This window comes from Saccopteryx leptura, chromosome 2, assembly GCF_036850995.1.
Source record: "Saccopteryx leptura isolate mSacLep1 chromosome 2, mSacLep1_pri_phased_curated, whole genome shotgun sequence".
NCBI classification, from domain to species: Eukaryota; Metazoa; Chordata; class Mammalia; order Chiroptera; family Emballonuridae; genus Saccopteryx; species Saccopteryx leptura.
In genome coordinates this window covers 43,170,952-43,315,130 of record NC_089504.1, presented here as the reverse complement: position 1 = coordinate 43,315,130, position 144,179 = coordinate 43,170,952, and the positions used below count along the sequence as shown (strand labels likewise).

The 144,179-nt window shown below is 40.3% G+C and overlaps 1 protein-coding gene and 1 non-coding gene across 2 annotated transcripts; one reads left to right on the top strand and one right to left on the bottom strand.

The window, feature by feature from the left end:
* Window positions 1-42,062: 42,062 nt before the first annotated feature.
* On the top strand, window positions 42,063-125,338 carry LOC136393682 (BDNF/NT-3 growth factors receptor-like). The gene is made up of 15 exons (XM_066366310.1): window positions 42,063-42,318; window positions 42,834-42,955; window positions 43,234-43,454; window positions 43,936-44,507; window positions 76,455-76,529; window positions 76,642-76,713; window positions 82,669-82,737; window positions 85,497-85,651; window positions 96,358-96,494; window positions 96,993-97,125; window positions 99,519-99,824; window positions 112,677-112,712; window positions 115,319-115,419; window positions 121,862-121,961; window positions 125,244-125,338. The coding sequence occupies exons 4-15, from the start codon at window positions 44,296-44,298 to the stop codon at window positions 125,336-125,338; spliced, it is 1,491 nt and encodes a 496-aa protein (XP_066222407.1). The 5' UTR covers window positions 42,063-42,318; window positions 42,834-42,955; window positions 43,234-43,454; window positions 43,936-44,295.
* TRNAA-GGC (transfer RNA alanine (anticodon GGC)) lies at window positions 52,297-52,372 on the bottom strand. The gene has a single exon. It is a non-coding gene; the product is annotated as a tRNA-Ala (tRNA).
* Window positions 125,339-144,179: the final 18,841 nt, after the last annotated feature.

Sequence of the window (144,179 nt, the reverse complement as noted above, 5' to 3'; positions counted from 1 at the left end):
CAGTTTCTACAATAGAACACTTGGTTGGCAGTTCAAGCCCAACCTCACTGTACTCTCCTGAACTACTAGGGAAATCACTTGGGACACCAGTGAAATATACAGATTCCTGGGTCCCATTCTAAATTGACTTAAATCACAATTTCATTTTGAAAGAGTTCCACAGACCATTCCAATAAGTGCTGAAATTTGAGAAAAGCTAACTTGTAGCAGTTCTCCCAGTAGTATTTTCATGTTTTAAAAGGACAGCTGAAAGACGAAAATGTTTCGGATGGAGGAATGATTTATTAAAAGTTGAAATTCAGACACCAGTGGGAGAGTGATCTTTGGGTGAAGGCCTTCCTGCATCAGGTCAGACTAACTACATTTGCTTATTCAACTATGTAAAGTTGGCATGTACTACTTCTTTGTGTGTTGTTTTATTGGTATTTAAAAGGTCTCTTCAGATATTCTATTTATTATTCTTATGATTATTTTGCATCTCCTGGGTCTCCCTTACAGGAGATAGTTTTTTATTATGGCTTTTTATTTTTGGTTGTGAACTCATCTTCAGTGGGGGCTGTATTGTCTTCTGTAGGAATCTTTGATCCCTGGAATATGGAAGCATCCTTACAGAGTGATTTTTACTTAATTCTTACCAGGTGTCCAATTGATTTTATTTGCTTGGAACTGTTTGTTTCTCTATGGTTGGCATTGTTGGCACCATGCAGGGAAGGGTACACTTGGGGTCTCTAACTTATAGAGTTTTTACTTCTGTACATCCAATGCTGTGGGTGATTATAGTTGTGGGTTTTTTTCTAGAATCCCTCTTCCTAAAGCAAACAGCCCTTTTAATCTTCTAAGGTTTGTCTCAAGGCCGCGAATCACATCCCCTTAACATTCCTAGATCTTCTCTAATGCCCCCATCCCACTTCCTGGGGCAGCTATGGCATCATCTTTAAGATATAACTCTATCACTTTTAATTACTTTTTAATATTTTCTGGCATTTGAAGAAATTCAAAATTTTTATTTTGAATTCAGTGTAGAATGTTTAAAATACTTATAATTCATCCACCCTGTGTTTGGAGCCAGGCTGAGGAGAGGGAAGGACATATACTCTAGAGCGCTTTAGTCTGCCATTTTTAACTGAAGTTTTTACAAGTTTTTTTTTTTTTTCTTTTTTTTAGAAGCATGTGCCTTTGCACTTCGTTGTGTTCATTTGTTTTGGGCCATCACTGATGTTTTGTTGGTGACTTCTCTTTGCACTTGAACAATACTGGACATCAAAATGTTCCATTTCAAGCAGAAAACAGCTCATTAATCACACTCTCCCCACTGAACTTTGCTCATTTTACTCACATAGTTGTTATCATACTATTCTGTGGTCAATTCCAGACAGCTTGCCTCCCGTACCATAGGCTTCTGGAGCCAGTGACCGGATCTCGTTAACGTTTTCACCTCCGCGGCTGACACAGCGCCCAGCACATAGGGTTGGACAGAAATGTTGGTGTGGCAGTTATTCGGCAGAAAGCCTTGCCTAGGATAATGATGTTTGCTACCACATAAGAAAGGCCTCACACAGAATTCTGGTTCTGGTGTGAATGGTTGGAACAACCTTATCGGTTTATTGGATTTTTAAGTGCTATTAATGGCTATTAACTAGTCTGTGTAGATTAACACCTGCTCCCCGCATGGATGCACACACAGCCATTAGTTGCAGAGAATAGCCTCCCTGAGGGATCAGAAATACATAAAAATTCAAGGAGGGGCTTGTCTCCCTGTTCTTAGTGATGGCCGTGGGTCCCCAAGTAGATGCTCAGAGGCCATCTGCTCCGTGCTTGCTTGCCCACCTGCCTCCCTCTTTCCTCCCTCTCTTCCCTTCTCTCTCACTTTTACCTCTCCAGATGATCAATGCATATTTGTTTAGTGAACTCTTTTCATTATCATTAAAAGGGCAAAAATATTTTATACTATCTATCTCACTGTTTCATACGGAGGCAGTGTCGCATGTATAAACTAAGGATGATAGATAACATTTACTAAGCACATCATTATTCACTGGGTACCTGTTTCTAATAATTTTACGCCCCTGGAATCCTCTCATCTCAGAAACCATCTGTGAGATGAGGATAAGACATATAATGTTGCGTCCTGCTCACCTGGAGCAGAGTCATTCATCCCTGATTGTACACTCTACCGCTGGAAGAACTGAGCTCTGAGTCTAGGTTGTTTGGCTATAAAGCCTGTCCTAATCGTACTACGTTTTAAGCCAGGGCTCCCCAAACTTTTTACACAGGGGGCCAGTTCACTGTCCTTCAGACTGTTGGAGGGCCGGACTATAAAAAAAACTATAAAAAAATCCCTATGCACACTGCACATATCTTATTTTAAAGTGAAAAAACAAAATGGTAACAAATACAATATTTAAAATAAAGAACAAGTAAATTTAAATCAACAAACTGACCAGTATTTCAATGGGAACTATGGGCCTGCTTTTGGCTAATGAGATGGTCAATATGCTCCTCTCACTGACCACCAATGAAAGAGGTGCCCCTTCCGGAAGTGCAGCGGGGGCTGGATGAATGGCCTCAGGGGGCCACATGCGGCCCGCTGGCCGTAGTTTGGGGACCCCTGTTTTAAGCAGTACTCATCTGATGAAAAAACACTCTAGCCTGGAGTGGCTACCAGGCCCGATCGCACAGTGGGAGCTTTATTTTTTATTCAAGAGTGATACAGATGGACATGATGTGCTGGGCCTCTCATCCTCTTCCAGCCTGGCAGCTTCAAGAGGGAGATGGGGAATCACAGCCGTTAGCTTTTCTATGTCAAGTCTGGGTGTGCGTGCTTAAGTCAGTATAAGAAATTTGTGGTCTAAGTATCTTGGGTTTCTGTCCTGGTTTCTAGATGATAGGTTATGTTTTAAGAACAGCATACTGCTAGTAATATACTGATATTGACAATATTAATATTAATTTTAAAAAAGATAAAGAAATAGTCTCACAAAAATATTAAGATTATGTTTCTTTAATAATCCCAAATCAATTTTGAGATTCAAGTAAGTCTATCTTATGCAAGAGAGAAATAGAGAGAGAAAATGCTAAACTTAAACCAGTCTCTAGAGAAGCTGGCAGTCTGTGTGTGAGACGTCTGGCACCAGAGCTAGAAAGTCTGGCTAAGGCAGCACTCTCAGTAAGAGATGATGCTTACCCAGCACTGGGGGATGGGATCTAGACTGTAATTATGTGTGTGTTTGTGGGTAAGGCCCATTGGACCAAATATTTCTTAAACTCTCTGACGACTAAAGACAATACGGTAGAGGACATAGGCAGGGTCCAGGAAATTTTTTTGTGAGAACGCTAACGTGGCAATTTTTGTCCCATCTTCTGGCTTATTTCCTTCCTGTTGACTGAGTTTGAAATAATGATTGGAGATTCAGCAGACATATTGAACAGTGAGGTGGATCATGATGGAGCTAAAAGAGTGAGCCTGAATTCTTGTCCTCATGGAGAGCAAGATCAGTCCTGGACTGTTTGGGTTTAGATAAGAAAAATGTGTTTTTTAGTTAAGTGAGGCTATTACTAACTTGGGCTTTATAGCACTTGCAGCTAAACTTAATAGTAGTTGAGCCATCCTGTATCAAGTGACTCCCAATGGACTTTACCCAGTTTGAGTTGGAGAGAAACAAAGCTTGCTTAATGATTCAATCATTTTGCAGCTAGCAGACCAGACCAGAAAAATCTTGTCTGAGTAATGGCGGGAGTGTTCACTCTATTTGGACACTTTCCCTAAGTTCTTTGCCAAGCTGACTCCTTCCCAATATGATAGATGAAGAGAAGAAGACCTAGGCACTTTTCTATGGTGCTTCTGACTCTCACCATCTGCCTTTGGCCAGGTGCATTTCCTGTCTCCATTAGAGAACGCTGGGTTCCATCCCATGTTGTGTAAGATAATAATTTGGCGGGGCCTATCCCTTGCATTACTAGGAGGGCCTAGGTGATGCTGCCAAGACTGATTTCATGTTTATTTCTCCAGTAAAAAGAGGCTGTAGTGAGTGATGATAATGACATTGGTAGGGGCAAGGCGGAGGTTCTGGGACAAAGTCCACTTTGTTTTTTGAAAATAAACAGGTCTTCTTTCTAGACCAGCCAGCTCTGCCAAGTGTATTTGAGCTAGAAACTAAGGGAGCTTCTGAGAGTGAATGGAATTCAAGTCCATGAACATGTTAGGAAAATAGTAAAATGCAATGACATGGCATTACACTAAAGGATTTGTAATTACTTGTGCTGATAAGAAGGGACCTTATCACTACCCCTCTGGGCCGGGGGAGGGGGGGGGAGCCATTTCCTCCTCTTGAATGTGATGGCATCTCTTGTGACCTGGCTTTTAGACAACTAACTCTTGCTTAGAAGCTGATACTGAACTTGCAAAATTATTTCTACATTTTGAAAAATGACAATAACCTTGAGAGTTTTTCCTAACTTGGGCAACTTTTTACTGCTCTGGCTGTGCAGTATTTGGTGTGTGAGGATTTTGAAGAAAGATTGTGCTTGGGGAGAAGTGATGGACAAGTATGTGCTTCAGTATGTCTTTTAAGGTATCATAAACAAGCAGGGCATAAGAGTAATATGTATTTTTGTAATTTGGGATATATGGGGAATATCACATATGATTATATCTATAGCAATAGCAGCACTGACTGAATTCTCTTTAAGCATTTCTCATATATTGACTCACCAAAACCAACACAAGGCAGATTCTACCATTATTGTCCTTCCAATTTTCAATTGAAATGAGGAAACAGACCCAAAGAGATTAATTTGTTTAAGGCTACACTGTTAACATAGATAGAGTTGAGACTTGAACCAGGAATTTTACCTCTAGAGCCCAACCTTATAACCATTACACAGACCATTTCTTGACATTGAATGAAAATGCTCACAGACACACACATATACACAATGGTGAGAATACCTTAAAGTGTCACATTATCCATCCTCAGATTCCCAATAAGTCATTCTTTTTAATAGTTATGACAAGATCTTATGCATGAACTTAAATAGTCACAGGGAGTAAGAATTATCCCCATTCTCTAAGTTTGAGTTGACAATGCCTGTGTGGCTTTGGACAAGTAAACACACCTTTCCAAGTTATGGATTTCTTATTTTGAAATTTGGAATAATTATTCTTTCTTTACTGGGTTGTTAGGGACATTCAATAAGAGCAGTATATAAAATGCCCTATTAGTTGGGACTTTTTCAGTTGCAGTGACTGAAAATTCAACTTAAATTGGTTTAAACAAAAAAGTGAGAATTCTTTGCTCTTTGTAAATGAATACTCAATGCAGGGTAATACTCAAGCTGTATTCACAGCCAAATGACGTGATCTGTTTTGTTTGTGTTGTTAATTCACTTTCCAGTTTCCTCTCCTCTCCTCTCCTCTCCTCTCCTCTCCTCTCCTCTCCTCTCCTCTCCTCTCCTCTCCTCTCCTCCCTTCCCCTCCCCTCCCCTCCTCTCCCCTTTTTTTATTAAGTAAGAGGCAGGGAGGCAGAGACAGACTGGCATGTGCCCAGACCAGGATCCACTTGGCAAGCTCTCTACCAGGCGATGCTTTGCCTGTCTGGGCCACTGCTCCATTGCTCAGCAACCTAGCTCTTTTAGCACCTGAGGGGAGGCCATGGAGCCATCCTCAGAACTTGGGACCAACTTTGCTTGAGCCATGGCTGTGGAAGGGGAAGAAAGAGAGAGAGAGAGGAGGGAGGGAGAAGCAGATGGTCGCTTCTCCTACGTGTTCTAACCAGGAATCACACCTGGGATGTCCACATACCCTGCTGACACTCTACTCCTGAGCCAACTGGCCAGGGCCCAGTTCCATTTTCTTTTCTTCTTTACATTGGCTTCATTCTTAGGTTTTACAGGAGGGCAAGGAGGTTCCAACTGCATTACTTCTCAGATTCAAATCCAACTGAAAGGTAAGAGCTTTGGGATTAGGAAGAATTCACTCTCATTAGCTCTAGTTGGCTGGACTAAGTTGAGTACCCTTTCTCCAACCAATCACTGTGGCTGGGGCTCTCATTGGCCAGGTGTAAATTATGTGCTGGAGTCAAGGGTGGAGTGAATATTACCTGAAGCCCCGGGGCTAAGAATGGGGAGGGGTGTTTCCATGGAGCAAAATCAAGATGCTTACCCTTATGGAGGTAAACAGTGAATGCAGAGCACCAGAAACATCTGTCCACTTCATTGCCTGGTCCATGTGAAGAATTTGACAAATGCTGATTCCAGGCCAAAATGTACTGGGACTCACAGGATGGCATTCCAAAACCTTTTTTCAGATTGTGTAAACCAGAATGTAATTAAACCACTTTGTTTTAACAGAGTAATAGATGTCATCATTAGAATTGCAAGAAAGTACATCCTTACCTTGCTTTTTATTCAACATTTCCTTCCATTCCTACTCATCCTGTTCCCCCAGTGATTCTAAAAGCCTCCCTCATTCTTTCTTCTGATACAGGACTAGAGATCAAGTGGTGGCTAATGTGTCTACCTTATCTTATCAGGCAGTCTGCCAGCAAACCATCACTAATGCGCCAGCGATCGACACCATTCGATGCCGAACTTGGAGGGAAAGTGTTATAGCAAGGAGAAAGAAAACCAGGAAGCCAATTTTTTTTTCACTTATCTTTACTATAATTCATCAAATTAATTGATTATTGTTATTCAATTATTTATTGGTTCAACAAATATTTATTAAGCACCTATGTTGGTTTATGTAAGTGTGTGAACTTCAAGAGACTTGTGAACTATTTTATTATTTTTTAGTTTATTTATTCTATCCTCCTTGCCCACTCCTTTACAGAAAAAGCTGGTATCTGAGCTGAGTCTTAACCAGTGCAGAAGTTTTTCTGCTAAACCTGACTGTATTTTTTAAATTGTGTTCTTGAAGTCCCTCATTCCAGGGGAGGCTGCAAGGTCTTCCGTGGAGTTGCGGAGTTGCGAAGGAGAGAATGAGCAGGTGGGCTACTCTTCTTTTATATCATAGGGCTCCTTATAAGAATGTTTTTGAAGAACACACACAGACTCAGATGTTGGAATCAAACAGGTCTAAATTTCAGCTCTGTCACTGAATATTTAAGTATGTGACCTTGGGCAAGTCAGGTAATCTCTATGGATTGATTTTCTCATGGATGAAAATGAAGATGGTAATAAGCACTTTATAAAACTCACCACAGAGCACAGTGTGAATCCAGTGCGATAAGATTATGTGAAAAGTATTTGTCATAGTGCCTGGCACTTAGGAGCCTTATAAAGTTAATTTTCACCCTCTTCTCCCTCCCTCCCTTCATCCCTCCTCCCCTCCCCTCCCCTTCCCCTCCCCACACTGCCCTGCCCTTTCTTCCTTCTCTTTCTTTCTTCTAACCTCACTTTGTGGGGAGCTGTTACTGATGAGGCAGAACAGAGGTCAATCAAGATGTGGCGGCCATTGCCTCTTCTATGTCACTGTTGCACCACCTGTCTTTGAGTCCCATCAGAAGAAAGATGCCATCTCCTTGAGAGGAGTGTCCCCGCTGCTCAGCAGGCTAGCCTGGGATGACCTGGCTGCCACCTGAGGAGCTGTGCTTCTGGTCACATCCGAATGCTGGCTCTAGCAGTGAGCCTGAGGGGTGTGCGGGCAAAAGAAATGCTTCTCTTATTAATTTTCTGCAGAGGAAATTCATTGCAAATACCACCCTAAACGTGAAGTGGAGGAAATGGTATGTATATACTATAGTCAGAAACGTTTAGGGGGAGGTTACAGGTGCTTAACCCAAAGTGGTCTAAGCATGAAGAGGGAATTACTCATTTAGCAGCCCCAAAGCTGACTGGCTTCAGGAATGGCTGTATTCACTGATTCAGACAAGGGTTCCAGAATCTCCTTCTCTCTATCTCAGTTCTGCTTTTTCAGGCAGGTCCTCCTTTTGTGGCTAGTCACTAACAATTCCAGGATTTTTTCTGTCAGCTTTATAACCACATCAAAAAGGGAGCATCCCTTCTCTTCTGGTTCTAGAAAGCATTCCAAGACTGAGTTCCATCGATCTGATTTGGGTCATCTGCCCATTCCTGAACCCGTCACTGTGGGCAGTCGGGTGCAATTGTCTGATTGACCAGGCCTCTTCCTGGAAGGAGAAGTGGATGGAAAATGGGGAAGAAACGGTTCTGAAGGTAAACCTGCGACTGGCACCAGAAGGACGACTCAAGAACATATCTTTTTAAATTAGCATTTTTGTTTTCTTTGAATAAATATCCAGAAGTGGGATTTTGGGCCATATGGTAGTGCTATTTTTAATTTCTTGAGGAATTTCTATACTGTTTTCCACAGTGGCTATACCAGGCTCCCTTCTCATTGATAATATGGGAGAGTTCCCTTTTCTCCACATCCCAGCCAGCACTTCTTGGTTTGTTGACTTATCGATGATAGCCATTCTGGCAGGTGTGAAGTGATATTTCATAGTGGTTTTTATTTTTTTTTTTCTGGTGATTAATGATGAGATGATTTCCAAACTTGTAATCACATCATAAAGAATATAAATGTTGAATCACTATGTTGTATACCTGAAACTAATATAATATTGTATGCCAGCTATACTGGATAGATAGATCTTTGTTTTTATCCCAATAAATTACTTAACTGGCAATCACTAGAAAATGCCATGAAGTGTGTGATGTTAGTTTTATGTGTCAACTTTGCTAGATTATAGCAGCTAGTTATAGTCAATCTAACACTAATGTATGTATATATAATATATCTATACATAAACCATATATATACAAATGCATATATAGGTATACACAGCTATGTATAAATATGCATTTTACGTATCGTATATATGTCTTTTCTGCTTCTGTTTTTCTCATAGAACTCTGATTGATTCACTATGGAATCTCAAAATGTAATCTGTGACTGACCTGTTGTGGCACAGTGGATAAAGCATCTATCTGGAATGCTGTGGTTGCCAATTGGAAATTGTGGTGCTTGCCTGGTTAAGGCACATACAGGAAGCAACTACTATGAGTTAATGCTTCCTGCTTCTCCCCTCTCTTTCTCTCTTTCTCCTCTCTTTAAAAAAAATCGGTAAATAAAATCTTAAAAGAATACATATATTTCACTCCATAAGACACACTTTTTTCCCTCCAAAACTGGAGGGGAAAATGCCCATGCATCTTATGGAGCAAAAAATATGGTATTTTATTAAATATTCTAACACACCATTTGGTTTAGAATATTTTTTTTTCTTATTTTCCTCCTTAAAACCTTAAGTGTGTCTTATGGTCAGGTGTGTCTTATGGAGCAAAAAATACGGAATATATAATTCGTACTTGAAAAATGACATTGACCATTATGTCATTGAGATTTGAAGTCAAAGTTGAGGCAGAAATCCATTCAGCCATGGTCAGATAGCTCAATTGGTTAGAGCAACTTTTGAATGAGCAGAAGTTGCTGGTTAGATCCCCAGTCAGGACACACATAGGAACAGATTGATGTTTCTCTCCCTGTCTCTCTCTTTTTCCCTCTCTCTCCCTCTTTCACTCCCTTCTTCTCTAAAATCAATGAATAAAATGTTTTTTTGAAAAGGAAAAATAATCAATTTATTCCCCTTCAGTGCTCAGCTTATGTAATTTGATTGAAACTGGAATGTAGCAGTCTTACTAACACATTTTTCCCGGCAATGGCACAACTGTTTGGGGGCCCCTTAAAAACAAATTGTCACTATAATACTGGAAATAAATACTTGATGATACTTGAAATATAACACATTTCTACTGAGGAATTTAAACTGCTTCACAAGCATTATCTCATGCAGCCACATGTGATGGTAATGAGGTAGGTGGCAAAAACGACCAACCCCACTTTATAGAGTGAAATTGGGACATGATGAATGTGACTTGGCCCAAAGCTATGTTGAAACTCACTAATAGAATAGGAATAATATAAGAAGTCTTGCAGGCTTTAGGCCTCTGTTCAGCCAATTCAAGGCATGGTCTCCCCATCCTCTATATGGGAAAAAGCTGGGGGTTATTAAAATGCAGGTTCCTACGCACCATCCTAGATGTACTAAATAAGAATTTTGTAAAATGGATCAAAGCATTTGCCATTTTGGCGAGAGCCATAGATGGGTCTTAACACGTTAAAGTCTGAGAACTGGTACTTAGGTGTAGTTTTTTACTTTGTCTATACCTTCACTGTTTGGCTTCATGGATATATATATATATATATATATATATATATATATATATATATGGTCTACTGGAAAGTTCTGTCCGTTTTTGGAATAAAACAAAATACAAATTCTTCTGACTTAATTCATGTGGCACCCATCTTGAATATTTCCACACCAATCCTATCTTCCAAATATGGTCCGAAATGGTTTGCTGAGCTGAATTAAGTCTTTCTGCGATCTCCAATGTTGTCAGAAAAGGATCTTGCTCCAACATGGTCTTAACAACATTGTCATCAATCAAAGATGGTCGCCCAGAACGTGGCTTATCAGAAAGGTCGAAATCACCTGTTTCGAATTTTTCGAACCATCTTCTGCATGTCCTATCAAAAACTGTACCTTCAACAAACACTTTCAATAAACTTCTACATGCTTCTGTAGCATTTCTTCCTTGTTGAAATTCATATACAATACAATGGCGTAAATGAACTTTATCAGTAGCCATGGGTACACTATTACTTCACACATAAGACTAACGTGAATCAACTTTGTTTTAGTTAATTTGCTACATCAGTATGTATACATTAAGTGATAAAAATAGAGAGGCACACATACGCCAAATAAACATGTGCTTATGTGTCAAAACTTGTGATAGAAACGGACAGAACTTTCCGGTAGACCATATATATATATTTAGAAACTCAATAATGGGTTTTCCTGATTCAAGTAGAAAAGAAAAACCAAGAGAAAAAATACAGGCTTCCTTTCTTCTTCTTTTTTTTTTTACAGCAGATTTTCAAATGCTTCTCATTATTTTCGAAGAGCTGTTTAAAGAAAATGAATCTGAGAGTTGGTAGTGGGTATATTCTATCAACTTTTTGATCCCTATTTATTGGTATTTGCATGATGTGTTTTGCCTTTTTAGCTCCCCATGTTCACCTGAGAGAATTCCCCTGATGTCTCCCAGAGGTTATCTGGGTCCTTTAGCCAAACAAATGCACATGACATTTGTAAATCAAGGACATTTTTGCTGGAATAGCACCAACAGAAATTGCACAAGACCTCTTAAGCTGCCTCTAAGACTAGGGAAATGTCTGACAGGGTGAGTTCACCTTGGCAAATCATTTGATCCACTGGCCAAACAAACTCAAATGGCAGTGATGCAAACATTGATTGGGCTTGTAGCTTAAATGTCCTTACCCTTTGTCATTGTTTTCTTTTTTAAAGTTTGACAAGAAAAAGTTGTTGTGCAACAGAGATTCTTAAAAGCAAGAAAACTTACTTTTTTAGAAAAGGAGGTTAGGCTATGCAGTATGTTCAAATGTACACTAGAAGCTGGAATATCACTGCACACATTTTCAGTGTTCATAGGAGGGCTTTGTTAGCACAGAGTCCTAGAGGTCTGAAAGGAGGGGAACAAAGACTCTACTTTCAGGGATCATTTCTATAGTTTGTTACTGAAAAGAAGGAAACAGTTGCATGACAAGTGACTGGGTCATCCTACAATTTGGTACCTGCCCCCACCCACCAGCCCTCAGCTAACCTGTGCTTAAAGTCACAAGACAAGTGAGGCAAAGAGGATAGATGGAGGCGTGGGAACTCTTCAAGACGATGGGAAAAACTCCACTTAGCAGAAAAAGGTTCATGAACCCTTACTACCTAAGAGTGCAAAATAACAAATGTGGACTGAGTCTCTGGAATTCCATTTTGTATCCTTCGAAATACCAAAATATGTGATAAAAATACGTTAAAATGAAGCTCTACTATATGCTTTGAAATATATATGGTCTACCGGAAAGTTTTGTCCGTTTCTATCACAACAAGTTTCGACACGTAAGCACATGTTTATTTGGTGCATGTGTGCCTATTTTTAACACTTAATGTATACATACTGATGTAGCAAATTAACTAAAACAAAGTTGATTCACGTTAGTCTTATGTGTGAAGCGATAGTGTACCCATGGCTACTGATAAAGTTCATTTACGCCACTGTAATTTTTATGAATTTCAACAAGGAAGAAATGCTACAGAAGCATGTCTGTTGCATCCACCATGTTCCCTGGATTTAGCACCCTCTGACTATCACTTGTTTTTGTCCTTAAAAAATTTTTTGAAAGGCAAAAAGTTCAAAAATGAAGATACCAAACAATCACTGGTTCAATTTTTTGCATCAAAAGATAAAACATTTTTCAAAAATGGGGTATACAAATTGCCCTCACGCTGGCAAGAAATCATTAATAATAATGGCAATTATATTATTTAATAAAGTTTATTGACGGTAAGAAAAATTTGTATTTTGTTTTATCCCCAAAACGGACAGAACTTTCCGGTAGACCTTATATAATATTTCAATAGGTAAACTCAAAGGAAACAGCATGAAAGCTCTGTTGTAATCATGAAAAATAGATACAACACATAGCCCTTTTGTGTAGAAATGTTTAAATAAATTATGAAATAGTTGTACAATGGAATTTCAAGTAGCTGGTAATCAGATGAGGTATTTCTACATGTTTGGACATCGGTGATAATATCTAGCATGTATTTTTAAAGCAAATTGCAAAATAATGCAGTGTGGTTACATTTGTAAAATAATAACAGCTATACATATTAGCATATGCATATGAAGAAAACCCGGAGGACTAAGCCCCTGATGGTTAAGAGGTTTGGGACTCTAGGAGATATTTGTTTCTTAACGTTATGAATTTCTGTTATATTTAAATTTCTTATAAAGAACTCAATTACTTTCTTAATTAGAGCAACTTTTAAACATTTAAAAAATGAAATGCTGAAAAATTCCTTGGGGAGGGATTTTTCTGTTTGGGCTAGATTGCTTGAGGTTTTTATAACACTGATTTAATGAAGTTTGGACCAAAGATGCTGTGCAACTTTGGTTCCCAGTGAAGCAAGCGCTGGACAGAGTTGGGAGTGTAGAAGGTTAGGGGCTGTAACACCTGTGAAAGGAAAAGGGAGGAAGCAGGGTTGGGTGGAGGAAGCCACGCCCCTGGGAAGTACTGTGGGCCCGTTAGTTCCCAGCTGAGGCTTTGTACTGAGCCCTTGTGCCACTGCCTTGCTCAGCCCTCTGCTCTGGTGTCCTGAGAAGTTCCTTGGACCTGACACAAACTCTGTCCAATATGTTTTCACACCCCTCTCTGGGTAAGTGGAAGTATGAACTGAAAACAACTTTTTCCCAAAGACTTGTCTTTTGTCTCTATCCCTATGTAGTCTTGGGGCAAAAATTCTATTTCAAAGAAAATTATTTTTGAATAATAAGTAAATAAACATTATTTCAAATAAATGAAAATTAATTATAGTCGTTGAATTTCAAGCTCTAGTCAGCACTCTTAATAACTCCAATTATGAACAGCATTCACCAATAGGGTCACTTATCAAGAAAATTATTAAAAATTCAATGTACTGTACATACATGAAAGCCCCAAAAGTCCTTGGAAGGTAAATGTTAGGGAAAGACTGTTTCCATGACAACATCTCCTCCTCCTCATTGATCCCTTGTTACCCCTATTCTAGGAGATAAACACCTGTTTTAAACAGCAATGTTCTGATAGCTGCCAAAGGAGAGTGTGTGGGGAGATAGGAAAAAACCAGCACACTCTTTCTTTAATAATGTCAACAAACTTTTCAGGACAATGTCTGAGAGTAAAGGTACCTTTGCAGTGATATTTGCTTGGTTCAGAAACACATGGATTTGCAGTGTCTGACCACACCCCATATATATAAACTTTTTCCTTCTCATGTTTAGCCTATCTACTCATAGCCTAGCCCATTTAAAGAAAATTAACTCTTTGGATTTCACTGATTTAGTGCCAATCGTTGGTTCACTGGTCAAATTATTAGGGAGTTATAAATTCATGTCTGGATCTCATTTTTTTTTTAATTTAATTTAATTTTATTTATTCATTTTTAGAGAAGAGAGAGGGAGAGGGAGAGAGAGAGACAGAGAGGGAGAGAGAAGAGAGAGACAGAGAGAGAAGGGGAGGAGCTGGAAGCATCAACTCCCATTTGTGCCTTGACCAGGCAAGCCCAGGGTTTCGAACCAGCGACCTCAGCATTTCCAGGTCGACGCTTTATCCACTGTGCCACCACAGGTCAGGCCTGGATCTCATTTTTATCGAGAAGAGAAGACAGAGGAGAAGGCACACCATAATCAAAAATCTGAGAAATTGACTGTATTAGAAAAGAATTTTCAGCAGTAAGTCTGTGTGGTCATCTTTGTGCTTGGAGAGAAGCATGTGATACAAGCCAAACAGTTATTTTCTTATTCTTAATCGTGGCAACACGATTAAGAATAAGAAAATAACTTGGAAAGAAAAAGATGTTGATTGCTCTGGGGAAAATAATTTTATAAATGCAGAATTTAAGTAATATAATGTGAACCCCAGTGAGGAAGACCTCTTGTGACTGGTTTGATCTGCTCTTCCATAAAAAAATGTACCCAAAAGAATTCCGTGAAGACTTTCATTTTAGTTTAGAAAACCAAAGGGTGGTCCTTTATACCTATGCCTAACACTGACAATGTTTAAGTGCTTTACAGTTTATTTTTGAAAAGAGAGTAAAAGAAAGAAGAAAGTGAGACAGTAACAAGAGAGAGAGAGAAAGGGGAAGAAGGAAATCGCAGGGTTTTTTTTGTTGTTGTTTGTTTGTTTGTCCAAAAGATGTTAAAAACAAAGAAATTTTGCTTTAGGTGAAAAGTGATAATTTCTCTATTATTGGTGATTCTTGGGCTAGTCCTCTGTAAATGGGATGTTCCTAACAGCAGAATTTGCTGGTCCCATTTCACACCCTTTAACACACATTCTTTCTGTGATAGAGCACTTGTTACTTCATTTTTGAATAAAGCTGACTCAGCTGGCGAATGTGAAGTTCAGACAACTTTGAAATTAACCTGAGGGGAGAGGTGGAGGGAATAACATAGGGAACAATTTTGTAGCCAGCACTGAAATATCAAAGTATAATCTCAATCAAAATCTAAGGTACAAAGATTGAAACTCAAAATTGAAGTAGGAGTGACAGTTTATAAAGTTTTAAAGAATATATGGTGTTTTTAGATTATAAAAGAAATACATGTTCATTGTAGAAGATACTGGCAAAAAAAAGTAGGGAGAGAAAATGTACTTTTTTACTATTTATATATAATTATTTATATTTTGGGATATTTAATTTTTTCCCCTTGGGAATAGCTCTTACACTTGTTTGACATAATTTTGGTCATATGTATTTGTATTCTACATTTTAACCTTTGTGTTTATAGTAAAGATTTGTTGACTGAACACAGCATTATAATTCTGTTAGTTTAGACTTTCATAAACGTAATTTAAAATGGTTGCATAACAATGTATCATGCAGATATGGCATAGTCTCCTTAATTATTCTCAAATTTTGACATTTTAGTTGTTGCCAATTTTTATTATGATTAATAATTCCAGGTGGACTTATCTGACTATTAGTTTATTAAGAATAAAAACAGGTTAATGGGGCCATCTTGCAGAAACATATCTTAATATAGATAGCTAAACTTACTATAGCTTCTGTGAATTACATACCACACAGGTCCTGCAGTGGGCTTGAAATATGACATAAAGATTAAAAAGAATGACTAAGACATGGTTGTCCTTACATTCTTGTAGGGTGAACTCTGTAAGAAAAGAAAAAGATAATGAAAGCTAATGTAGGGAATCAGAGCCAGAAATGAGGTAAGTAATTATATGGAAAGTAACTCCTTTGGAGTGAAGAAAAGTTTCTCCAGGAAGTGATATTTGAAGTAGAACTTGAAGGCTAAGTGAGCATTTATTTGTTCAGCAAGCACGAAACTTCTTATATACTGTGGAAAGTGCTGTGAAGGATAACAAAGTGAACAGGAATTGGAGATAAAGATATCTGAAAGACTATAAGGCCATGTGAGATAGATCTATATTGAGTGCAACAAATAAGAAATGATAGTAGCTAAAAGAAATAACATCTACTGGAACATTGTAAGATTGTTCATGCAGAAACATCACTGAGCTGAAATTTTAAGGATCCAAGTTTCATAAGTGATAGAAACTGGAGGAGAAGAAAGGTTACTGCAAATGAAAAGGATTGGCATGAGTCATATTGGGGAGCAAGAATCTTGGGGGCCGTGTTGGAGAAATCAGAAGTGTGCTAAGGCTAGAGTTTAGGTGAGGGTGTGTACAGAGGAAGAGTGGAAAACATTCTAGAATGATGTTAGCATCAGACCATGGAAAATCTTGAGTCCGGGTTCAGTTTGGGGATGGGAATGGGAAGCCAAGAAATATTTTTAAATAGATGTGTAGAAGATGAGAACTGAGTCAGTAGATCAACGGGAAGGAGGAAATAGGCAAACTAGTAAAGAAGTTCTTTTGGTCTTTTTAGGTTTGAAGTAATAAATACTTGAACTAAAGTAATCAGTAGCCCTGAAAGAAAGAGGCAAATTCAATAGTCACTTCAAGAAACAATCAATAGGAATTGTCAACTATTTAGATGTGGTGGGAGAAGAGAGAAAAATGTCAAAAAAGACTTCAAAGTTTTGAGTTTGGTTGGCTTGAGTGAAGAAAGATACAATTGGGCAGAGTGTTGATTTGGGGGAGATGATGCGTTCAGTTTTGCTTGTGTTGAATTTGAGATGTTTGTGAGAGACCAATGATGTTCTATTTAGTTTGCTGAGAAATTGAAATCTGAAGTTTACAGGATCTTACTGGTGCTTATCAAATGGCCCTATGAGATCTAATTTATGGAGCATCAAAAGAGAATTAATAAGGAGCTGAGCAATTAAAAAAAGTTTTAGATGAAATCTTTATTTATTGGGATTTTAGTTTGCTATTCAAAAAATCTATATATGTAAACTAGGAGTTGGAGAATTTTTTTCTCCCCAAGAGTAGATCTGTTTAAAACTCGTTTTGCTCTAAGTTTATATGAATCTTCCATTAGTGATTTTACTTCACCAATGTGTAAAGGTTTGCTGAATATTAAGGCATCAAACCTTAAACGAAATTGTTTAAAAATGGACTTTGGGCACAAATGACATCATCTCAAACTATTGTGTTGACTCAAATGAAGGAGAGAATCAAAACCAGATGGGGTTAGTGGATTTACAGATGACTGTCTAAGTGTTCAGCCCTTAGAGTTGGAGTTGAACAAACCCTCTCTCTGAAAGATTGTTTAAAGTATTCAATAATTTACATCTTGGCCTACTTTTGTTCTGAACCTAAGTGGTAGCTGATCAGAGGCGATCCCACCACCATCAGAGCTGAGAAACATCAATCAGTGTTTCTATCCAGGCAGCAAGGAACTGTGAAGCTTCTCCTTGCTTTTACTCATCAGTCATATCAGATCTTTTATAGTTCACTTCAGACATCATTGTTAACCTTGAAGAACTGCTGGTCAATCCAAAAGCCAAGATTTGCTTTTCAAAACAATGCTTTTGAAATGCCATTACAAAAGGGCATTTGACTTTTTGTTTTGTTTTGCTTTTAGATTATAGACATGATATTGTTCCCTTCCTGCTGCCTTGTATTAGTGTGGTAACTATGCAATTTGTATATTTTTAAAAGAAACACAGAGTAACCTCTTCTAAGAAAGTGATTGCATCAATTCTTTCAATTGTATAAATATAAATTGAACATATAGGTCTTAAAATAGAGATTTTTGAGTTTTGGACTGAGAATCCTAATGGATGTATTTTAATATAAACAGAGGAGATTTGTATATTTACTTATTAATGCTTATACTCTATTAATAATTAAGCCACTATTTTCATAGGGTCTGTGATGTACTGGGAAATCTATTGTACAGAAAGTATGATAAGAAACAAGGATTAAAAAATATTAGTAAAACTTAGTAACAGTCTGTCCTTTTAGTAATATTGCCACAAAACTCAATTTTTTTTTTGGTATGAAAGAGGCCTTTATTTTTGCTAAATTTCAAATTATTTGCCTGCTAATCTGTGACAGTCTAGTTATTTAAAAAATAAATTAATCTGAATATTTTCTTCTACCACTTACCATATAGACTGGGATACAGTGAAATGTTTTAGAGTTAAGTACCAATAAAATAAAAGAATAATAACAATATTTTAGGATTTCAATTTAGAGTTGCCAGTAGTTGATTTCGCTAAGTAAGGACATTGGTGCAAACATGTACTATTTACTGGTCCCATCTCTTGTAGCAACTTCTAGTATTTACCAATGTTCAATTCTTGTCTTTTTCTGGCACACAAGAAGACTATTTCCCTGTCTCCCTCTTGTCAGGTGGAGCTATTTGACAGCCATCTGGCTAATGAAATGTAAGCAAAAGAGACTTAATACACTTTCAGACCCAGGTAATTAAGAGCCAGAGTGCTTTCTCTGCTCTTTCCCCCATTCCTCATACCCAGATTAAAGTAAAGAACTGGAAGATGGTGGATTCACGCAATAGCAGTTACCTGGATTCCTGAATCACTGCTTGGAGGAGAGCTGCCAGTAAGTCACCACAATGACTGCAGTGTGAGAGGGGATAGCTAACATTAATGGCCTGACACAACATCATTTCATAAAAAGAGGGGCGCTTTAAACCCCTCAAATGTAGGGAGAATATCATTTCATCATTTCAAAAAATTGAATATATTTTGCTTTGGCACTGTTTACTGCCTAAAACATTGTCACCAGCTAGCCCCAGCTGCGGACTGATGTTTAGGAGCCCCTGACCTAGTATTTAAGAGCAGTGACTAGAGTCAGACAGACTTAGGCTCAAGTCCTGGCTTTGCCACTTTCCAGATGTGTAGCTTTTTCAAGATACTATCTCTTAGCCTCAGTTTTCTTATTCATAAAGTGGGGATAATAGTATCTTTATGATAAGTTGCGTCAAAATGAAATAAGATGATAAATGGCTTGTAAGTGGTCATTAAGCATTGTTTATTACATGTATCTTGGCTTCAGAGAGAGTTCCCATCTTATTATTTCCCATGTTTCTTTGGAGTTTAGGTCTTTACAATTTTTAATATTTTATAAACCAGGAAATTAAAATGTAAGCATTTTAACATCCACTGGAATAGTTTTCCTGATATTTTTGTTAGGAATTGCTGAAAACAGGAAACTGGTTATTAGAAAGAGTTAAAGAAGGTGATGAAGCTGGTACATTGGGAATTGATATTTTGGGCTATGAAGCTTTGGGTTAATTAAAAAAAGGGAAGCAAGGACCACCTTGTCATAGAATCATTTTCCCTGGCTTAAAATGTGCTCAGGAGCAAAGGGCAGAAGTGATAGAGGCAAATAGAGGGTTCTGGTATGTTCTAGTGTATCTTGGTCAAGGTCATCATGGATGGATCCAGGAATAGTATTTTAATCATTAAACCATATTAATAAGAGAATTATTTAATAATAATAAGAGGGTACATTACATAGGTAGGTAGAATTTCCTCTTTTTAGAGAATGTAATATCAGACTGGGTGAATAAAATTGCTTTGTTATGTTTCTGAAAACACTTCGATTAGAGTGGGAAGTCAGAAACTATTGCCCTGCATGATACAGTCTCCATCCCTTTAGTCTTAAATGTCTTCCTAACAGGAGACTTCTATTGCATCCCTGGAACAATCAGACTGAGAAGTCTAGCCTCACTCTCAATAACATCCAGTGGCTTAAAGATCTTTTAACTCTCAATCAGACCCGTCATCAAATCATTTTATTATCTGATGGGGACTTAGTGTAAAAAAAGGGATGAGATCACAATGACAAACCCACTGTTTTTCTGATATTGTGTTGTTGGTATTGTATTGTTTCTAATATTTTTGTTTGAAGGGAATTTATTTTCAGAGAGCACCTGCCAAATTATATACAATTTGAAAAACAATCTGAGAAATTTATAAGTTGTTTTAATTTAGCAACTTTATCAAAATGCATTGTTTGGCCTGACCTGTGGTGGCGCAGTGGATAAAGCGTCAACCTGGAAATGCTGAGGTTGCCGGTTCGAAACCTTGGGCTTGTCTGGTCATGGCACATATGGGAGTTGATGCTTCCAGCTCCTCCCCCCTTCTCTTTCTCTCTCTCTCTCTCTCCTCTCTCTCTCTCTCTCTCTCTCTGTTTCTCCCTCTCCTCTCTAAAATGAATAAATTAAAAAAAAAATTAAAAAAAAAATCAGAATTTAAAAAAAAATGCATTGTTTGGTTTCTTTAGGTCTTGGAGATATATCATCACTAAAGTTCCTAAAATTACATGTGGTGTAAAAGTATTTAATATATATATAATTTATATTTTTATATTTATTTATATATTTAAATAAATTATTTTAATACAGAAGTTCCTCAGATTCAATTTTCCCAATAGTTGTTAACTATCTTTTTAACAGGTTTCTGTATGAGTTTCCGAGCCTGGTGACTTGCTTTTGTTCTTTGGGTCAAATGGCAGCTTAACAGTGATTCTGAAAGCCTCTCTCACAATAAGATGTTAGAAATGACAAAAGTCAATTGGATGACGGTTGTAAGAGCATCCACAGAAGACAAAGAGATTATCCCTATTGATATAGCATGATCTATGTGGTCATCTAACTTTTCAAGGCTTCCTTGAACAATAAGGTTGGAGACAATTTTCAACCACATTGCTAACCATTGGCTTTTGACCAATTATTACAAATTATATCCCTTTCCTGCATTTTGAAATAAGTTACAACTATGACTGATCACCTTAGGTGTGTGTGAACTTCACACATGCTTGTATAATTTTTCACAAACTCCTCCAGTTTCACAAGGTGGCATCTTATCCCCATTGAAAACATCCTCACCACGGTTGAAGGTCTATTTAGTGACTAGAAAGACTATGTAGTACAGATAAAATAATGAGCAAAATTTCTGAGCTTCTACTGTTCTTAAGACCCCTGTTTCTTGCCCACACCAGGGATGCTTATTTCTTTAAAATGGATTTCATTTATTTATTTATTTATTTATTTATTTATTCAGTAAGAGAAAGGCAGGGAGAGACAGACTCCTGCATGTGCCCTAACGGGATCCACCCAACAAGCCCACTAGGGGGTGATGTTCTGCCCATCTGGTACATTGCTCTGTTGCTCAGGAGCTGAGCTCTTCTTAGCACCTGAGGCGGAGGCCACTGAACCATTCTCACTGCCTGGGACTTAGTCGTTCCAATTAAGTCATGGCTGTAGGAGGGGAAGAGCAAGAGAGAAAGAGACACACAGAGAGAGAGAAAGAGAGAAGTGAAAGTGGGCAGGAGTGGAGAGTAGATGGTCACTTCTCCTGTGTGCCCAGACCAGGAATTGAACCCAGGACATCCACATGCTGGGCCAACACTCTTCAATGAGCCAACCAGCTGGGACCACTCATTTTTTACCTTAGAAGGACATTGGAGAATTTGAGAGTAGACTGGCCTCTCAAATTTTGGGAGACTGTGCTAGCTACAAACATTGAGTACTGGTTGTCTGTGGGTGGAACAGCAACTGCTGCCTGTCTGGCCTACATCCTATACCCCATCTTCAAAATAGCTTCCCAGACTCTGAAAAATGAAAGCTTACTGTTTTTGGTTATCTGTGCTATCTTACTAGTTGTCTTCTCATTACTGTTTCTTGCTGAGCTTATTTCCTATCCCAGTTTGGGTCTCAAAGACCTCTCTGCTCACTGACTCATCCGCTTTCCCCCCAAATGCTTGCCTGTCCTGCAGTCAGTCTGCATGGATATAGCCAATGAAGCAGCTGAGTGACGCCTATACTCTCCACACCGCAGGCTTCTGAGTGACGCCTCTACTCTCCACACTGCAGGCTTTCCAGGCTCCTCCTGATGTGTGGCTCTCGCTGCTATTTCCAATGTTTGGTAATGATTTTTAACTTCCACTTCTGAGTGTCACATTATCTGGGATATCCTGTCAAAGAACCATCCTATTTATGTTTACTCCACATATTTTGACCTTCTGTCTGTCTGCTTGCCTTTCTTTACTATGGTGCTACATCTAGGTAAGCGCCTTTTGATGCTCTTATTAGAAGCATTTTTGGGAAAGGCTTATTTTCTCTCCCCACCTTGCTGAGGGTGATATTAATTCATTTATTTACCTAAAGTGGTATTTTAAGAGCAAAGCTTATATTTAAAAGTATGGTTTTTATAATTAAGATGGATATTTGGGAAAATGTATCAGGAGAGTAGTTCAAGGCATCCTGTGCTCAAATGGGCTTGAGGTTTTCCCTTAAACATGACTTCAGGAGTTGTTTCCATAATAATGTGAAACCATGTAGTCATGGGGTTTATAAGGAAATAGCTTTGGGGAGAGAGTTTGGTTTGACAGAAAGCTCAGAGACAAAAGCAAATTGGGTGAGGTTTGTTTGAGATGGAGGGGAGGCTACAGGGTCACTTTCCTCAAATAGCAGGAATCAATATTGTTCATGTGGGACGGCTCAAAGAATGAGCAATGGGGTTGGCGACAGGGATTTTTACCTCATGTGGCGCAGTGAAGAGAGCAAGAGTTTTGGGATCTAATGATTGAAGATTAGCTCCACCCCAATTTCTGGTATAATTTTGGTCAAAGCTGCAATTTTCTTATCATACAAAGGAACATAGAAATACCTAGAGTAAGCTTTATGTGAAGACTACATGTTTGACTTGTAGAAGGTGCTCAACTAACATCATTATTTTAATTCCATTATTTTACTAGTTTAATGAGTTTGATGCAGAGTTGCTTTATGAGTGTCCACCATGCAAATATCATTGAGTTCCTAATTTCCCTTCATACTTGAATTACTGGTACCACAGGACCTCAGTAACTGCCTTCCAATGTGCTACTAACCTTGGAATGACCAAATTCTCCAATATGTAGTAAAACATTTCATTAATGGTAACATCTGGGGAAGTGTTCCAGTTAACTGGAACCCGGTTATTTTATGTGCCACTATCAAAACCTTATGAATGTACATGATGTCCCCTCTGGCCTAGAGTTTGCAGCTGATGGAACATATATGAATATTCCTTGCATAGAAATCTTGGCTTTCTCTGCTGGATAACAAAGACAGGGCTAAGTGACCTAACAACGTAATTTGGCAGCTGGTTTTGTGACAAAATCTCTGGTTGCAGCTTAGCTTTTGTTATTTTTCTTTTTCACTTAGAAAAGGGAATAGAAGACAGGATAGTTATTTTGACTTTGATAAAACACTATCAATGAAGCTTTGGCTACTTGGTTTGAAGTGTGGCTTGCATATACTTCCAAGTAGCTTGTTGATCTCATTATGCTTATAGGAGAGAAAGGGTTGTAAGAATGACTTAGCTTTCTGCCTCAGACAACCAGAGTACTGGTGATGCCACTGACAGAAGAGACCACTCTAGAAAGGCTGGGTAGGAGCAGATAAGAGTAGTAATTGTTGGTTTATGAGGTCACCGCAGGTTCATGCAAGGATTTTGTAGGAAGGTTAGGGAAGGAAGTGAATTTTGGTGGGGCATTTAGAGGGGATGCTGGGTATATAAACCATGAACCCTATCTTGGGTTAGAAACGGAGCTTTCATAAATATGTAGAAGGTTTGCTTCCCATTCAGGGCATTTTTATGATGACTAGGTCTTTTTATAACCCACCTGTGCTATTGAGAGGTCAAATTTAGCCTGTAGGAAATCACCCATCTAATCTTGGACCATCTATAACTTGGATTAAGGAACTTTAGTTAAAAAGCCCTGAGTATGAATGGTGATGTGAATGCAATCCCCTGCTGCAAACACAGGGAAATAGGTTTCTTGGATGCAAACACCAATAAACTGTGTGTATGTGTCCTTTGTGCAAACACAAAGGAATGCATGTGAACGGGCTTTAGGAAATTGGCTTAGAGATTTATAGATTTCCCCTTCCTTTGTGCTTGTTAATTAGCAAAAGAAAAAGAATGTGCTGACCAAAACTAGCCCCTTTTCCATATCAGCAAGAAGTCCATTAGTCATTCTTTCCCCTTATCACCTTGATCTCCCTCCCCTGCATTGTTGCAGCCTTTGTTTTTTGTAAAAACATTTTTACTTCTGATCAATAAAAGCTCTGGGAGAAGGGGACTCAGGAGGTTAGTCTCCCTTGACTGCCTCTCTCTCCTCTTTATAACAGTTTGTGTCTTGAGCAGTTTTTCCACATGACACTGGCAGTTCCCAGCAGGCTGGAGGACTACATTAGCCCCGTTGGGAATGTGGCCAAGGAAAAGTGTTACTGAGTCTGTTCTCCCCATGATGCAACAAATTTCTTGTTTGCAAAGTCCTTGAAGATTTTTGTGCTGCAAGGAAAGATGACTAGAAGCTGTGGGCATTCTGGAAGCTATGGGCTTTCTATGTTCTAACTTAGCTCTAGCTTCTTATAAGGCAGAATCTAGTGGAAGAATTGTCTTCCTTCTGTGGCTCTGGTGAATTATTTCACTTTAAAGAAATGGAGGGGGTAAATTGAGGTTTGAATAATTTATGTACATAACTATTATATGTAGGATAATATATCAGGGTAAATAACAAGAAAAATAACTGGCAAAACGTATGATCACACCAAGGAAGATGTTAGAGTGATTTTTATTCATCTAGAAATTTCAGGATCCTTCTGAATCTCAACAAGTTATGGTCTGCTGGTAGTTTCTGAAAATACAGCTTCCACATAGAATCTTCTGCATCCCACACTATAGTTACTCCAGTCCCATGTTGTCTATCCCATCTCCTCTTTAGTCCTTTAACAGCTAACTTCTGCTTTTAGGAAAAGTGCCTGAGAGTGTAGAAAGGTTGGTGTGGCAGAGACTTGCTATATGCTCACCAAACCATCTCCTCTCCTGGGCATTCAGCTGAACTACATTTCCCAGCCCACCTGCTTCTAGGTGGAGCTCTGTCAGTAGCACTGGAAGAAGTGATGCATGTTGCTCCAGGGCTGACCTGAAAAGCATCCTGTTCCATTCAATATATACCATTCCTTCCCTGCTTGTTGCAGTTGGGTGATGCAGGGGAAAACCTGTATTGAAGGTAGAAATAGGCAAAGCACAAAGAAGCCTGGGTCCCCAAGTCACTGTAGGAGGAGAGTCATCCAATCAGGTTTATCTCCTTTGGACTTTACATAGTGAGAATTAACTTTTAAGCCATTTGGTATCAGGAGTTGTTTCTTAGAGAAGTTGGCTTATCCTGGCTAATCCACTGAGCCACTCATTTCACTATATTTGTGAGCATTCATTATTCATCAGCTAATCTTCAAGGCAAGTGACAAACAGTTCATTCAACATGAGGGGAAATCCTGAATGGATGGGATTTTGGAGGAATGACAAAAGCCCTTTTGCTACTGAGATGTTTGGTTTACTTTCTATTGAGTCCATTGGATTAGTAATTGTGAAAGCCACTGTATGAAGTTGATTAACTAAAATCCATTTTGGAGGGAAGGAGAAGCCCCTTGGTTTCCAATTCAGGTGTCATGGTGCTCACTGTCTTGTGTTCTGTTGCAAGGTATAGCATAAGTGCTATATTATAATAATTACGGTTAGTATGTTGCAATTTGTGAATTTTTAAAAACATTTTATTTTGAAATAATTACAGATTCAGAAGAAATTGCAAAGAAATGTGTAGGGGAATTCCATGGGCCCCATTTACTCAGTCTCTTTCAATGTTGGTATCTTATATAGCTATAAAACAATATCAAAACCAGGACATTGGTTTTACCAGTTATGTGCATAAGTGGTTGCATGCAATTATATAAAACCTGTAGCTTCATGTAACAACTACCATTCACAATCAAGCTGCAGAACTTAGCCAAAACCAGAAGGCTTCATCATGCTTATCCTTTATAGCAGGGATAGTCAACTTTTTATACCTATGGCCCATTTTTGTATCTCTGTTAGTAGTAAAATTTTCTAACCACCCACTGGTTCCACAGTAATGATGATTTATAAAGTAGGGAAGTAACTTTACTTTATAAAATTTATAAAGCAGAGTTATAGAAAGTTAAAGCATATATTAATAATTACTATTATGTCGGATTTTCTCTAAGTTTGGCAGAATAAATCTTTATAAAACAACTTACTATAGTTAAATCTATCCTTTTATCTAGACTTTGGTTGCTCTGCTTCCGCCCACCATGAAAGCTGAAATGCCCACTAGTGGGCGGTAGGGACCAGGTTGACTATCACTGCTTCATAGTGACTCCCACACTCTAACATTCTTCACCCTGCCAATCACTAACCCTTGGCAACCACTAATCTGTTCTCCATTTTTATAATCTTATTTTGAGAATAATATAAATGAAATCATATAATGTTTGACCTTTTTAGATTGACGTTTTGTCATTCAGCATAATTCCATTGAGGTGCATCTAATTTGTTGTGTCTCTGCTGTAGACCAGCGTGGCTCATAATTCTGGGTCTTGAGGGAGAATGGTGTGGAATTAAGAAAACAGACTCATTAAAAAAAAAGGATGGGATCGGGATACCTCTTCAATGCTGATGGCAATATCCAAGAGCCTATTGCCCCAGTTTGCTTTATTATATAGCCATATGCAAAACAAGGAAGTCCTTGATACAAAGTTACACATCTGAGGCAAAAACAGGAACTCTCCCAAGGCATAAACAGGAATCCCCCCACCATGCATAAGTGAAATCAACCAACATCTGAACAAACAAAGAGTGAGAGGAAGGGCATGTAAATTGCTTCCAGCAAGCAAGTAAAGTGGGTGCAAATACTCAGCTTTATAGGCAATATGGAGGTGGTGGTGGGGAGAACTTAGCCTTTTGCTAAGCCTCAAATTTACAAAGGCTTTTTGCCACTTGCAGTCTACTACATATCCTCCTTTTCTTTTTTATTTTTATTTAATTTTTTTTGGCTTTCTATGTAAATTTTATTTTATTTTATTTTTTTAAATTTTTATTAATTTTAATGGGGTTACATCAATAAATCAGGGTACATATATTCTAAGAAAACATGTCCAGGTTATCTTGTCATTCAATTATGTTGCATACCCATCACCCAAAGTCAGATTGTCCTCTGTCACCTTCTATCTAGTTTTCTTTGTGCCCCTCCTCCTTCCCCTCTCCCTCCCCCCCCCCCCCCCAGTAACCACCACACTCTTGTCCATGTCTCTTAGTCTCATTTTTATGTCCCACCAATGTATGGAATCATGCAGTTCTTGTTTTTTTCTGATTTGCTTATTTCACTCCGTATAACGTTATCAAGATCTGACCATTTTGTTGTAAATGATCCGATGTCATCATTTCTTATGGCTGAGTAGTATACTATAGTGTATATGTGTCACATTTTCTTTATCCAGTCTTCTTTTTTTTTTTTTTTTTTACAGTGATTAAGGCCTTTAAGCAAACTCTTGGCCAATACAGCAAGAATCCATAAAAGAGTAGTGTCCTTAACATGTTCATCAAGTCCAAGTTGGCACCAACACCATTCCAAATTTCTGCAAATGCAACCCAACCCCAGTTCAGTCCATTAGGAGCTGCCACAAGGAGCAGGAGTCCAGGAAAAGTCCACATCCAGGAAAAGTCTGCATGGCACTGGAATTGTTGTCACAATTCTATACTTTGCAGCTCTGGTCTAAGTCCCTATGACTGCTGCTTCTAGCTGGTAATGATTCAGGTAGACTGGAAAAGCCATCTGCAGTATGTGTGGAGATGAAGCTTCTGTTCTCCTCTGCCTAGAGAGAAGAGACCAGGTTGCTTTTCCCTGGAGCTCTGCGACTGTGGCATGGTAAAGGTAGCCTTGGGATACACTAAGCTGAATGGCAAAGGTAAATTCATAATAGAAGTTGGCAAAAGGGGGAAAGAGAGCTCTAAATTAGGAGTTGGTCCCAGCCTGAAATATGAGTGGGGCATTGAGGTAGGAGGAATAAAGGAAACACTATATATTGAATAAAGCAGCAGAAAATAGGACTATCAACACCCACAACAGAGATCTTCGAGGGAAGAATAAAAAACCTGACTATTCAGGCAAGACATAGTTAAGTGGCCCTTGTGCAAATGAGATCAGTTTACCTGCTTCTTGGAAGAAATACCCTAGGCTCGTCCACAGTGTTGTAGATGGGGCCGACGGCCCTGGGCACCTTCAGCCTTCAGTGGCAAACCCCAGCATTCTGGGCAAGGTTAGGTCATAGGTGACTGGAGCAGGGCTGGAAGAGACTGAACCCTCCCTTAGAGGAGCGAAGGGGAAGCCTACCTTTCAGTGCTCCTTTTTCCTCACAGCAAAGGCATGTAAGCCTGGCAGGCTTTAGCTCAATGACCTTCCTATTCACTATTGAAGCAGGACCCAGATGGAATCCTATGAGACCCCTTTGGGGCATTGGAGCCTTTAAGGGCATATCCTAAAAGCTGGTAGTTCACCTGATCTCTATTGGGCTTTTTCTGCCTCTTGGTACCTTAAAAGCCATGCTCAGAAGATCTCGCTGAGGGGTTTGAGGATCCCCATCCACCTATATAAACCTTTTCCATATATCTGGAACTATTTGGAAAAAGACAAAACAGTATTATTAGCTAGATCAAATAAAAGAAGGTAGAAGTTTGCAGGAGAATAAGATTTAGTGTCTCCTGTTCATCAGCATTCAAAAAAAATTTAAAAATTTTTAAGTAAAAAGCATGATATGGTAGACCCATAGGAGTTCCAGGACATGACTCCCCCCTTAAAATTTTCCCAAACTGACCTTAAAATATTTGCTGGGTACACTCCAATAATACCTTGACTTTAATGATTGTAAGAAATACCCATAATTCAAAAGGTTTGACAAAATACAGTAAATGCTTTTGCTACTTATGCAGGAGCATTGTCAGTTTAACAAACAAAGAGTGAGAGGAAGGGCATGTAAATTGCTTCCAGCAAGCAAGTGAAGTGGGTGCAAATACTCAGCTTTATAGCCAATATGGAGGTGGTGGGAGGAGAACTTAGCCTTTTGCTAAGCCTCAAATTTACAAAGGCTTTTTGCCACTTGCAGTCTACTACATATCCTCTTTTTCTTTTTTATTTTTAATTTGTGTGCTGAGATTTGCACTCATCTGATTTCCTAGTTTCCCAGATTCTAATTTGGGGGCAGACTGAAAAAATATAGAATAAACACAAAATTAGTATAGCCAATGCTAACAGATACCCAAACAAGTATTCTAATACATTAAAGGAATTAAAGCCTTTTAGATTATCAAGCAAACTTTTAGCCAATACAGCAGGATCTATAATAGAGTCTTTGGGGTTTTTTTTTTTTGGTATTTTTCTGAAGCTGGAAACGGGGAGAGACAGTCAGACAGACTCCCGCATGCGCCCAACTGGGATCCACCCTGCACGCCCACCAGGGGGCGATGCTCTGCCCACCAGGGGGCGATGCTCTGCTCCTCCAGGGCGTCACTCTGTTGTGATCAGAGCCACTCTAGCGCCTGGGGCAGAGGCCAAGGAGCCATCCCCAGAGCCCGGGCCATCTTTGCTCCAATGGAGCCTCGGCTGCGGGAGGGAAAGAGAGAGACAGAGAGGAAGGAGAGGGGGAGGGGTGGAGAAGCAGATGGGCGCCTCTCCTGTGTGCCCTGGCCGGGAATCGAACCCGGGACTTCTGCACGCCAGGCCGACGCTCTACCACTGAGCCAACTGGCCAGGGCCATTTTTGGGTAGCTTGATTAACAAGGGCATTCCCTTGTGCTAAAGCTCCAGGGAGCATGGAGTGACCTCAAATATGTCCTATAAAACATGGAGCTCTATGTTGACGTACAAATCTTTGAAGAAAGAGAAACTGCTGAAATAGTTCCTCATCAGCAGTTGTCCCTAAGACAGCAGTCTCTATAGTGGAAACAGCCATAAGTAAATATTTGCTGTCTGTATACAGGTTAAAGGAGAAACATGGCAAATGCTGAAAAGCCGTGATAATGGCATGTAATTCTACTCTTTGAGCTGATTTCAAGGCAACTGTTTCAGGATAAACTTGTCCATCAATTATTGAGCCTGCTGTTCCTGAGCTGGACCCATCAGTAAAGACTGTAGGTGCTTCAGGAATGGGCTCATTAACAATAGTATTAGGAAAGACAAATGTATACTTAATGAAAATTGAACTATTTTATCAGCTGGGTAATGAGAATCAATTTGGCCTGTAAAATTTGCAAAAGCAATTTGCCATTTAGTGGAAGTTTCCCAGAGCCATTGTTGTTCAACCTTTGAAAAAGGAACAACAATAATTTGAGGCTCAAAACCTATAAGCTGTAAGAGTCGCCTATGCCCCTTGATAATCAAGGAGGTGACAAGATCAAAATACGGAGATAAAACTTTCTTAGGAGTAATGAATCCATTCAATAGGACCTGAAGCTTGCCATAATAGTCCCGTTGGAGTGTAACTCGAAGGACAAATTAGTAAGGCAATTGATTCCTCAGGATTTATGCATTTTAGTTGTGTTTGTTGCAAGGCTTTTTCTACAAGCTTTAAATCTTGTTGTCCCTCAGCTGTAAGTAGTTGAGGAGAAGCTGGTTCAGCTGAGCTTCTAAGAATATAAAAAAGTGGCTTCAGTTCTCCAGTAGTTAATTTCAAGGAAGGTCTAAGCCAATTAATGTCTCCTAATAATTTCTGGAAATCATTTAAAGATTGCAAATGATTTCTCCTGATTTGTAATTTTTGTGGATGAATTTGTTGTCCCTCAATAATTTGTCCTAAATAAGAGAAGGGTAAAGATTGCTGAGCCTTTTCAGGAGCTATATAAAGTCCTGATTCTTTCAAAAGAATATTCTAGTTGCAAAATGGTCAACACAGTGTCTTTATCTGGATAAGCAATAAGAATATCATCCATATAATGAATTGTGTACATCTTATGGTGCTGCCTTTGTATTGGAGAGATAGCTTGAGCAACATATTTTTGGCACAAGGTAGGACTGTTATCCATACATGAGGCAAAACTCTCCACTGGTATCACTCCATGGAAACCTGGAAATTAAGTGAAGGAACACTGAATGCAGAATGCTTGCAATAATGAGGGCTTAAAGGACCAGTAAAAAATCAATCCTTCAAGTCAGTAATTACTAGGTGAAAATTCCATGGAGTAATAATAGGAGAAGGGAGTCCTAGCTGGAGAGGACCCATAATTTCCATAGTCTTATTTATTGCTCTCAAATCTTGTAATAGCTTCTAGTTTCCTGATTTCTTTTTAATAACAAATATAGGCATACTCCATGGGCTATTAGAAGGTTCAATGTGCCCAAGCTGTAACTGCTCTTGTACCAATCGAGCAGCTGCCTTAAGTTTCTCCTGAGAAAGGGGCCATTGGTCTACCCATACAGGATTATCTTATTTCCAAGTAATTGGGTCTGCACAATGCATTATTGGGGTAGCAGGAGCTACCAAGGCCCCTATGCTAAACTTTGACATCCTAATCCACACCTTCTGGTATTAGGTGCCACTTTTATGGGGGTAAGAATTCCCTGATGCTCTTTTCCTAGTTCCTTAGTGGGCAAAAATCCCTGATCAAGCATTTGAGTACTGACTAAACCATTAGGACTGACAAGCAATGCTCCCATATTTTTCAAAACATCTCTACCCCACAAATAAACTGGCAATCCAGGGAACACATAAGGCTGAAAAAGTTCAGAATGACTCTCTGTCTTCCCATTGTAAAAAACTAGAGCTTTGTTGAAGGGATTTACTCTGCCCTATACCTTGTAATTCTGCGGCTTCTGCATAAGTGGGCCAGGATAAAGGCCAATGTAGCTTAGCAGTAACAGATACATCAGCTCCAGTATCTAAATTTTAAGCTCCAGTCCTTTACATTTATGCCCTTGTATTATTAATTCTATTTCAGGGTGTTCCTGACCTATTTTTTGAATCCAATAGGCAAAATCAGAGGACTCAAATTCCTGATTTCCTCAGGGCCCCTTTTGCAGGATGTGGCCTGAGAAGCAGAATTAGCATCCTTATACTATTCTTCTAACTGCCTGAAGCAGCTTGAGACAAATTCTTGAAATGACTTATTATGGCCTTGCTTAATTTTGCTCAATTCCTTTGTTTTACCTACCTGAGTATAGCCTTACACATAAACAAGACAATTTATGCACAAAAACACAAGTATAACATATAACTGATTAATCCTACTACTTGAATTGCTGTTTGGCTCCTAACTCTGAACATGCCTTACAATGCACTAACCAAATTAGTAAGTCTTCAGGATCTACATTCTATTCTATTTAAATTTAAATGAGTGCTCATTACAAGTTCTAGAATCATTTTATTTTTTCAATATTAGAGCCAGCATTTCCAATTTTTGCATGCAAGAAATTAATTCAGGCCTTAAAAACAGACATATTTCTGACAACATTAAACAAAGATGAAACAGAAATAATAATTAGACGAACCAGACAAACCAGAGAGAAACCCGAGATTTCAGAACACTACCAGATTAGAAAGATGTCTGCCTGATTTTAGTCAGGGCATTTTCTGACAGAGGGACTGAAGGATGGGACTAAACAAAATTTCCCCAAGAAAATTTTCTTGGCAGCTGCTGGGATATTTTCTATAGTCAGATCCAACATAGGTCCCCTGCCTCAATTTCCAGGCAAAGACTAAGAAAGAAACAAAATGATAGTTCAGAAGATTGTAGTTAAAACATTAAAGAAAATCAGACCATAACAAAAGCTGTAACTTTCCTAATACTTGAGTCTCCTATCCATTCTCAAATTCTATGGTTGCTGTAACCGGCAGTTCAGGTTGACTATGCTGAGATTTTCCCCCTACTTCAACTTCAGCTGAGCGGCAGACTAAGCAGCCAGTGAAAAACCAGAGGCAACCACACTGTTCTACATTCCTCGGCCCCCAAGCCACAAAGAACAGCACCAACTGCCAGAGAAACTGCCACTTCTACTCCTTTTACCATAGTCTCCTCACACCACTGCCTTCTCAGAACTTTACCTACTTGCTCCCCTGTAGCAGAAATAACCATTCCTTCCTTCAGGAACCAGGGACACACATCTTGAATGTATCGCAGAAAGCATTCTAGCTGCATAACTATTCTTACAAAAAGGTCCCCTACTTTTGACCCTAATTGTCTCATAATTTATTACTCCCTACTAAACTCTCTCCAAAAAAATTTTTTTTCTCACTGTGCACACTTGGGGAGTTCTGTCACCTGCCTTCAGTTTAGTTTTCTCATACTCAGGTCCCTGTTAGGGCGCCACTTGCCACAGACCAGCGTGGCTTGTAATTCTGGGTCTTGAAGGAGAACAGTGTGGAATTAAGAAAACAGACTCATTTTAAAAAAAGGATGGGAGCCTGACCAGGTGGTGGCACAGTGGATAGAGCATCGAACTGGGATGCAGAAGGACCCAGGTTCGAGACCCCGAGGTCGCCAGTTTGAGTGTGGGCTCATCTGGCTTGAGCAAGAAGCTCACCAGCTTGAACCCAAGGTCTCTGGCTCCAGCAAGGGGTTACTCGGTCTGCTGAAGGCCCACGGTCAAGGCACATATGAGAAAGCAATCAATGAACAACTAAGAAGTCGTAACACGCAATGAAAAACTAATGATTGATGCTTCTCATCTCTCTCCGTTCCTGGCTGTCTGTCCCTGTCTATCTCTGTCTCTGTTAAAAAAAAAAAAAAAAGATGGGATTGGGAGGCCTCTTCAATGCTGATGGCAATATCTGAGTGCCTCATAGCCCCAGTCTGCTTTATTATATAGCCATACGCAAAACAAGGAAGTCCTTGATACAAAGTTACACATCTGAGGCAAAAACAGGAACTCTCCAAAGTCATAAACAGGAATCCCCCCACCATGCATAAGCGAAATCAACCAATATCTGAACAAACAAAGAGGGAGAAGAAGGGCATGTAAATTGCTTCCAGCAACTCAAGCAAGCAAGTGAAGTGGGTACAAATACTCAGCTTTATAGCCAATATGGAGGTGGTTGGGGGGAGAACTTAGCCTTTTGCTAAGCTTTGAATCTACAAAGGCTTTTAGCTACTTGCAGTCTACTTCATGTCTCTGTAGTTCATATTTAAAATACTCTTTATTGCTGACTAGCATTTCATGGTATGGATATGCCACAGTTTGTTTAACCATTCACACACTGAACAAATTAGGGCTATTCCCAATTTTGGCTGTTATAAATAAAGCTGCTATGAATATTCATGTACAACTTTTTGTGTGAACATAGACTTTAATTTCTCTGGAATAAATGCTGCAAAGTACAATTGCTGGGTCATATGACAAGTGAATTTCTAGTTTAAGAGGAAACTACAAAACTATACTACAGAGTAGCTGCGTCATTTTATATTCCCACCAGCAATGAATGAATGATCCAGTCTCTTCATATCCTTGCCAGAATTTGATATTATCACTATTCAATATGGGTGTGGGGTGGGGGTAGGGGGGAGGGGGTGAAGAAGGAGAGAGGGGTTGGGGGAGGGGAGGGGCACAAAGAAAACCAGATAGAAGGTGACAGAAGACAATTTAACTTTGGGGGAGGGGTATACAGCACATCTCTAGTCAAAATAATCTAGAGATGTTTTCTCTCAACATATGTACCCTGATTTATCAATGTCACTGCATTAAATTTAATAAATAAATTAAAAAAAAGAAGGCTAGAGTTAGAATTCATATCCAGGTTCCACCTGGTTCATTTAATAAATGCTTACTTATTATAAAAAATAAATAAATAAATAAATAAATAAAAAGGTATGCAGTGATATTTTCATTATGGTTTTAGTTTGCATTTTCCTAATAGTAAGGTGACCAATTTTTTTACAATGAAAAGGACAAAAATAAATTGAAGAAAACAATAACATAAATAAAAGAAACATTTTATTCTTTGCAACAATAATACACTATAATATGATAAATGCATAATAAAACATTTGTAATATTTTATATTGTAATTATGCTTATATGCTTATTAATTTTTAATAATAGTTGTAAGAAAAAGTACTCATATACAAATGCATCACATCACACACAATGAATCGACTGTATCAATCGAATATGGACATTTACAGATTAGTGTTCCAATATCAAAAAGAAGGACATATAGGAGGACACTTTTCGAGGGAGGATGGAACCTACAAAAGAAGGACTGTCTTTCCTAAAGGAAGATGATTGGTCACCCTACTAATAAGTTAATGACTTCAAAAAATTTTTGTGTGCTTATTAACTATATTTCCTCTTTGGTGAATTATCTGTGTCTAGGCTCATTTTTGATTGGATTGTGTGTTTTGTTTCAAGGCTCTTTCTGTAGTCTAGATATAAGTTCCTTTATTATTATTATATAAGTGATTTGCAAATATATTCTTTCACTTTGTACTTTGTCTTTGCATACTCTTAAAAGGATATTTTTTAGAACAAACATTTTTACTTTTGATGAGGTCCCCACAGGACCTCCAGCCAAGGACCTGGCACACAGTAGACCATTTGTGAATGGTCAGTTTCCAGTGTACAGATGATGGTAGGATGTGGAGAAGACTCACAAGGCCTTTGGTTTTAAGTGACCTGTTGTGCCTTAGTTATTTAGAGCCCAGTCTTCTGAGTTGGGCCACTAAGCTCAGTCATAATACATAGGTAGTGGCATCTGAAGTATAATTATTCTAAGTCACATTTGGAGTCATTTGAAGAAGAAAAAAGGCTTTCAACTACGGGATGACTCATGAGATCCTGGAGAGGGAAGGCCAAGAAAGAACAAAGCCAAAGGAAAGGAAATTTATAAAGCTTCTGGGAAAACCTAGGTCACAGAACATCAGGCTTGAACTCCAAGACCTTCTCTCAAATCCTACAAATCACATTCGATTTCAAAAGAAACAATGATAACTGTCTTGAGCACAAGATGGCAGTCTTATGTCTGCTTCCCTCCCCAAGGCTGTCTGGAGAAAAGTGATAGAAAACAGAGCAGAAACAAACCTGTTTGTGTTGCTGAAGAATATTGAAAAATAAATAGTAATCAAGAGGGTTGATGAGGGAAGGAAAGAGATTAAAAATAAATGGAAGAGTTTTCTGTGCTGTGTTTTGATTTGTTTTTAAATTTGGCTCTACTCATTGTCTTGCATCTCTGCTAAATTTGTGTAGGCTAGGTCCCACATGCGTGTTTTGGCTCTAGAGCAAAGTTCCTAGCAAAGTACAAGGGATGTAGAAGGAGGTAGAGACCATATGTGCTGGGGAGGAGGCTGGCTAAGGGCCCTGGTTCTCAGATGGAGGGAATCTTGGGCTAAGCTCTGATGACCTCTTCTCAGTGTTCTCATAAAAATTAGAAAATGGAAAATTTCTTTTTTCTACAAAGAACTATGCCAAATTCTAGTGTGTGTTTAGATGGTGTTCCACTCATAGGTAAATATTAAGAAGAGTAGAAGTCACTCTCTCTCTCTCTCTCTCTCTCTTTCTCCTTTTTCTCTCTTTCTCTAGTAGCTACTGAAATCCATAATGAACTACTTGGAACACCTTCCTTTCTGCAAAGAAAATCATCTCCCAGAATGAAAAGATGGATGAGGAGAAAGGCTTACTTAACAAGAAAATCTAGCATTCTCTAATATGACATCCAGTGTAGCCCATGTAATAAGAAGTAACCTGGTCTCTACAGTCAGGCCCATAACTGTGTCAAAACCCCCAAAGAAAGAAAGACAGTAGGCTGCAGCTTCTGGGATGAGATGAGGTCATTCTGTGCTTTGCCACTTGATGATAGCTAGCTACAGGATGTCCTTTTTATAAGCAGAGGCAGCTTTTCAGAAACTATGGTTGTTTCTTCCATCCCAGAAAGTGGGGACTCCCTCAACACTTTTCATCTCTGCTGAAGTGATGTTATGTCTTCGTTGTATGACTTTCTTCACTTACTGAATAAAGATTGATAAAGACAACACATCCTCTTTTGGAGGCAATATCCTTCACATAAAGAAAGTTTCTGACTAAAAGTTTCAGATACTCAAAGACAAATGTAATTCAAGAACCTTGTGAGATAGAAGATGTGTGATAACATTATCCCCATTTTAAAAATAAATGTCGAGTTGCAAGCACAGAAATGCAAGTTGAGAACTTAAAACAACCTTGTGATTCTTCTTTGAGTATCATTCATTCAGTTACTTAGAGGATGTGAGGGTGATCTGGCTGCGACATCTGTCACCCTATTGATCACCAGGGTTGATTTGGCTGATCTGGCTGGCTAGGTGGGTGTCCCCTTCCTCCCTCACCGCTCCATGTGCGTCCCTCCCAAAGCTGCGTGCTCGGAGGAAGAGGACGACCTTCCCCACTAGAGGAGAGGACCGTTCTTCGGTTAAGGGTATAGAGTAGCTGCGCTCCCCTGCTAGAACCTCCAAACAAGTCTCAAGCTCCAGTTACTTAGAGAACACTGGACAATCAGAGCCAAAGGCAGTGGCTGCTATGTTTTTGGGCTGCCAAGACCTCTGGGATGGCTCTCAGGATATCCCCTTCCAATCTAAAAAGGACTGAGTGGCAAATTTTTTACAGTGTATGTTAAAAAGAATTGCTTTTGGAGGCTTGTATTTTGAGAATCTTACAATACTCTTTGAAGATCATTAGCAACATTCTGGAGTACAGAAAACCCAGAATTAGCTTTATCTGCCCTCAGAAGTTTGTCTTTTTGGGGACAGATTCTTCTTTTCTACTTAGCTCACTTGTGAGGGTAAGAGAAGATGGGAGGAAGAAAGGCTTCTCTCATCTCCAAGACCTCTCTTAATCCATTAGAAATATTGCCCTGTGCACAGGAGACGTGCACGAAAGTAACGAAGGTTTATTGAAACTTTTAAAGAGCAATATGGGGAAGGTAAACATTGAAGTTTCTGTGCTTGTGAAGGACCTTGTAGAATCTCCAAGGCTTTTGGACAGAAAAGAGGTATTTACATTACAAGGCATGAGGTCAGTCAACTAACTGACCAGGAAGGTTCTTTAAGAAAGAGAAACCACATAGGTGAAAAACAACAGACTGTCAAGAAGAGGTAGATTTTTTGTCCTACAAAATAATTGGTTTTCTGCTTTCTCTTTGCTGGGGTGACTTCAGAAGTACAATTATAATTTGGACTTTGTTTCTATCAGGCTGTTCATCAGATTTAGGATAGAATCTAAGGTCATCTAAAGCCAAGGGCTGGGGACCTCCCAGTAGAAGGAAGGAGGAAAAATAAAAGAGATGCCCACACATGAAAATACTTGGAAAAACTTCAGGGATTGCAAGATGCAGGTCTTGAAGACTCACCAAGAACCCTTCTGCACTCACCAAGAACAGGCTGCTGCACCGCTAAGTGGTGGACTGGCTATGGGGAAGACTAAGTTAGTGGCAAGAAAGCAGTCACTCTGCTTCAGCCTGCTTCTGGCCCCTGGATCCTCTTTTCTACTGGGATTCTTCCATTTCAGGCGCTGATACCATTGTCCTGACCTTTTATTTCTATTGTTTGACATAGTGCACTGACTAGAATCTCCAGCACAATGCTGGAGAAATGGTGAAAGTTGATGATACCTTTATCTCCTATGCTATTTGGGGAAAAGCATTCTTTTCCTCATTAAGCATTATGTTAGTTGTAGGTTTTCTGTAGATTCCATTTATCGGTTGAGGACATGCCCTTTTATTTCTCATTTTCTGAGAGGTCTTAGCAATAGATGTTGAAATTGGTCAAATTGGCTTTTTCTGTGTCTTTGGAGATGATTATATAAGTTTAGATTTTTAGTTTGTAAATATGGTAAACTGACTGATATTCAAATATTAAACTAAAATTGTGTTCTTGGGATAAACCTCACTTGGTTATGATGTTTTTGAATGTATGGTGTTAATTGGATTCAGTTTGCTGAGGTTTTATTTAAAATTTCAGCATTATGAGAAGAGATATTGCTTTGTTGTTTTCTTTTCCTGTAATGTCTTTGTCTGATTTTGGTATCAGGCAATGATGGCTTCATAGAATGAATTGAAAACTATCCCTTCCTCTTAATTGTTCTGGTAATATTTTAGTATTATTCACTTTTTAGTATTATTTTTCCTTGTTTGTATAATTCACCAGTGAATCCATTTGCGCCTGAAGTTCTGTTTTTTATGGAAGGTTATTAACTAGGAATTCAATTTCAGAATAGATACAGGACTGTTTCAGGTTACCTATTTCTTCTATAGTGAACACTGTAAGCTTCTGTCTCTCAAGGCATGTGGCTATTTTATTAAGTTGTCAAATTTATTTGTATACAGTTGATCACAATATTCCCTTATTATTCAATAGCCATAGATTCTCCTGTGTTGTCAGTCTTCCTGTTATTGATAATTTGTGTCTTTTCTCTTTCATTCCTGGTTAGCCTGGTTAGAGGTTTATTAATTTTATTCCCCTTCTCAAAGAATCAGCTTTTGGCTTCATTGTTTTTCTGTTTTCTATTGCATTATTTTCCACTCTTACCTTTATTTCTTCTCTCCTGTTTACTTTGTGTTTAATTTGATCATTTTTTTTGGTTTCTTAAGGTGGATGCTGAGGTCACTGGTTAGAGACCATTTTCTTTTCTAACATAAGTATTTGGTGTTATAAAATTCCTCCTAAGTAATTTCAGATGCATTAGTGACATCCCACAATTTCTTTTTTTTTTTTTAAATTGTTTAATGTCTGTCTTTTTCCAGCTTTATTGATATATATTTGACATACAGGTATAAATTCTGATATGTAGTGTTTTCAATTTCCCTTTTGAATTTTGCTTTGACCCTGTTCCCTTTAGCCATTCTGGCCCTTCTTTCCCTGGTCTCAGGTAATTTCATCACCTGCACGTGTTAATCAGTACTCTGATGAGCACCCGAGGGAGCCCTCCGCAGACCTCTGGAGACCTTCTGGAGCATTACTACTCTCTTCCCTACTACTCCGGCCTTGTGAACTCTGCCCTCCTTGATTTTCTTGGATTCTCAGGGTTCTCAGCTATGTTTCCTCAAGTCAGGGAGTTGGACTCTGCCTGGGTTCCCTCTTCCTGAGCCACAGTCTTCACTGTCTTATGATCCTTGTCTTGAAAATTGTTATTTCATATATTTTGCTCAGCTTATTGATGATTTGGCTGGAGGTTAAACCTGTTCCCGATCACTCCATCTTAGTCAGAAGCAGAAGCTGGCAGTATTCTTGTATTTACAACCCAGGACTGGGCTGTAAAACGTTAAAATCAATTTATGGAGTTATTACAAACATTAAAAATAAAATGGTTTTACTTTTATATTCCATGTATTAAGAGTAAGTTTTGTTTTGTGATACTGTTTTTTAGTTACATGTATTTAGTGTGTGTGCCTTGGATTGTGATATAAAAGGCATTTCATACTGTGGATCGTTGTAAAAAAAGGCTTGAGAAATGCTGTTCTAGGCACATCATGGTCCAGGACAGGCAAGAGTCTGCAACACTTAGTCTCCACCTCTGCCTTGAAAAGTTCATATAATATGGGGGCAATTATTTCTATTTCATTTTATCCATCTGAAAAAAGTTTGTCCTCTCTGGTCTGAGAATCCTTGAAATCTCTGTGGAATATCTTGTAGTTCTTAAAACTGAATTCCATCATTTAATCAGTTAAGATATAGTTATTGATTGCCCAGTGGGTTTCAGGCACTGTGCATGATAATCTTGAGTTACCAGCATAAAAGAATGGCAGGTCTTCGCTGGCCCAGCGCTAGAACATACATGGCTACCAGAGGAGGCAGAAAGTAAGGCTTTAAGAAGTCCTACACAAACTGTCAGCATGGGAGGGTTCAGAGATTGTGGAGATCAGAGGGAGAGTGTCCAGATGGAATTGTTCAGAGAGAATGGTAATGTTAGAGGTTAACAAAGTGAGAGTGTAGAGGGCCTGTTTGAAGGATCTCAATGCTAGTTTATTTTATTTCATTCATTAAACACACACACATTTTAATACTTACTATATCCATATATATATATATATATATATATATATATGAATGAAAAAAATGATTCCTGTCTTCATGGAGTTTACATTCCACTAGGAGAAATACAGTACACAGTAAATATAATAAATAAGTAATCTGTTAAAAAATAGAATGGACTATGGAAAAAACCAAGCAGGCAAAAGGTAATTAGAAGTGGGGCAGCGAGTTCCTATTTTATGTGGGAAATATTCAGTGGGGGTATATTTAGAATCCAAATTTAATAGTAGTATATATTATAATACGAATTCTAAAAATATTCCAACATAATTAGAATCTTTATGTTGCATTGACACTTTGTGGCCACTAGGACGCAAATGGGCCATTTCTGAGAAAAATGGGGTGAAGGGTGGGGTGTGTGAGAGAGATGTGGATAATTATGCACACACCCTTCCCTAGGTGTTCTGCAGGGGCAATCCATTAAGGACACTGGCAAGACAGGCAGAAGAATGTTACTGTGTGACCTGGACCAAGGCAATTTTGCCTTTTGCTTCCCTTTCTTGGCACGTCCTTGGCCAGCAGGAGTTGGCGGCTGAGCAGAGAAATGAATTTATGCCTGGCCGTTCAGCATCCAAAGGGTGTCACAACCGAGTGATGGCAGAGAGAGTCCGACTTGCAGGCCTTTTCTTCAGGCCCTGCAGAGAGATTTTTTTGGGTGCTGTACAAATATTTCCGCGGTTACACTCAGTGCTGGGCGTCTGTATAAGAGCCCCACCAAGTGCTCTCCGCTCCCTTGTAATATTTAAAACGTCGCGGAGATTTATCCATTTACCTGAACGTTCGGGTTTTCCATCCAGCTCCTGCGGGAAATGGGTAATCATTCTTATCTTTTGAACGAGATCCCATTCAGTTGCCCTTACAGGCGTGGAGAGCAGCCCACCTTTTACTCGGGTCAGAGTTCGGCGAGACACAGCGAGCCGCGCGGCAGCCGGACAGGGGCGCGCACGCGTTGGGCGCCGCAGGTTGCGCATCTGGCGCCAGAGCGCGCCCCCCGCGCAGTGCCCGCCGCGGCCCTAGGTTTGTGTTCACAAGTGTGCCGGGCGCTCTCTCCCCGCGCGGGGGCACCAGAGCCCTCGGAAGTGTCTGCCACTGCGGTGCATTTTCCCAGTTCCTTTTAAATGACTGCGGAAAAACAGCCTCTCCGAGCCTCAAATGGGAAGACGGATTCTCAGCCCAGGCTTGCGAATGCCTCGCAGCCATCATTTAACTGCGCCCGCAGAGCAGTTACGGTTTGTCACCCGACACTCCTGGATCGCCTCATTTGTCCCTAGTGAGACCCTGAGGCTCTGGTCATTACGGGCTTCTCGGTAGCTGGATGCATGTTGTGTTCCGGGCGGCGCGGGCGCAGGGCACGCGTTCACGCACACCCGCGCACACACGAAAACGCACAAGGTACGGCAGGGGAGCAAGGGCTCTGGGTGCCCCGAGTGGGGGTGGGCATCGCGGGGAGTGAAGCTACGACTTGGGAATGACTGCATCCTGCGAGGTTGACGGGTGAGAGAAAATGACGCGGCGCCACACATCGGACAGGCCAGGGTTGCTGCCGCGCATTTAGGGAACCCAATACGCGTCAGGCGCGCTCCCTTCGCCTCACATGTATCTATTTCCCGGGCGTGTGATGCCAGAAAACCGCAGGAAAAAGACCCACTTAGGGAGCTAGAGTTGCGTTTGGAGACTCCCTTCCCTCTACTAAAGCACCAACAGGAAGACCTTCCAAAACCACGGATCCCCACATAGGTGTCATGGAATGGGGACGGTCATCCTTGATTACTGATGCTGAACACGTTTTGGTGTTTACAATATTTATTTAATTTTAGGTTAGCTCGCCCTCCCTTTTAGGCAGGATGGTAAAGGAGAACGCAGCAGGGAGGGAGAATTCCTATAATAAGAATCAGCGCATTTTTCAGAGCTGAACTGAGCCGGGTTTCCATTTCAAAAGAGGAGACAACCTCTACTGCGAATGTAGAAGAGACCACGGTGTGAATTAGGGACTGGGAAGCGTTGAGCGGCGGAACGGTCCATCTCAGAGGTACCTGGATCTAAATGCATGCACACCACACCACACACATACACACACACTCACACACACACAGGCGCGCGACTGCACAGCCAGGATGTGTGTGTGTGTGTGCGCGTATGTGCGCGTGTGTGAACTCCCACAAGCTGCTGCTGTCTGCTTCTGGCTAGTGGCACTGATGCCTCCCTCCTCCTCGCTCGCCCCCAGATTCCCCTCCCCTCCTTGTTGCTTTTGTCTGGAGGGTGTTATGGGTTTGTGTGTGTATGAGCGTGTGTGTTTTTGGATTTCAGACTAATTTTCTGGAGTTTCTGCCCCTGCTCTGCGTCAGCCCTCACGTCACTTCGCCAGCAGTAGCAGAGGCGGCGGCGGCGGCGGCGGTGGCGGCTCCCGGAATTGGGTTGGAGCAGGAGCCTCGTTCGCTCCTTCGCTCGCGCTTTCCGCGCTCAGTGCCCAGCGGCAGGAGGAGCCTGGTCCCAGGCGCCGCCGGCGGGCGGTAGGCGCCAGAGCCCGGGTGAGCAGCGCAGACAGTGCCCTCCGTCGTTTCGGCCCTCACTGTCCCCCCTGGGGCGGCCGCCGCGGCTCCCCAGGTGGGACGCGCCACGCCACCTGCCCGCGCCCCCTGCGCCCAGCGGCAGTGGCGGATTCTGCAGCATCATTCGGGGGCCCGGTTTCGGAGCCATCGCAGCCGGCAGTCTGTTCTTCCCCCTTTTAAAGGGTCCTTCTCCTGGCCTGTGTCATGGAATCTGGCCTCAGGGATCCTTGTCCTATCTCCCCTTCCTCGACCTCAGGCTTGGAAAGAGGGTGGGCACATTGGTGGCCCCACAGACATCAGTGCCATCGAGGGGCAAGTTTATTTCTGGGGTGGGATCTGGGCACTCATCTATCCACAATCTACTGGCTGGGGTCTGGATGGGGATGACGCGAGAGCGAAAGGAGAGTGCTTGAGTGTCTGGGGTCCTGCGCTCGTCTTACGTGTGTCTGTTTGTCCTCAGCCCCGAGGTGTGTCCAGGATTCCAGTGTGCGTCTAGCAAGGAGCCTGAGCCCCAGAGAATCCCGAGAGCGCTGCCGGCCGGTGCCGGGCGCACCGGGCCATGCTGCGGCGGCCGCCGCGGAGCTCCGAGCGGCGGTAGCGCCCCCTGTGAGGCGGCGGGAGATGCCCCGGCCACTGTGAACGGTGCTGCCCACGAGGACGCGCTCAGCCCCGGACACGTTCGGCTCTGTGGGCCCCGGACCAACAGCGAGTAGAGAGCGGCGAGCGCGGCAAAGACCGCCCAACACCGGCAGGGTTGGCCGGCCAGTGCAGCGCAGGGACACGTACTCAGTCTGATTCAGGCTGTCATCGGCGGCTAGGGATGTCGTCCTGGACAAGGTGGCATGGACCTGCAATGGCGCGGCTCTGGGGCTTCTGCTGGCTGGTTGTGGGCTTCTGGAGGGCCGCTCTCGCTTGCCCCACGTCCTGCAAATGCAGCAGCTCTCGGATCTGGTGCAGCGACCCTACTCCTGGCATCGTGGCATTTCCGAGGTTGGAGCCTAACAGTGCAGACCCTGAGAACATCACCGAAATGTGAGTTCCTGGTGCTCTTCCTTCTTTCTTCTCTCCTGGTCCTATGGCCGGGGCTAGCCAGGTGGGTTTGTTCTGGGCATGAATGTTGTCTCAAGTCTGGGAAGAAGTCAGAGATGAGAAGTGAATTCTATGCCATCTGTCAGTTACCTATCTGTTTCACTGGATTGAGGCTGATAACACAGGGAGAAGTGTGACAGTTTAAAATAAGTTTTAAATACAATATTTGCCAATAATATAAAAAATATTCCTTATGGGAAGACATTCTATATATACTTTATATTTCAAAGCCCTGCTTTCCAAATACAATAACTTAATTTTGGACATTTTTGTTTCATAAGGTGCTATGTGTCGTGTTAGGAGAAGTTCCAGTAATATTTACTAGACAGGAGGTTAAGATAATTAACTTTTTGAAATTTGTTAAAGGAGATTAGAGTCTCCCCCTTAGCATCTTTCTCTGAGGTTTGGGATTGACCAATTTCCCTTTTCATTTTATACATCAGACCTTGCTTAGAAGATTACATCCAGAGCTGGCCTTGAAAATGATCTGTAAGAGGAGAAGTTCTGAGTGTAGAAAAGCACTCACTCAAAAGAGAAAATGTGATCGTCAGAAGCCTAAAAGCCTGGTCTGATTTAATTTGAAATGGACTTCCCAGAGATATAATTTTGAGACCATTTGGAATATAAATCTTAATTGCCCACTGAATAATTTCCCAGGACTAGGTTGGGTGATAAAGTAGTGTGTAGTCCTCAGCTGAATGCTGCCTTTAGCATGGGACCCCTGGGTCTCTGAAAATGTTTAAGCTTGTTCTGATCCAATGGAGAAGCAGAATTTTGCATGTTTGTCCTCTTCTTTTGATGCCTTGTGACAAATACATTATCAAGTAAGAATTTACTCCTTTCTCCAGCATTTTCCTGTCACCTCTACTAGAGGTATATTCCCCCCCCCCCCTGCAACCCTCTCCCAGACTTTGCCGTTTATTTCATTAACGTGAGATTTTATTCATCCATGTAGAGGGTGGTAAGGCAAAGTTTCTCCTGGTTTTCCTTACGTGTTTGATACTAAGATAGGCAGCCCTGAAAGTAGGGCTTGGGCTGTGGCCTTCCGGTTGTCGAGTGCGCATGCATTTCTTCCCCCACAGAAAACACACACCCTGTTTCTGCCAACGTATGACCGAGATAACCTGTTTTTTTTCATGTAAGTAAGAGACCTTCCTAGTCTCTGTTTGTTCTGTTGGTGATGTTCATATTATAAGGTTCGGGCAAAGGAAAGTGACAACAAAACAGAGGGAAACGTGCTGTTCTAGCTGAGATACGCCAGGAGAAGCCAACTGTCAGGCTGGATCCAGAATGCTGGGTTCTCAGTCTTTTTTTGCAAGGAAAGCAGCAGTTAGGGCCTGAGCCTGAGCCGAGAGGTGGGGAAGGCCCTGTGGTGCTGGGCCTGAACTGGGTTAGTCCAGGCTCACAGAGCTGGTCAGAGTGCCCGTGGCCCTTTGTCGGGATCTGTGTCTTTTTCAGGAGATAGGGTGTCAGTGGTCAGATGGAGGAAGCCATATGAAATTAAGAGATCTTCAGACTATTTTGAGATTAAGGGGAGTGGCTTTGTGCAGTTAGGTGTTGTTTTAAAATTCTGTCTTAGGTGATAGATAATGTAAAGAGGGAGGAAATGAGATAGGGCTAATCATCTTCATTTTAATCTTTTTTTTCACTTTAATATTTTAAAGGTCATAATCAGAGAAAAAGACAATAAAACTTTTAAATTAAAAATATTATTTTAAATCTTAGCTGCCTATTATGCAATCAGTGTATTTGAGCAGAGCTTTCTTATATCAGTTTTCACAACTGCTGTGATCTGTCTATCTCTCTATCTATCCATCCCTCCATCTATCTATCTGATGGCAGGTTCCTATTTTCAGGCTCTTTAAAATTGATTTTTGGGGGGGTTATATTTACCAAAGCACTTGTCACAGTTATTCATTAAATAAGGGCACTCCTGATTTCTATTGTTATATTTTATTCTTTTGAGTTGAAAACTTATTGAAATTGAGATTATTGAGAAGTATGAAGGGGTAAGTGTTTACGGTGGGAAATTAGCCCGATCGCTGGGAAAAAGTATGTTTCTCTGCGCTGTCCCTCCACTTTGATTGAGCCTGGCCAGTTTGAGCCCAGGTGTCCTTATCTGTAACATGTATTGAAATTCTGGTTTAGAAATCACTTAGTATAATTTTTTTTTGAATTCTGCTCTTTTGATATCAAAATGATATCAGTGGATGAGCTTGTTTCACTCTCCTCTGTATTCTTTTTCTTACATATTAATATTTGCTTGAACAGCATTTAGATTCTTAGACCAGTGGGTACCAGCTGCAGTTGGAACCAAATTATACTTTTTTTTAATCTTGTTATTAGATCCAAGGGTTCTTTAAATAACCTGTTTTAAAGTCCTACTTTAATGGTGTTTAGCTGAACTTACATGTTTCTATTTTTAAAAAAATACAAATAATATAAGTAAATAAACTGATTAGAACTTGCTAAAGCAACAGTTGACTGTATCATTTAAAAATAGTATACCTTTTAATAGGGGGGAAAATAACCACTGTGCCTTTTAGAATTCAGACAGCGCTCATGGTAGAACATTAAAAAAAAAAAAAGATATATGTTTGTGTGTGTGTGTGTGTTGAGAGAGGAAGGTTATTTTTTTGTTTCTACATGCATATTTTAAGTCAATCTGACATTTTGTTTTCAGAGTCATTCATTGTTCAAACTTACTTTATTAAAAGTCTTCCCATCACAGTATCTGTCTCATACTCTTTTCCCACTAACATGCTCCCTATGTAGAGGTATATCTCCCCGTCTATAGATACACATCTCCTTTGTCCATCATCACACTACTGAGAAGAGCCAGATTTTGTTACTTGGAGCTGTACTAAAGTCAGTTTAAAAATAATACAATTGTCACAGATAAGCAGAATTTAAAAGTAAAGCCTATTGCTGGAATTATGTAACTGGCCATTTAAGTCTCAGTTTTATCAAGTGCCAAAATGCATTGCAAAGGACAAGTTCTGTCTCCCGTAGTGGTAAAAGTTATGCTGGAAATAGGTCATGTATATATATTTTTTTATTGTGGTCAAAAACATATAACCTAAAATTTGCCATCTTCACCATTTCTTGTTGTACCATTCAGTAGTATTAAGTAGATTTACATTTTTGTAAAAGGGCCTGAATTTTTATATTGCGTATATTTTAATGAAGACCAATGATGACCTCTTTTTTTCCCTGCTGAATTTCTTGGGGGTAATATCTGGAGACAATTCATACTTTTCCTCTTAGTATAACACAAATAGAATTTGCAGCTTCTGCTACCAGAGCTTCTATGTACAATGTATTGTTGGCTTGGTTAAATGACTATAATGTTGTGTCATTAATACATTGATTTTGGCCCTCTCACCTTAGAAGCTTTTCCATTGCAGTTAATTGTACTAAAGAAAAAAAAAAAGTTCAGGCATTTATAAGGAGTCAGTTAAAGGCATCAGTCTTTATTACTCTGATATTTACTTCTCAGCCTCTCCATTGGGGTTCTTGAAGTTTGAATTGTGCTTTACATGCATTTAAGAAGCAAAGAATAAGTTTTGAGTGTGGTTACATAAGCCACACTGGATTTGTTAATAAATAAGGCAGTCTAATTTACATCATTTATTATTTAACATAGTTTTTAAGCTCTTGTTGAAAACATGCTATCTTCATAGTGAAAGTATTTTCAGAGTTTAGCTCAGCACAACCATTTTGAAGTCTAAGTTTCATAACTTCCATCTCTGCATTATGGAGGTTTTTATTACATTGGGTCAAACAAGTGAAAAGCCCCGTGACCCTCCTGACCCCACTTTCTTCCACCTCCCCTTCTCCATCACCTCTCATTGACTATCCAGGAAAATGTGTTTGATTTTTTTTTTCTTCTTCTCTGAAAAAGGATATTTCCTTATGGGAATTCAGAACACTAAAGTTAAGAGAAGAACGTCGGTTATATGTTATTATAAACAAGTAATGGAAAGTCGAAATAGTGTGGTCACAGCTCCCTAGCACTGAGTTTAGCCCTGTTTAAGATCTTTCCCTGCTTTTATCCTGTAAACCTCTGTTTGTGTCTGTTTCAGTATTCCCTTGTAAAGACATTTTCTAAGCTGAAAAGTTGGCTGAACAGTTGAGAGTTGAGGTCTCTTTCTTCCTAGGAACATTCTGTATGATCTCTTTGACTATATCTAGGTCATAGGAGTATAAAACCCAGAGTTTCTGTGTAGCTGGGGAAAGGAAATTGAATTTCTTTTTCTTTTCTTTTCTTTTCTTTCTTTCCTTTTTTTTTTTTTTTTTTTTGCCTTTGGTACAAAGCAAGTGCCTTTACTTTTAACTCTTGCTCATCTGGTTTGTTAGGGAAAGAAACATTTTCAAACCATGATTAATACACTGACATTGTGCTTAGACTAACTTTATCGCTTCTCTGGAGAGCTTCTCATAGGTTCAAAAACTATAGGGTAGAATGTGGTATTGAACCTGCTGCCCCTTGGAGCAGTACCAAATTTTGGTTCCTTTTGATATCTATAAATCAATAGGATGACTTTTGGGGAGTGAGATTATTTAGCCAGGGCAAGCTTTTTTTTTTTTTTTTTTTTTTTTTTTTTTTTTTTTTCATTTTTTCTGAAGCTGGAAACAGGGAGAGACAGTCAGACAGACTCCCGCATGCACCCGACCGGGATCCACCCGGCACGCCCACCAGGGGCGGTGCTCTGCCCCCCAGGGGGCGATGCTCTGCCCATCCTGGGCGTCGCCATATTGCGACCAGAGCCACTCTAGCGCCTGAGGCAGAGGCCACAGAGCCATGCCCAGCGCCCGGGCCATCTTTGCTCCAATGGAGCCTTGGCTGCGGGAGGGGAAGAGAGAGACAGAGAGGAAAGCGCGGCGGAGGGGTGGAGAAGCAAATGGGCGCTTCTCCTATGTGCCCTGGCCGGGAATCGAACCCGGGTCCTCCGCACGCTAGGCCGACGCTCTACCGCTGAGCCAACCGGCCAGGGCGCCAGGGCAAGCTTTTTACTTGTTTCATGTATGTGAGAGAGAAAAAGAGAATAAAATTCAACTTTGGATTATTAATAGCTGATTAATCATTTTCATAATCTACTAGGTCTAGTGAGTTTAAATCACAAATCCTGTTCTGCCCTCCCCAAGATGGCAGAGATCTGAGCCCTATAGTGACCTGATAATTTTAGCTCTACATTTGTTTGCTGATCGATTTCCATTAAAAAAGGCAATGATCCCACACGAACAGGGTATCTTCTCACCACTTACTTTGCTCTCTGGGATGTCCAAAGGACTGGGAAGTCATAAATATTGATCTGGAAGATGAAAGAGTGAATGGTTGTAAATATTATAAGTCTGGGAAGAAAAGTGATGCATAGCTATGAAGTTTACATGTTTCAAAAAAACCTCAAATATGAAAGAAAGCTGGAGTCAGGTGTTACCTGATCTGGAAACAGCCACTTTATGTCTCTGGGCCTGAACTTGTCATGTGTAAACTGAAGGCTTTGGAGTCAATACTCAGATGAGTCTCTCCTGGCTCTGAAGTTCCACAAGGCTTCAGTTACAGAGGAGATGCGATGCGATTTATACATCAGCTCTGAAGGAAGTAAAGAGTGTCGCGGGGTGCTCAGAGCCTGGCAGTGTGAGAGTCTGAGGATCTTTGGTATCATGTGTCACGTGTGCACATTTTTAGTGTCTTCTCTGAATTCCCCAAACCGTCATTTTAAATGTGAGTTGCTAATAAGGCTGCTGGCATGTTAGTGCTGGGCCGATGAGTCCAAGATCACAGGGTCACTTAGAATCAAGACCACAGAAGAAGAAGTGGCTTTAGTAATCCTCTGTTCCAGCTCCCTCTGCATACACCAAGGTCAACGAAGTAAGTTACCTAAGGCCGTAATGCACTGAAAACATGGTGGGGTCTAGAAACTCTTTCTCTTAGCACCCAAAAGCAATGCCATGACTTTTCCTTTAGGGTGTCTCCCTTCTGTTCTGTGTCCTTGGCCTAAACCTGACTCCAGCCCACCGTTTTGGAAGCATCAGAGATCCAAAAAACAAGCTTAGTTGGGCTAAATCTGTGCAAACACCTCTCTACTAGAGACAAAGAAATTAAGAAGTGCTTGAGATACTTATCCCAAAGCAATGGCCATACCTTCCTAGGAAGAAATGCATTTTTTGTTTAGTTTACTGTGAGTACTTTTTAAAATTTCAAGTCTTCTTCTTCACTAGGCAATTCATACACAAATATCGAGCTGCAAAGAAAAGCCTTCATGAGTTGGCTTCAATGAGGAATGCTAACCTGTGCCTCTGGACCGTCCTGGCAGGCTGGGGTGGAGGGAGGGCAGAGCGGACAGAGCAGAACGAAGGCCGCTGCCCTTGGAGTCTTTGTCACAGTCAGAGGTGGTTATGTAAGGGGAGGAACCCCGGCCCTTTATGCAAAGTCTGCCTTATTGCCCATGAAAGACCTGTGGCAAGAGAGTACTTATTCGTTCCTGCTTTCTTTTTCTTCCTCTTGGCTTCTCATTGCCTCCACATTGATCGCTGAGCACCAGTAGGCAAGAGTGGTTGACTACATCCCAAATTTATTTTACCGTTTTGTGTGCTGTCTACAGCCTGCACTAAGGCTTTTCCAGTGAGAGGACACCTCTCAGACATACTTTGGTTTCATGCAGGGCTTTTCCCCAGGGCCCTGAAAGGCACCTTACAGGCACCTGCTCATTTAGGTTTAACACTTTGCACTGAAGTAAGGGGGAAGGTCTTGACAGCCTCGGAGGGACTGTATGTTGATTGTCATGCTCGGGGCTTTCTGGTCAAGCAGAACATAATCTGGGTTAGAATCCCATCCACCCATCCAGTATCTTGCTTAGGATTTTGCCTGCTCAGCTCCACTTGCCAAAATTTGGCCTCAAGAGCACAGGCAGTTTTAAGAAAAGTATAAAGATTCAAGTAAATATTCTCACGTTAAACAGCATGGCGGTAGAAGGCGGTGGACTGGTGCTTCGTATCATGTCTTTCTCCTTCCTCATTATCTCATCCATTGCAATATGTTATACTATTAGAAGATAAATGTTTGGCATGCCTTTGGGAATATAGCATCTTCCAGATATGGGATAAAAATACTGATAATCATGTACCGTTTAGAGTCTCATTTTTTCTTCTTCTTTAATTTTATTTAGAAAATTAACTTTAACAGGGTGACTTTGATCAATAAGAGTACATAGATTTCAGGTAAACATTTCATTTGAACTGTTGATTATGTTGTATACCCATCACCCAAAGTCAAATCATTTTTCATTTTTAAAAATTAAATATATTTTTTCTGAATATATTATTTTGTATTAGCTTTAAGTGCACAACATAGTGGTTAGACCATCATATACTTTACAAAGTGTTCCCCCTGATATATATATATATATATATATATATTTGTATTTTTCTGAAGCTGGAAACAGGGAGAGACAGTCAGACAGACTCCCGCATGCGCCCGACTGGGATCCACCCGGCACGCCCACCAGGGGGTGACGCTCTGCCCACCAGGGGATGATGCTCTGCCCCTCCGGGGCATCGCTCTGTTGTGACCAGAGCCACTCTAGCGCCTGGGGCAGAGGCCAAGGAGCCATCCCCATCGCCCGGGCCATCTTTGCTCCAATGGAGCCTCAGCTGTGGGAGGGGAAGAGAGAGACAGAGAGGAAGGAGAGGGGGAGGAGTGGAGAAGCAGATGGGCGCCTCTCCTGTGTGCCCTGGCCGGGAATCGAACCCGGGACTTCTGCACGCCAGGCAGACGCTCTACCACTGAGCCAACCGGCCAGGGCCTACCCCTGATATTTTAAGTACACACCCGGCACCAGACGTATTTATTGCAGTATTATTGACTATGTGCCCAATGCTGTACTTCACGTCCCCATGACTGTTCTGTAACTACCAACATGTACTTCTCAATTCCTTCAAAGAGTCCCCCTTTTTATTGCAGATAAGGACCTATTGCTGTTTAGCACCCCACCCTCTTCTGTAATCTTCATATCTCAACTCTTCTTTGGATACTCGCACACACACCAGAGCTTTCTTTGTGTATGTGCATGAATATATGAATAAATATACATATAAAACTCTACTAGGTGTGGTTCTTTCAGATTTAATTGTCTTGAATTGTAAAATTTTCCTAATAATTTAAGATTTATTTTCTTAAACCACCCAGGCTTTTTAAAAATTGAGATATAGATGACATATAATACTGATTTCAGGTATACAACATAATGCTCTGGCATTTATACTGTATATATTGGGAAATGCTCACGACAACATGTCTAGTTAATATCCATTGCCTCCCGTTGTTACGATATTTTTCTTATCATGAACAGTTTAAAGATTTACTCTCTTACCAAGTTTCCAATACTATTGTTAACTGTAGTAACCATGCTGGGCATCATATCCCCACCCAGACATTTAATTTTGTTTCAATCATACTAGATGTCTCTCTGTGAGGAACTGGCAGGAGAGAGGTGCTTTCTAAGGGAAGCATGTGAGTATTAGTGCTTTGACTCCATCAGCCAACTTGGCCTCTAAGACTTAGAGGACCAGTGTGGTCCATCCTCTTTGATCAATTCTCAACATAAATAAAAAAATTTCATTATCAGTGAGGCATTTTTGAACAACACTACAATAGTGTAATTTAAACCAAAAGATAATCAAATTTTGGTTTTTAACTTCTAAAATAAAGTGTAATCTTTAAAAAATTGGCTCTCTTGGCACTCTATTTGTTGTCATAAAAGTTGTCTCTATTGCCCTGGCCAGATAGCTCAGTTGGTTAGAGCATTGTCCTGATATGCCAAGGTTGAGGGTTCAATCCCTGGTCAGGACACATAAAAGAATCTACCAATGAATGCATAAATAAGTGGAACAACAAGTTGATGTTTCTCTCTTTCTCTCTCTCAAATCAATTTAAAATAAGTTGTCCTTATTTCATGTGCTCCAGAGTCCCCTGCTGCAAGGTGGCAGAGGGCCCTGAGCCTGATTTGCTGGCTGTGTTTACAGTGTGACAGCTCACTTTCCTTCTCCAGCCTTGGCTTACTCACCTGTGCAGTGTGTATGCAGGGGTGGGGAGTGGTGGGCAAGAGCTCTGCACGTGGCCTCTAAGGTCTTTGGTGAGGTGTGAGACAAAAACAAGCATTTCTCTCCAAAACGCCCAGCCCAGCCCAACCACAGTGCTCTTTGTCGTCTGCTCCCAGGTTCACTGCCGAGCTCTGGGGCGGCCACCCAAACTCGGTGTTATGGAAGCTTTTGCCCCTGGCATGCTTACCTTGCACTCCAGCATTTAACATTTTCTTGTGACTCTGCAGTCTTTTTCCTCTGTTTCTGGTGGTGTTTCTTATCCCCCTCTTCATGTCTTCCAACACACACACACACACACACACACACACACACACACACACACACACACACACACTCAGGTAAGCATCTGGTTCAGTGAATTGTGAAGAAATCTTGGGTTGCAAGACCTGTGTGCTGACCACCGTCTTTCCCACTGAACCCAGCTTGATAAGATTAACATACTCAGAGAGGCAGCAAAGGCCAGGAACCTGAGAGGGGCCCGGGGTGGGCAGTTGGGATGTGGGGTTCACATGTACCCTCTCACACTATCAGAACCTGGGATCCTCGGCCAGCCATTTAATCTCATTAGCCTGAGCTTCCTTATCTTGAAGTTGGAGGTTGGGTCTTGGATGGATGCTAAGCCCTGAAAGGCTCTGTGCTTCTGAACCAGTCAGTCATGAGCACTAGTGTTTCTGGAATGCACCCTTTCCTCCTCCCCGGGCTGCCCAGAGCTTGCTCCAGTTCTCTTGGTACAGTAAGCAGTAGATGTCTGATCGATGGGATTTCTCTAAGCCCAACTCTGCAGTTTAGGTCAGATGGCTTTGCAGGTCTCCAGCTCCCTGCCTCCTCTGTGGCAGCACTTCCACGATTTTCTGCTAATCAAAACCAACTTTCATTTCTTTTTCCCCTCAGAGATTTTCTTGTATTGTTTCTCTCCACTTTCAAAACTTGTAATAACTAACTGGCCAGATGGTGGCACAGTGGATAGAGCATTGGACTGGGACATAGAGGACCCAGGTTTGCAACCCTGAGGTTGCCAGCTTGAGCGTGGGCTCATCTGGCTTGAACACAGGCTCATCCGGCTTGAGTCTGGGGTCACTGACTTAAGCGTGGGATCATAGACATGGCACCATGCTTGCTGGCTTGAGCCCAAAGGTGTCTGGCTTGAAGCCCAAGGTCACTGGCTTGAGCCCAAGGTCACTGGCTTGAGTGCTTGAGCAAGGGGTCACTTGCTCTGCGGTAGCCACTCCCGCCCCATCAAGGCATATATGAGACAGCAATTAATGAACAACTAAGATGCCGCAATGAAGAACTGATGCTTCTCATCTCTCTCCCTTCCTGTCTGTCTGTCCCTATCTGTGCCTCTCTCTTTTGTTCTCTGTCTCTGTCACAAAATGAAAAAAATTGTAACAATCCACATGTTCATGTCTGATCAGCCCACTTGTGGGCCACTTCTACGGATGGTGCTGAGGGATTTCTAACTGGCTTGCCTCTTTGGCCAGTCTCCACTTTTTCTGACGCCTCAAACATGAACTTACATTGAAATCAAATCTTGTCTTTCTGCCCATCAAGTTTTTTTCTTGCTAGATCAAAATGTTTATCACATGCTTCCTGATTATCATGAGGCTGCCTGACATCTAATTCAAACTTTCTGCAAACGTTAACTCAGTTCAGCTAGTGCTTCTTGAGGACACTGGGGTGCAACGGACAAATATGGCAGAGTAGTGAAGCCAGGAACCCCCGAGTAGCTGATATCTGGGAGAATGAACATCTAATTTTAATATAGTGCGGTGAGTTTGTCAATGCAGAGAGGCTAAAATCTCCACATCATGATTGCTTCAGCTTCAGAGGGACATGGGGACATTTACAAACGATGCACCCCCAGATGTGCATCGTTTTCATTGTGTAGCAGTGGGAGGTATAGATGTGTAGACAGGGTATGAGCAATCCACAATTCCTACTTCCTACGATGGCAGTAACCCAGCTGAGTTTTGTTATTTTTTCCTCTGTTAACGATTTCTGATGGTCTTGTGTCCATGTCCTCTCATATTATACATTTGAGCAGGCTTCCTGAATCTGCAACACCCTTCATTTTGGTCGTGGTGGAAGGGCTAGTATGCTTCTTGGCTGAGGCCAGTCACTCCACCTCTATCACAGAGCCTCAGACATTTCTCCAGCAGCGACTTCACTCTCACCAGTATTTTCAGTCTCCTTCCCTTGAAACATCAGAATTTAAGGAGAGTCTGATCTCTCTCATCTTGGACAAGTTTTTGTTTAGCATTTATTCCCTCCCTTTCCTTCCATCCCTCTTTAGTCCTTGCCCTGTACCCTCTTCCTTCAAAGCTGAATTTTAGAAAACTGGTCTGTTATCATTATGTCTATTTTCGTACCTCCTAATCTCATCTCAACCTATGGCTCCATTGAATTTGTTTCCACCACTATTTCACTGGGCTAAATCCAAGGCATATTTTTCTGTCCTTCTCTTACTTGCCTCACATGACGTGGCCTCACTCCTCGCTCTGTCCCACTTGAAAGAATCCTCTCCCTCCGGTGTCACTGTACTCCCCCCCCACCCCCCAGTTTTGGCTTCTGCTTCTTAGTCTTACTTGTGGGTGCTCTTTTCTCTGCTCCTCCCGTAGGTGATGTCCCCTTGGCTTCTGTCCTAAGTCTGTTTCTCTTCCTGGTCTATCCCTGGGCTGTATCACCCTCATCCACGACTTGTCTTGCCTCCTGTGTTCTAATGTCCTTGTCTATGTTTCCATCCATGATCAGTGAGGACATTCGGGCTCATGCGCTTAACTGCATACTGAACATCCATCCCTCTTGGCTATGTCACAATGTGTCACACTTGACATTTCCAAATTAAATTCATCATCATTGTCCCAAATCCATTTCCAGTGTCCCCTACCTTAATCGATGGCATCACTCTCTACGCAGTAATACACACCAGAACCCTTGACTCTGCTCTCTCTGTAACCCCTGCATTCATTTAATCATCGTGTCATAAAAATTCATCTTCATAAATCCCCATATTTCTTAAATTTATCTTCATAAATCCCTACGTTTTTAAAATTTGTCCAGTTATTTTTATTTTGCTTCCCTCATTCATTCATTCTTTCAGAGCTATTCATTGGGGTCTGCTCTGTGCCATGCTAACTACTTAGGATACGGTGGTAAGGAAGACTGACCTGGCCTTTTCTTTTTACCAAGCTTTTAGTCTGGGAGGGAAAATGAACATCCAACAAGTATTTACGTAAGCAAAACAAGAATCCATTTTACCATCCCTTTTGCCTAAAATGCTGTAACCTCCCTTCGTGGCCTCCTTGCCCTCAGTTTCGCCCACTCTCTGTCCATGTGCCATACTGTGCTGGCGTGGTCTTTCAAAAATGCTAGTTTTTTCATACCACTATTTCTGATTGCCTTGTGGCTCTTCACATTGCTTAAAATAGATTTGAAGTTGATTTCATTTTGTCTTTTTAGTTTAAAAAAATGAAACCGGTTTTCAGTATGTTGATATATAAGACGACATATAACTGTCACACGGACTCGAATACACAGATCAGCATTACAGTAGCTTTTTATACCAGTAGATCTATAAAGGAGAACAAATTATAACTGGGAGCTTGCTTGGTGATCTTGGAATTAGAGCAAGGGCACTTAATTCTGCATTTAAAATGTTAAATGACATTAAGGGAAGCTTGCCTGAGGCATCCATCTCCATAATCGGAGGCTTTCACAAAGGGAATGCAGAACTTGAAGTGCTTTGGCCCAGACCTGCTTCCCCGGGATGGATGCTCCTTTTCCTCTCCTTTATTCCTGGCCCTGCACCAATTCTGACTGACAGACACATTCTTTCTCTGGAGTGCCTTCAGCCAAGCTTTGCTCAAGCCTGGGACCTTCTCAGATTCTTTCAAGTGATTTTGCACACCTTTTCTGTGATATGCATTAATTTCATTGCATGGCATTTTATTATTGGTAGTTTTCAAAAGTTAATATTCAAACATGATAAGAAATGGCAACAGTATGAAGGAGAGTGTCATGAAAAGTTAGTCTCACTCTAATTAACCCCCCAATCCCTCAGTCTCATCGCCAGTAGTAACTGTGATTTCTGTTTGTGTGTCTGTCTCCAGAAATAGTCTGTTCACATAAATGAGTACATATCTGTCTTTTTTGTTTATATACAATTAGGGCACAGACACACATATGCCCTCCATTTATACCTTTAACTATACTCACTGTTTTGGGTGTTGGTGTTTTTTTTTTTTTTTTTAATTTAACAATGTATCTTAAAAATGTTTTATATCAGCATGTGTACCTAACCTTTTTTTCACAACCAGGCAGAATAGTAATCCATTGAATGAATTCACTATATTTGACCAACCTCTTTTTGAATAGGCTTGGGTGCGAGTTCTTGCACACATGTGTGATTTTTTTTGCTGTAGGAAAACTCCTTAGCATTTGAATTGCAGGGACATTTGCAAGACATTTGTGATTTTGACAAAACTTGCCAACTTGTCTTGCAAGAAGACCACATCATTTCATTCTCCCACCCAAACTGGAAGCCCCTGTTTTTCTTCAGCTAAGCCAATAATATCTGCTGTCAAACCTTTTGACCTTTGTCAATCAGATTTCTAGGAAATATATAGTATCTCACCATTGTTTTACTTCATAATTCTGTAATTATGATCCTGGTTGTAGGTCTTTCTGTATGTATAAGTTATTTGTATTTCTTTTTCAGTGAACTGTATTGTCATTTTCCTTAGCTCTTTTCTTTTTCTTTTGGGTTGGTGGCCTTTTCAATCATAATATCTGTTTAACAAGGAGAAGATTTATACTTTGCCTAATGTTTTGCTTGTTTTCTGATATTGATCATAGTATTTCCTCCTCTTCTTTCCTCCACTTCTTCTTCCTCTTCTTCTTCTAGTTCTTGTATCACAGCATTACATTTTATTGATAGTAAAATTTATTATTCCCTTTACAGCTCTTATATTGTAAATGTGGTTAAGAAGAATCTTCCTCTCTCTGAGTATAAAATACATCTCTTGTATTTTTTTTTATTATTACTATTTCATTCTTTTTGTATGTAAGGTTTTGCTCCATCTAGATTTTTTAAATATAAGGAGTTTATTATATTAGTCTATTAAAAATTGTTTATTACTTTTCCAACATAGATATTGAGCCAATTAGGTCTCTTGACACCATTTATTATATAATTCAACTTTTCCCTCACTGACTAAAAATAAATTTGTTTATATGTAAAGATCACCTTTGGATTTGGCTTTATTTTGGGATCTCTCTTAGTCTGATAATCAGTCTGTTTACTTGTCAACACTAAACTTTTATCTTTCCTAAAATTATATTATTATTGTTATTTATATTTTTAATGAATTTATTGGAGTGACATTGTTTAATAAAATTAAACAATGGGTCATATTATATTTTTTTCCTACCTAAAGTGTGAGTCTTACTCACCAGTATCTTTTTGTTATTCCAAAATTTTCAGGGTTAGTCTTGTATGATAATTTTTCCATACAAATTTTAGGAATTGCTTCCTACCTCCACCCATATTATATTGGTGTTTTAAATTAAGATAACACTACATTTATTTACTTAAACAAGTCTTAATGGGTCTTGAAAGCCCTGCATCCTGAAACTCAAACCTCTAGCCTCATTTCTTGTTCCTCCCTTTCTGCAGTGAGAGACATACAGCCACTGGGAGCTTCCGTTTCCTCTGCTGAGCTGCGCTGTCACTGTCTCCTGGCTCCCGCTGGCCCTCCTCTCTTCCCCAAGCACTGTGGCCTGGACTTTTGTCTCTTGCTAACTCCTTCTGCCTCCCTACTCCTGGGCTGTGTCTTCACCATGTGCTATTGTATCTTATAGTCCCCTATACTTCCCCAATCTAAGCATCGTAACTTAACATTATAAATGCATGGCTGGCTACCTGGCTGTCGACATCATTTAGGATATAAACTGTATGAAGGCAGGGACTCTGTGGCTCTGGCTTTCTGCTCTTCCTCAGCACCCAGTATTGTGTCTCAGATCTCCACACGTGCACGCCTGCACTTTTCCACAAACCTATTGTTTAGAATTCCAAGTAACAGTATTTATTAGTAGTTGTTTGGGCTGTTACTATGCAGATTCCTAGACCTGACTTTTACAAAGTCATGGAGTCTAGATGTTCCTTTAATTGATGGAATTTAACAGCACAGCATTGGTTCATGTGCAGTAGGAAATCAATTCATTATGGAGACATGGCATCACTGGAGAGGAAGAAAGACAAAGCTGGATGAACAGGCTGCTTCTGTGTCCAACAAGGAGGAGGGGCAGGGAAGAGAGGAGAGGATGAGGGCCAGCAGATGAGAGATGCACAGCAGGCCAACTCAACAGCAGAGGTGAATCCGGGGGAAAAGAATCATTCCAGGGACATCTGATTCCCGCAAACAAATCAGTCTAATGAGAAATAATTGTGCCTTTTCTGTTGTGTAACAGCTAATAATGGATATTGCTGTGGATCAATTTCAGATTTCTCTGTGACTGCATTTATGGTCCTTCACTTAAAAAGTGATTCTGGTGTGAGATTTCAGTTGTGATTTATCCTTCTTGTAGTATGCATGGTAGAGACAGTTCATTTTTCTTAGAGAATGGTGGACATCTTGCGTAGAAAACTAGTGTGTCAGGTCCGCTGTAACACGTACCAACTGAATGCATGTGCTTTTGTGTCTTTGCAGTTAAGGTGTTTTGGGCTAATCCTATGACTGTTTCATGGGGCTTACTTTATATAATGTATATAATGAAACTGTCAGGCGTCTTATAAATTTTGATACTTGTTTGGAAAACTAATCATAAAACACCTGATAGACATATGAGATCGAGGGCTTTTAAAAATAGAGTGTAGAAGTAGTAAGTGAAGAGATTGCAATGAATGATCTAAAAAGATAATCTCCCTTGAGATAAATAACATCCATTTATTTATATTTACATGATGGAGTATATTTATAATATACATGCAAATAAAAATAGTTTAGATTCCATATATATATTTTGAAAGTTAATTTTTTAAAAAAAGAATGGGCATTATGGATCCAACATATGATGTTTAACTCTGATGAGAAAGGTCTTATTTTTGGTTGAATCATTGACTCTCACAGTAAGCCGGGGTGACCCTCTGGGATTTAACTTCTGAGCTATCTCACTTATTCTTTGAGGGACTTGTTCTCTCACCAATGAAAAGTGTCTGCTGGAGTTGACCTGCCTGGCACCTTGAGAGTGCTACCGAGCCTTTTGTTTGCCCTAGCCTAGCCTGGAATCCTCTCTGTCACTCTCCTTTCATGAGTGCTGTATCTACACATGTACAGTTCAGAGGGCAATAGATATTTGTTGCCCAAGTCCTTTCAGGAGAGCTGAAATGGAGGACAGGAATTGACTACTTATATGTGCAGGTGAGGATTGGTTGATTGATCAGTTCAATCATTTATTTAGTCAGTTAGTCAATTAACAAGTATATTTTGAACATGTCTTCCCATCAGGCACTTTTCTGGGCCCTGGGTAATAAGATTTAGACTAGTGCCATCATTCCTATGACCTGTTGAAGGGCACCGGAAGAGGTCCTCAGTCAGATCACTTTTCTTTCACAGCTGTTTGGACAAGCCATCCCCAGCATCCAAACTCCCATCGTCACCAGCACAGACAGCAGCTCAGACCTCCCCACCCCCCACACTATTGTGCCTAGGGACATGCATATCCACAGTGTGACACACCCTCAAGAGGACAAATCCACAGAAAAGGTCTACATAGACCCTGAGAGTAGGCTCAGGGTCTTTGGGCGGAGAATTCTGAGATCCTACTAGGTCAGAAAGAGAGGAGCCATTCCAGGTAGGATCATCCTGTTGGCCCTGTGACTCCTTGCCTCGTCTGGAGGATCTCCACTGGAGGAGAACCAGAGTGAGGTCCTCTAACCTGCCTGAGCCCGCTGCCAGAGCTAAGGGCACCAGGGACAAACCTGTCTGAGCCTCTGCGTTGTATCTGGCCTCTGCCTCTGGTACTTTTGTTCTGCGATGATGCCCTGGAAGTGCAGGCCTTATGCCACGGGAGCCTGCAGCAGCATGGCCAGGCCTCCGTGCCTCTCCCACGGCAGCACCCCTCTCTTCGGGGCAATTCTCCGTCATGGGGTCCGTGTTTCCAACAAGGACAGCACATGCAGGATTCCTCCTCTGACTCACATCACAATGAGCTTGTGGCAACACAGACACAGACAGACCAGCAAAGCAGAACTCTGTCCCCAACAGCTAATGGGTAAACAAACAGCAGTGGTTACCCACTTCCACCTTTCTCTCTTCCCTTTACAGATTTTGTTAGTACCGTGAAAGGTCTAGATCTGAATGCATATGATAAGAATCAGCTCATTATGGTTGAATAGATAGATATTTTTACTGGCACCCTAGGAAGATCCTGGGATTGTAAAAACTGTCTAAAAAAGTTCCTTTTCTTCTTATTTTTTTTTTCCAAATTAAAAAAATCACTGAACACGTCAATTATTGTGCATAGGTAATCGACACATTAACTTCTCATTTTCTTGGGACATGTGTAGGGAGTAATAGGAGTTGTGAAGCAGGATTACTTGGTGGGATAAGGGCCCGCCCCATTCTGAAGTTGGTCTGCCCTTACTACTTGAGACCAGTTATTAAAGCTCTCTGTGTCTCACTTTCCCCAACTATTAAAAGGAGGAAATAATAGATCTTTTTTCTTTGGGTTTCTGCATGGTCAAAATAAGTTGATGTATGTAAAACAGCGGTGAGATTCAGCTACTTTGCACCAGTTCGGCAGAACCCATACCTAATTTTTTGTTGTTTGGCGAATTGGTTGTTAAAATGGCACTAACAATCAGGGTTCTCTCTAAGATGGGCACCTGGGCAGCTGCCCAATGTGGAAATCACAAATTTACATTCCTTACTCTTTTTCAACATTCATCTGCGCAATAACATATTCCAAGCATCCCATCCATAGGGGGAAAAATTGCGAGTGAGGACGCCAATCAAGAAGCAATATGGAAATACCTTAAAAAACAGTTTTATTGTTTTTTGTCAGGTATTATTTAATATTTTTTCACTCATATTTTAAAACTCTTTCTTATAACATAATCTAGTTGTGTGTACCTTTTTGTTGTTCTTATTTAAGTATTAAATGCATGAAATAATAAACTACCTTTTGGTATATTGATTTTTTTATACTTAAAACAGTCATCAGGGCAGAGAACCGATTGTTAAATTATTTGAATCCCACCACTGATGTCAAGTGTTTGTACTAGCGCCTAACACAGGGGTCCTCAAACTATGGCCCGTGGGCCGCATGCGGCCCCCTGAGGCCATTTATCCGGCCCCCGCCACACTTCTGGAAGGGGCACCTCTTTCACTGGTGGTCAGTGAGAGGAGCATAGTTCCCATTGAAATACTGGTCAGTTTGTTGATTTAAATTTACTTGTTCTTTATTTTAAATATTGTATTTGTTCCCGTTTTGTTTTTTTACTTTAAAATAAGATATGTGCAGTGTGCATAGGGATTTATTCATAGTTCTTTTTTTATAGTCCGGCCCTCCAACGGTCTGAGGGACAGTGAACTGGCCCCCTGTGTAAAAAGCTTGGGGACCCCTGTAACACATAGTAAGACTCTGGCTGTTAGTTTTTATTCTGTGTGTCCAGGCTGACTGTATTTGGAAGGAGAGTGGACTCTGCAGGGCTGGGGCAGGATGGGAGAGTAAAAGGACCTGCTCTGAGTGTGGCACAGGACAGTTGCAGGGGCTAAGGGGACAGATGTGCAAGGGAGTCGGTTCCCTTCATTGCAGTCTTGGCACACAGCCTTTGCCTATTGGCACATTTTTCTCTTCTTTTGGGACCTGCAGTGCTCAGCTTATTGGGATATTGACCACTGTGTGCTGAGCAAACATGGGTCAGATTTAGCCACAGTTACTCAGGTTATGGTCTTGTTCTGCCACTTTGTGTTCCATAGTCCTGGTCCATTTCATTTGTTACATTGTTTATAACAGTTCCCCTGGACTCCTGGAAGGAATTAATCAGTTTGTAGTCATTTCCTCTTTTAACTGTCCTTCTCACTCTTTAATTGAAAGTGCTTTAAAAAATGCCATTATTCTTTTATTCTTTTTAAATTGTGGTATAATACACGTAACATAACATGTACCATCTCAGTCATTTTTACATGTGCAGTTGACTGGCATTAAGGTCATTCAAGTTGTGCAGCCAACACCATTGTCAACTTCCAGAACTCTTTTTGTTTTGCAAAACTAAAACATATCCATGAAACAAGTCCCCAGCCCCCTGTCCCTACCCCTGACTGTCACTGTTCTACTTTTTTTGCCTCTATGAATTTGACTGTTCTAGGTACCTCAAAAATATATCTTTTTAAAAAATAATGGTATACCTCAAATTAAAAGTTTTTGTAAGAGATTTGTTTAGTATTTTTAAATCCATTCACAATTCCCTTCTGCAGAATACTGTAGCTGTTTCTTTTTTTTTTTTTATTGTGGATTTACACAACCACTTATGACTGGGATCTTTTTCCAGCAGCATCTTTGTAGTTAAACTCCAAAAGAGCGATCTCCAACCTTCTATAAAAGTGACCGAAGGTTGCCACGGGAGGTGAGACCAGTGGAGATAAAATAGGAAGTGCCCCTTAGGTTCTATCACTGTCCCTACTCCCACAGACTATAAACGTTGGCTGAAAACTTGTGCCCAAATCAAAACAAACCTTCAGAGAGATCCCCAAAAATTTAACCACTTGAATCATTCTTTTTTCTTGACCTTATGCCTGATGCTCACTTTTTTCTGTGCCATGCTCGATCTATCCTGAAGTTGGAACAGAAATATTAGTTCTAAAAATTCTCTTTGTATGGAACGATTTGACCTGACAGGAGGCCAAGAGCTTTCAAAACCATGTTCTGCTGTGATTAGTGCTGACTTGGATGCTTCTTAGAATTCTTAATGCCTGGGCTAATCATTGGAAGTTCTTTCTCATTAGTCATAAATGTAACATTGATTGGCCTGAAATAACAGGGGAAGAGTAAAAGACATTTTTTAAAAAGGTAGTTTATGTGTTGGGATTGAAGTCACAAGAAGGTTTCACTTTTTATGACCGTTCTCTCTGACACACAAACAAATTATGGAAGAAATGATTTACTAACTCACGTCTATCCTAATTCTGTAGTATCAGCACATTAGTCATAATGGCCGCTGAATTCGTATTGAACACATATTAGAAATGTTACAGTTAATAAATTTAACATCAGTATTGGAATAACTGATGACAATCATTTTAAGCAATAAGGTTAATAAGGTAAAAATGAGAGGGAGGGAGGGAATAAGGGCTAAGCGAAGAGAGAACAGGAACGTCAGCGCACTCTAAGGGTTGACATAGTTGCTGGAACTGAGCGCAACAGTTGCATTCAACTTTCTGGCAGTAGAAAGAGAGGCTCATTATTAGGAGGGAGAATGCCTACTAATTCCACAGGAACACGGCTTTGTCTGGCGCTGTGTTCTGAAAGGAATTTCTTTTGCAGGGACAATGAGTGATGTAATTCACAGCTCTTAGGAAAAACGCAAAAGTGGATTTTATTTCTTCATACTGAGAGGGCCAGTGAAAGTTGGAGGAAATGACAAGAACATCAATTCTGCAAGGAGGCTAAAGTGGTTCAAGAGTTTAATCTCCCCGTGGTTGTGCTTTTAAAATGGCTGCAGCGTGGGTCATAGTCTCCCATCCCCACATGCTCTTTGCTGAGCTAGGCTCTGCTAGAAGCTGGGTTGCACACGATTTGAAGTTGTGCCTTCTGACCAGAGCCTGGAAAAATTTTAATCTCCATTGATGGTTAAGGCCAGATCCAATCTTTTTGGAAACCAGACAACCAGATGGTCATGCTGATATCCTTTTTACAAAGACCGAGCCACCTGGCCTGCGTGCTCATCCAGGTGGAAGCCACCCGGTCGGTGGATGAAGATGAACTGCGGAGGTACCAGCAGGCAAAGCCAGGCTTGCCGGGGAAGCAGCGCTTCGCCTCAGAATGCGGACAGATGCTCGATTGAGACTGGAGAGTTCCACCCACAGGGCACAGCAGAGATGGCTTTAGCCTGGAAGCTAGTAGGAGCAGGTGTCATCAGCCGCTTTCCAGGCAGAGGAGAGGCCCCCTCAGCTCCCACGGTGCCCCCAACCCTGAGAGGGATGGCTTTGTGGGCCTGCCAGGATGAATCAACTGCAGAGGACACAGAAGAGTCACCCAATGCGCTGACTCTTGTTTGTGGTGGTTTCATATTGATTGACATTAGAGGATACCTGCCTGAAATAAAAATTTTGGCTTAAATATAGCTTAAGCCTGCTTCTTGGCCGTGGTTCAATATAAGCACCATTTCCATCCTGGGCTCTTCATCTAATATGGTGAAACAGTGTCATGCTACATGTTTAGTTACTTAGTTCTCGTTTTCTCTGGTAAGTTAGTGACTTATCAGAAGATATGAGACCTAATGTGAAACATGTAATGATATTAAGCAAATTAGTTGGAAGGAAAACAGTTTTGGGGGGTCAGGAAAAATTCTATCCCCTTCTCCTCCTGGGTATTTATTTAGCACTGTACTGAGTGTAAAAGCACACTTGGGTGTGTCTGTGTCAGTTTTCGTTGGTTTTTAGTATACGTGCTGCTGAAGCGAGCATGAGTTAGTTTTTAACAACAGAGGAAGTTGCTGAAGGTTCCAGAATAGGTAGAAGTAGCTTCTTTAAAAATAGTAGTGAATTTTTATTGTGGTCTCTGTGTCACCTGATTTGATGGAACTCCTTTTCAGGGTCTCTGCATGGAGAGGACATATCAATGTGGGGGAATAGTTGGAGCATTGAAGTCTCAGAGGAAATCACAAGCAAGAAGTATGTCAGGTGTCATATCATCTTTCCATGGGCCAGTGAAGTAGCTGAGGTTGGTTGGGAATGTTCCCAACTGGAAATATGCCCAAAACCCCTAGGGGTCAGCTCATCCTGACTCTTCCTGCCAGAAAGAAATGCTGGTTCAGTTGGGTAGATCTTCCTTGTGGGTTTTTTTTTTTAATATGAAAATTCAGATTTCTAAAATGTGAAATCTTTCCATTTTGAAAAGTTAGTGGCTAATAAGAAAATAGAGAAAAATAAAAGATGCTGTATTGTCTAAATCTGGGCCACATGCTATTGCTGTGACTTCTGGTCAACCAGTTGATAAGGTTTTTGTATTACATTATTTGTAAGCTGGGGTCCAATCCTAAGTCTGCATGGGAAGCTGTTATTTAATTGAAATCAAATGAAAGTTACATTTTCCTAGTGAAGATGGATGTGTTTTATGTAAAGAGCCAACCTTGAGGTCTTTTTTTATAATGAACTTTTCTGGTCATAAATTGTGGTGTTTCATATTGGGAACCACCTTGCTGATGGGTGGGGGTGGGATAAGAAAAAGCTACGTAAATATTCAAAGAGAAAACCAGAGTGTATCTTTCTTCAGAATATTTTGCTGAAGCGCTCATGTAATTCATGTACTGAAGGGAACTGAGATTTTATTGAGTCCAAATTTCCTTTTTCTTATATGTGGGCACAAGAGGCACCATGAGAGTAAGCTCACTGTTTAGTTAGTGATGAGCCAGGCCTTGAACCTTGGTCCTCTGCTCATTGTTAATAATAATAAGCATTAATTGAGGTCCTCAGCTGTTTTAGGACAGTTGCCTAATTTTCCCAATAATCCCATGAGCAGTTACTGTTGTTATTCCATTTTATAGACCAGTAAATTGAAGTATAAGGCTTGCCCCGGGCCACAGAGCTAGTAGGAGGGGAAGCTAGTGGAGTGTGTTTTCCCCTCTCACTCTACCACTCGTTCTCCAGGCACTTGGATTCTTAAATTCTCAGGGTATTTGGGCTCTCCTAGAAGCTGCAGTTCTCAGAGCTTGGCATTGTAGAAGAATTGGAAGGTTTTTTCATTTATCTCCCCTTATAACTCTATGTAGATATATTATACATGATTATCCAATAAAATGTCCTCATTCCTTTTCATTTTAGTCCGTGATTATTCGTGAAGGCCCGCTTTGCAGAAATTTGAGGAACCCTTCCTTATGGAAGATGCTGGGTTTGCAAGTCCAAAGTCCTGGTGGTAGGGTACAAAGGCTGTGAGCTCAGTGATCAGGGGAGGTAAATCTGTTTCAGGTCCTGTTTGGGCAGCCATGTGGCCTGTGGGCAGTCACCTGGCATGGTTGAGCCTCAGTTTTCTCTTTTAAAAAGTGGAAACCATCATAGTGCTCTCCTGATAGCATTGTTGTGTTAAGAAAGACAGTCCCTGGGTCCTCCAGTGCCTGGCACATAGTTTGCATGCCATAAAAGAGATTACTGCTGCTGCTTCTATGCCGATGGCTGAAGAAAAGCCGGAAGTGCTGCTGATGCTACCTAGCGTGTCCTAGCAGGCTGTTAAGAGTCTGTTTTTGAGCGCGTTTTGTTGGTGTTCTCTATATTCATGTTGGGATGGTGTACCCTGTGTTAAGAATGGAGGAATACATTGATAAATTTCTATTTTGAATCCTGCTTTGGCTAATACTAGGTTCATTTTCATAACTCTCAGCATTTAGTTGAGAAACTGAAGCTGCCTAGTGTGGCCTCAGGGAACAAAGACATATATGTATTTTAAAGGATTCTTGTATTCCGTATGATGGAAATCCTATGGCAGAGAGGATCCTATCAGAGTCAAAATGCTTCACCCCACGGCTCTAAGCCTGGACACCTATCACAATCTCTTGTGGTGTTTAAGTTCTATCTACTTTAATTAGCTTATTTATTTATTTGGTGGTGGGGGTGGGAGATGGCCAGAGTGATTCCATTTTGAAGAATGACCATTATATGTATTCACTGCTGTTACCATTTATTTTCGATGTATTGCCAAAGTGCAGTTCAGGTAATAGAATCTAAGCTAAAGCGAAATTTTATTTCAGAGCAATACTGCTCTTAAGTGAATATACGCAAAGAAAAGGCACATTAGAAACCACTTTTTGTTATTTGAGCAGATTACCTGGAGGGATTATCTGATAGGCTGTTAAAGCCGGTGTGAAATCTGTTAAAATGGGATGAGTACCCTTTACAGGAACCTTTTATTCAAAAATGTTTCTGTGAATTTTTCCTAAAATGATCTCTTCTCTCTTTTTTTCCCAAAAAACCAACAATAAGCTTTTTGTTAAGCCCTAGAAGAAGAAATTCTTTACCCTCAAGAAAATATGATAGTGATGGTCCTGGATGTCAAGTTGAGACTGGAGAAGCTTTGGTGACAATTCACAATAAAATGGCAGACAGTAGTGACTTTGCTTATGTTCATTTTATTTTAGAGAGAGAGAGAGAGAGAAGAGCATAAGAGAGAGGAAGGGAGGGAGAGAGAGAGAAACATCAACTCATTGTTTCACATAGTTGTGGATTGATTGCTTCTCATATTTAGCTTGACTGGGGATCAAACCTGCGCCCTTGGGCTCAAGCCTGTGACCTTAGGCTCAAGGCAGCAACTCTGGGATTATGTTGGTGACCTCAGGATTGTGTCAATGACTGACCCCATGTTTGAGCCAGTGACCCAGGGCTCAAGCTGGTGATCTTGGGTTTAGAACTGGTGAACTCAGCATTCTGGGTTGATGCTCTATGAACTGCACTACCACTGGTCAGGCATGTTCATATTCTTTACTTGTTGACTTTCTGGTCTCTGTTCAAAGTTGAGCTCCATTTAAGCCTTCACTGACCTGCCCAATCTTATCTTGTTCTTCCTTTCACTGTGGCTGTACCGTCCATGTACTTATATCTCTGTTTGGAACCTTCTCTTTTGTGTTCATCAAAGACTGTGGCAGAGAGCATGGTTCTGAGAGAGCATCAGCTCCTTCAAGGTTCAGAGCCACAATGTGAAGATTCTTGGAAGCTATTTCTGGCCTTAACACTCCTGACACTGAGGGGTTTGCTGGCAAATAAATGCTCATTTTCCAAGGGCAATTAGCTTTTATACTTGAAAAAAAAAAAAGTAAGTACTGACATTGGTTTGAATGTGGTATATGCTTATGATCTAAATTCACTCCTAGATTGGACAAATTTTCCTTCCAGATTTGTCTCTCTATCCTCCTCTGTTACTGTCTGCCCTTGTTTTCTACATGAGAAATGAAGTTAGTTTTTATTATCACAATTTCATTTAGTTTTTACTGTGCATCTTTCATGCACATGTACGTGTATGTCTGGTCTTTCCAGTGGGGTAACAAAAAGTCCAAGTGGAGGCTGCCTAGATCTGCTGGACTGAGCTAAGTCAGCTGGCATTTGTGAGAATCAGACCTGCGAGTGCGTGAAGTGGAGATGAAGTGAGCTGAATAAAACCCCTTCATTGGAAGAATTCATGGTTCAATTGGGGAGTCAGGTTCATAGAAAAATATGAATGTAGATACAAAGAGTGCCTCCATTTCTTCTCATTCTTAATTACAAAGTTAAGAAGCATAATAAATGCTAAAAAGTTGCTTGCCAAATGATGGGATGAAAATGTGATCTGAAGGAACCTGTTTTGTTGTCAGGGAGAAATCAATGTTTCAGGTTTGCGGGGCCCCAGAATAGATTCAGGTGACTTGATTGAGAAGAGACTTGAATATGGGACCCAATGTTTAGGGTAATAGATAATGGTCTTGGGACGTAGCAAAAGTGAAAAACAACACTCAGAATAATCTGAAGTCTAGCCTAGAATCTGCAATATGAGTTTGAGAATGGAGGAAGGCATATTTGAGCAAAACAGGGTGGTAGATGGCCAAGAATGATTCCACACAGATTGCTGACGGAGGAGCGACCAGAGGGCCTGGGAGTCCCAGGAGCTAAGTCAGAGAAATTCCTAAAGAGTATAAAGTTAAATAAATTCCAAGTCCACCATTCAAGGGTTGCTGACTTCCATAAAAGAGAATGCAGGCAACCTCTGCAGGTGGGAAGGGCAGAAGCTTAGTTTTCAGTGAAGAACCGAAGCTCTGCTGATTCGCACCAGACAAGCTCTGGGACAGGGGCTCTGGTAGGGGGTGGCTTGGTCTTAGAACTCCTGGTGCCTAAGCTTCCCAGAACAGTGGACATAGGTCAGAGGAGTTAGGGGTTGTCATGGAGAGAAAACTCTTGAGGAAGGCCTGTACCAAAATGCTGGGCCTTTCCACTGCTTCTTTGGGAATGAAACTGTTCTTGGAGATGTGTTTTCTTAAGCAAAGCTAGACTTAGTGGAGAGTTCTCAGAGTTTGACAGTGCTGTAATGTGAGTGATGGGAAAGGGTTTTCTGGGAGAAAGCCTGTTGGCACTTCTTTCACTTGTCTGCCCTGGCCTGGCTCTTCTTTTTTCCTAAGCTGGGGCTGCTCCCAGGCAGGGAGATGGGAGGATGCAGAAGACCCGTTGTCCAGATCCTCCTGGACGCACAAGGAAATCACCAGTAGGGGGCGGCCCAGCATGCTCCTTAGCCTTCTGGCTCCTGTGGAGAGGCTGTGGGGCAGGGAGCAGAAGGGCTGTTAGACTTTGCCTTTGGGATGGTCCAGGGCACTGGAGCTTGAGCCCAGGTGTATTTGTCCAGTGAGGAACTGCAGAGCCGGAGAGGACGGCCTCCCTGCAGTCCTTGCACTTCCACACCTTTCTCTGGCTTTTCCCCTCCCTCCCTTTCTCTTTTCCTTCCCTCTCCATCAATTTTTAAAATTAAAAAAAAAAATACAATGCCATAACAATAGCTTCATGTACTTATTTATATTCATACTGACACTTTAACATTTTTTGCCACCTCTTTTCTCTTCTACTAAAACAAACAGTATAGTAGTTTAATAAAATAAAAACTTTGTTTCTTTGTCCCAAACCCCTTTCTCCTTTCCCAAGGTGCTCTTACTTGCAGTATTTTTATGCTTTACGTATATACTTGACTATGAACATTATGTGGTTGTTTTCTGTGTGTGTGTATATTTTTAGAAAACAAGACAAACAAACAAAAACTTATAGACACAGACAAGAGTATGGTAGTTACCGGAGAGAAGGGGGCTGGGAGGGAGGCAGTAAAGGGTAACGGGGAGTAAATACATGGTGACAGGAAATTTGACTTTGGGTGGTGAACACACAATGCAATATACAGATCATGTATTATACAATTGTACAGCTGCAACCTATATAACTTTATTAATCAATGCCACTCCAATATAAATTTGATAAAATTTTTTTGAAAAGTTTGCATAAATTGTTTTATAGTATATGTCTATGTTAGTATGCAATTTGGCTTATTTTTTTTTCTCATTTAACATAAATATCTCTTTCTGCTCAAATATCAAGATCTGGTTTAATCCAGCATATGTATTTTTAAAAATCTTACTTTTTTCTGTTTTTTTTTTTTTTAAATTAAATTTATTAAGGTAAAAATCGGTTAATAATATTATATAAATTTCCAGAGTACGTTATAATTTGACCTGTATATTCTATTGTATGTGCACCACCCAACTCTAGTTTCCTTCTGTTACCATATATTTGACTCCTTGACCCAGTTTACCCTCCCCCTCCCCCTCCCCCTTCCCCTATGGCAACCACCATTCTATTGTCTGCATCTGTGAGTTTGATATTGTGTTTTTTTGTTAGTTTGTTACTTTTTTGTCTTATATCCTGCATATGAGTGAAATCATAAGCTTTTTGTCCTTTTCTGTCTGACTTATTCCACTTAGCATAATACCCTCAAGAGCTATCCGTGTTGTCGCAAAGGCAATATTTCTTTCCTGAGAGAAAGAGAAAGGGAGAGAGAGAGAAACATCAACTCGTTCCACTTAACTGTGCTACTGATTGCTTCTCATATGTGCCCTGACTGGGGCTCAAACCTGCCGCTCTGGAGTTGAGCTGGTGCCCTCAGGTTTGAGTTGGTGACCTTGGGTTGGAACTGGCAATCCCGGGATTGAATCAGCGACCATGGTATCAAACTGGCAACCAGTGCTTCAGACGATGCTCTATCTATTCAGTACCCACCAGCCAGGGCAATATTTTTTAAGACTGAGTAGTTTTTTTATTGATGGACACTTGGGTTGTTCCCAACTTTTGATTCTGACTGTAAATACAGTCAGAATATTCTTGGCATATCTCCTTGTGTGCACACTGAGAATTTCTCTTGGGGGAATACCTGGAAATGCAATTGCTGGACTGTGGTGAAGTGTGCCAATTTATAATTTTCCAGGATACTGTCAAATTGCTCTTCAAAGTGGTAATACCAATTTATACTCCCTCCAATAACGTAAGAGCAGTTCTTCACACCTATGAAACAAAAATGTTTTATATTGTCAATCTTTAAACATTTTTTCACTCTTGTGTTAGAGGTATGTCATTATTTAATTTGCATTTCAGATTCCTTGTGGGGTGAGCAGCTTTTCATATGTTTCTTGGCTACTGAAGTTTCCCCTTTGTGAATTGTCTGTTATTAACTTTACTGGCTTCCTTTCTAGTCCTATGAATCCCTCAATGTGGCCAAGGAAAGCTCCTTAAGGGGTAGATTTCATGACCATTTTATAATGAGCCTCTATCTTGTGGGGGCCTCTACAGATAGTAATTTATAAAGGGGAATTCCTGGCATCTGGGAGGACACTTGCCAACTTTTTAATCCAGGTCTCCTGTTGATTTTTCCATTTTGAACAGGAGAAAAATTCATTCCTTGTCCAGGCAATTCCTGTCCCCACAGTGGAAGAGTATTCTCTAGTGACCATTTTTTCTTTCTCATAATTCCATATGGTTCTTCTGATGATTTTTCACAAAATCGCCTGCTAGTCTTAGATCCAAGAACAGTTATGCTTTGCTTAATGTCTGACTTGTTTTCATCTCGTGAGCACTATGAATTTACCATTGACCTAATTTATTTCTCATTCCTTCTTTTCTTGGGTGTTGGTGACTCAAAGGCCTAGACATAAACCTGTGGCTTTTTTTTCTAACAAGTATACATGTTTTAAAACCCAATTCCTAGCTCTGTTGATGTCTCTGGCCTTGCTCTCTTTTTCTTCTATGTCTTCTGTGTTTACTTATAGCTAACTCATTGTATTTTATTGAGTATAACCAGAGAGTTTATAAACTAAAAAATCTGATGAAAAGTGAAATAAAAATAAGATAAAGGTCATAAATAACTAAAAAAGAAATCCTCTGTGCCACTGTTGATTAAGTACCTGTGAAGTGTCAGGCCCCTGTCAGAAGCACAAAGGATACAGTGATGTCCAGGCAAAGAGAGTCGATGTTTTCAGAGCATTGACAGCCACCATGCTCCCTCAGCTGTCGGGAGTGGACAGGCTTCTCTGAAAGTCCTGACTGTGATCCCAAATGAAACCTTACTTATGTTATTTACCTTTTATTTTATTGTTGTTGTTGTTGTTACTGCTGTTGCATGAAAAAAATCATTAACATTTAGGGCTTTCTGGAATGCAGTTTTTATTGGGAGATAATTTAGAAGGTGGAGGTCATCATGGTCTCTCCTGGAAAGGTTAGTGAAATGAAAATCTTGGAAAAAATATATCTGACATGTGATGATAATCTTGAAGTATTTCATAAAAACTCTTGATGTTGAAATTGTTGTTTGAGCCTTAGGTTGGAGTCTTAAAATGTTCCCTTATGTGTATGGTAGAAAGAGACAAGAGAAGAAATCCTTTCTGCATATCTATTAAGTGCCAGGCCCTGGTACCAGGGAGAACCAAGATCTTTGAGCGGAAGATGCCTTTTTACCTTAGAGGTGGCATTTTTATGTAATTGGGGCAGGGGGAGGCTGCAATGTTTATGTGGGTTCATTTAAAATTATTTCTCTTCGGTGTAATTTTGTTCCCTCAGAGCATTTACTTATTTTATTTCTAAAATTTGTTTTCTAAAAATGAATGCCCCAACTCTTACCATAAATCTTTGTTTTGTTTTGTTTTTGGATTTGATAGAAGGGACCTACAGATACTGTATCTTCTTCCCAGTTGGTTACTTTTTATTTTAATTTTTTCATTTCAGCAGGGTAATATATTTATTTTTAGTATCTTAACTGCAATATTTTATGTATCTTACTGAAAAAGAAAGGGAGAAATGCATCCTAGCCCAACTTCCTAGAATGCGCCTTTGGAAGTCCAAGTGTTACTCATCCATCCTTCGTCTGTTAAATACCTACCTTGTGCAAGATATTTTACTAGATGCTGTGATGCAGTATTAAGAACAGGAAAATAGGATCCAGCTGTGTTCAAAGAGGGTGTGATCTAAGAAAACTGGGTAGACAGGTTCTCAAGTAACTATCACAAGGAAATAACATGGAAGCAATTTTAACAGCTTTGTGTTTGTATTACTAGGTTTGTGTTCTTGGTTGCAGGTGACAGAAATTCAGAACAAACCAGCTAGTGACATCTAATCTCATAGATGGCTGGATTCAGAGGGTCAGGTGGCATTTTCAATATTCCATCTCTCTTTATATCTCCTACCTCTCTTTTCTTTTATATGCTGATTTTATTCTTGGATGATCTCTCTCTTTGTGGCAGAAAAATTTTCCATGGAATCCTCTGCCTTGTGTAATCTTTCAGCTATGATCCCAGAGAAAGAGAGAGAGAGAGAGAGAGACTCTCTCTGTCCTAAGATTTATCTATTTAATTTTAGGAAAGATTATCATTGGTCTACTTGAGGTCACGTGCCCAACTCCAAGCCAATCATCATGGTCAAGGGGATGGCATTCTCTCTCCAGCAGAGGTCACGTGCACAACCAGCATAGTCAGAGGGACGGAATTCTCTGTTCAGCTAGAGCAGGGGAAGTCAACCTTTTTATACTTACCGCCCACTTTTGTATCTCTGTTAGTAGCAAAATTTTCTAACCGCTTACTGGTTCCATAGTAATGGTGATTTATAAAGTAGGGAAGTAACTTTATAAAATTTTTAAAGCAGAGTTACAGCAAGTTAAAGCATATAATAATAATTACTTACCAAGTACTTTATGTCAGATTTTTGCTATGTTTGGCAGAATAAATCTTTATAAAACAACTTACTATAGTTAAATCTATCTTTTTATTTATACTTCGGTTGCTCCACTACTGCCCACCATGAAAGCTGGAGCGCTCACCAGTGGGCGGTAGGGACCAGGTTGACTACCATTGAGCTAGAGTCACCTGTTTATTCCCATATTTGAAGGTTTGGGGGTTTGGGGCAAAGGAGGGGTGGACCAGGGCCATGTGGGGTTTGTGAAATGTACATTCTGAAAGGAAAAATTGGTATTATTACTGACAAAGGCAGAAAGAAGGATGCTGAGTTAGGAAAAGAGAGAGTGAGGAGGAAGGCAGGGAGGGAGGGAGGGATAGAAAAGAGGAGGGGAATCTGCTTCAGCATTTCAGGAGGCAAAAGGAGGGAGGGATCACTTCTCTTGGAATGTGAGGAAAGGTATGATTTGTCCTGCTGGGAAGATCCCTGTGGCTGTCACCATAGGGTAAGCCACCTTTGAGAGGTAGTGAATACATTTCCAAGTTACTTTCACCTCTGTGCACAGGGGATACCATGAAAAGGGAGGCAAATGGAAATTGTTAGTTGAAAGAATGATAAAAAAATTCAGGAAAAATAAAGCCTAGTGTGACTATCATTAACCATGATACCTGCTCAATTCTGATTTCTTTCCAATCACATCAGTCTTACTCCCTTAATGTATTTCTTTTATTCAATGGTGGGGATAAGTTGGGTGGGGAAAGATTGCCTTGAGCACCCTGGTGAGGTTGTATGGAAGTTACCCACACTTTTATGTACTACCTACGTTCTGAGTCTATTTTTCACTCTGCTTTTTTTGCAGTTACATCACAAATCAGAAAAGGTTAGAAATCATCAATGAAGATGATATTGAAGCTTATGTTGGACTGAAAAATCTGTGAGTACTCAGGACTTGTGTATTTTATCTCAGAACTTTTTCTTATGCTCTGTTATAATGAGTTGACATCATCGGCTAGTTCTAATATGCGTACCACTATGTGTTTTCATAGGACAATTGCGGATTCCGGATTAAAATTTGTGGCTCATAAAGCATTTCTGAGAAACAGCAACTTACAGTACATGTAAGTAAAAGTTGATTCTTCTTGCTTCCCAGGACCTAATTTATTTTACATATTTTCTTCCTCTGTTTATTTTCTTTCTTTTCCAACTCTAAGTCCCCTCTTCAAAAGTTAGCATAGCTGTGACAATAGTTTAGAAACATTATCTTTGATTTCTGAATAGCTTCAGAGGGGTATTAGAATAGCTTGTTTATTCCCTTTCATGAGTTTTTGGGCCGTTTCCATCTTGGACAGAGCCCTGGGCCAACGGCAAGATCTGATGTGAAAACTGGGGCCTGGTACAGTGCCCTTGATTCTTTTCCTTGGAATCACGGTGTTCCTTGGAAGTCATTAAACCAGTGGAACTGAAAGAAACTGACTTGGCCATGGCTTTTTCAGGGAACTAGAAATTAGAAGTGCTTTGCCCCCGACAATAGATCCTCTTTTGAATTTTCATTTTTGAAAAGCTGTCTATTGTGATTGACAGAAGTGGGAAAAAGTCAGTCATGGGATACGCCAAAGGTTCAGACAATAATTAATAGCAAAATGCTTCCCCTAAAGTCATGTTGAAGCTTTGTCAACTGAAGTCAAATGTAAATAAATAGGGACACTAGGAGCTCTTAGGTTGCTGGCTGCTAAATCTTTAAATGATGACAGTCAATAAGGTGTAGCCTTCCAAAAAAGATTTCATCATTAAACAGAGAATCACCCACTCCTGTGCTCAGATTGGTGTCCCCTATGTCTTGATTCTCAGGGGGACCTTCTGCTGGAAGAATGTTGCCTGTTTTCATTGTCCTTTTCATGCTTTGCAAATTCTCTGCAACAATACTTTATGTGTCTCGCGGTCACCTACATTATCTCATTTAATTTTTATAGCAATTGTTAGGGAAGATCTTTTTATTCCCATTTTATGGACAGAAAATTAGACTGAGGAAGATGTAAGACTTTCTCTTGTCCGCAGATGGAAAGTGACAAGATTATGACTCCAGGGCTGGCCCGGTTCTTTCAGTAAAAGTACAGGGAATAAAACCCATGCCATCCCTAAAATTTGAGGATCCGCTGTTCTTGTCACATTTGTCTTCTTTCTCTCCTTGGGGAGGCTAGTTCTCCAACTGATTTTCACACTATGATTATCAAAGAAATCATAGAGTATCATTGCGATACACTAACATCGCGGATCCTGATCCCCCATCAGGGCACACGCAGGCACAGATGGGTGTTTCTGTCTCACTCTCTTGCTCCATTCCTCTTTCTCGAAAATCAATCAATCAATCAATTAAAAAAAAAAGAAAAGAAATCATTTTCTTAGAGCAGATTGCCTGGACTCCCTATGGAGACTGGTTGATACTAGGAAAAAAACCCTTAATTTCAGAAAGCCGGTATGTTGACTTCATATTTTGTAGGGGGCATTAATGATGATGAAGTTAACTTAAAAATAAAGTAGAATTTAGATAAAAGAACATTTGACAAAAATGTGATAAAACTCCAAGGAACTTTATTAACAGATTTTATTTAAGTGCTTTTTAAGCATTGTCTCTTTAGTTAGTTTGCCTACACAAATCTGACATCTGTGTAGGCCTTGGTAGCATAAACAGGAGAGAGGCTGGAGTGAAGAAAAAGACTAAATGCTCTAATGCAGTCACTTAAATGTAATTAATGACCTCAGTAGTTAAGTCCTGGTATGCTCATTACAGCCGACTATAGAGCTGAATTACTCAACAACCATATTTACTGGCTGTTTTACCATATCGCTTCCTCTAAGGTTGTGATTTTTATATAGTGGGCTATGGTTAATTGTAGTTTTAGTAATAGACTTATTTATTTCTTTATTGTACCTCTTATATTCTTTCTGCTTTCCTTGTTGCATGCTATATATTTTTGGAAACCAAAGCCACCTTGTGTATTTTTTCAGGGTGCTGTATGGTAGAACACTTTTAATGACATTCTGTGTTTTGTACATAACTTATATAAAACCAGGCTCCCTGTCTTCCAAAGAGGTGCTATTTGAAAAATAGGAAACTAAAGAGATGGACATATGCAATATATTGTCTTTAAAAGCCAGTAGTCAGAAAACCCAATTATTGGCCAAACTGCAAAAACTTGACTGCTGCTTGTAGGCATGGTTACACAGTTAGGCAGGATGAAGTCAGGCAAGTATTCAGACAGTCATGAAGAAGTCATGACGTGGCAGTAAGCTTCATATATTTATGTGATGTTGGGCAAATGAGTTTGTAAAATTTGTATTTTTTGAGTTTGCTCACTTTAATTGTTAGAAAATGGCGCTGGCCAGCCCTGTGTGTGCTTGCCCTCAGAGCAGGGTAGTTGATTGCAAATTTCGGATTGCATTCCTGATTGAGAAGGGCCATTGCCTTGTTAATATTTGCTGGAGGAGAGGGTTTTGCACCAGAAAGTTTTGAAAAGGAGAGAAAGAGAAGAGGGAGAGGGAAGCCATGGTTGCAGAGTGAGAACAGAGAGAAGAAGGTGTGCAGATGGGGAACCAGAGCTGAGGGGCTTTTGTGAGCTCCGCTGAGACTGGTGGGGGGGGCCTTGGACTCTAGGAGGAATCCAGTTCTCCTGGTTGTGGAACTGGATAATGTGTCAGGGCTTCGTGAGCTCTGAGTGAGTAAAGAGGGAAGTGTTTTCCTGTGTGTTTGCTTGTTGGCTGGTGCGAGACTTTAATAAAGGAATGGCCCACCATTTTTGGGCTCCACTGTTTCTTTACTATCTGTCTGAATCTAATGGGAACCTGCACGTGCATGGCCACCATGGCGGCGACTACTGGCCCTAACAGACGAAAAAGACTCCTTGTAAGGCCAGTAGCCGCAGCCACCATCACAGCTGCCTGGCCTGTGCAGGTTTAGGTTCGCATTTAATTCAGACAGATTGTAAAGAAATAGTGGAGCCCAAAACTGGTGGTCCATTTTCCTCTATTCTAGACTCGTACTGACCAACGAGTAAAAACAAACACATGAGGCCTGACCTGTGGTGGCGCAGTGGATAAAGCGTCGACCTGGAAATGCTGAGGTCGCCAGTTCGAAACCCTGGGCTTGCCTGGTCAAGGCACATATGGGAGTTGAGGCTTCCAGCTCCCCCCCCCCCTTCTCTCTCTCTGTCTCTCCCTCTCCTCTCTAAAATGAATAAATAAAAAATTAAAAAAAAAAACACAACCTCCCCCCCACCCCCCAAAAACCCCAAACACACGGGGCACCAAAACCCATTCACATGTCCTCCTGTTCCACAACCGGGAGAATCTTTCCAGTTTTTCCTAGAATCAAAGGCCCCCACCAGTCTTATTCGCCTCTGTTCCCCATCTCCTTCTCCTGTACAGACTGGCTTCTCCTTCAGCACTCTGCCATTCTGGCTGGCTCCTCTGCTCCACGTGGCGTTCCTGTCCTGCAACAACAGTCTGTCTCTTCCGTAAAACGGCCTCCCAACTTCTCCTTTTAAAACTTTTCGGCAGGAAAGCCCTCCCCCAACACACATTAGGATAACCAAGCCCCTTCCCAAGCCTGAAAAGCAATTAGCTGTATCACGTGAGAGCACCACTACGTGAGAGCAGTGGCCATCTTTAACAATAAGAGTGAAAAAAAACCCCAGAAAACAGATTTTACAACTCATTCGCTCAACACTCCTAATCACCACAATAAGGAATTAAACTGAGTAGTTGACTTTTGAGAATGGTGGGCAGGGAGGAGGGAATCAAGTCAAATGCTTGCCTTTCCAGCCTGTAGACCCCACCTCTGTTTCAGAGTGAGGACCTGGGGCATCTGGCTGCCTCTGCCCTGGTTTCCCGCAAGACAATCACCCACTTAACTCGAACATCAACGTGGTGGGTGACAGTGAGCTGGGAGAGAAACGTGAATCAGAAGCTGCTTCTCAGTGTCCCTAGGACATGACAGTTGTCTCTGCTGGTTTCTCTGACAATGAAATGTACACAAGAGCGTTTCACTTCGGGTTAGAAGGAATCTCCAATAGGCTCCTGTCTCTCCCTTTCAGCGCTCCTCCCTGCACCCTGTGCATGTTCACTGGCACGGGGACTCCGAAGCCCCTGTGACCGCTCGCTGAGTTTATTTCTTTGTGCCTTAATTCCTGCCTGGCCCTGGAGAACCCAGAGACTGTGAGAAAAGCCAGGCTTTGTGCTTTCCAGGGCCTTTGCAGAGGTGCTAATTAGCTCCTTTACAAAGTCCTATAATCAAACAGTAAGAGGATTGTTGATTTATTTCCCTCCCCCCCTCCAGTTTTTGGCTTTTGGCCCCAATAATAAGTATCGTTCATAAAACTCATCTTGTTCTTGGGCGTGCAACCCGCCCCGGGCCGCGCTGCTGGCAGCCGGCTCGGGGCAGCTGCTCCCGGTGCCGCTCGCTGGCTGACCTGGGAACCTTGACAGAAGTGCCCTTTTTCTTTGCTCCTCTCTCCTGTTCTTCTTGGGAGGAAGAGCGGGTTCCTCCCCTTCCTGGCTCCCCCCACACCCCCAGAAGAATGAGGATTTCTGATGAAGATGAAAATATTTGTGTCTCCAAGACCGTGGGGAAGACAGGCAGATTGACTTCTTAATGTCTTATATTCCAATGAAAGCCATTCTTAATTCACACTCCAAAAGAAAGGATTTATGTGGGCACATTTTTAACTTCCTGGTAGAGTATTTTTTTCATGTGGGTGAGCACTTACACTCAGTATGAGAAGAAACGACGCCTGTGTAGAAAGGAGGCGGTGCCCTTGTGTAGAAGGGGCTTCGGTGAGTAGAAATGTCAATATAGAATAAGGCACGGAGTGGACACACACATTCTTGAATGCTGAGGCACAAAAATTCTCTATTCATCAACTGACTAGCTTTGGATCATGTATTAGCTATGGGTTGTCACCTCTTTTTGCAGGTTACTGGTCAGACGTGCCAAGGTACTTTTAACTTATAATTTTGTTAGGCTGACACAATGGACTAGCCTCAGGTCAGGGCCCAGGATTACCATCACCCTCAGGTCTTCCATTCTAAACTGACTCTTGGTCTAACACTCAGGTTCCTGAACAGGAAACAGACAAATAAAGGCGCATTGCAATTTGTTGAAGTCTTGGCTGTTTTTGTGAAACTTGTTGATGTTTATTTTATATTCATGTTACTTATTAAACACATGTCTAGAGGCCCAATCATTGGATACTTTTAAAATAAATTCAGCTAGTAAACAGATTCACAGAAGAGAGTCAGCTGCCAGGATTATGGCTCAGAATTTCCCAACTCAAGGTCTCATGGCATTGCTCATTGGAAACTAATACTCCTGTCCATTGGAAAAAACTACATATGTGGAACATGTCAATAAATTCAATATTATTTTTTCAATTGCAAATATAATATCCATTCAGTGGTTGGTCCAAATTTTAAAATGACATGTTGCTAGACTAGTTTAAGAGAAAACCTGACATACTCCATGCTCTCTGATTTTTTGTTGTTACATCATGCCGTTATCTGGTTATTTAAAAGTCATGTATAAACAATCTTACAGAGTTTATCAGTCAGTAGGTGTGTTTTCTTCTATAGGACGTGTTAAATCCAGTTCATAGTCAAAGGTTTGTATGTCATATGACTTAAAAATATTTGCAATGGTCTTTAGTTTCAAAGCATCTTTTCTCTGTGGTGAGTTTATGATTTTAAATTAAATTTAATCTTTCTATTAATTGTTCAGAAGGTCAGAAATCTTTAGGAGATACATAACTTGGTTCTGAATTAGCATGTGGAAAATAAGCCTTGGGGTATAAAAGAGATTTAAAATAGACAATATGAAAGTTATGCTCCCCCCTTCCCCATAGGCAGGAATTACAGGAGAGGAAGGAAAGGTTTCAGGTGAAAGAACGAGATTATTGGGTCTAAGTAAGGCATGGACCAGGGTCAAATAAACTTATATTATGGGGAAAAGATCTCTGTTTGAATACTTCATTCCTGAAATACATCATTTTGGATTCACATTTAATGTTTTTGATTCCTTTCAGCAATTTTACCCGAAATAAACTGACGAATTTGTCTAGAAAACATTTCCGTCACCTTGACTTGTCTGAGCTGTAAGTAATGATTTTGTGTTTGGGGAAAATATTTCAATGAAAAAGGCAATTAAGTACTTTTTAAAATAAGTGATGCTACATATCTATTTTTATGTCAAAATTCTATTTTATCTCAAAAAACTTCTATTTTATCTCAGAATTCTCGAGAAAGAAATTATTTCTCAAGTTTTGACAACTTGGTGGTTTTGGGTTTTTTTTCCTCATAAAGACATGATTCAGTAATAAAAAATAGAAACCTCAATAGTAATATATCATTTATGATGAATTTAAAAGTTGTTCTTACATAAATGATTTATATTCTAATGGAGAGAAAAAGAGAAAAAGATGGAGGTTTTGTGTGAAATGGTGACATATCTCACAGTATCTGTTTGGCCCCTGTTATGTCCAGATCCTAATGGAATGCAGATCCATTCAAGGAACAATGACAGTGGGCAAAACACCCCAGTTTTTATCCACTGACCACTGCCTGCAGGTGCTTAGTGAACATTGGAGGGCAGGCAGGCCTTCTTCCTACCCACCCAGTCTTGTAAGGTTTTCTCTAGGTCTGCCACTGTATTCAATACTTATCCTTATGCACCAACTTCCTTTGCTATAAAACGATAGGAAAAATATTGGAATGTGTTGATGACTAATAGCCAGCATTTCCAAGCGTGTCCAATTTTTGTGTTATCATCATGTAGCAGATATAAACCACTGACATTCCTACAGCTGAAGTGCCCAAAGAACCCTAAAACAGAGGCTCTGTGCAGCAGAAGTGGCCCAGGTGAACAAAGCCTTTAGATACCAGGCAAAGCTTTTGCTTAAACTGTGTCACCTGAGTTGTAGGGTCCACCCCATTCATAATGAAATTGTGCGGATTAGATATCACTAGTGGAGCAACAACAAGGTGACAGGAAGTAGTGAGGGTTACATGATGAAAGTCTTGGTGATTGGCAGTTATTTGGGATAAACTGAATTCGGGTAGTTGAAGTACTAGGTTTCTAACACAGGAATTGACATTAAAAATGTAAGGAAGGTATATGAAATAGATTAAGGTACTCTAAAAATTTTAAGAACCCCTGCAGAAAATTTTCTTGGTGGGTTAAAAACTAGAGTTCTAATTCCAAATTTATATCTGAGTATTTTCTTTGCAACACATTTAATCAGTTCATTCAACAAATGTTAATTGTGTGCCTGATACAAATCAAAGTAACAACGCACTAGGCCATGGCGATGTAAGAACCATTTCTGTGTTTCAGGATTCTGCTGTCCGTTGGGAGAGGTAGAAGCCTAAACGAATCAGAGTAATAATAACCACTGCACAAGGCGTTTGCACAGTGAGCTAGAGGAAGGAGCCAGTTGTCTGCCAGCATTGTGTGGTCGTAGGAACACTGCTATGTGTATAATTTAAGAACCCCTCTCTTCTTCATCTCCTCTGCCATTCAATCAGACTCTCTTTTAAAAAAAAATATTCCTTCGTTTTTCATGTACTCACAATGCAAAGAAATATCTTAGATTAGTGGGGCTTCACCACTGTGGATCTCTTCTGCATTATATTCATATCCTGAAGCCCTCCAATCTTATTTTGGTGTTGGAGGGATACTTGGACGCCCTCAAGCAGACACAAATTAAACGAGTCTGCCATGACCACATTTCCCCCAAAGAAACTCCCAGAAAAGTCTCCAGGGATCTTTGAGATTCTTAGAACCCAACCAGAAAAACCACAGGAGTAAATAATGTTGCAAAGCCCAGGTCCTGTCCTCACAGAAATCTTAAGTATTGTGGTTAATGCCAGGCAGAGCCTATGTAATGATTTTAAATGGCCTCATTTAAAGGCTCATTACCATAAATGGAATTCACCTTAAAGAGGCCACTGAGTATTATAAATAAGCATTTAAAGATTTTTTTTTCTTGTGGTTTTTATTTTCCTGTTGACTACTTCCTCCTCCAGCAGTCGCAGGCCACAGGAGTCCAGGCAGCACGGCTGAATGGTAGCTTTATCACAGACCTTCTCACAGTGGGCTCAGAGGCTCAATCTGGAGCTCAGATGCCCTTGCTCTCTGAAATTCTGAGCTTGGGGTATGTGCGTGCGTGTCGCCATGTGTGCACGTGAGCGCAGACGCATGCGGAGGTCTAAGAGCTCCCTTCCAGATTCTCTCTCTCACATCCACTCCAACTTTCTTGCATCCGTCCAACCAAACTTTGGTTGCAGAAAGCTGTGAGCGCTACCTGACTAGCTCTCACACTTCAGTCTTAGCATTGTATCTACAGTCTCATTTTAAATTAAGATGACATTGCTCTGCCCCCCTCACCCCAGAGTTTGAGCTTATTAAACGATAACACTTCAATCTGTAGCCTGACCAGAAATATGTATGTTAGTGTTCCTGAAAACTTATTGTTGGCATCTTCACTTAAGATCTTCTTAATAACTGTGATAAATCTGTTATGGCACCTTATTTTTCCCCATGAGACACTTTCAACACTCTCTTCTATCCTATATTATAGCTATTTCAGTCCCTAACTTCTTTCCCTATTGTTCTGAAAGGTCTTACATCACTTTGCATCCTTTAGTCTTTACAGTGGTGTTTACATGTAGCAGAAGCTTAGTAAATAGTAGATAAATTAATGAATAATAAGTTCTGTTACATTATAAAGGTGGGTATGACTTTCAAAGATTGCTGGCTAGAAAGAATTCATAATTTTGTAGTGCTTTATGAACATGACTGTAGTTAAAATTAAAAATGAGAAGCCTGACCAGGTTGCATTTTTGTCCCATGTAGGATCTTGGTGGGCAATCCATTCACGTGCTCCTGTGATATTATGTGGATCAAGACTCTTCAGGAGACGAAATCCAGTCCAGAAACTCAGGATTTATATTGCCTAAATGAAAGCAGCAAGAATATCCCCCTGGCGAACCTACAGATACCCAATTGTGGTAATTTACTTTTAAGTCAATGAATTCTAGTTGCTATTAATTATTCTAATAGCCTTGGAGTGGTAGAAAGCTTGGAAAGATTACCACTACAGTACCCAGATTTTATCAATAGATAGTATGCTGTTGATGTCTCCAGTGAATTGGGCAACATTTGTGTACAGTGTGGAGAAATAAGCTGGGAGCAAGGTTTGCTGAAAATTTTTTGCATGTAGAATATTAATTTTGAATGGATGACTTTAAAGTGCAAAAAGAGAAAAGTACATACCTTATTCCTTTGTTTCTTTTGTTCATTTGTTTGTCCATGCATCATGCATCCATGCATCCATGCAACCACCCACGCACTCATCCTCCCACCTATCCATCCAACAATCCATTCATCCATCTGTCCATCCATCCGTCTGTCCATCTATCCATTCATCCATCTGTCTGTTCGTTTGTCTATCCATCTGTTCATTTATCCATCCATCCATCCATCCATCCATCCATCCATCCATCCATCCACCCACTCATCAAGTATCTACAAAGAGTGTGTTATTCCACTGGCCACATATATAGTTGGTTGGCACCCAGGTCATGTAGAGAAGTATCTCGAGGTTATAAAGTGTCCAGGCAGCACAAGAAAATAAGTTCAATCCAGCATGTTCCCTCAAACTTGTCTTGCTGCCAGATGTCTGTGTCCCTGGATAGGGCTCCACAGATCTGCCCTTCTACCTGCTTTTTCTCATGTCTGGGTTCCCACTCCTGTTCTCAGCTGTTTACACTTCTAGGATTTAAAAGTGCACCATATGTTAAAATCACAGTTCTCTGTGAGGGCCAGTGTGCTTATAGGGAAGGAGAGTCCCAAGTGTGCCTATTAGGATTCTACTGCTAAGGGCTTCTGTGACATACCTCTCTAGCACTCACATATTCATATTATTGCTCTGTTGAAATTTTAATCAGTTAGTCAGCCAGTTAATCAGTTCACCATGATATTTGATCTAGCCTGTGGCTGAAAGCCATGTAGTACCTGGGTCTTGGCCGTAAGGGATCTTCATATTAACCGTAAATATCGAATTCTTTGTTTTCAGAGACCCTACAGTTTGGGGTCAAATTTTATTTAAGAAAAATATAGCTGCAGATTATTTTTAATAAGACTGTAAGAAAAAAGAAAGATAACTGTTTGTTTCTTACCCTGAAGGGGCTTAGAAGAGAGCAGTTACCCTTCCCACAGATTTTTCTGTCACAACTAGAGATTTTTGGCTTCATAGTGGGGGCAATCAGGCTTTGTTCCCTTGCCAACTTCCCTCAGCTTTCTTTGCTAGTCAACACTGAAAAGAAAAAAAAAACTTTTAATATATATATTAAATTTAAATATATATATTAAATTTAAATATATATATTAAATATATATATATTAAATTTAAATATATATATATATATATATATATATATATATATATATATATATATTCATTCCTGATTGATAAGAGGTAACTGTTCTCTGTACTGGTATAAATTTGTACTGCTGAGAGAAATTGCCTGGAGGGACAAGAAATCCAATGTTGAGTCACCTGGTCTCTTGGCCAGCTCCCAAATCCCCATGGCTGTTGTGACCACATTGGTTGGGCAACCGCCGAGGGGAAGAAAGAGAAAGCATCTGACTCCTGCTCAGATTTCACAAACTGCTTCTTAATAGATGTCTGCATTGCCTTCTCCTAAAACCAATTCTGTTTCTTTGATTTTAATTTTTGGCCATGTTGCCTTGACAGCATTCTGATAATGTGCCTTACCTTATGTGTCGTTAGTAGACCATTGAGATTGCAGTAGCAGGCCTGGTCCTAATTTTTCCTGACCAATTTGTCAAGTTTCAGCAATTTTTTATTTGATTCTTACAAATTAGTCAATGCATTGTGTGTATGAGAGTGAGACTTTGAATCCACTGCCAGAGGGCATGTACTTGATTGATTGATTAGGATTTGTTACATTCATGGTAACATTCACAGTTTCAACATTTCAAGGTAACAGTGCTTTTTAAAAAACATTATAAAAGAATTGATAGACATTTTTCTACCACGTTCATGTTCATATTCTTAGTTTTATTTTTCTGTTAATTTGTATTTTCTTTCAAGTGTTTTTTACACTTATATAATTGCACACATCATATTAATACATTTAGTCACAAAAATAATTTTTTATATTCCACATAGAACAATCTTTTTCTTGTTTGTGACCATTTCATGTGGGTAGTCATATTTGTCATATTCTTTTTAATCATTGCATGGTATTCATGGTAGAATAAATCTTAAGTACATTAAATCTTCCATATTGATGGGCATTTAGCTTATTTTAGATTTGTCATTGGTACAAAAAATGTTTCAACAAGCATATGTACAAATGCATTTTTAAACTTTATTTAATTCTGAAGTTGCATGTATTTTTTAGTATATGTGCTGTCAAAGCGAGCACTGTTTTTTAAATTTTACTTTCTGAGTAAAGTTTGCATTTAACATGTTTCTGTATTAGGTTCAGGTGAACAACACAGCAGATAGGCATTCACATAGGTTATGAATCATCATTGCGTTTTGAAAGGCTCTTGTTTCTTCTTTTTCCTTCTGCCCTTCGCAATTAAGCGAGCGTGGCAGGTGGGGCTGGAAATGGATCTGCGCCGTTCCCACTAGCAGTGCAGTCAAAATGCCTCACTATGTTTTTCTAACAGTCCCCTCCTGCCGGGAATGATGGTAAATTTATTCATGCTGTGAAGCATGCTGTGGTCTGTTTCTCTACAAGGTTCTGTTTAACCTTAGAAACTTTATTAACTGCAAGCCAATAAAATATGTTCATATAAAACTTGCACATGAATCGGATAGAAGGGGGTTGCTCAGAGCACTGGTTCCCAAGACAGAAACTGAATCACACAAGTGCTAATGAAGGGAAGTTATTTATCATTTCAGATAAAAATGTCCCTGCTACTCTTCTAATGTTTTTCAATGAAATTACTTATCACATAGCATATTCTAAATTTTGGTACTCAATTCCTATACACTTGGTTGATCTTTAGGAGTTTACAAAAAAAAAAACCACAAAAAAACCCCAAAACAACCTTTCACTTTAATTTCCTTACACTGTAATGATGATTCCAATCTTTGGAAGACAGTTTCTTTGGGAAGTTGATCTTGTTTCTTCGGGAAGTTAAAGTGCTCTGTTCTAACTAGAGCAAATATATATATTTAAGAAAGGCAGTATTCCTCTGGATCAGATCAAAACAATTCTTTATTGCATTTGACTAATAACTAGTTAATATGTCCAATATGAGGTGGTAGTTCAGTTGATGGTTGAAGAACTGTGCAGTTAAGGGAATGAGAGGGTGGGATCAGAGAAGGGAAAGAGAGTAGTGAAACTATATATATATATATATATAACACAGCGTTATAGAGAGCAGGACAGCAAATCCTGGCGGGAAGGCGGGAAGGCGTTGGGGGGAGGTGGGCATAGGGGGTATTGAGGGGAACACGGGGTGGGGTGGAGATATATTCGGTGGAACACTTGAATCTATGTAAACACAATAAATTACAATCAATAACAATAATAATAATAATAATAATAATAAAGAACTGTGCAGTTACTATAAAAACACCCGTAATGATTTTATAGATTGAAATCAGTCCTGCCTTTGATTCCCTTGTAATTTACACCAACAGTTTCAATTTCCCATATTTTCAACCTTCAGACTGTTAGTGTAGAGACTCCTTAAGACACATCCACCAAATATTGTTTATGATGGGAAAGGTTAGTTCACCGGTGCCTGGGAGGAGAGGCCTGGTTTCTTTAGGTAAATTGATTTTAATGATTTATTTTTAAGATTTACTTTTTGTTTCACCATTGTTTATAGTACATGTCTGTTTAGCATATTCCTACATATTATTTCTATTGTTTGTTTCAAACCAGGAAAATATTATATATTGATAGTAATTCTACCTTTTCAGCATTTATAACAGATTAACTGGAAATGCTGTATTAATACTCTGTGTGGAAGTTAGATTGGTATAAAACATTATTATTTATTATTATTACTTTTAAGTGAGAGGCAGGAGGCAGGGAGGCAGAGACAGAAACAGACTCCCACATGCGCCCTGACTGGGATCCACCTGGCAACTCCCTACAGGGTGATGCTCTGGCCAACTGGGGCTGCTGCTCTGTTGCTCAGCAACTGAGCTATTTCAGTGCTTAAGGCACGGTGATGGAGCCATTCTCAGTGCCCAGGGCCAAATTGCTTGAACTATTCAAACCATGACTGAAGGAAGGGAGGGCAGAGAGAGAGAGAGAGAGAGAGAGAGAGAGAAGGGGGTGAAGGGTGGAGAAGCAGATGGTCGCCTCTCCTGTGTGCCCTGACTGGGAATCGAACCCAGGACACCCATGTGCCAGGCTGACGCTCTACTGCTGAGCCAATCAGCCAGGGCCAAAACATTATTTTCTTAGCCTTTTATTTGGATTTGTTTGTTTATTTGTTAGTTTAAATGAGATAGAAAAAGAAAAAGACAATCCATATTTATGGGTGGATGTTAAAAAATAAATCCCAGACTTGACCATCTCATTTATTGCAAAGCCTACTTAATAATCCAGAATGATTCAAGGTTAGTTTTCTTTTCATTAGAAAGTGAGAACCTACATTTGAATTAGTGATCAAAGGGCCTAATCAATATGGTCAGCTCTCAAGAAGAGTGCACTAATGGAAGGGATCAGAGACATGGAGGAACCCAGTAAAGGAGGCAGCCAATCAGTGCATTGGTTAAGGCCATGGAGGGACAGATGCAGGTTTGGGCCGGCTCCTGCTCCTGGCTTTCTACTTGTGATGCTTTGTAAGCTTAAATTTTTTTCATCTGGAAATAAGGATACCAATGACACTTGTTTTCTAGAGTTTTAAGGTTGACAAATAAGATAATATGGAGAATAGACGAGGGTTAGCATATATTAAGTACTTAATACATCTTAGCTATTAATGTTATTACTATCAGCAATATGAATATTTAGCTTTAAATATAGTTTGCACCTGAATTTAAATATATGTATGTCTCATAAATTGTCAAATTCCCTGGAATAAAAATAAAGCCACAACAAGATATCCCAAAGAAAAGGTTGTATCCAAGTAAGCTTGGAGAAGCCAAGATCAGTGAAAGGTAAGTGCTTTCTTTAGAGCGGGACTTCTCAGAGCTTTAATCTGGTAATATGCATAGTGAACATCAGAGTTACAGAATTTTGTCTAGGTTTTTTTTTTTTAAATATTAGATTTTGGTGTGTTTTTTTTAAACCACAAAGCATCTCAAAGAATTAGATTTTCAAAGAACATACTATGCACTTTGGGGAAAGTTTGGTGGAATAGATGATGGCTCAGGCCGCTCAGGTTTAAGAATAATAGCTTTATAAACAGAAGCTTAGCAAACAATTGCCCAACATTTGTTGTCTAAACCCTTGCTACTGAAAGTGTGATCTGTGGAACATAGAGTTTTTTGAAAATGTGGATGCTCAGGAAAAAAAAAAAACCAAACCCCCAAAACATGGATGCTAAGGCCCCAATCCAGACCCACTGGAAAAAAAACAACACATTTTAAACACGATCTGCTGATGATTCACATGTACATTAACGTTTGGTAAGCTATGGTCTAAGGAAAGTCAGCCTTTTCACTAGATAGTTGATGGTTTTCTGCTTAGGTCTACAGCCTGGCATGTCTTCCCTGAGTACATCCAGGTCAAGAGACATTGACACAGAGGTGTCTGTCTGCCTGGGCAGCTGGCCTTCTCTTACCTCCGGTGAGGTTTTTCAGAGTGCTAAGGAAGACGTCTCTGAAGCTTAAATCAGGATCCCATTACAGTAGTGCTAGAAGCTGTTGGAAGCATTGCTGAGCTTTGCTCTGTTCTTGTGCCGATTTCAAATCTTATTAAGCCAGGAAGTAGTGCCTGGCAAATGGTTTATCCTGCCTTGGCTATTCATGCTTCCCAATTCATTTTTATTGTGCTAATTAAACCTCAAGTGATATTTCAAGTACAGATTGTTTTTTCCATTATTAAGTCTTTGGCCAGCATATTAATGTTGTAGAATTAATGTGAGTCAGATGCTTACTCATTTGTGGAAGACTTTACATTTAAAAGATCTAGACTTGGCCAATTTTGCACAGATTCCTTTGGAAACTGCTATGACAGGGTGATATAATTTCTCTATAAATAAAGAAGACTCACTCTTCCCTAAAAAATAGACATGCAATTATTTTTTTAATGAACCAAATTCCTAGATCATGGATATCTATTGGTACTTATGGTGTATGCCAAAATGGGTATGTAATGTAGTTGTGAAGTCGCTGAGCTTTGAATTCAAATCCCAGGACAGAGATACTTGGGCAACTTTAGAAGATGTATTTGGCTTCTCCAAACTTCAGTTTTCATTAATTAAATGATGGCAAAAATATATACTTAACTTTAAGTTGGTTGTACAGATTAAATAAAACAAAAATGTAAAGTATTAGAGAAGAATATCTGGTTTAGTGAATACCCAGTAAATGCTATTATTGTTACTGTAATTAAACCAACATTTTTAGAATTGTTAATAATATAAACTTAGGCATGAAGATAAAAGACTTCTATTAGATTTTATAGGGGAAATTAAGATTATGGCATATTATTTTTATCTTTTTCTGCTCAGAACTTCTAAATTATGAGATACATTTATAAAAGGTAGGAGATTCGTCCCATAGGTTTCTACGTAAGGCACCAGGAGGAGTACCTCCAAGCTCCTTGGTGTTTTCTGGCTGTGGAGGAGGTCATACCTTCAGAGCAAGCAGCATGGCTGCCCTGGCTCTGTGGTCCCTCCAGCCTCAGCAGATAAACTCTGAGCACAAAGAAGATGACAGAGGAGTCAACAAAGCACACAAATCGCAAGCTGGAAAGCAGATGGATGAGTGGTCACTGACTTTGAGGCCGAGCATGCTGGTTACAAAGTTGGCAATGGGGAAAGGCAAGGGAAACGTGGTTTATACTGCCAAACTACTACCAGGCTCAGGAAGTGAGAGCACAGCCAGTGCCAAATACAGGAGATTTGGTTGAAAGTCTATCAAGAAGCAGTTAATCCCATTTATGTTTCATATATCCCCGGTGACTGCACCCCTCCCTTCTTAGCAAGTTTATTCTTGAAAGAGCATATAACAAAGGCCACGAGGATCTCCAGATAGAGGTGAGGCTGCGAGAACCATAAGTAAATGATGGATTTACATACTGAATATAGGTACTTCCAGCCTTCGTACTCTTTCAAGGAGGACACTGAAGGAACATTATTGGAATAAGTTGCCCAGTCCCTTCCCTATGGTGATTTAATGGTATTGCCATCAGGGAGTACCCAATAAGGAGACAGTCATATTTTTTTACAGTGAAGCTAACAGTGAATAAATATGCAGAGCTTCTAATACCTCATTCTTATGGATGTGTGAATGGCACAGGATCACCAACTGTTTGAGAAAAATCTTATAAAAGACAAACAAAACTCAATCAGAGAGAAAGAAAAAGTTGTTAAACATTGATATGGAGAGAAAAAAAAAATAAATGATCAAGACTATCTCACAGAGGCCTGACCTGTGGTGGCGCAGTGGATAAAGCATCCACCTGGAATGCTGAGGTACCTGGTTTGAAACCCTAGGTTTGCCTAGTCAAGGCATATATGGGAGTTGATGCTTCCTGCTCCTCCCCATTCTCTCTTTCTCTTTCCTCTCTCTCTCTTTCTCTTCCCCATCTCTTTTATTTTCTCTCTCTCTCCAATAAAAATGAATAAATAAAATCTAAAAAAAAAATAAAAATGTTAAAAAAACTTAAAAATAAAAATAATATCTCACAGAGATCAGAGGAGACATTGTACCTATGAAAGAAAAACAAGGTGTATAAAAATAGACCATTGAGGATCAGAAGAGGAGCCTTGGAAACTAAATATTGTATATGGCAGAGTAATGAAAAACTCAGAAGCAGGTTTGAAAAGTATATCTGAGGAGATCTCCCTGTAAATAGAACATAGGCAGACAATGTGGAACATGGGAAAGAGAGGAAGAAAGAATCTGATGGGCTACCTAGAAGGTTTAACATCCAAAGGAGATCTAAGTGAGAGAAAGCGTTGCATCATAGTTGAGTTGTCTTCATTTTTTTTTTTTTTTTTTACATATCACCAGTGTTGCCTATAATTAGTACTGTCTAACTTTGATAAAATTTAACTATTACATATGATGGTTTATCTATTTGTAGGATTTATATTTTTATAATAAACTTTATAGCTACTTCTAGGAAACCTAACTTCAGAGTATATGTAAGGGTAGGAAGACAGAGGTTGAGTGTGCTACAGGCATGTGGAAAGGGCTGGCCTTCTGTGTGAAAGTGAACCTTTCACAGTGAGAGGTCAGGAGATAACATTAACACAGAAAAATCAAGAGCTAGCGATATAAGCATGATATTTACTGATGGAGAGATCATTGCCCAAAAGAGAACTAAAAAGAGATGAAATGGGAGTCCCAGGGGAATAGGAAATAGTGCCAATGAGTGAGGTCAGACTATCATCACGGAGTAGATGAAATGTTTTTCATAATAAGTTTTGTAGAATTATAGACGCTTTAAACTGTGTGACTATATATTTTGATTAATATACACACACACACACACACACACACACACACATATATATATATATATATATATATATATATATATAGTTTTAAAAAGTCACCTAGATCATACTGCTGACCTCAAGAAAATTTTTTCACTAAGTGAGCCTTTTTCTTATATCTTGCACTGACAACTTCTTAATAAGTTGGAAAGCTTAATTGGCATGGAAGTTGTCACCAAATATCAGAACTAGAAGAAATTAGAGCTAGATCTTCTAAATGAACAGCTTACTTTGATAAGAATTAAAAGAAAACACGTGGAGAGAGGAAGTGACTCACACAAGGCCACATGATACCTGAATCAGATTTAAGGTCTTTGGCTCCTGACTCCTGATTCAGTGCTCATTCCTGTTAATTGTACTGCCTCTTGATCACTCATATTCGCTTCATTGTCATCTATATCTCAGACAATTGGGGGCCTTTTGAAACCCCATGAAAGGTATAATATTGCTCTCTAGTAGACACTGACAGAAAGGAAGACTTCTAAAGAGGTCGGTCGCACCAGTCACTGACAGCCAGAGCTTGTTGGGAAGTCCTCTGCTAATGGTGGGAATACGATGAGACATATGCTGTATAAATCTTGTTTCAGTCTGGTTTCAGTAATAAAGAATAATGGCATTGTGATTAAGGACTGCATCATCGCATCATAAGGGAAGGGTTTATACGCAGTATTGTGAAGCTGATGGGTCAGAGATGCTAGGTGGGTAGGTTAATTGCAATTTAACGGCTGTTGAAGACGGATTGCCTTTTCTGACCTCTGGGTTACTCCTGAGCTAGTCAAGTGGCATAGTTCCATGGGACACAGCTGTTGGGGTGAATGCAGTCCCAAGCAGAGTTTCTACCAAGCAAGGGACTAGCTTGACTGGCAGAACCTGGCATATTGTTACACTCTCTGAAAACCTGTCTTCATTTGAAAAATACTGTGATTCTTATATGGTAAAAGCAACCAATAGGTGTGATAGTTTAATGAAGGGATGGCAGCATCAATAAGGGAAAGCTAGCTTTTGAAATATCAATTATTAAAATGATGCTCTCCTAAAATATTGAAAAATGTTTATAAGGTTCAAAATTTCACCAGATAATAGGTACTTTCTGGAGCCCTGGTTGAGGAGCTCAGTTGGTTAGAGCATCATCCTGATGCAGTAAAGATGTGGGTGCGGTCCCCGGTCAGAGCGTACAGGAATCAACCAATGAACACATAGATAAGTGGAACAACAAATTGTTGTTTCTCTCTCTCTTTCTCAAATCAATATATTAAGAAAATAAAATAAGCAAACAAATAAATACTTCCACAGGATTTTTTCACAAAATAACTTTTCATTAAAATAAGGCTCCCTCTAACATTTTTCATCATATCAGAAATAGAATGACCAATTTACCTGTAATGCTTAACTATGACTTATATAGCTTTGGAACATTGTAATGCTGTTCTCGTTCAAGCTTCATGATTTTGGAAAATGCTTTAAAAGTACATTTTCTTACCATAATCTTATTTTCTTTTAAAATCTAGGTCTGATTTTGAAACTGAGACTTTAAAATCATAGTCAGACTCTGAAAATCTAAGTCTGGTAGTGGGTTAGATTTATGAGTTACTTAATGCAAAAAAATACATTTCTACGAAAAATGTAGATGCCTCTCACTCTTGTTCTTGACTAAGTCAGTAGAGGGAAGGAGGTGTGGAGCTAAGATGGTCCACAGATACAATGCCCGTTTATGTGCAAAAAATATAGTAACTGTAGGAAAGAAAAAGAACTGGGAGACATGGTTCTAAAAACTACTGTTTTTTAAAATAAAAAAGTTATTCTGCAATAGCTTTTTCAAGAAATACATAAAATTTGTTTTCTAATCTTATTATCACAAACATTTTTGGTTCATGTTAAATTTGTGAAGTTTATCAACCAGTTCTTTTTCAGATCAACATAAATCAGTCTCAGAAAGTAATAATAATTAATTTTGAAATGCAAAGAGTTTTAAATTTATTGCTATTATTTCAATAATGCATTTATTTGTATATGTCTCCATTTACTTTTCATTGTTGCACAGGTTTGCCGTCAGCAAATTTGGCCGCGCCTAACCTCACCGTGGAGGAAGGAAAGTCTATCACATTATCATGTATTGTTGAGGGCGATCCCGTTCCGAATTTGTACTGGGATGTCGGTAATCTGGTTTCCAAACATATGGTAAGGCTTGTCTTGGCTCTGTGTTCATAGACAGATGAGAGCATCTCAGACTTGAGGTTGTATTAACCTAGTGATGATCATTTAATATTTTTAGGGCCACATATGGGGAATTTTTGCTGTATATTTACTTTCTATTCCTAATGAACAAAGACTAATACAGGTTTGCATTTTAGTTATGTAAACCCAGTAGACTGGAGTGACTCTATGTCTCTAGTGAGCTTTTTGTGTCCTCGTGAACAAGGTGAGTGGCTCTGCTTTTGCCGTGGACGAAATAGTAGGTAGGTGTTCAAGGATTAAGTCAATTTCACATGATAAACCATTAAAATCTAGAGAAATAGAACAACTTCTGATGTATTCCTTTGCCTGTGCTCCATTAGGCTGGAAACTTTTTCTAATGTTATTGATTATTTTCTCTGGTTAGGGGGAAGAAACCCCAAATCTTGTCACTTTGGGATCAGTCCTAACAAAGATTATCTTTGTCTGTTAATTCATTTGTAGAATGAAACAAGCCACACACAGGGCTCCTTAAGGATAACTAACATTTCATCTGATGACAGTGGGAAGCAAATCTCTTGTGTGGCAGAAAATCTTGTAGGAGAAGATCAAGATTCTGTGAACCTCACTGTGCATTGTACGTAATCAGACCAGCATGTGTTTTTAATAGCAAACGGCTGTGGACACACCTACATTTGTCATTGGGGCACTCTGGGTGCTGCTTAAGTGTGTTAAAAAAAAAGTGTATGCAGTGTTCTGTGCATACTTAATTAAGAAATGTTATCAGCCTCTTTCACTTGTTCTATTTCTGCTAATCTCTCTTGCTCACACGTTGCCTTTCCCTTAAGCTTCTTTTTCCATCTTAAGCTTGTCCTCTGTGCCTTCCCTCATCTTTATTTGATAGAACATATTCTGAGCTGGTTATCCTCCTCTTGTTCCTAAGTTCTAGTTTAAATTCTGATAAGCCAGTTCCTAAGCTTTTTTTTCTGTATAAAAGCAATATGCAACTTTAAAGTTCTGATACCTAAAGTATGGGGCTGGCTGTTCACAACACCTACTTGTACTGTTGATACAATAAAACCTCATTAGTTTGACGTCAAGTTTCCATCAGAAGGTTGGAGGAGTCCTACTTAAATCATTGAAAATCATTAACTGCAAAAATCTTTTATTACTATAACTGGTTTACTTTTCAATTTAGACATTGATAATAAGAGGATATTAATGCTTCTTAAGCATAAGTGCATTATTTTCTAGTATTATAAACAATGTGACACACATCTTAACATTCCAGATTGTAACATTCAGTGTGAATATGCATTCAGTAAAAATCACATCCACTGCTCACATCATTGCAAATCCTGAGCTAGCATGGTATAAATTAATGAGGTTTTAACTCTGTTTGAATTAGGATTTGGATGAGAAAAGCACAAGTGTGCATGTGTGTATGCATGAATACGCGCTACACACGTGTAGACACTGGTTAACATTCATTCATAGCAGACCGTCAGCATGTGATTGTTGGAGTGAATGACTGAAATCACCAGCCATAATCCTTTGTCCCTGGCACTACTACCACTATGCCCAATAGGTACCGGACTCATAATTTCTATCATTTTGTCCCCCCTGGAAGCCTGAAGTCAGTGTTATACCCAAATATATGCAACCAGCTTCCAACTTTATGTCCTTAAATCAACACCTCACCAAAAGCTCATTTGAATGCGGTGGGAGGAAGTGTGTCCTGGGCACGGGGACCTGGGCTGGTGGGAGGAAGGTAAGTATGGCTCCTGCCTCACTGTGTTCCTTGTGTTTGTAACACAGACCTACAAATAAGAACACACAAATTCAAAATGGTCTCAGTGTAGGTTGACATACATGCGGCAGCCATGGTCTAAAGAATTATCCTTAGCTGCCATAATTTAGGTAGAGAAAGAGGAATGCATGAAAGAGAATATTAACAACTAAGAGAACCTTTGCAGTGACCGCACTCAGAGTGCATTAGTTATCGGGCTATGACTTTCCCCCCTGGACGTGAGGAACGTTGACAACCAGGAAGCAGTGCACGAGGGGGCAGGACGTCTGCAGCAGGCAGCAGGAGACCTGGGTTCTTGTTTCAGAGCTGCCTTGCTCAGTGACCTTGACCAAGTTACTTAACCTCACTAGATTTGGGTTTCTTCATCTGGAAAATGATGCTAGTAGGTCTCAAAGGTGTTTACCAGTCCTTAGTTGTACAATTATCAAAGTCAGATTACACTAAAATAAACAATTAGGATGGGTTTTTAATACCTTCACATAAGAGAATTACTCTGTTTAAAGATGCTACTTGATAACTGTTTATTTCCCAAAGCATAAAGTGCTTTATATTTAATGTTAAAATGATGTCTAGTTAGGACTTCAGACATTGGAACGATCATTAACATGTGAAATACTAGCCCCCTCCCCCCCGCCCCAACAGTATTATAATGAAATGTGATGCTTTTAAAGAGCATTTACTATTGACAATCAGTGAAATCAATCAGCATCGAGAGGAACATTTGCTGCATTGGTCACTTTCATCAGTTTTAGATAATTTATGTGAGATTAGGGCTGCAGGCAAAATTTCCAAAGTCATCTTTATCATTATTTGTAGTATTTAGTGAAGTACTATAAAAACAGTGGTCCTCTAGGTTTTGATAATGAACCCCTGTAATAGCAAGGCGTATAAATCAAAGTCAACTTGAGTTCAACCTTTCCCTGTCAGAAATCTCTGGGATCTGTTTGGAGCTGGTTCCCACACTGAATAGTTGTGAAAACTGACTTTGATGCATGGGTCTTCAGCAGAGCAGAGAAAGGAGTCTCTCTGAAGCTCCCTGTAGGGAGTTAAGTCAGCCTTGATGATGACACAGAATACGGATGAAGTCCAGGGCTGAAGGTCATGTGGTTTCTTAAACCAAACAATGGTTGAATAAAATCCCCTGTCAATGACACAGAAATCTGGAGATGGGGAAAAGTTTGAGTGTTCTGATGCTATTAACTCTCTCTTTTTCAATTTAGTTGCTCCAACTATCACATTTCTCGAATCTCCAACCTCAGACCACCACTGGTGCATTCCATTCACTGTGAAAGGCAACCCCAAACCAGCGCTTCAGTGGTTCTATAACGGGGCAATTCTGAATGAGTCCAAATACATCTGTACTAAAATCCATGTTACCAATCACACGGAGTACCATGGCTGCCTCCAGCTGGATAATCCCACTCACATGAACAATGGAGACTACAAGTTAGTAGCCAAGAATGAGTATGGGAAGGATGAGAAACAGATTTCTGCTCACTTCATGGGCTGGCCTGGAATTGATGACGGTGAGTACCCGATGATTTTGCATCTCGAGAGAAGATAGGGTCTGCCACTTCACTGTGGACAAAATCACGTGTACAAGCCCCCCTCCCCCAATGACTTACAATATCATTATTTCCATTTGACCTTCCCAGTCTTGCTAATGGGTCTGTAGGTCAGCAGGGGCAATGTTGTCCCAGGCATCTTTATTCTGGGCTGCAGTGCAGGGTGAAGAAAGAGCAGCTACACAGGAGACCTGCTTCCTGGGGCAAGTATAGTGTACAGGAAGACAATTAGAGATACGCAAGGCTTCTTAAGGCCTTGGTTTGGGACTGGCATGTGATCTCTTCAGCCTGTGTGCCTTTGGTCAAAGTAGATGATAAGACCAAAGCCAAGTTCAGGGAGGGGCTGGGTCTTGTACTCCTTCCAAGGAGGTGATGGGGGGGGGGGGATGAATACTTTAGAACAATGATCTGATATATACATATTATTTTTATCCCAAGTGTTGAATGAGATTTTATAACCACAATGGCAAAACCCAGGCAAAACCTTGAGCAGAAGAACTGTGTTTGGTTGGCTCCTGAACCATTTAAGATGTATTTTCTAGCCCCTTATCTGTTTGGAATTCAGAATCCTGCTTTTTCATGTGTGGATGAGAACCCAGTGCCCTGGCATGTTTTGCTTATCTGGGCTGACTGAGATGAGGCATCCTTTTTATCAGATCCTGAGTTGTTTTTCTAGGACTGGGAATAGTTTCCATCTGACCAATGGTTTGGGCTGGGAAAAAGAGTACTTGCACCAGGGGTCCGTTCCGTGGCTAGCAGCCAGATTTTAGTGTGAGCCCAGTAACAGCAAGGTTGGTTGTCATGCTTTTACCTGCTTCAGATCCTGTTGTTCAGTGGAGTATTCTCACTTGCTTGGTCTTGTTGTCCAAAGACCTGTTGCCACTGTGGAGGCCGAGGCTTGTATTTGGGTATTGGGACCTGTACATCAATTGAATTCTTCACCATAATAGCATTGAGTTAATCAAAGGCCACACAAAAATGGCTTGACAGAAGGAAAGGAACATAGAAACTTAGAGATCTACGCGGCAGGGGCTGCTTGGGAAGCGTAAACTCCTCTGGCTCACGGGGCAGCCTCGGGGACAGAGGTGATGCAGGTGAAGCCACCTTCACCAAACAGGAAGTGAGAATGTCATAATTCTTATTGCATAATAAGTGTTCTTGTGATCTTGGTGTTTATTAAACAGCTGTGTACATGCACAAGTTTCCTTAGAGTGTTCAAAGTGGGATTTGAATTCTCTAAGTTTGCTTTACAAACAGACTTTCAGGAGTGTAGAAATGAGCGGTTTGGATGCCTTGCACAGGCGCCCCTGGTAGTTGCCTTTCCCATTAATTCTGAAGTTTAGCTGTTTGGATCCACTTGCTGTCGTAAATCTCTAGTTTACTGCATGTTTCAGGTAACATGGCTTCATAGTTAAATTCAGAGCCTCTGCTTTGGGACGCCTTTTCGTTTGTTTTTACATAAACTTTTGATTTGTGAGTAACTTTAGATTTACAGAAAAGTTGCAAAGACAGTAGAGAGAGTTCCCAGCGGCCCTGCACCCAGCATTTACTATTGTTGACATCTGACATCCTCTGCGGTGCATCTGTCAAAACGGAGAAACCGACACGGGGCCATTACTGTTAACGAAACTTCAGACTTTATTTGAATTTTGCCAACTGCCTTTTGAAACCGTTGGAGATGAACTTGATGCAGGGCGAAGGTCAGGCATTTAAAAGTTTTAGAAATGATCTGTGTGCTTTGATATATGCACAGTTCTGTTCGTGTAAAGCCAGTAGCTTCTATTTTAGGTAGGATTTTGATGGATTTTATTTTGAACATTTCTGTATGGTGCCAGTGTTTGGTAGAGCTTAGCTCCTCTTATCCATGTGGCCTTATTTTTTTTTTTTATCTTATTTCTGTTAGTTTTAACTTAGGTAGTAATAGGAAGGAATTGTTTTCTGGCATAAGAGTAACTTGGAATCTCTCAAATATTCTCTTTAAATAAAGTAATCATTTGTTTATAAAAAATGAAAGCTAAGCTCAATTTTATAAAGGTGTATGTGCCCTCTTTTCTTCTCTTCTTGCTTATTTATTAGCTTTTATTTATCAGGTTTTTTAAAATACAAGTATATGCTTTTAGAAAAGACTGCTTTGGTTTCTTTTTTTCTCTTTAAGTATTTACTCAAGGGCCAGCTATCAAGGAGTAATAAATGACAGTGGAAAGGAAGGAGACTTGGCCCCCAGGGAGAGGAGATATAAATGGCCCTCATGGGTCATAAACCAGTGTGACCAATTAGAGCTTGACCTCACTTGGCTTGTGTGATAGAATCTTTGTGGGCATTTATAAGATTTGTAGCTGAAGCATACAGATAATGGGCTTTCTTAGACTTGATTCCTTTCCCTCTCCTCCCCTTTTAAAACTAAAGGAAAATAAACAAATAGCAAATATAGTTATATCTTTTCCCTGCTGGTCCAAAGGTACATTCCAAAAGTTAAGGACACCAGGTCAAGTTTGAGTTTATATTTGTTCAGCATTTCTGCTGTCGTCATACAGTAATTGATGAAGTTTAGCTCATACAGATATTTCTGATAAAAAGTTTCAGCTCTATTTTCTCCATTGTTTCGATGAGATTTTTTTTCAACATCGCTCGCTCTGGCTGACAAGGGAGCGGGAAGCCTGGGACCCCCGGGAGGCAGTTTGCATGGCCGCGCAGAGCTCGAACGAAGACAGCAGCTCTGCTGTTCTTCCAGGGTGTGTTCCTCATTCAGCCCGGAGCGGAGAGTTCCAGGGACGGTCACCTTGCTTAGGAGTTTATTCTCTGTTTGGAGTTAGAGAACAAAATGTGTCAAAGTAAATTAAAACAGAAATAAAAACAAAAACAAGAAGTCCCTGAAACAGACATGGGTGAGCATGGAATCGTGGACGGGCTGACTGGATGTAGTTCGAGTTCTGACGGCCTTTACTCTCGCATGGCATGTAAATAAATACTCATGTGGAGGCAGCCTTCTGCTTTTCATTTGGAGAAAGGATGAGACAGAGAGACCTCTAGCCAGCGTCAGCCGGGCCACAGGGGTGCCATCCACAGGGTGTGAGGCAGGCAGTGAAGATCCCCATAGAATGTCTTTACAGAGTGCAGGGACCTTGCAGATTCCAACACTGAGCCAGCTGGAGTGCAGATGAGGAAGAACAGGTGTTATCATCAGGTCTTTAGGTATCAGCAGGACCCCAGGTACAAGCTAGAGCCTTCCCATCTGTTAATCACTGGCGACCTGGCCGTTCACTGAGAAAAGGAGGAAAGACTTTTCCAAACTGCAGACTCTAGGTTGATCATTTCAATCCCATATAGAACTGAACTCATCAGCTCTGTTCAGTTTTTGGTTATGTTTAAAGCACAAAGCATAATCTTTGGCTTCGACATGAAATCTGGAAAGCCATAGTGTTTATCTTTGTTGCATACTAAGGAGCACAACTTGTGACAATCAGTCTAATTTCATTTCATTTTTGTTTTTCTTTATTCCTTTAAAATCTACTCACTAGGAGCAAGCTTCTCTAGGCCCCAGAACAGTAGTAGCGCCTGGCTCCTTGTTGAACATTAGAATCAAGTGGGGAGTTTTATTTAATTATTATTTTATCTTATTTCATGTTTGAGGCACATTCCTGGGGTCACCTCCAGCGATTCTGATTCACACTCTCAGAGGAGGCTTGGACCTCAGCATTTTGTGTTTTTAAGATCCACAGTGACGGCCCTGGCCAGTTGGCTCAGCGGTAGAGCATCGGCCTGGTGTGCGGGGGACCCGGGTTCGATTCCCGGCCAGGGCACATAGGAGAAGCACCCATTTGCTTCTCCACCACCCCCCTCCTTCCTCTCTGTCTCTCTCTTCCCCTCCCGCAGCCAAGGCTCCATTGGAGCAAAGATGGCCCGGGCGCTGGGGATGGCTCCTTGGCCTCTGCCCCAGGCGCTAGAGTGGCTCTGGTCGTGGCAGAGCGACACCCCGGAGGGGCAGAGCATCGCCCCCTGGTGGGCAGAGCGTCGCCCCTGGTGGGCGTGCCGGGTGGATCCCGGTCGGGCGCATGCGGGAGTCTGACTGTCTCTCCCCATTTCCAGCTTCAGAAAAATACAAAAAAAAAAAAAAAAAAAAAAAGATCCGCAGTGACTGCAATGTTCAGCAAGCATGAGAATCGGTGAGAATCACTGGTCTGGGTGAGAGCTCTGACCCAGGTGAGGTTTTCCTGCTCCTTGTTGAGGAACAGACAATCCTTTGGTCATGTAAGGTTGCAGATAAAAATCTCAGTTGAGAAATAGCAAGTCCTGTCTGAGGTAGAAATCAAAACTCTGGACTTAGATTTAAGGGCCAGTATCCTCCTCGTCCCAGTTCAGGCTGGCTGCATGGGGTGGGGCTAGACATTGCCGGTGAAGTGTCAGCCCCTCTGCTGCCCAGAGGCAAGAGGACATGGGGAACAGATGGCAGGGAAGTGTGCTTGCTGGTAGCTTTGTTTCTTGGCACCTGAATCTCTCAGGGCTGATTCATGGACTTTTCTCCTGGAAACCTTTATGGGTTCTTTAGAGATTTTTGCTCTCTGCAGTCCCCTCTTCTGCAGTTCCCACAATAGAAGCAAACTCATTTTTATTCCCACTGGTGGAAGCAACTCCTTCCTCAGCACCTGGAACACAGCTTTGCGTTGGGATCTGCTTCTCTGCGAGGTCCTGTTGTCAGCACCTAAGACACCTTTCACAGACTTGTCTTTCATTCTGCCTCTCTCTGGTCCATAAGAAGCCCTCATGAACCCTTGTCCTGACACCTCTGGGTCTACAAGTCTAACCCAAGTGCCACCTGCATCCTGCCACCACAGGTTGCTTTAGCCTTCTCTAGCAGGAGTCAGGCACTCATCTTTGGAGCCTTTTGCCTGCAGGGAACAAGTTCAAGTTCTCAGAACGTTGCCGTGGATACCCAGGGTGGAGTGGTGGCAAGGGCAGTGCTCCTCTCCAGAGGAGGTTCTTTTCTAAGTGTTTCCTCATTCTCTTCTCTCTGGAACCCCTGAACGCCCGGTGTGAACATGGGTTAGCTGTCGGCTGCTTCTTTTGTGGGTTCTTCAGTGCTGTGCTCTCAGAGGTGGACTATGAGAGAATCCTTAATGAGGGAACCCATTCCTCACGTTTGTGTTTGTGTTTTTAGCCATTAGGGGGAAGCTTTCTGCCCAGAACTGTTTTTCTCTCAGCACCGGCCTTGTTCTCCCTTCTCTAGGAGATTGGGCCTCCCAGGGATGAGGAGCTCAGGACTGCCACCTTAGGCTTCTCCCTAAAGCTCCAAGTCTAGAAATACTAAGTCTAAGTTCAGTTCCCAGGGAGAGTAGGGAAATGTAAGCTCTCTCTGGCGTCTAAGCTCTTTCACTCTCTCCTCCCATTTGGAATGAGATCACTGGGGACAAAAGACATCTGTCGCCTGTACCCTAAATGTTCGGTGCAGGCACCGTCAGAGAGCGCCTGCCCCACTCAGTGTTTGATATCGAGCTATTTCCAGGTGTGCTTTATGTTTCAGTGTCAGTTGCTGTCCTTTATGCCCACTGGGGCCTTTTGCCTTTGGTCAGACCTCTCCGAGCATTAGAAACCAGAGCTTCTCAAACTTTAGTGAGCATACAGCGCTCCTGGGGTTCTTGTTCAAATGGAGATTCTGACTCCAGGGTCTGGAGAAAGGCCTGACACTGTGCATTTCTTTTTTTTTTTTTTTTTAAATGTTTTTATTTATTTATTCATTTTTAGAGAGGAAAGAGAGAGGGCGAGAGACAGAGAAGGAGAGAGAGGTGAGAGAGACAGAGAGAGAGAAGGGGGGGAGGAGCTAGAAGCATCAACTCCCATATGTGCCTTGACCAGGCAAGCCCAGGGTTTTGAACCGGCGACCTCAGCATTTCCAGGTCGACGCTTTATCCACTGCACCACCACAGGTCAGGCCTACACTGTGCATTTCTAATTAGCTCCCAGATGACGCTGGACCACATTCCAAGTAACGAGGGTAGTTCTGCCCGGCAGAACCTGGGGGAAGCCACTGGAAGAATTGGTCACATATCCACGCTGACTCCTCTAGGATAACAATAGTAATAATGATAAAAATATAGAATAATTAGTGCACTGGGGTGCATTCCAATTGGATTTGGCAAAAAAATAAGATGAATTCAATGCATGGGTTTAGGAGACTTGGGAGAGAGAATACGAAGTAGAGAGAGCAGAGCAGGTGCACACATGGAAAGCAAGGGGCCATTTGAGAATTCTCCAAAGATGCTGCTGTATCCTATTTAGCTTATGGGACAAAAATAAGCCTTGTCTGAGATTAAATTGATCCACTATGTCATTGGAATTCAATCCTACATAGAGAGAAATCTTCATGAACATGAGAATGTGTGTGGAGGCTGTGTGGAGGTTATAAGTGGTGAAGAGTATCTTTTTAAGTGGAATTTTTGTTGCTTGTTTGAGTGTCATGAAGAAGAACCCTGCAGCCTTGGCTAGTACCTTCTAATCAGATAACACACATTTCAAGAATTTTCAAGGTGATATAGTTCGATGAACGTGAACACGTTGATTGTTTAAGAGTGGATTTTCGTATGGAAATCATTACCCAAGTGACTGATCATTTAACTTGGAACAAACCTAGCTGGAACACTACATGATAAAATACCCTCAGTTTAAAGCTCTCCATTCTTTAAGCTGTACAGAAGAGTGTCTCTATGGCCCACTCATTCAGGAAGAATGTCACAGCTCAAGAATGCTCATTCACACAAGCAGTGGGAGTTAGTGACTTATGCTTCCTGATTCCGGAGCAGTTGTCTCCTATGCAAAATCTCGCGTCAGGAACAAACTATAAATACTGGAAGAGTTTTCCCCCCAGCTTCTCATTCGTGCCTTTTTATCAAAAGATTCATGACGTCTGGATGAACTAGAACACTTAGAATTGCCCTTAAACTGGCAGATTTAGATTTGGTGTACTTAGGCCAAAGAATGTAGAGAAAGGAATTCCTCCAAAAGTGTAATTGAGAAAATAGAAAACCCCCTACTAGGTCCTCAGTCCATTTGTCATTACCCATTTCTTGTTCTGAGAGTGAAAGGAATGTTCTACCTGCTTTTCTGCCTTAAATAACCGTGAAGTCTGGTTCAGCCATAGACTCATACTAATCATGATAATTAAGATTTATACTTAAATAGCTCTTTATGTCTCAAGAGTACTAATGTTAATTAATTATCCTTCCCAAAACTTCTGAGGAGTTCCAAAGCCAATGCTGTTATCCTCTCCTGTCATTGGAAGACACCTTTGTACAGAAAACATGAAGAGACTCCCTGTGCTGCATGCATTAATGGTTCAGTCAGAAGTGAGACCCATCCATCTGAACTTGGCCATGTTTTTGGGGACCTGACTGCAGCCTGCCATTCAAAAGGGGAAGAGGAGAAGGATTCGAAATCAAAAAGCTGACTACCCTGAGAGAAAACACACTTGACAAAGGACAGTTTATTTGAAAAGACCAAACCTTTTGCTGTGGATTTATCATATGGAATTTTTTTGAAATATTTTTCAAGATCACACTAAAGAGAATCTCAAAATGAAATTGAAAGAAAAATCCTTTTTATTTTTAGAGCCTTAGAGACAAAATGCTTAAAGAAGGGCAATAGGTCTGTCTTCTGGCCTCTGCTGTTATTTTTATCTTTGCAACAGAATGGAAAGTGAGCCCTCCTGTCAGGCTTCCTATCATCCCACAATTTTTTTTTTAAATCCTACAAATGTTGTTTTCCTTCAACTGGTCTTACAGTTGAAAAGTCATAAAGATTTGCTTATGAAGAATTGTATACAGTTGTAAGATTTACCCATGAGCCATAACTGAGATTAGGAGATAGACGCCTCCTTGAAGTCATTTATCATCAAATGAAGAGGATAATGAGGTGCTCTAGTTTGATAGTGTTGGGAGGGGGAATGATTTCATTGACCACAGTTAGAAGCCTGTATGCCCCACAGCTCCTCTTTCGGGGGTGTATGCACCACGGGTTTAATACAGAGCTCTGCTGGGAGTGAGGTGAGGCTGTAAAACAGTCTCCATTGTTCTTTTCACAGGAGTGCCTCTGGCTGAGCTCTGGACCTGTTAGTCTTCTTCCTGTAGTTTCAGAAAACATACCTTAGGTCAGGAACCTAAGTGCAAGTGTGAGTGTAGCGCTGGAGACACTCAACAGACTCTTCAGATAATAGAACTTGAACTTCAGACACTCCTGCTTGGTGCTCATGTTTTTTGGGTTGGAAACAGTAGTAGCTTCTGCCCTGAGTGGGTTGTGGAGAGAGAGTGTGGTCTGCGGCTTGTTTGGAATGCCAGTGGGGTTCGTGGGGTTCCCAGGTTCCCACATTCTATTCTGGAGACTGCCAGCCCGAAGCTTTCGGGCTTGAGGTCACCCCCTGCTGCCCAGGTTTGAGATTTCTTACCAGATGAATGCTACTAGCATAGGATTCAAGGAAGCCTAACCCTTCTCAAATCCCCAGTACAAGTGCACCACTCAAGTTGGATGCTACTCATTTATCTTTCATTTTTTTCCCTTGGCTTTTTCCTTCAGAGGTAGTTTTCACCTTTCCTTAGCCACTTTTTAGTCCTGAATATCACCAACATATAACAATATAGAATGAATATGTTGAAACTGAATAAAAGAAACCAGCTAGAAGTTACACTTAAAAATAGCAGGATATTTTCAAAATTTGACCATTGCCAGAAGTTGAAAAAGGAAAGTGGTGATTCCCCACCCCTGTCTATATTTAAAATGATAGACCTCACTATGGGAATGTAAACATGGGAGGTTCGCTTGACTGAGAAGTTGCTAGAAGCAAAATACTGTGCTTGATGAGCTGGGGTCAGCTGGAGTCATGTGACCCTTGTTCTTTATAAACTCTAGGTCTGTGCACCCGCCGTGCCAGGCTCCCCAAACCTTTGTACACAAAGAGGCATTCCTTTTTTTTAAATGTTCTTTTTCCTTTTTTAAAAAACATATTCCCTATAGAGTTTTGGACAGCATGGAATTGTGAATTCATCATTTATTTTTATTTCTATTTTTTTAGAGAGAGACACAAGAAGGGAGAGGGAGAAGCGGAGGAGAGGGTTGAAAAACAACTCTAGTTGCTTCACTTTAGTTGTTTTCTAAAATAGATTGCTTCTCATAAGTGCCTTGGCATTTGGGGTGGGGGTGGGGCTTCAAGCTGAGCCAGTGATCCTTTGCTCACACCAGCAACCTTGGGCTCAAGACAGCAAATTTGGGCTTCAAGCCAGTGACCTTTGAGCTCAAGCCAGCCACCTTGGGATCATGTCAATGATCCTGCAAAGCCAGTGACCGCAGGGTTTTGAACCAGAGTCCTCAGTGTCCTGGGCTGATGATCAATCCACTGTGCCATTGCCAGTCAGGGAAGACATTTCTTTATTGAGACTAGTAGGCCCTCATCAGATATAGAACAATATGCTAGGGAGGAAAAAAGATAAAACAATGAATGCATCATTGTTCCTTCCACATTGTCTTTCTGTGAGTTTCATAATCTTGCACTAAATTTGGCTATTCCTGACAGTGAGAGTAAAGAGACAGTACATCTCATACATCTGGGAAAATGAAGTTAGGAAAATGTAGTGCTTTTCAGAAATCGTAGACGTGACCTGATGATTTGCTGGTGAACGTGGTAGGAGGAGGCATGCGCCGATAGGCATCAGAAGTCTGGAAAATAGCCTGTGTTACAAATGCTGGGCTAACCTATTTACTTTAGATCGCACCCCCAAATCCTACTTTTCTGTACCTGATGTTTGCTACATTGAATTGAGTCGTCATTGTGAATTTTCCGGGGAGCTTTGTGTGAGGAATGTGTTTGGGTATTCCCTTTCTGTGATGAGGTTGATTACACCGGTCAGTGTGTGGCTTAGCTAAATTGGGCTCTGAATCCTCACAGACATCTTTTTACTTCTTTTTTTTTTTTTTTTTTTTTTTGTATTTTTCTGAAGCTGGAAACGGGAGGCAGTCAGACAGACTCCCACATGCGTCCGACCGGGATCCACCCAGCACGCCCACCAGGGGGTGATGCTCTGCCCACCTGGGGCGTCGCTCGGTCGCGACCAGAGCCACTCTAGCGTCAGGGGCAGAGGCCAAGGAGCCATCCCCAGCGCCCAGGCCATCTTTTGCTCCAATGGGAGCCTCGGCTGCGGGAGGGGAAGAGAGAAACAGAGAGGAAGGAGAGGGGGAGGAGTGGAGAAGCAGATGGGCGCCTCTCCTGTGTGCCCTGGCCGGGAATCGAACCCGGGACTTCTGCACACCAAGCCGACGCTCTACCACTGAGCCAACTGGCCAAGGCCGTCTTTTTACTTTATATGGAATTGTATCTGTAAGAGCTGGTGGGGACTGGGTGTGGGGCCTCTGAGGGCATGAGAACAGCTCAGGGTGACCGGCTAGTCCTACTTTTAGCACGAAAAGTTCTATGCCCGGGGAAAGCCCTTATTCCTGGACAAACTTCAAGGACTTGCTTAGGACTATGCTAATTTTAAAATTTCAAGTCCAATGTCTTAGAATCCCCCTGGTTTCAGGCAATCTCGATGGTGGGTCACCCTAGTACAAAAGAAGGTCCTTGTAATTATATCCAAATATTTTAAAAATATAAATCAACTTAATGAACTGTTAAATAAAATAGGTGCTAGCCTCCTCTAAATATATGTGTATAATAACCTGGAAGGCTGGGTTTGAAGATCAGATTGTCAGACTCTTGGAGTTCCATGTTAGAGCATAGGGGTTTTAGTAGAGCTGGTCTCTGTCCATGGCCCCTGTTCCATGCCTCCAACTATTTAGCAAGATGTAATGAGTGAGCATGTGACACCCCAGCCCATCTGTACTGGTTCAGTCCTCATCTCTTCCTTGGGTCTTGGGTCACATAAATAAGTATACTTGCTTATACTGGTAGTGTGGCCACCCGTGTGCTGACAGATGTAGGGGAAAGATTGGTCAGCCCTAGGACGTATGTTTGGAGCCCATGAGGAGCGAATTCTGGGTCCTGGGCACCTGGAGTAAGGTCTAGAAGTGAAGAGTGGATCTGGAGGGCAGATAGCTTTGCAGATCCAGAGTGTACATTTGAGGGTACAATGGAGAAGGGGGCCAGAGTAGGATCCTTTAAAGTAATACTGAGCAGTTCCAAGAATGACTTGTTGACTTGGAGTTATAGGACCTTTCCTTCAGCAGTGGCAGGAAATCCTCTCGTGAGGGGACACCATGTGGTCCAGGAACTCTGCAAAGAGAAAGGACTTCAGCATATGGGTGGGTGCCCAGCAAGTAACATGACCAGGGCTGCCACTGGGACATGCTGCTGTTTTGTTCATTGAATTACTTCTCAAACTGCAGGGTAGTCTTCAAAGTCCTTCTCTGGAATGTCACATTAGCTCCAAATAATTCTGACTGTACATTTTGACATATTGTAACTCAAAACTTAGAAGTGATGTTTGGGATAAAAAAACTCAAAAGACAGTTGAAATGTCCTGAAATGGCTGATTTTGCGTGAATTGATGCAGGGCCACCTCACATGACTGCACAGGTATGCGCTGCACCATTTCAGGTGGTGCTTTTCAGAGACTATAGTCTGAATGGCTCCCCCTAGAGGTGTACAAAGCATGAGCTGCACAACAGTATACAACATCGCTGAGTCAAAGTGCACAATCAGTTACTTCATTTTTCTCCTGCTGAAATAAATGTTCTTCTAGTTGAACTGTGTTAAAATTTTAATTTAAACATGAGGGCCACTTTTATTTGATTCTTCATTTAAGCTAACCTTAATTATGCACTAGGGAATACATGAACAGAAAATTGGCTCGTTTCACTTTATTTTTAAATTATATTTTTTCTGCTAGTTTCAGAAGTGAAATGAGAACTGAGTAAGCTTTGTGATTTGCAAGTTTAGGTTTTCAGTGGTAAGTGAAGACTAAAAGCATAGGAAGTAGCTTTGGAAATTTATGTTATAACCACTTAAATGTTATATCAAAATGTAATTTTGTTTCCAGTTAGGCTTTTACTTAGAGACCCAGTTAGTTCTGAATGGAGAAAAAGTAGGAAATATTTTTGTCTCCAGTTCTTGTTGACGGCGACTTTTAAAAAATGTTTTTGGAAATGCTCACAGGAATATTTTAAAACAGAGTATTCTGATCATCTCGGTGAATACAGCAGTCATCCAAAAAAAAAATTAAGTGGGTCTACTTTTATATTTCTCTTTGACATATTAATTTATAATCTCTTATACATAAACAATTTCAATAGAGAAAGTACATTTATTTTTTGTGTGTGGTGTCAGGGCAAACATAAAAAAAGGGTTTATGTAGTCTTGCCAACCTCTCTGAAGACTAAGCAGAGAGCAAAATTGTACTTTAGACATCATCATACAGGGCACTTAATAATGTTTATGAATGCAAATAGATCTGTCAAAACAGAGTTTGAAAGTAACCCCCAACTCATCAGAGAATTACAAGAGTGTACAGAAATGAGCTGTCTTTTGAGATAAAAATACCAAAATTGCAATTAAAATGGCCAACTATATAATAGCTGAAGTTTTTCAAGCTAACGTGATTTGTGATTTCTCTTTATTTTTTTCTGTTTTAGAGAGTGGGGTCCGTGGGACTGGGGCAGGGGACACAGTGAATGGGAAACACACCGAGACTTGCGTGTTTATTTACCTGTCCTATAAAACAGTCTGTTCAGTTACAAAGTCTTTACTGTATGTTTAGCTCATTTTGGTGGGTATTAAGTTAGTAAGTATTTTGTTAAACTCTGATGCATACTTACACATCTTTGTTTTGTTTTCTGTTTTAGGTGCAGACCCAAATTATCCTGAGGTAATTTATGAAGGTAGCTATCATGTTGTTTTTATTTTGTATTTTTTTTTTCAAAACATTTGTCTTGCATGAAATAAATCAACCAAAAGAAGACCTTTAAGCTCAGTTAAATGTACATTTTACGCACTACATAGGCCAAAATAAAATTTCAAGAAAAATCATTCAATATTGATGGCTGTTTTCCCTTGATATTCACAGTGCCTGTAAATAGCATTTTCTCTCTTATGCTCAGTTCTTGGAAGCAGTAAATCCATTCTGCTCTAACGGACAATTTGTTTCCATAATTGGGAACTAATTACCTGTTTAAAAGCCATGGCTACCAAGAAAAGGGTGTTGTATCAGTTTCTAGTTATGACAGTAAACCCAATTCAAAATTGTGTTTCTTATATAATAAGGAAGTTTGGCTCATAGACAGGATCTTCAAAGGTAGAGCATGTTTTAGGGTGGGTTAAACCAGCAGCTTAATCATGTTATCAGGGACCCAAGTTTTTTTCATCTCTACTCGCCTCCACTCATGGTTCTGCCTTCACAGATCCCCCCCGCCCCATGGGTTCTTAGATGAGGCCAACGGAGGGGCTGCGGTCATTCACACTGATGGGAGAAAGGGTAGAGTTTCTGAAAGGGTTTCAGAGGAAAAATAATTTTTCCAGAAACCTCCATCTGGCCTTCCAGTATCTGATTCAATACCCTGCCGGGTCATAATCCATTCTTGCCTATGTTACTGATAAGCGGGATGGATTACCCCTTCAATTAACTAGAACCACCCCTGTTAGTTTCCCTGGAGGGTGTGCTTGAACCCCTTTTTATGAATATGGAAGGGGAGAAACCAAACGATGTACTAGATTAACTTTTAACTGAACATTCATCTGTACTTTGCTATTTTAATCAAATGCCAGGGATGTTTTTCTAGGTGTGAAAATCCAACTTTAACAAATTTTCAAACCACCTTCATGACCAGGTGGCCTTTATTTGGGGACGTGGCAGGCTAAATTTCAAGACTTGGCTTGAAATTTAAGATTGATTAAAAGTTAGAGTGATGAAAATAGTATACTTATATAGGTATTTTATAAGATATTTTATTCTTTAATTGTATATTTTTATAACACACTGACATTTTATTTTTTTCTATAAATGATTCTGTGTTTATATGTTTATTATATGAGTGTGCACTTAATTTGAGCTAATTTTAACTGGGGAGTTATATTAACTTTACCTGCTTTATACATGTTAAACTGTAATTCCCTCATGCTGTGGTTTGGATGATTTTGTGCATTTTTGTTTTTATTTGTCTTGATATGGTTTAAAGGAAGATTATCTCAAATTATATCACAGAGAAATATGTTTGAATTGTGATTTAACATTTTAAAATTATGCTTTTGACTCCTTTCTGGTAATTTCAAGACTTAATGTCATCTTTCCATTGACCTCACTTTGGGTCTTTGGGTCAAAATGTCATAATATTAAACTGTAGATACTTTAATGATTTAATTTTGTATGAGTGGTTGAATAGAATATGAAGAAGGAAGATCGACCAGAAAATGATATCTCTTCCTATTTGAAAAAAAGTTTTAATATATTAAAATGGAAATAGTGAGAATATAGTTTTGGAGTTAATAACAAAACAACAAAGATAGAAAATAATGCTTTTTCTGTTACTTTTGATCAAGTTCAAAGGAACACTCTGCTAATAAAATATAATTTAAATTGGTTACCCAAGGCTTGTGTGAAAATTCTACAGAGAGAAGCTTAGCTGGAGATGACTTAAGGAGGTTGTTTGTTCTGGATGCAAATTGAAGGCACCATATCTATTTAGAATAAAAATATAAAATGTTTATGCAGAACATTGTCTGCATTACGTTTGCCAAATTTTCTATGACTTTTATATGTAATGTTATAAACAAAATCTTTGCTCGCAAAAGACATCAGTCATTAATTTTCTAAAAATTGATTCAGAAGATGGCAACTACATTTGAGACATGGCGATATGAGAATGTATCCTTACAATTTTAAAGATTGTGTTGGTGCAGCTCCTATTAATTCTGAAACTGAAATATTAATGATTCATAACTCTTTAAAAAAGCTCATGTGTATTCCCAAGTTCCCTCTCAGTGTTGAATCCACATCCCCTGGTGGGTGGCTGCCTCTGTCCAAATAAGATACAGTCTGGTCTCTGCCACCATCTTTCCAGTTGACCTACACTAGTCAATTAACATTCTTTACTTGTAAAACTAATGGTTAGACTCAATCTCTAAAGACCCTTCCAGGTCTATAAATCTGTGGCTCTTAGATGATTAATTCTCTTTTGTATTTATATTAAATGCTTTAGCAGAAGGGGATCTATTCTTATGAGCAAAGAAGGACCCTAAAGTGGGTGTAGAATTTGACCACCAAAACAAGACTGTGGAGATCTGGTTGGGTACAGTGTTAGCGCTGCACAGTCTCAGGGTTGCAAGGATTTAACCCAGTAGCCGGGGCCTGCTCCTTTCTTGCCAGGCTGTGAGTGGTTTGCATTCTGGTGATTTGTCTGGGTTTGATCGGGGTTTTACTGTAGCCTCATGTTTGCTGTTAGCCTAATGACAACTTCATGATTCCTTCTCTTTCTCTTCTCTCCAATTTAAGATTATGAGACTACAGCGAATGACATTGGGGACGCCAGGAACAGAAGTAACGAAATACCTTCCACAGATGTTGCTGACAAAACCGGTCGGGAGCATCTCTCGGTGAGTGGGATACACAGTTGTTTCTTAGGTTGGTTTTGAGCATTTCGGATGCTTACACATTGGTGGTAGCTGTCATATTGTCTTTATTTTGAATTTTCAAAATGTTTGTTTAAAATGAAACAAATCAACTAACTATAAGAAGACTGTTGGAGTTGCTTCAATGTAGGCCTTTCAATAAGACATTTTTATTGCTCAAATGTAGACAGAGCATTGAATTTGGAGGAATTAATAGAAAGGTTTAAGAGAAGTGATAAAGGTAACCTCTGACTTATTGCTAGCAGTTCCTGTTTTAAATATCTGTCCTTTCAAAGGTTATTATTAGAAGTTCAAGAAAGCAGCTTTCTCTTACAGGCAGCTAATTTTAACTGGGGAATTAGATTGTCTTTCCCTGCTTTATATATGTTAAACTGTAAGTCCCTCATGTTGTGGTTTGGATGATTCTGTGCATATTATTTGTATATTTTCATTTTTATTTGTCTTGATTTTTTTTTTTTTGTATTTTTTGGAGGCAGAGAGACAGACTCCTGCATGCGCCTGACCGGGATCCACCCAAAAAACCCACTAGGGGGTGATGCTCTGCTCATCTGGGGCATTGCTCCATTGCAACCAGAGCCATTCTAGTGCCTGAGGTGGAGGCCACGGAGCCATCCTCAGCACCCAGGCCAACTTTGCTCCAACGGAGCCTTGGCTGCAGGAAGGGAAGAAAGAGACAGAGAGAAAGGAGAGGGGGAAGGGTGGAGAAGCAGATGGGCGCCTCTCCTGTGTGCCCTGGCTGGGAATTGAACCCAGGACTTCCACATACTGAGCCGAAGCTCTACCAATGAGCCAATCAGCCAGGGCCTGATATGGTTTAAAGAAAGAGTTATCTCAAATTGTATCACAAAGAAATATGTTTGAATTGTAATTTAACATTTTAAAATTGTGTGTTTGACTCCTTTCCAGTAATTTTAAGACCTAATGTCATCTTTCCATTGGCCTCCAATACCACTTTGAGTCAAAATGTCATATTAAACTATAGATACATATAATTATTCCTGTCTTCCACACGTTCATACCTGCCTTTTAAAATATTTTAATAAATATTAAAGTATTTGCCACATATAAGGATATAATGTGGGAAGATATAAAAACATGAATGAAACTCGGATCTATTCTTTTTGGAGCTTAAAGTTCAGTCAGTGGCCTGAGCTATGAAGACTAGCATCTAATCTAGCATCTAATCTAAAAAGAGGTGCAGCAATGTGGTTTGAAGAGTAGAACTGGATGGAGCGGTGCTCTGTTCCTTCCCGTTGGGAGGGCTGAGGAGTCCTTAGAGCAGGTGGCATTTCCCATGGCCTGTGCAGGATGCCTGGGATTTGGATATAGGGGAAGAGCAGGGAAGGGATTTGAGGGTGTGAACGAGAGCCTGCAGACTGATCAGAAAACAGTCTTGATTGGAAGATAAGGTGTGCAAAGAGCGGGAGGTGGAGGCAAGGTTGGAGAAGTTGATTGTGCCTGGTGATGAGGTTTTGAAACCCAGTGCCAGGTGGTGAGATTTATTGCACAGTAAGGAGACATTGAAAAGGGCTTGGCAGAGCCCCAGGGTCTCAGGGTTCCAGGGTTCTGTGGCAGGGTGGCCTGTCAGATGCTCAGGTAAAAACCCAGCTAGCTTCCTCCTTTTTTTCCTTTTCTTCACTTGTCATGTGTGCCCAGCTACACTTCCTGTGAGCTCCAAACCTATCCGTGTCTCCCCACCTCCAGTGCCCCCCCTGCAGGTGAACTCAGGGATTGGCAAACGCCTGACGGCCAAGTTCTGGCTTACAACCTGTTTCTGTGAGGTCTGCAGGCAAAGAATAGTTTCTATATTTTTAAGTGGTTTGGGAAAAAATCAAAGAAAAGTGATTTGTGACACAGGAAAATTTTTGTGAAATTTAAATATCCCTTCATAAATAAAGTTTGATTGGAATGTAGTCATGTCTATTTATGTATTATCTGTGGTTGCTTTTGTGCAATGATGGCAGTAGAGCAGTTGCAGTAAAGGTTGTGTAGCCTGCAAAGCTAAAGATATCTACTCTCTGGCCCTTTATAGAGAGAGTTTGCCACCATTGCTCATTCTTGGGTGACTGCCACACCTTCTGCCCTGTCCCTTTCTCCCATTCTTGTTATCTCTCTGTCTCCACACTGCAGCCTGAATGACCTTTCAAAGCACAAATCAGATTATGCTTTTATTATTGTTCTCACAGTCTTCCCAATACATTGTAGTAAAACTTTCATCATAAAAGCCCAACTCTTCATGATGGCTAACAAGGCCCTGAGTTCATCTCCCACATCTCCTCGCTGCTTACCACCTGTCTTTTTAAAATACTCTCTTGCATGCTCCAAGTTTATTCTGTCTCACAGCCTTAACATTTTCTGTTGCCTATATAAGCATGTATTTCCTGAAGGTCATCACATAGCTTTATCTAGTGTGTGGCCAGCAGGCAGTCATTACCCTGTTCTATTTTCTTCTGAGTCGTTATTATTGTCTGTTCTACCGTTCTTATTTGTTTACTGTCTTTTTCCTTTCCTTAGATTCTTTAGTAAGATTCTTTTAGTAGGCAACCTGTTCAGTATTTTTCACAGCTATATCTCTGCACACTGGAATAATGCCTGGCACCTAGGACGTACACAGTAAAAATTAGGCTGATAAGACTCATGGTGAATATACTATAGCTGGGGTTTCCAAACAGAGAGACTGGAAGTGGGGTGATGAGATAAGGGTCTGGTACAGTAATAAAAAGGTGTTATGTGTATTTAAACCAGGCCTATGGCTGTGAGAATGGGAGACGCAAAATATGCACATCCAGTATATAGACACACACACACACACACACACATACACAAATTTCCACCAATGACTATATACATTTCACTGAAGTAGCAGGACAAATGCTGTGGTAGAATGTTTCCCATTCCTGCCTGTGCATTCATTTCAGTTTTTATTCCATTACCAATCACTTCATGTTTTCTGATTTGAGAAAGTTGTTTGTGTCCACAAAGAATTTGAGAGCATGTGTTAAGCGCAGAGATATGTAGATATCCCAGTCACTACAAATTATGTCAACTTCAGTTTTCTCTTTTGAATCCAGATGATAAATTTAAGCTCCTACTTGGCCTATCTCAATGATGTTTGAACTATTTGCAATAGGGTTACTGGAAGGCAAGATCGGATAAAATAATCTGTGTTAAAAGTTTGTACATTGAACTCCACCTGAGGCCCCTACTGTATGATATGAGAGGTGCAAGGCATTATTTTTAGAATTTAAAGAAAATTTAAAAATGATGTGTGGATCAGATATTTGATATATGAACAGTCCCTGATCCCTGGGGGGGATCATTAGATTAGAGGAAAAGCTTCAGAGTCAGGGAACAGATGCAAAAGTTAAATTAGTTGTCAGAGCACTTGGAAGACAGCCTCAGTCACCATTCTGGTCCAACAAGTGCTGTCACACACCTTGCTGTATTTTCAGAAGAGGGCAACTCTGTGTTCTGTTAAGAAATATCCTCAGAGAAAAATGAACCAACCAACATACCAACCAACCAACCAACTGCCCGACCAACCAACCAACATACCAACCAACTAACCAACCAACCAGCCCACCAGACAAACCCCAGTTCACCCACACAAATACCATCCCCGCTCTACACAGTCACAGTACATAAAACTTTTTATCAAACCATGTGTGAGGAAATAATTCTTCTCATTGTTACAAGAATCTTTGTTGATTACAGGATTTAATAAACATTTGTTTATTGAATGTTTATATTTAGAACTGTTTTAATAGGTTTAAATATTTGTTGGCAGGTCATTGGCTGCTTTGCAGCAGTGGAGCCCCTTCTCGTTTTGTAGGTTGAAGGAAGCATTCTTTAACCATGTCGAGAAGGCAGGGCTGGTATTCTGATTCCTGTGTACACATGAAAAGGGAAGGCTCTATTCTAGCTTTCATAGCTGGTAAAGGCAGGGTATCTTGGGAATAGAGGGACTCAGATCTTCTGAATGCCAGTCAGGTACTTTCCAAAGTGATAAGAGACTACAGAGGTCCTGGCTCCAGGCAAGTCCTCTATCCCAGGTCCCCTATCTGTAAAATAGAGTTTGAATTTGTTTCTTTAGGGATTCTCCTTCCACCCACAGAAGTCTGGAATTTAACAATAAGGTAGATAAAGGTAGGGCTAAAATATGATGATCTCTTTCCCATGAAAATGTGAGTTAGAAATAAAGATATATTTTTTAAAAAAACACCCCAAATCATTAGGCATATTTGAGAGAAATGATCTTGGTTGAAACAAATTGATCCATGACTAGCCTGTTAGGCATCATAACCATTTTATTTGTATATAAACTGAGGAGAGGTTAGTATATACTCAGACATTTGCGAAGGCTTCCTGTGGAGAGCTGCTCACAGCTCAAGTGCCAGAGAAGAGCATTATCACACCTTTGCTCCACCTTGGCCAAGTGCTTGGCATGTGCTTTGTTCTGTGCTTTGTGAGGTTTTTAATGCTGTCCCCATCTGACAGCAGAGAAGGTGTTGTGTGAGCATTAGCCATGTGTTTTATTATCCTGCTTTCACTCTTAGCCATATGCTTTGGAGAGCAGTATAATGAATAAATTCTAGTGTTTGTACTTGGGCAAACTTTGGTTCAAATTCCAAGCTTCAGAGGTGCACTCTTGGGGTGCTTATTAATTTTTATCTAAATTATTATTTTTAATCAGCATTATGATTATTATAATGGCTGACATTAATTTATTATCTATTGTAGAAAGATACCATTCCAAACCCATTATTTGCATTAAGTCATTAAGGATTTACAGCCTGCAAGGTAGAAGTATTACATTCCCTTCTTTACCATGAGATGCTGTGAGGTTAAGTAATTTTGAAGTCATGCAGGTAATAAATGGTAAATCTAAATTTCAAACTCAGTAAGAACTGATATTCTTAATCTTTACTCTCCACTCCTTGTCACTGTGAGATGGTTATGTCAGTCAGGATAAGCTATGCTGCAGTAACAAAAATCTCTAAATCTTAGTGGCTTACAACAACAAAGGTTTATTTCTTGCTTCATTACATGTACCGGCAGGGGGTTCTCTTAGACTTACCATTATTGCAAGACTAGGCTAACAAGCAGACACCTTTTGGAAAGTTGTCATTTATTGTGGTCAAGATGAAGAGAGCTCTAGAGCAGAGTTTCTCAACATTGACTCTATTGACATAGTTATTATTGATGACTAGATCTTCGTCAGGGTGGGGGTTGTCCTAGGTACTTTAGGATGTTTAGCAGCATCCCTGATCTCAACTCACTAGATGCTAGTAGTTTCCCCTAGTTGAGACAACCCTGAAATTGCCAAATGTCTCCTGAGTGCAACATTATTTCTATTTGAGTCTAAGATCTTCTGTCTAAGATCTTACAGTGGCAATAAAATCACCTGCCTTTATAGCAAACATTTGCCAACTCCCGGTTTAGAGAATCAAACTTTTCTTGGAAGCAGGGCCTTGGGGTAAGCAGTAATGAATAGAAGGAAACTAACAACCGTGCATCCATCTTTGTTTCTAAAATGTCAGCATGTAGTTCGTTAGCATCATGCACCTGTGCTTCTATGATCTCCAGCCCAGGGCTGTGACAAGATTCAAATAGATCTGCATTTACTCTCTCTACTTGTATAATCTACATCTTTCAATGACATTTTTAAATTAAAAACAAAAACCTTTGTATTGATCTCTATCATACATGAAGAGAAAAATACATATCATAAATCTATAACTCAAAGAGCTTTCACAAGTGAACTCATCCACAAGTGTCTTCTTGTTCCCTTCCAGTCCTACTCACTGCTCCAGGGGACCCTGACTTCTAAGGGCAACAATAGCCAACCAGAAAAATATTTTTAGTATAGTGTGACCATTTTTCAAACATGCACAACAATAGCGAGAACAGTAAAGTGAATCCCATTATATCTTTCATCAACCTAAAAAAGTACCCGTATTTCTTATTCATGTTTCTCTCTTCTCCTCTCCAGGTAGGCATTAGGTTGATAAGTGGGTAAATAAAGGAGAAGAGATACAGATATATATATATATATATATATATATATATATATATATATATATATATATATATAGAGAGAGAGAGAGAGAGATATATATCTAGATATCTGTATCTGTATATATATATCTGTTATGTATATTTGTATCTATATAACAGATACTTATTTTATAACTTTTAGCTTATGTTTTCCCATTTGTAAAATAGGAATAATATGACCCACATACTTTATCATAAGGTTGTTGAAGATTAAGTGAATTGATGTATGTGTAGTTCTTAGAAGAGCAAGTAGTAAGCATTCCATAAATATGAACTGTCATCACCTCTGTTGTCTGAATATAGGGAACCAATGAGCAGGGCCGTAACTGCCCTCCCTGTCTTTCTCTAGGTCTACGCTGTGGTGGTAATTGCATCTGTAGTGGGATTCTGTCTCCTGGTGATGCTGTTTCTGCTGAAGTTGGCAAGACACTCCAAGTTTGGCATGAAAGGTAAGAAGGGTTGTGTTTATTTTACTTCTTATGTGGAATCATTTTTGGCTTATGACTAATGCTAATTACCACTGAAGAAGGAAGCAGCTAGATTTACGATCACACTAGACTTTGAGGCTGAAAAAATAGCAACAAGGATATGATAATATAAACCAAGAGAGAGAGCAAAATAATGTTGATTACTCAGCACTACCCACTTTCCAATGAGGACAGTTGTCCCAGAAGACACAGAACTGGTTTCTTGTGTATCGAGTGACTAATAATGATATCGGCAAATAGTGCCCAAGCTTCCCTGTGGCTTCAGAAAGGCAGGCGAGGCTTGGTGACAGCTGGCTAGCTATGGCTAGGCCACATGTATTTTGCACAGAAAGATACTCTTGCTGTTCATTTTGACTTCCAGGTCTTCAGTGGTCTACTTTTGGTGTTGCTACCACTTTTTGATTCACATCTTTTGAAATTTAAGCAGCGTTGGGAAGCAAAATAACAGCCATTTTGGTGGTATATGAATGCTTTGTGATTGAGTGACTTCTTGTTTTATAAGTGGAGAAATTCTAAGTGCTTGATAAAGAAAATTAGGGACTGTGTTGTCCAAGTATAGATCACTAGTCTCTTTTAGAGGACTGAAAATTAATTTTAGCCGGAAAACTTGTTTCAGTGTTCTTGTTGTAGCCAAGAGTTTTAGTGACTTAAGAGCGTTTGCCCTGAGGTTTAAGCTTCTGTATTGACTAATAAGTTATCATGGAATTTTCTATGGTCTCTTGTCAAGAGCTACTAGCTTGAGAAAGTTTTGAAGAACGTTTAGTGGTGTCTTAGTTGCACTGGAGAGGAAGTCTGGTGGGTTTTCTTGTTTTGTGTGGTTTGTTACAGCTGCTACTGATGTTGCTAGTTTACTTGGAAGGGAATGTGTAAGTAGCAGGGAGTTGCCCAGCGTACACTGGGCTTGGGGGTGGATCAGACCTGTTGCTGACATATTCTCCTCTCCTTTTGTTGGTGCCCATTACCTAGACTCCTAACCCTACAGTGAATGGGAGGAGTAGTGGTAAACTGGGCCTTAAACCTCCGCACCTCCTCCTGGCTCCCACTTGGCCTGTCAACCCTGGACATTTCTTTTGGAGGAGGGAAGATATCTCATTCTTTAAATATAGCTAAGTCTTGGGAAAGGAACTATACTATGGTGATTTAAGTTAACCCCACAGCGATGGTTTGCAAAGTGGACTTAGCATCACAAACTCCTAGAGGGCTTGTGAAAACAGATTTTTGGGCCACCCAAAGAGCTTCTGATTCAATAGGTCTGCAGTGAGCCTAAAAATGGGCATGGCTAGCAGTTTTCAAGGGACTCCGATGCCGCTGTTGCCTGAGCAGTCTTGGAGAATCACTGTCCTATGGGATAAGCGTGGGCACCAGATCTCTCTCTGAGGGTGATGGGATGCAGGAGAGGTGTTGCAGACCAGACGTGCTCATTGCTTCACAGACTGTCCTGGATCACATGTCCAGCAGGTGCCCAGGTCTAGGCCAGGCTTCTGCTTCCTGCATGTCACCTACCTACTGTGGCATTTTGCTTTCCCCATTCTGATCAAAGGCTTCCTTTCCCTAGAGCAGCGGTTCTCAACCTGTGGGTCACGACCCCGGCAGGGTCGCCTAAAGCCATCGGAAAATACATAATGCATATCAGGTATTTACATTCCGAATCATAACTGTAGCAAAATTACAGTTATGAAGTAGCCACCAAAATTATTTTTTGGTTTGGGGTCACCGCAACATGAGGAACTGTATTGCGGGGTCACGGCATTAGAAAGGTTGAGAACCACTGCCCTAGAGGCACTTGGAGTGGCTGGCCTCAAGCATAGATGTTTGCCTGAGAAAGCCATATTATATAGCTCTTTCCCTTTCCCACTTTCAGAATTGAGTTTGAGATTTTTCCATCTCATGGGCTCTCCAGGGAGAGGATGTGTCTGAGTCCTTCTGGAAACTCAGCAAAAACTTTGAGAATACCATTCCCCACCCCAACTCTGTGTTGGAAAAATGACTGGTAGAATGACCTGTGAAAGTCAGCATATTTTGTGTAGCTCAGGGATGGTGGAGAATTAGGCTCAGAGGAGATTGTGTTCATACAGAGACTCTGGCACTAAGACTGAAACAGTATTTTATTTGGATAATTTGGGGTGATTACAGATAAGGCACCTACATTTTCCACACGTACCCTTAGGGTGTTCTTAATGAATTGTAAGAACTATTTTCTTAATCTTGTCACAGAGCCAGCGAATGACTTTCTTCAGGCAGTATGCTTCACTCTCTTATTTCTAAACATAAATTAAATAGTTTTAAAAAATTTGTCTTGGAGACTCACATTCTTGTTTAGTGTAACTTATTTTTCTATTTTTAGTTACACGTCTGTCCGTGCCACGGTTTGAACAAAGCGGGCTTGTGCTGAGGTTATTGTTTTACTAGTCAGATGCTGAGTTGATAATTTGGGGGGATAGAGTAAGTAAGGCTCATGCAATAAGGGCAAAAAAAACAAAAAACAACTGCATAAAAAGTGGTGTTTAAAAATTCATGTAAGTTAAAAGTATTTTAAATGTTAAGGGCTGTGATTATTGCTGAAAAAACATATGTCTGAAAAAGGGAAGAGAATGTAAAAACACTATTATACTTCTTGAAATAATGAGGAAATATGTCAGTTGTGATTTCTGAGTAACAAAGTATGAAATGCTCATAGGGTTGGCGGGAGCTAAAGGCTTCGGTTCTATGTGAGGCCAAAGGCTAATGTGCAAATGAGTTATTCCAAATGTAGTTCTAGCTTTCTGAGCACCTTCAGGGAGACTCCTCCCTGTTCACATTGCCTGTCCTGAAGGCAGAGTGAGATTGAAGAGGGCTACCCGCCTACCCCTAGGCATTTACAGCTTTTTACCCATCCTCAGCATGGCACACTTCATTCTTAAGCATTGGCTCTTTCAACCCGTGATTATAAACTATAATGTAATACTATTGAAGGGCCTGGGGTCACACAAACTAGAAATCTCTTAAAATCATAGTATGGCTGAATGCAGGCCCACTCCAGATTTATGGATTCATCTGAGAATTCAAACATTGTTGATGGTGTTGCGTCTATGGGAAGGTGACCTCTAAATTCCAAACCAGGGACTTAAACCTAGACTTCAGAGTATAACCAATGAGCTGTGGTCTATTCTTGGAGATGGGTCTAGTGAGTATAAGCTTCACGGATTTTTTTCTCTGTTCTGTCGATTCACCGTAACCAAATGCTGATGGTGCCATCTACAACAGGTGGGCCAGACTGTGAGCTGCATGGTGACAACATTCATACTGGTCTCGTTCATCATTACTTATCCAGTGCCGAGCCCAAAGTTGCCGCCCAGTAAATACTGATTGACTAAGCGAATGATCACAGAATTTTCAACTTCATCCATTTTAGTTTGGTAATTAGAGTACAATTAATATTTGGAGTACTGTACAGCTCACCTGCAAATGGTCAAAGGGAGATCTTGGAGTTTTTCTACTTTTCTAAAGTGGTCAAAGCCCTCCCTGCCTTTTGTTTTCAATTATTCCAGATAAGTAATGGTTATCCACAGGTGACCATTTTGTCCAGGAAGTTTTATCTTACATTTTCACATACTATTTTAAACAATTATTGTTGTTTAGGCTTGAAGGGCTCACTTGAGTTTTCCATTTTGCCCATGAATATCTTTCCTGTTTGCCTCTCTGAATGGACAGCCCTAGAACATGAGTCTCTGTCCTGCTCTGAATCCAGGAGAAGGGACTGATGGTGCCTCCCACCTTCATGTTAACCTAGAACTTACCTTTCATCATCATTTGATATATTTTAAACTTCTTGTTCTTGGTGCCGAGAGAGTACCAGCCTGTTTCAATAATGACGTCGAAGTAGAATTTACCCCAGTACATTTTCCCCTACTCTATTGCTTTTTGGCCAAATATCTAATTCTCGTAATTGCAGAAACCCCAGATAAAGCTCCTTTTTTGATGCTTGGCCATCTGTGTTGGGATCATTCATACGTGTGCTTAGAATGGATGCATAAAATGTATAACACGCGTATCTAAATCTATATCTGTACTGATACCCGTACATGTAAAAGCATAATTTTATCCCTTTTCTTTTAAGGCTGTTTCCGATTTATTTTCATTTTAATTCCACTGCAATAGGCCAGAAAGGCTTTTCCAGAGCAGCTTCATTGCCCAAGGAACAGGCACCCAGGCCTTCAAACGCTCTCATTTGTGTTTAGCTCTCACATTGCTTCCTGGCTTCCTTTCCTCATTGAAGATGTTGAAGTGCCCACGAAGGGGGTTGAAAGCATCAGGGGGTGCAGGGGCTGCCATGTATTCCAAGAGTGCGTCACACTGGGAGCCCTGCCTGATGGCATAGATAGTGTGCAGGGCTGGAAAAAATGTAAGGGAGCCAGAAGGGTGGAGGGAGCTTGGCGCTCAACACAGTGATGAAAACAGTTTTGGCCATAGGCATTGAGTTCCTTGCATTTCGTGATGGAAGTCCACATGGGATATTTGTTCCCTAGGTACTGATGCATCCTTTGTTTTTCTAGAGTAAAAGTGTAAGGGACCCCAAGAGATGCCCAAGAGGCACTGGAGCAGGAAGGCTTTCTCATGTCGGGGTGAAAGCCTCCGTATTTTCTCTGCACTCATGCCTGCTCTTTGGGCTGTCGATATTTCTAATTAGTAACTGACTGAACAACCAACTACACTGCTTAGGAATCCAGAGCCAGGTTTTCTTAAGTCCAAATTCAAGGCCCAGAGTTTAAGTTTCTCCCCTTATAAATGATCTTCTAAGTGTCTTTCAACAGCAACCAAAAATTTGGTTATTTAAAAACACTCATAAACATACTGGGGCCAAAGCTAAAGAGGTTGAAGGTTAAAGTCTTGCTATGAGCTGAAAACGATTCTGGAAAGTTTAGGAGGTTGAGTGTAACAGATATTTGGATAGACTTTTAAAAGAGGGAAAAATGTGATTGAAAGCCAGAAACAGTTGTAGAAACATCTGTAAGGACAAACTGTTTTCCATATAACCCCCCCCCCCCTTCCTTACCCCACTGGGTTTTTTTTTTAAAGACAAATAACATTTAAAAATTGTAAGAGTTAACACATGCATCAATTCTAGTTTTTCACAATTTCAAGCACTTTGGAAATAGAGATAAAAGTGGAAGTTTCTCTTCACCCTCCTCTCCCACTACCATTTCTGCTGTTATGGGTATTTTCTTGAGCCGTCTAGAATGCATATATTATATAACTTAGAAAATATATAGCTTCTCTTATTATGTAGATCATCAAATGTATTTACTTTTTATTCCATAAAGAAATTATAACACCAGCATTGTCTGCATCTTTGTAAGAGGATCGGTTTGCTTTGTAGATCTTCCTATGTCAGGACCGAGGTATGTGCTGCATTTTATTTAATGGTATTCCTGAGTCCTCTGGTGGCAGGCCTCTTGGGTCTGAAACCTGGCTCTGTCCACTACAAGCTGTATGACTTTGAGCGAGTTCCTCATCCTCTCTGGCCTCAATAGTTCTAACTGTACTGGGGCACTAATTGCATCCATCTCATAAAGTTGTGATAAGACAGAGTTTATGTGTGGGAAGCACTTGGGAAAGTTCCTGACATTTAGTAATTATTATATAAATAGTGACTATTATTATTCATGAGAAATTATGATTTATTTTCCTCTTGTAATAAACAATTACATTTTAATCAAGTTTACAAAAAATTATTTTAAATAATACCTTACAGTTAAGATAGATACTTGTAAATGGATTGCTGAGAGAAATGTGAGTAGCGTATATTTTAAATGTTGATAGATTACCTTGCAAAAATGCTTCATTAATTTATACTCTCACCAACAGTATCTTTTAGTTTATACTTTCATCCATATTGGATATTATATCAACCTTTCATATTTTTGCCAATTCAGTTAAGATATTTTGATTATTAATAAGGCTGAACATCTTTATTATGTTAAGAATAAGAAATGTTTTTACTTGGCAATTTACAGACTTATAAATTGTATACATTTGGCCTGACCTGTGGTGGCGCAGTGGATAAAGCGTCGACCTGGAAATGCTGAGGTCGCCAGTTCGAAACCCTGGGCTTGCCTGGTCAAGGCACATATGGGAGTTGATGCTTCCAGCTCCTCCCCCCTGTCTCTCTCTTCTCTCTCTGTCTCTCTCTCTCCTCTCTAAAATGAATAAATAAAATTTAAAAAAATTTAAAAAAAATTGTATACATTAATCAATCTTTTATTGGTGATGTATGTAGCTCACATTTTTTTCTAGTCTTGATTTTTTTCAATAGTATCTTTCGGCAAACAAAAATATTTACCTTGGTTGGAAGCAAATCTGTCTGTCTTTTCCAGCTTAGTTTTTATGTGTTGCTTATTAGGAAGACCTTCCCCACCTTAAGGTAGTAAATATACTTTTTAATATTTCTTTTACTGGTTTTACTCTGTGTGTGTTTTTAAACTTAGATCTTTAATCTTTTGGAAAAAAAATTAAACCTTGGTGAGAAGTACTTTGCATTTTTCAGAGCTGTATGGAGTAAAGCTATTTGAATGACTTTCAGTGTGACATTTTCAGAGAGACTAACAGTATTATTTTAACTTTCTGGATTCAGAAAGCTACTAATGAAGAGAAAAGGAAGTCTTGAAGAACTTAGCGATGAACTTTTTTGAGAAGTAAGCAATGAGCATTGTTGGTTCTTGCACAGTGGGTGAGGGTTGAGTTCCCAGAGTATCACAGAAAGCAGGTTTTCACAGGAACCATCTTCCTGCCCTTTCCCCAGCTTCAGACTCAGCTCAAAGTATATCTTAGCTCTCTTAATAGAGAACACAATTTTTAAATAATCAAGTCTTCAAAAATTTTAGAGAAGACATCTTTAAATAAGTTATTCAGTAAGTAATTTGAAAAACTGGAAATTAATCAAAGGAAAAGTATTAGCCTAAGTATTTTTTTTTCCTGTTATTTGGAGATGTTATAAAAAGTATTTCCCCCTGTATATTTGGGGGTGAAGAGCTACTGTCCAAAGTCCATTACTTCTTTTAGGGTAACATTTGGATTATGTCTGTCTGAGGGCAAAATGTGCTTAATTCTTTGCAACATCTTGAAAAGCGGTATAGAAATTTCAGGAATTGGCCTGATCTCCCAAGACAGGAAATTAAAGAAGCAGCTTTCTTCCTTTAGCCTTGCAAGGACACTGACCTTGAACTTTTAAAATTACTGGTTTTCTGTGGGCATCCCAAAGCACAGTGTGGTTCAGGGGAGAGCCCAGTTTTACCTGTAATGTAAAAAGTGCTTGCAGTATTGTTTAAGGACTTTTCACATTACTAGTTTCACTAAAAGGTAAAGGATTCCTCAAGAAATTAGATTTTGTATTTAATAGTCAGAAAAAAAATTGTTCCCCCTTCTTTTGTCCTCCGTAAATCCTGTAATGAGCTCACTTTGACCTCCTTACACAGACCATAGTATACTTTAAAAAGGATTTCCCAAATTAGAAAGCCTGTTGTTTTTGTCTTTTCCTTCTTTCTTTTCTTTCATCCCCTCCCCCCGCCGCCATTTTGTCCTTCCACACCTCTGTGCTTCCTAACTTTATATCTTTCTCTCTCTCTTTTGGTTTTCTTCCTCATTCCTAGCATCTGAGGTTGGTGGACAAGCTTTTCAGAATTTATGAAGAACGCAGATAACTTGGCTTAAATTCTAACATATGCTCTGATTTTATCTTACTTTATTTTGGGCAAGAATACTGAATGATTGTGGGAATAAACTTAGCTCTAAATCAGCAGAATTGTCATGTGGTGATTCAGAAGATAGCCTGTTTGATACTTCACATCCTTCGTGTTCATAAGTTAACTCTTGCGTCTTCAAACCCAGAAGCATATGGATACATACTAACGATGGGGACTTATGAATCTGATTAGCTTGGATTTAAATTCCAGATCTTTCACCAGCTAACTATAATTTTGGGCAAAGTTTTAAACTCCCTAAATTTTAGATTTCTCTTTGATTAAATGAGGTAATAATATCCATCTCTCTGGTGTTTATAAGAATTAGAATCATTGCTTAGTTTAGTGCTCATTGAATTAATTCCATGAGAGGTAGTTATTTTTCAGATTTATGTTATAGTAATTCATTATTAAGAAAAAGAATATGAAGAGAGTACTTTGAATTTACACTGATTCTGAATTGCCCCAAATGTATACAGTGTATAAATAGTATCTTCAGGTTTATTAGTTAAGTTTATAGAAAAAAATTATAACATGTCTCTACTTTATTGGCATGCATTATGCATATAAAGTGGCTGATGCTCTTTAGCTCTTAAAGGTTCTACTATGCAATAATTATTGCAAATCCTTAATTTTATTGTCCTTTGAACATTTTATCAGTTTAAATTGTTTTGGGCTTTATGAGGAATCTGTTTGAATGATTGATTTGGCGTGTACATTTTACTAGTTTCTTTGGGGAGGAACATTTACCGTAGGGAAAGGGTAGGAAGAACAGGCAGGGTGGGATTGGGAAGCCCCCTCCCCTCAATGACCATTAGCTTAAATCTAGAAAAGAGTTCATAGAGCCTTCTGTTCTAATGTGCTCCCCTTTTGCATGGAGTATATTACAACTGCTCAAATAATTTCTTTTAACAAAAATAGACTTTAATTTTTGATATATTTATAGCCTACTAGAGATGAAAAGGGTGTTTCCTAAGGCTTGGGCAGGCAAATGGTGGTAGGAGATCTTTGTTTTCAAACACACTGACTTCTTCTGTCATCATCTGGGAACTTTATTGGTCTTAGGACAGAGAGAATGAAAGATATATATATATATATATATATATACACACACACACACATATTCTACATCCTAACTCTTTAAGTCTTTAGTAAGAGATTAAAATAGTGAAACGAAGGCAGTAGAGCCACCTCAGCCCCATCTAGGGTCAGTGAAAGAAGGAAGGGGACTAGAGTTCAGGGGAGGGAGTGGTGTGGATGGGGAGGATGTTGGAAATGAGGTGGAGTTTGTATTTTCAATCATGCTTGTCAACTTTAGTAGTCCTGGCAAGACTCAAGAACAGTCAACCATTCAACTGAGCCTTTTCTACCCTTACTTTCTGGATCATCTATAAAAGAAAATTGTGTAAAGATTAGAAATAACAGTACTAGACCAAAAGGCATCTGAGGGTTCCCTCCAGCTTTTAGTATCTACCATTCTGATACAAAACCTTTCAAAACAATCACACACTCACTAAAAGTGTCTGCCATACACTTCTATTGCTATCCTTTCTTATTTTGATGTGGAATGATAGTTTTTTTCTTCTCCACTGTGGAACCACGGTGTCCTTAATATTAATATGAAGTATTGTGTCTGTATGATCAAAACTAAATAGTCTTGAATATATTTTCAAACTTGTGATCTTCTCAAGGAAGTGTTGCCTCTAAGTTATAAACAGAAGTTCTTTCTTGCCTGACCTGTGGTGGCGCAGTGGATAAAGCGTCGACCTGGAAATGCTGAGGTCGCAGGTTTGAAACCCTGGGCTTGCCTGGTCAAGGCACATATGGGAGTTGATGCTTCCAGCTCCTCCCCCCCTTCTCTCTCTCTCTGTCTCTCTCTCTGTCTGTCTCTCCCTCTCCTCTTTAAAATGAATAAATAAATAAATAATTTAAGAAGTTCTTTCTTGTTCAGTTGGCATCCCTGATGATGATGACCTTGACCTTGACTTTGTTTACTGTTAATTTGCATACAGTATGCATCCTGATAGCACCTTTGACATTCCAGCTTGAGCCATGTGAGGCAGCCCTGCCTCACCATCTCTTCTTAGAATGGTGTGGGTTTCAGGGAGCAGATAAACAGCTGGACTGTTTTCCAGCTCGTTTCAGTCAGATTTCACAGGGTGGTTTTGCTATTTTGTTTGAAATAAATCTTCAGAACATTAGGTTTATCCATATTAAAATGCCACACACATTCCATAGCCCAGAATAAATAATTTCTGTGTTCTTTATGTGTAGCTTTTCCTCTATGAGTGTGGAAAACTGAAAGGTGATATTAGGTATATGTTTATTTGCAGAACTTATAGTGATTTATTCCTCACATTATATGTTGGTTCTCCTGTGATGCCGTCCGTGGCAGTGGATGGAGAGAGAGCTAAAATGTCCAGGATGGGATTGAGAATGAAGTAGGCACAAATCTCAAGCACAGTTGTAAGATATCTGACTTTATTTTTCTATAGTTCAATTAAATATCTATTTTTAGTTCTTTTTGAACTAGGTAATGGGAATTTAATCTTCTACCAATCTGGATACTTTCAGACAATTATGGGCAATCACAGCAAATTTTATGTTTTTTCCTTCGAATTGGGATCACTCATTCACTCACACTCACCCATTTCCTGAGGTTGCATGTCAGTTTCTGGGTGGTGGTGGAGTGTGTGTCTGAGGGAACATAAAGTGCCATTGCATTGGGAGGATGCATAACTGTGGCCATGGTGGTCACTTCCTCATGTTGATGGCTACTGTGTTGTCCATTTTCCCACTTGTCCTCAGCCATCAGTCTGGGTGAATCACAAGCATACCATCTTGTGTTTCTAACCAGGTGCCACCATCTTTATATACCTATCTGAATGGACATCCTTGAAGCTTTAGGGGCACAGGATATATTTGGGGACACACACTGTGATTATCTTACTTTATCACTCTCAAGCTTGTGATTGCTCTGGTGTCTTGGCCACCTTTCAGGTCTTCCCAGAAAGAGGGACTCAAGGTTCTTCCTTTGAATCTCCAGCCCTGATGAAAGAGTCTGTGGTTCTGTAGCCCCCATATTTGACTAGGAGACAGGTTATAGGGCTCCTCCTGCCTGTGTATCATTTGTTTGTCTTACCTCTGACTCTCTTATTTCCTATGGAGATAGAAAGAATATGAAGATCAGTTTTGCCTGATTTCATCTTCTTCCAAGTAATTTTGTCATACATGTGGATCTTGAATTTTTTCCCAACTTTTCATTACGAAATTTTCAACTTGAAGAGTTGAAAGACTATTATAATGAACATCTGTATACTTAACACCTAGATTCAGCTTCTGGTGAATATTTTTCTGTTTAAAAAGAAGTTTTCCACATCATGTCACTTCATTCTTAAATTCTCCAACATGTTTCTTCTAATACTATAGAAACAATATCTTGTAAAAGCACCAGCCCAATACCACTATCACTATACTCCCAAAAGTTAAAACAACTTTGTAATAATAGATATAAGCTGGTACATCTTCAAATTCCCTTAATTATTCAAAAATGAATAATTCTGTATTTTTAACTACTTGTATTTCAAACCAAGATCAAATCAAAGTTCATGCATTGTGCTTGCTCATAGTTTCCTTGGGTCCCTTTCAATCAAGAATGTGGGCCTCTATTTTTTTTCTTCCTGGCACTGAATTTTGAAGAGATCAGTGAGTTGTTCTGTAGAATGACCTTCATTCTGCCTCTGTTTCCTTGTGAGATTCTTTCATTTGTCATCTATCCTCTGCATTTTCTGTGACCCAGAACTTATGTCTAAAGGCTTGATTAAATTCAGGCGAAACATTTTTGGAGAAGAAGAAGATCACAGAGATGCTATGGACTTCACATTATATCACATTTAGAAGCACATAATGTCAGGATGTTATACTATTATGGTAATTTGGACACTTTTTTTTTGAGAGAGAGAGAGATAAACAGGGACATACAGACAGGAAGGGGAAGAGATGAGAAGCATCAGTTCTTCATTGAGGCACCATAGTTGTTCCTTGATTACTTTCTCATATGTGCCTTAACCAGGGTGGTGATGGGGTTCCTGCCAAGCCAGTGACCATGGGGTCATGTCTGTGATCCCATGCTCCAGCTGGCGACCCTGTGCTCAAGCTGGTGAGCCTGTGCTCAAACTGGTGACCTCGGAGTTTTGAACCTGGATCCTCTGCATCCCAAACCAGTGCTCTGTCTAGTGCACTACTATCTGGTCAGGCAGGACACTGTTTAAAGACAGTGACCACCAGGTCTTTTCTTTGTTAGTGTAAGTTTTTCCCTCCGCAATGGGTAGGTAATTTGCAGACCGATTGATAGTTTGATCTCTACCAAATATCCTCTTCTCCTCGAAGTTTGAACCTAATGGGTTTAGTATCCAGTTCTGATCATTTCCTAAAACAATTAATTAATTTCTAAGCATTGCAGGATGGTGTTTTCTAATTCAGTCATTCCTTCTTCATGCTGACTTCTGTTAAAACAAAACAAAAACAAGAGCATCCTGGCCTTTACCAAGGATTTCAATTTTTTAATTTTAGTTCTATCGGGTTAACCCTTCCTTGAGGCAATGGATGGTCAGTGTCCAGCTGCCTACATTGGGGAAGGGTTATAACATTTCTAAATTATTATTTATTTTGAATGTCTCAAAATCACTGAGCCAGACATATTGTGGAAATTCTATCTTTTCTTATCATAATGATTAAGCATTAAATAGGTATAATAAATCTAATTGCTTAAGAATTCCATCCTGCATACTTGTGATTATTGGTAGAATCAGAGAGAGTAAAAACTGGCAAGTAAGCTTAGGTCTCATTCAGAGCCTTTCTTATAGAGATGAGAGCAGTGCAGCCCACAGAGCTTAAGCAACTTGCCTGAGGTTGCATAGCTGGTTTGTGGCAGATCTAGGACTGGAAGCCAGACCTCATGACTCCAGATTTAATGTTTTATGCTGTGGGACTAAGAAACATTATAAGAATAAATAAAATATATTTACATGCCAAATTTATTGCTTTAGCACTAGTTTGTATTGCCATTGGCTATCGCTAATATGTATTGCCACTGGTATATGTCACCATTGGATGGTACTGTGTGTTCCTCACATCTGGGACATCTGTCATTGGTGGTAACAGGATGGCTTTAGGAGATACTCAGGGGCTAACATCTTTAGATGCGATGGTTCTATATTTTAATATTTATTAGAAAAAGGTATCCTTAGAACATATCTTTTGTTTTACGATATTATTACTTAGGATAAGGCTTGCATTAAAAAAATGAAATAAAGAAAAGTATTAGATAAATACTTTAATTTAAATTTTAAAAAGATTATTTGAGTAGGACTGTCCTAAGGCATTGGAAATTTAATATGATACAAAACAGAACAAAGTTTCTGCCCCATGGAACTTAAACTCCGCCGAGGGGGAAGGGAAAAAAAGACAGAGAAAGAAATATAGATGTAATCTACAGGTACTGCCAAATGCTATAAATAAAATGAATGTAGGTAAGAGGAGAATAGCGAAAGTTTTGTTATTTTTAAGTATTTAGGAAAGGCCCATCTGATAAGATGATATTGAAACCAAGAATGAAGGCAGCGAGGAAGTGAGCATGCTTTATGCCTGAGAGAACAGCATTCCAGGCGGAGGGAACAGCAGATGCAACAGCATGGAGGCTGGGGAAGCTCTGCGTATTGAAAGAACAGTACAGGCCAGGGTGGTTGGAGCAGGGTGAGGTTTAAGGGTGGGGAGAGCAGTGAGAGAGATCAGAGAAGTGACAGAAATGCATGTCCTGTAAGGACTTACAGGCCTTTATGAGGCTTTTATTATTATTTTTCTTAGTGAAGGGTACTTGGATAAAGCACATAAACTGTGAAAGTATATATACAGAACTTAAATGTGGGCATTGCTCATATATGAATGTACTTGAATTTATTTCTGATAACAAAAGATATCTTTGGGAGGAGGAAGAGAGAGGAGTTCATGATACAGGGCTATGGAGAAGAGTTCACGTCAGGTTCATGATCAGCTTCACTTCAGCAGTATGATCCCAGCCCCTCCCAGTCTTCAGTGTGCGCGCGCGCACACACACGCACACGCACGTACGCACACACACACACGCACGCGCACGCACAAACCCCTAGTATCACCAAATGATGGTTTACAAAGTTTTCTTAGCCTGCATTTCCCCCAGCACTGTGCCCGCAGGGAATGCTGTGGTCACCAGTGACCCTGTGACCATGGCACTTGAGATCAGAGAGCTAGGACCACGCTTTGAGTTATATCTCTAGTTTTTCTGACAGTACTTCTCATTCATACTGATTCTTTTTGTGCAGCCCAGTTCACTCCAAAGGCTGGGTCATTAGACTAGAGTTAATTTCATGGCTGATACAATTTGAGTCAAATTCTCTGTTTTTAAGATCTCAGTTGCTATTGAGAGAAAATCACTACTATTTGAAAACTCAAATGTTGAATTTTCAAAGTGAGCCGAGACATTGTGGAAATTCTGTTTTTTCTCCTAAGGATGATTAAATATTAAGTAGAACCCATGTTCTCTGGGTGGTGTTTCCTTTGGCTTGAAAGTCAAGGCTAGAACTTAATGAAAAGTCGGGAGTTTTTGAAGTCATGCAGTTTCAGGGAGGAAGCAAGCACTTGATTTTCCTGCTTATTATCCTCCCGACAGATTACTAATAGCACTTTGCCATCTTGTGGTTTGGATTACTCGCCTTTCTTGAATCACCATGGGTGTGGGAGTGGGGGAGGATTTAATTATTCTATGAGCAGACATTCACATCTTTTACTGCAGTTATCTATCTTTATGATTCACTTTCCTTCTTATTCTCTCTCTGTTGGGGACATACTCGATTGACTGCCACCTTTGGGATTTCTGTTTCTTCCTCCTTTCTTCCCCCAGCCCCGTGTCCCTCTCCTCTGGCCCTGGGTGGGATGAAGAGAACCATGTGCATCCTTCCTCTGTAAGACCTGGGAATTGGGGTTTTTTCCAAGTCTTCACTGTTGACATGTAGGTCTTTCTCTTCTTGAAGTGCCCAGTAATACCTATTTATTCTAGTATATTTTCTTACCTTTCAGCCAATATGCTTATGGGTTAGCAAATTCAAAGAAAATAAGTCAGATATTAATGGCAAAAAAACATGATTGGAAAGATAGATCTGCCATGCACAGACTTGCCATGACACCCCTGCATAATGAAAATCTAAAAATGGAAAACAATGGCCATAGTTTTGGTTAATGCCAATCGTTGGTGTGGATTCTTGGACAGTATTAATTTTGATTTGACATCCCAGTTTTCCCTCTATCCAGTGTTTTAGGCTATGTATCAGATTCTCAGCAATTCCAAAAGTTTTCAATTATTAAGCAATGCATGGGAAAGCAAAGAATTATAATCAGACTCTGAATTCTCTAAAAATAAAATTTTTTTTTTAGATGAGAGGAGGGGGAGATAGTAAGACATATTCTTGCATGTGCCCCAACTGGGATCAACTCAGCAACCCCCATCTGGGGGCGAATGCTCAACGTCTGAGCTGTTTTTTTAGTGCCTGAGCTGATGTGTTCCAAAGGAGCTATGTCCTCAGAGCCAGGGCCATGCTTGAACCAATCGAACCACTGGCAGTGGGAGTGGGAATGAGGGAGAGAAAAGGGGAGAGGGAGGTGGGGAGAAGCAGATGGTTGCTTCTCCTCCCTCACTGGGAATTGAACCCAGGACGTCCATACACCTGGCTGATGCTCTATCCACTGAGCCACTGGCCAGGGCTGAATTCTCAAAATTTATATGCCAAAAGTAGGAGAAGTCAAGTCTGATAGCTTCATTTTAGCACTTATTTTAGCAAATGTCTCACCTTGAAATGATAGTTCATTGCAGATATTTTGTAACTGTAGTAGAGGTTGAAAATTTTGTTTGAGAAAGACAGTCATTCTTAGGCTAAATCCTATCCTTTCCCTCCACCTCATCTGAATCCCACAGGTATTTTTCATTTATCTCCTGAGCTCTTACAGTGTTCTGAGAATACCTAAAATAGTCAGCAGCCTCTTTCCCTTAATGTCAGCCATGGATACTTGTTTATTTAAAATTAGAACTAAAATCTAGGGTGCAGAAAATTAAAGGTTTCCTATTAATCATGTGTTATGTGCATTGTGGCCCTCAGAAATTCTTCTGAATTTTGTTTTAATATCTCTGTTTGTACAGTATTGTAGGGTATACACTACTGTTCCAGTTCTAGTCTTCCAGATGTGGTGACATAATTACCATAAATTATAAATTACCAAATTATAAACATAATTGGAATTTTTTAAAGAAGAGATATATAAAGCCATTTATAACCCTAACAAATTATTTTGATATTTCATGTTTTGGTAGTCATTTTTAGTAATATATTAATTAATCCTCTGGTGATCTTGTAACCCACTCTGACTATCAGCTGGCTGGCTCTATTGAGTCCCTATTATCTGAAATCTTAAAGTCAGCATTCCCTTTTGACACATATGACATAGAGATATAAGAAATTTTATTTTCAAATTACCAGGAACTTATTTGATTAAAGCGGAGTCTTTCATTTCTGTACGATAGATCTCTGTTAACCACATACATACATTACACAACACAACTCAATTGAAATAACATTCTAGAGTCTGAGTGGTGTGGATGGTTAAATGAATATGTGTATGTGGAAGAGCCCGGGATTGTTGATGCCAGTTTTCCTCTTGGTGTTGGAGGGGTTGGCCATGGCTCTTCCCCAGTCGCTTCTGTCTGTGCGGTGTCTGTGCCCTCTATTAATGGCTGGCACAGCTTCCTTCTGCAGAAAAGTGTAACTGTATCGATTTGAAGTGCTCATTGTTTGATGCCTGAGGGCAAACCTTCCAAATTGAATCTTAATACTCTTAGGAAATATTTACTTTAAACTTTGTTTAAATTACCAAAGACAAATGAATGTACTTGCAGTTAAATGTACATCATTTGGTGATGGCCCAATGCCAGTGATTGGAAGGCAGAGTCAGCACAGACAGGTTCTCATGAAATTCTCTTAATTAATGCTGCAAATGTTATGTCTGTGCTCCATCCAGCTTCCTTCAAACTCCTTTTACTGGTCCTGTGTGCTTATCTTGGCTTTCTGTGTGCATCTCTTTGCTCCTAAGGTCTGGGCACCTGGAACCCTCTTCAGAAAGCGAGCAGCTGCTGCCCCCCACCAGCACACACACACATGCACACATGTGCGTGCACCTCTGCGTACACATGTACCTGGAGGGGCCTGGGAGTTGAGTACCTTCATCCTCTTTCCTCACCCTTCCTTGGTCGCTGACCAACTGGGTTAGTAGCAGGCAAGTTCACTCCCTTGCCTTCAGGTCGGGACCAACTCTGTGGGACGTTGACCAGTTCTCTGCAGCGTCTGTGGTGTAATTTACAGTCCAGAGCTCCCTGCAAGATGAAGACAAGGGTGAGGTTTCACCTGAGATTGCAGCCTGGCTTGGCTTCTTCTATTTCCCCTTCTTGCTTCCCTTTCTCCCAAGGAACCGTTCTTTAATAGTCCCTTGCCATGAGCATTGCTCTCTGCGTCCGCATCTGAGCAACTGACCTAAGACAGTTATTTTTCTGTAGGAGTTCTAAGAAATTAAATATGTTACTTGATGCATTTTATTAGTATACATGAAGCTATTTTTATTTCTTGTTTGCTGATTTGGGCTACGTATGTGCCAGTGAGTGATCTTCAAATTTAATTAAAAAATTAAGTGAGGTATGAATGATAGTTACCACTTATGGAGGGGGGTGGCACTGTGTGCCACATCCTTGAAAGATTTTCTCTGATTTTGGTACAAACCCTGCACTATAAGAATGAGTTCATTAAAGTCCAGAGACATTTATTAATGAGTCCAGGTCACAAAGCTAGTAATTGGCAGAAACACAGTTTATATTCAGGTCGTTCTGGCCTTAATGCTTTAGCTTTTCTACCTGCTGCTTCTCTACCTTCTCAGTGTATGAAAATACCTACTTCTAGATGCGATCAAAGACACATCCCAACATCAAAGTTCATAACCTAAAATTGGAGGAGCCTGTCTCTTCCTTAAGAAATAACAAAAGATATTGCTAAACATCAAACTTAATTTCCCAGATTGGGAGTGATTGAAAATAATTTCTCATAAACATTTGAGTCATCCTGTCAATGATGTTGTGCACAGAGAGGTCTTTGTCCACTTGTGACAGAATCTGGGTAGTTCATAGAAAAACAGAGTTGTGGAGAAGGTAAAAACAAGAAAGGGCATTGGGAGGGTGCTTCAGGGGATGGCAGTTTCTCGGCTCTCCCTCTGAGGAGGTCCTGCACAGTCCTGTGACTGTATTGTACAGGATACTGTTTAGAAAGTGACTGTCTCTGGTCCCTAAATGGGCCGAATGGACCACAGCATCCTGAGAGCCCTAACTCATCTCATAGGAGTTATCAGTCTGTTTTATGGATAGATTCTTAAAGTAAAAAAAAAAGTGGACAATGGCAGATGGCATGGCCATAGAAATGGACTTCCATCTATGATCTGTTTCGGGTTCTGTTTGAATTCTTCATTGCAACACAAGCCCTCCACATGTGGAAATTTCAGCAAGATTACACAAAAACCATACCAGAAACCTTTAAAATTTCTGTAAGGTTATGTCAGCACTTATTACAGACAATAGCTGTTCTCTCTTTCTGGAATGTTGTCCATCCATCCCTTTGCTTGGTTCTTTCTGCATTTATTTAAAAGATAAAGTGTAGGCATTACCTCCTCCAGAAAGCCTTCTCTGATATACTCAGGATGGACAAGGTCCCTTTTTTAAATTTTTATAAAATTCTATTACCATGAGTAATCATCCAGAAAAAATGCTTAGCCCATCATATTGAAAAAACATGCTTACCTATGAATCCTCCCATCAACCAGTAGGCTCCTCAAAGCCTATGGTCCTGCCCTATCATCTCTGTGTCTCCAGTACTTGGTAATGCGCAAGGCAGAGTTAATCCTGGGAAAATATTTTTTTAACTGAACTAAAGTATAAGGACAAAAGAAGGCTCCATATCTCTTTGGTATTTATGGTTTGTTCTTATAAATTGTTTCAAGGTCATTCAAGTGACCTGTGCAGAAGAAATACTGAAGAGCTAGAAGGCAGTGGGAACATTTAATCAGGCATTTGAAGCAAGAGGGTCTTGAGAGAGAAATGTGGGTTATGTCCAGTTGGCTAAGAAGAGTTTGGTAGACAGGTGCCATCTGAGGGCCGCTTGGAGACATAGTTTAAGAGGTAAGAATTATGATGGAGGACAAATAAGAAGAGAACACCTTCTGAATTGATAAAGAATAAAATGGAATTTGCATTTGAGGCAAAATCAGGTAGTCAGTGGTAGGAGCACTGACTCAGGTGTGACTCCAAATTCTGGTAGGTCCTTTTTCTGTGACTTAACCTCTCTGAGTTTCATTTTCTTTATCTCTAAAATGGGCATAACAGCACCCACTTTAGAGAGAATATCTGAGGATAACCTAAAGGTTAATAAGATAGTGCCCAGCAGGTATGATGCTTTCCATAAAGTTTACTTCAGAACCTTCCCAGTGGTCTCTTGTCTTTGCTTATAAGGTCATTCATTAGCTGGGAAGGACAGTGATGGCGGAATAGAAAACATCACAGCAGTCATGCATCCATTTATATCTTCTTCTAATAAACATATTATTGAGCATGTACAATGTGTTGACACAGAAAATAAATATCTGTACATCACCGCTGGCCTTTGAGAAGTTTGTAGTCTAGAGGACTTACATTTAAGTGGATCGTATGAGATAGATACTCTAAACAGCCATGCACAGGAAGGAATGGTTCATTCTGTCCAGAAAAATCAGGGAGTACTTCACAGGGAAGTCAACCTTTAAATGGGGTTTGGAAGGACGAGTAGAAGTTCAGCACATGGATGAGATGGAGAAGGAGGCGGCACCTTTCAAGGCAGGGCGGTTCCTGTTGGGGTAGTTTGGAGATTGCTGGAGTGGAGATGTAAGAGGACAGTGGCAGGAGATGATGATGGAGAGATGGACAAGGGCCAGGATGCCAAGGGCCTTCCTGCTGTGCTGTGGAGTTTGGAAGTGGTCCCAAGGACACACCAGAGCCACTGAATTTAGGAATTGATAAGAAAGTTATTGAGCTGCAGCGCAGGGTTAGAACATCTAAATGTGAAGTGTGATCGTGTTTATGTTGATTTTGTTGCTCCTGCCAAGCCTTTTATCCTTTCTTTCTTGGTTCGCTATTAAAGTTGGAAGTGATTAATAAAGATGTTCATCTGAGTTATAATAACATTACTAATTAAAAAAAATTCTGGTCTTATGGTCTTCATGGTCATGCTTTAATGAACTATAAATTCTTGAGTGGCCATGCTTATTAAATAACTAATGTGATATTTGTTCATTTCTTCAAAAATTATTTATGGATAGCCTTCTCTGGGCCAGCCTATAATAGCCCCGAGCACAGAGTGAGTCCCTCCTTCGTGGAGCTTCCATTGCAATGAGGGACACAGACCCTAACCCCAACCCCACAGACCAGTGGTGGGATTCAGCTGGTTTTGGCAGAACCAATACGTAATTTTTTGTTGAGTTTGGTGAACCAGATTTTAAAATGGCATTCATAATCAGGGTTCTCTTTAGGGTGGGTGCCTGGGCAGCCACCCAATGTGGAAATCACAAACTTACATTCCTTATTCTTCTTTAACGTTCATCTGCACAACAGAGTATTCTAAGTGCCCGTAGTAATGTTCATTCTGTCCGTGGGTGAAAAAAATTGCAAGTGAGGATGCCAATCAAGAAGCAATATGGAAATATCTTAAATAAACAATTTCATTGATTTTTGTTAGGTATTATTTCATGTTTTTTTATTCATTTTAAAGCATAACAATCTAGTTTTATGTACCTCTTTTATTGTTCTTATTGAAGTATTAAATGCATGAAATAATAAACTACCTTTCAGTGTATCTTTTTTTATACTTAAAGTGGTCATTAGGACAGAGGACTGGTTGTTAAATTATTTGAATCCCACCACTGAGACAGACAATAGATTAATAAATGGACCAGGGTTAGAGAGAACATAGTATGGGTGGAAGAGGCGAGGGAGGTCCTGGCTTGGGGAAGTGATCTTTCTACCTGACTTCTGTATGGAGGATAGAGTGCAAGTCTTTATTCAGCAAACTTGAAGTGGTTTTTTTTTTTTTTTTTTTCATTTTTGTCTTTAATCTTGTTGGGATCCAGTAGACAATAGTGCCTGTTTTACTCAATCTCCCTCTCTCTATCTCTCTCGGAATGGCAGCAGGAGAACTTCTTCTGACTCCACTCATTGAGTCAGGTATGAGTCAGTTATGCGGAGCAAAATTCTCTGCCCTGTGCATAGTCCTTTTCCTGGGTTTTCCTCAGAAGGATTACAATATCCATTTTCTAATCTAGAAATCAGAGAATTTGAGAGTAATAGCATCTATTTTTTCCCTATAGTTCCAAAAAGAACACTTAGCTCTATTATTATTTTCTTATTTAGTTCCTACCCTACTGTGTGCTGTGTTTTATGCTAAGTGCTTTACATACATACAGGATCTCCCTTAATTCCTTAACACAGTTCTGTGAGGTAGGCATCTTTATCTTATTTTTGAAATGGGGACCCTGACTGAGACCCAGGGCGACGACTTCTGTTGCTGGAGTCCATGTTTCTCTCGGAGGTAAAGTCGGATCTGACTCAAGACTGTCATGCCCCCTCTCAGGCCTGGCCTCATTCCTGACATTGCTTATTCTCTGTGACCTTTTCCTGTCTCCATATTTTCTTTTTCTCCCTCATTCATTTGGCAAATGTCATCTGTTGGGACTGACCACAGACAAACATAGCCTGGTGGGCAGCCATTGGAAGGGAATATTCCGGTCTGAGTAGACGGGACCAGACACAGGTCAAGTTCTGAAATGTGTGAAGTCAGCAAAGAGGCCGGTGCCTGTTCTCCAGGAGTAGTTTTTAGTAAGATGAACGCTCTTTCAGCCAGCCCTCCGGGCACGTGGATTCACCTTACCTCTGATCAACCAGCTGTGTGCCTGGAGCTCTGTGCTTTGGCTCACTCTGTCCTGTCTGAGGCACCACGTGGTAGATGTCACTGACCCCTACTCCATGACAAAGCCCGAAGCTCAGAGAAGTTATGTGACTCATCCAAGGCCACAAGGCTTGTTCCAGGTGAAACTAATTTAAACACAACAGCTTGGCTCCAGCATTTGAAATCTTGGTGTCAGCGCTTTCTTTCTCAGAGCGAATTCCTCCGAACTCTAGTGCAGGGTGAGGAGTGGGGGGTTTCTGTGGTTAAATATAGAAAATGCAGCACCCTGTAGCTCTATGTCCGAGAGTTATGGTGTATGTCAGCCTGTTAAAAGCTTGAGATGGTAAAGATACCTTTGGACTCTGTTTAACCCA

Coding starts and splice junctions, on each gene's coding strand:
- LOC136393682 (XM_066366310.1), top strand. CDS start 44,296: ATGTCGTCCTGGACAAGGTGGCATGGACCTGCAATGGCGCGGCTCTGG. Junction 96,495..96,992: donor ATCTGGTTTCCAAACATATG/GTAAGGCTTGTC, acceptor ATTCATTTGTAG/AATGAAACAAGCCACACACA. Junction 112,713..115,318: donor TCCTGAGGTAATTTATGAAG/GTAGCTATCATG, acceptor CTCCAATTTAAG/ATTATGAGACTACAGCGAAT.